General features: G+C 34.9%; 10 protein-coding genes and 1 pseudogene across 19 annotated transcripts in view; 7 read left to right on the forward strand and 4 right to left on the reverse strand.

The window, feature by feature from the left end:
- The first annotated feature begins 284 nt into the window (after positions 1-284).
- LOC126704620 (receptor-like protein kinase 7) lies at positions 285-4352 on the forward strand. The gene is made up of 2 exons (XM_050403657.1): positions 285-3319; positions 3709-4352. Exons 1-2 carry the CDS (start codon positions 754-756, stop codon positions 4128-4130), a joined length of 2988 nt encoding a protein of 995 aa, XP_050259614.1. The 5' UTR covers positions 285-753; the 3' UTR covers positions 4131-4352.
- A 4744-nt stretch (positions 4353-9096) lies between these two features.
- On the forward strand, positions 9097-21263 carry LOC126707732 (proline iminopeptidase). Its single transcript, XM_050407598.1, has 11 exons — positions 9097-9315; positions 9600-9808; positions 10587-10685; positions 10772-10882; positions 11024-11086; positions 11209-11302; positions 11935-12032; positions 14471-14572; positions 16930-17043; positions 19068-19142; positions 20633-21263. Exons 1-11 carry the CDS (start codon positions 9174-9176, stop codon positions 20732-20734), a joined length of 1209 nt encoding a protein of 402 aa, XP_050263555.1. The 5' UTR covers positions 9097-9173; the 3' UTR covers positions 20735-21263.
- A 6923-nt stretch (positions 21264-28186) lies between these two features.
- Positions 28187-31990, reverse strand: LOC126706433 (uncharacterized). 5 transcript variants are annotated; one of them, XM_050405884.1, is made up of 10 exons: positions 31668-31985; positions 31194-31258; positions 31029-31090; positions 29870-30934; positions 29695-29770; positions 29474-29596; positions 29277-29387; positions 29096-29191; positions 28750-28955; positions 28187-28654 (listed from the first exon to the last, which is right to left on the reverse strand). In XM_050405884.1, the coding sequence occupies exons 1-10, from the start codon at positions 31966-31968 to the stop codon at positions 28384-28386; spliced, it is 2376 nt and encodes a 791-aa protein (XP_050261841.1). In that variant the 5' UTR covers positions 31969-31985; the 3' UTR covers positions 28187-28383. The 5 variants fall into 5 exon arrangements, with proteins under 5 accessions (XP_050261841.1, XP_050261840.1, XP_050261843.1 ...); XM_050405883.1 differs by having other exon boundaries at positions 29268-29387; XM_050405886.1 differs by lacking the exon at positions 29096-29191.
- An 11145-nt stretch (positions 31991-43135) lies between these two features.
- On the forward strand, positions 43136-47994 carry LOC126705494 (squalene monooxygenase SE1-like). Its single transcript, XM_050404545.1, has 8 exons — positions 43136-43540; positions 44938-45049; positions 45201-45375; positions 45747-45915; positions 46132-46350; positions 46754-47029; positions 47204-47482; positions 47636-47994. The coding sequence occupies exons 1-8, from the start codon at positions 43301-43303 to the stop codon at positions 47738-47740; spliced, it is 1575 nt and encodes a 524-aa protein (XP_050260502.1). The 5' UTR covers positions 43136-43300; the 3' UTR covers positions 47741-47994.
- Positions 47995-52853: 4859 nt separating this feature from the next.
- Positions 52854-64785, forward strand: LOC126704912 (squalene monooxygenase SE2-like; annotated as a pseudogene).
- Positions 64786-66574: 1789 nt separating this feature from the next.
- Positions 66575-67358, reverse strand: LOC126706184 (protein pxr1). Its single transcript, XM_050405500.1, has one exon. The coding sequence runs from the start codon at positions 67278-67280 to the stop codon at positions 66714-66716; it is 567 nt and encodes a 188-aa protein (XP_050261457.1). The 5' UTR covers positions 67281-67358; the 3' UTR covers positions 66575-66713.
- Positions 67359-69688: 2330 nt separating this feature from the next.
- On the forward strand, positions 69689-73838 carry LOC126705797 (uncharacterized). Its single transcript, XM_050405008.1, has 2 exons — positions 69689-69828; positions 71747-73838. Exon 2 carries the CDS (start codon positions 71917-71919, stop codon positions 73666-73668), a length of 1752 nt encoding a protein of 583 aa, XP_050260965.1. The 5' UTR covers positions 69689-69828; positions 71747-71916; the 3' UTR covers positions 73669-73838.
- Positions 73839-76138: 2300 nt separating this feature from the next.
- Positions 76139-88685, reverse strand: LOC126705495 (LL-diaminopimelate aminotransferase, chloroplastic). Its single transcript, XM_050404546.1, has 10 exons — positions 88261-88685; positions 88003-88079; positions 87023-87090; positions 86078-86194; positions 83800-83862; positions 83054-83158; positions 82803-82853; positions 81236-81556; positions 77256-77462; positions 76139-76640 (listed from the first exon to the last, which is right to left on the reverse strand). The coding sequence occupies exons 1-10, from the start codon at positions 88338-88340 to the stop codon at positions 76347-76349; spliced, it is 1383 nt and encodes a 460-aa protein (XP_050260503.1). The 5' UTR covers positions 88341-88685; the 3' UTR covers positions 76139-76346.
- A 13247-nt stretch (positions 88686-101932) lies between these two features.
- On the forward strand, positions 101933-105141 carry LOC126706022 (uncharacterized). 4 transcript variants are annotated; one of them, XM_050405284.1, is made up of 4 exons: positions 101933-102158; positions 103492-103665; positions 104264-104531; positions 104643-105141. In XM_050405284.1, exons 2-4 carry the CDS (start codon positions 103497-103499, stop codon positions 104968-104970), a joined length of 765 nt encoding a protein of 254 aa, XP_050261241.1. In that variant the 5' UTR covers positions 101933-102158; positions 103492-103496; the 3' UTR covers positions 104971-105141. The 4 variants fall into 4 exon arrangements, with proteins under 4 accessions (XP_050261241.1, XP_050261242.1, XP_050261239.1 ...); XM_050405285.1 differs by lacking the exon at positions 101933-102158 and adding an exon at positions 102383-103339; XM_050405282.1 differs by lacking the exon at positions 101933-102158 and having other exon boundaries at positions 102384-103665.
- Positions 105142-110136: 4995 nt separating this feature from the next.
- LOC126705883 (DUF21 domain-containing protein At2g14520-like) lies at positions 110137-115213 on the reverse strand. Its single transcript, XM_050405110.1, has 12 exons — positions 115195-115213; positions 114803-115102; positions 113425-113501; positions 113244-113327; positions 112744-112857; positions 112560-112646; positions 112090-112229; positions 111907-111994; positions 111293-111366; positions 111002-111126; positions 110588-110856; positions 110137-110491 (listed from the first exon to the last, which is right to left on the reverse strand). Exons 2-12 carry the CDS (start codon positions 114978-114980, stop codon positions 110447-110449), a joined length of 1281 nt encoding a protein of 426 aa, XP_050261067.1. The 5' UTR covers positions 114981-115102; positions 115195-115213; the 3' UTR covers positions 110137-110446.
- A 27490-nt stretch (positions 115214-142703) lies between these two features.
- The window catches only part of LOC126705589 (probable pectin methylesterase CGR2), a 6514-nt gene continuing 5038 nt past the window's right edge, over positions 142704-144179 (forward strand). Inside the window, exons 1-3 of one of the 3 annotated variants that reach the window (XM_050404667.1) lie at positions 142727-142867; positions 143698-143807; positions 144013-144165. In XM_050404667.1, the coding sequence (XP_050260624.1) occupies positions 144043-144165 (123 nt within the window). In that variant the 5' untranslated portion in view covers positions 142727-142867; positions 143698-143807; positions 144013-144042. Of the gene's footprint in view, positions 142868-143697; positions 143808-144012; positions 144166-144179 lie in introns of all 3 variants that reach the window. The other 2 variants (XM_050404665.1, XM_050404668.1) reach the window with 2 other exon arrangements.

Raw genomic sequence — 144179 nt, forward strand, 5'->3', positions numbered from 1 at the left:
ACTTACCTCAGCTCTCCATGCCTAGTTGCCCAGCTACTACGTGGAATGAGCCTCGTAGTTACGTGGAAACACACCACAACCATTTCAAAATGCTTTCAATAATTTCGTTCTTTGGGTCAATGCCAGTGGCCTTGAACACAACGTAAGATTCATTTTTTCTTTTTGATATGATCTATTTTGGCCTTTACCTTTTGGGATTTCTTTGCTGTCACTGACTCCAAGTCCAAGTTTTGAATCGCAGGAAGTAGAAGATGGCTATCCTATACCACGACAAAATAAAAAAGTCAGACATAAAGAAATTGAGTAGGAAAAAATTGGATCGGTGAAAGAGCATTCTAACTATAAGGAAATAAATTGGGCTTGTGCATGAATTGGAAATTAAAAATCTATCCTGTGGGGGTCGCTGGACCACAGATTGAGGAAGTGTAATAACTAATATGTCATATTCCTTCGGTAATTTTCTCTTCTTTCGGTGCATCCTGCTTCAAAATCACGGGACACCCAACAACCTTTTACCGAAACATGCCAACCTTGCCTTGCGTACCAAAATTCTCCTCTCCAACCGCACTCAGAGTCACATGAGAGATGAAAAACTTCAACTATGTTCAAAATTTCATGCCGCCCTCGTGCTATAATCAACTCTCCTACTTGTCCTAGTATTCTTTGCGTTTCCACATTCCTCTTACTACAACACTGACTCATAGACCAAACCAAAATCACCACCACCACCACCTCTTTGGATTCATTCTGGCCATGTTATCCAACCAATTTTTCCAGCTGAGGCCGGTTTTATTGCTTCTCTTTCTATGCTTTCTCAGCCTGATATCATTCTCCAAATCCAGTGAGCTTAATTCACTTCTTCAATTCAAGTCTGCTGTCCAGAACCCAGATACCAATCATGTTTTCAGTTCATGGACACAAGCCTACTCCTTATGCAATTTCACCGGGATTGCATGCAACTCCAATGGACTTGTCAGAGAAATCAATCTTCCCCAACAAAATCTATATGGGATTCTTCCATTTGATTCAATATGCTCGCTTCAGTCTCTTGAGAAACTCTCTCTGGGGTCCAATTTTTTGTACGGTACCATCACTGAGGACTTGAAGAATTGTACTAGTTTGCAATACTTGGACCTGGGTTTGAATAAATTTTCTGGAAAAGTCCCTGACTTGTCTCCTTTGAGCAAACTAGAGTTCTTGAATTTGAACAACAGCGGGTTTTCTGGGCCATTTCCATGGAGATCATTGGAAAATCTTACGAGTCTCACTTTCTTAAGCCTTGGTGACAATTTCTTTGAACCAAGTACTTTTCCTGTGGAAGTCTTTAAGCTTGAGAAATTGTACTGGCTTTACCTCTCAAACTGCAGCCTTACAGGACCAATTCCAGAAGGTCTTGGAAACCTTACTCAGCTCATAAATCTTGAGCTTTCTTGTAACCAATTGACTGGTGAAATCCCAGCTGATATTGGAAAACTCAAGAACCTTCTACAACTTGAGCTTTACAAAAATTCATTGACAGGGAAACTCCCAGTTGGATTTGGAAATCTTACTAGTCTTGAGAACCTTGATATGAGTCGTAATAACCTCCAAGGCAGTATTTCTGAGGTGGGATTCTTGACAAACATTGTTTCTTTACAACTCTTTGAGAACCAGTTCACTGGGGAGGTACCTGAAGAGATCGGGGAGTTCAAGAACCTCAGTAATTTTTCACTCTACAGGAACAAGTTCACTGGTCCTTTACCTCAAAAGCTTGGCTCTTTAGCGGACTTTTTTTACATTGATGTTGCAGAGAATTTTTTGACGGGTCCTATACCTCCTGATATGTGCAAGAATGGTATAATGATTGCCCTGATTGTGATGCAGAACAAGTTCACTGGTGGAATCCCAGAAAGCTATGCTAATTGCTTGTCTTTGATACGTGTAAGAGTAAATAACAATTCTCTTTCGGGTGTTGTTCCGGCTGGGATATGGAGCTTGCCGAACTTAACCATATTTGATCTTTCTATGAATCAATTTGAAGGTCCTGTGGCATCTAATGTAGGTAATGCTAAATCTCTTGCACAATTATTTCTAAATAACAATCGCTTCTCTGGTGAATTACCATTGGCAATTTCCGAAGCTTCATCATTAGTATCATTAAAGCTGAGTTCAAATCAATTTTCGGGTCAAATTCCGGAAACAATTGGTAGATTGAAGACACTAGGCAATATTTATTTAGATGAAAACATGTTCTCTGGTTATATACCGGACTCATTAGGCTCATGTGTTTCCCTCAGTGAAATAAACCTGTCTGGCAATAAACTTTCAGGCAACATTCCAGCAAGTCTTGGACATTTGCCTAATCTCAATTCCTTGAACTTGTCCAATAACGAACTTTCTGGTGAAATTCCTACCAGTTTGTCATCACTGAGATTAACCCTTCTTGACCTATCAAACAATCGGTTGATTGGCCATATTCCCGACTCTCTATCCATCCTAGCCTTCAGTACCAGCTTTAATGGAAATCCAGGCTTATGTAGTCAGAATTTAAAGCATTTCCAGCCATGTTCATCAGGGTCCACCAGCACACGGAGCCACCTCGGGACACTGGTATCCTGTTTAATTGCTGGAGCTGTGATTCTGCTTCTTGTACTAGTGTGTTGCCTATGTGTCAAGCTAAGACATAAAAATCTTGATAGCCCATTGAAGTCTAATTCTTGGGATATGAAGCCTTATCACATACTTACCTTCACAGAGAAAGAGATCATTGATGGCATCAAAAAGGAGAATCAGATTGGTAAAGGAGGGTCAGGGAATGTGTACAGGGTTGAATTAACTGATGGTAAAGAAGTTGCTGTAAAGCACATTTGGATATCAGATTCGGGTGACCGGAAAAACTGGCAAAGCAGCTCAGCTATGCTAACAAAAAGGAATATCCGGTCTGCTGAATTTGAGGCCGAGGTGGCCACATTGAGCTCTGTGAGGCACATCAATGTGGTGAAGCTATACTGTAGTATCACAAGTGAGGACAGTAATCTTCTGGTATATGAGTACTTGCCCAATGGGAGCTTGTGGGATCGGCTGCACAATTGTAGTAGGAAGATGGAGATGGGATGGGAGGTGAGGTATGAGATTGCATTGGGGGCTGCTAGAGGATTGGAGTATCTTCATCATGGGTGTGATAGACCGGTGATACACCGTGATGTGAAATCCAGCAATATTTTGCTGGATGGGGATTGGAAGCCAAAGATTGCTGATTTTGGGTTAGCTAAGATTGTGCAGGCTACTGGAGGGGACTGGACCCATGTCATTGCTGGGACACTTGGATACATGGCTCCTGGTAAGTTTCTTCTCTCCTTTGTTGCATTCTCCCAATAATCAAAAGAGAATGAAAAAGGAAAACATACAAATGCTCATTGCTCAAGAAACAAGCTAATTTTTAAGGGAAAGGTAGTTTTTTTTAAAAGATACTAGTCTCTTAAGCAGTGTGTCCATTTTTCTTTGCCTCTTTTTCTTGGTGATTAATACCGAAGTCTAGCTAGCTCTTCTATAGTCCTTTACTTTTTTAATTCTTGTATCATGAACTCCTAGTGGCTTGAAAACTTATTTGGATCAAAGTTAAGATGACTAATAGGATATGAGATTTCCAAAAACACATTAGGTCTAGCATTGGCCAAATTGCTGTTCATATGAAAACTGATTGTTTTTCTTCTTATTTTGGTGGTGAAGAATATGCATACACATACAAGGTAAATGAGAAGAGTGATGTCTACAGCTTTGGGGTGGTCCTATTGGAGCTGGTCATGGGAAAGAGGCCGATTGAGCCTGAGTTTGGAGAAAACAAGGACATAGTCGACTGGGTACGCAGCAAAATCAGTAATAAAGAGAGTGTGCTTGACTTAGTAGACTCAACCATCTCAGAAGCCCTCAAGGAAGATGCAATCAAAGTGATGAGAATAGCAGTCCACTGCACATCAAAACTTCCAAGTCTAAGGCCCTCCATGAGAATGGTAGTTCAGATGCTGGAAGAGGCTGAGCCTTGTAAACTTACCGACATTATTGTCAACAAAGAATGCCAAAACAGTTCAAATGAGAGTCTGAAGAATACTGGCAAGATTGGAGCACTTGAATTTGAAAGTAAAATTTACTGACACCCAGGCCTTGGAGCAATGGTCTAGTACATTGGACATCATCTTGTTAGAGTCCAAATAGATTTATGAGCTTAAACTAGGTAAGAAAGTCATAGCAAAAAGGGAAATAATCATTTTGATCTCTGCTCGTAAGGGACAGAGGTACATATTTTCATTGTATTTTATATGCAATAGTCATCCTCACATTAAGCAAGTTACATCATGAAGGTTTTTTTTTCTGCTTCTACTTTATTCAAAAAATTCATAATTTGTCAACCAGAATCACTTGCTTGTACAAAATTTGTTTGGCATAAAATTATAGAGTATATAATATAGATTAGATTAATAAAAGACAAAAAGTGGTTATAAGAGAGGCTGGAGCAATAAGTATCCTATTATCTTGTCCATAGATTCCTCCAACCTACATTGACTTTAATACTTTAATGCAGGGCTTACATATGTTGCTTCCTAATAATTTTTCTTTTATTATCATGCCAAGAAACCATATTGATTTTTGGTATATATGGGTTTGAACCCTAAATCTCTTATTTAATAACAAAAAACTTTACTAGTTTAATTAACTACCCACGATTTCATGAGAACTTAAGACTCACTAAACTAATCCCTTGGGGTTGTTTAAAATAAATAGATAAGCTTTAGTAAATGAATCGAACTCTAGGATGTAGTAGTCAAATATAAAATGGACGCTAACAGATACTACAAGCAACATGGAAGACCTTTTTGTAAGCACTAAGCACGAATCTGGTGCATCTTAGCTTTATAATGTTGGATATGGTAAATTACTGAATTATATTGCACGCTAACAGTGACTAAGTGTGTGTTTGGGTTCGACTTCTGCGTTTCCCTGCTGCGTTTTTTTTTTTTTTTTTTTTTTCACGCGTTTTGGGTATTGCAGTTACTGTTCAATGAACAGTAACCGCAAATGTTGACTTTCTGCCGTGAACAGTGCATATATGCACTGTTCACGGACCCACAAATTTCATTTTTTATCAATTTTTTCATTAAAAATGGGTCCCACAGCACTATTTACACATTTAAAAATTATTTTGCTACAGTGTTTTCAGTTTTCAGTTTTCAGTTTTCAGTTTTCAGTTTCAGCAAAATAAGTTCTATCCAAACAGACCCTAAAAGCACTACGATGATCCTGGAAATTTTTAGGGTAATCTGAATGTAAAGAATAAAGATACATATCAGATATGATCCGTGTGCCACCACTCACATGCATTGATTGATTCACAAAACATACAGATGGCTGATTTTAGGGTGATATGGATAGATTAAAGAAACCTTAAAAATATACAGGCACGCATGTGATATGCTGATACTTGAATAATCATCACCTAATTGTTATTTCTTTTTTCATTTAGTTTTGTAAATTTTAATTTTCTTAGTACAACTTGGAAATGTCTATGTTGAGGGGGAAAAACACAAAACAGGAAATGTCTACTTTGAATCACCACCTAGCTTTTTTTTTTTCATTTCTTTTCTTTTTTTGAAATTTTAATTTTCATAATATAAGGTATTCATGGATTTTGGGAAAAAGAGACATGAACCTAATTTATTGCCAAAAAGGATACACCAAGAACAATGGAAATTAGAAAGAATCTTTAGGATTGGCTCATATCCCAAAAAAATCAACAATTTGTTTTTTAGAAAAAAAAAAAAAAAAAAAATCAACAAGTTAATAATGCTAATTGAGTTCTTAACGAGCCTCCTATTTACTAAGAGCCTAATTGATTTTTTTTCCCCCTTTCAATTTGACAATGTAAGGACCAAATTTGAATCCCTAGCCAATAGATAGATGAACTGAGGCCCAAAAAGTCTAAAACAATGAATTTGTAGAGAATAAGTTGGAAAACTGGGCTCTAATGAATTAAACAAACACAAAAGTAGATTTAGATGACAAAAAGATGTAAATAAACAAGTTTATAATGAAGAAAATCGTCATCGGCAATGTCCGATGAGATCTGTTCCTATATATTTCTTTCAGATTTGATTACAAAGTCAGTTCTTGATGTTACAATAATTTTCTCTTTGTTTCTCGATCCCCCTCTCCTGTTACCTCTTCCTCCTTTTATGCTTCCTTCTCCTCTCATCCTTGCCCTCCACGTGCATGCCAGATGGTTGGTGTTGATACTTGTCCTATCAGCACCTTCCATAATTCTTATGTAGTAGCTGTAAGGCTGATAACCACTATTCAGGTATCACCTCCACATTAATGCGGCCAGAGAGTTAGCTGTAGTGCATTTAATGTGGTAGCAACAGCTTTCCCCTAAGATATTTTGGGACTCTTCCCTATCTGATGTCTTTGTAATGCTTATCCGTACTAATGGAACTTCTTGGAACGTTACTCTGGGCGACAGACCACCTCTTCGAACCTCGGCTTTGGCTAGTTGAGGAGGTATTTATCCTCGGCTCACCCTCTTGAGCCATTATGACCAAAACTAACATTTTTGTTTAATAAAGCAGTCTCTTCTAACCAAGATTTCCCTTCTTTGGACAACTTGAGTCCTCGGCTTGGGCCAAAAGCCCAAAATATAAATAGATAATGAACTCCTGGACTTAACATCCCTACAGACACAATACAAACTTCTTCCATATAAAGGAATTAAGAATTGAATTTATTGAAATAATTTGAAGTAAACTATAGTTCACGGTTTATGTCGAAAGAAATAATTGTCGTTCATGTAATTGCTAATTAGCTTCTTTTCATATGGGAAAAAATATATAACTACTTTATGATAAGGAAAATTATAGAATACTTTAAGATTATCATAAATGCATATTATTCCCTCTATTATGAATTGTATGTCCTACTATGAATATAATTAATAAGACCCACTATTATGGTTTTTTTTTAGTGAAAAAAAATATGTATTTTTGGTACTCCTGAAGTATTCTATAACTACTTAGAGCCAAATGACACCAAAAAAGGTACAAGCCATTCTCTAAAATGGACAAAATTATATCTATCCAACCAGTGCCGGCTCAAGGCCTAGGCAAGTTAGGCCTAGGCCTAAGGCCCCACCAAAAAATAAAATTTTGCTTGGGAAAAAAGGCCCCACTTTTCATAATTAAATGCCAAAATTTTTATAAAATTATATATATTTTCTAAAGGTTGTACATTTTTTTTATTAGTGATGTACAAATTTTACTATTGACTTACAAATTGTTATGTTATTAATCACAAAAAACGTGATATAAACATTCATTAGTTAAATTGATGAAGTTCATCAATGAGAGATAATATCACATTATATTTTGAACATTTTATAATACTTTTAATTAGCGCATTTTTCTTTTTCATTTCTATTAAGACTCTCAAAGTATAAGACCAATAGAATCTTAACTCAATTGAAACCCTAAAATATTTCAAAAAGGTGTTGCAAATGTGTTAAATCATCAATTATAGATTAATCTCCCCTAATAGTTTGAGACTTTGATTTTTGTAAACTAATATCCTACAAAACCATACACCAAATAATATCAATCTCTCTCTCTCTCTTAAAATCAAAATATAAAATTAAAAATTAGATTACAATTTTATTTAACTATGCATCGTCTTATATCCAAAATAAAGTATCTTTTTCAATCGCAATATATTTTTATTTATTTTTACTAATATTTATAATTCAACTATGATATTCAATTCTCTATATGAAATTAACATTAGTCTAGTTGGTATTATTTATGTATTTAATATATCAAATTAACCTTAATTTGATTAGTATTAAATAATTTTGTTTAATTAATATTTACATATTTAAGGCCCCGCATAAATTTTTCGCCTTAGGCCCCAAATTATGTTGGGCCGCCCCTGTATCCAACCAATGCACATCTTATTTTCATCAATAGAATAATTCCAAAAAATCCATATAAATCATTAGAGGTCTCCATGAGTAAGTTGGATTTGGGTTTAAAGTAAAGCCGATGATCGACCCAATGCAATTGGTTTTTAAGATGCTAGAACCATTGTCGATTGTAAATATACAGTTTGTTTGCCGATTTGATGACAATACATTGGTAATTGGATTGGTCAAACTCATGAGTTGACATTGCGCTAGCAATCTCATAGTTGTTGACTCGAATTGTTGGGGCATGGGAGTTGTGATCTAGTGGAGATCTCGAAATTCCGTCAAAGGGCAATGGTGAATGGTGCAATCTAGTTACGATGACGAAGTCCAAACCTAGTGAGAGCAATTGAGTGAGACGGTAATACGTTAAATGAGAGAGAGAGTGTGTGTACTATTTATCAATCAAATCAATTTTATATTTTAATGTCATAAACCATGCTGTGTGGATAGAGAATGTTCAACCACAGTTTTATTCTGTTTTTCATGCTGCTATAGCTGGTCTTCTTTAATAAAGCTTTCAGGTTTTCTTCTCAACAAAAAAAAAAAATTTGTATTTTGACAAGTAAAAAAAACCGTTTGTATGTAATAAACACAATCTTTTTATAAAAATAAGATGACACACGAAATGATTGGTGTGCCAGCGAGTTGGTCTAAGTCAAACCACTCGGTTTCTATGGGTCTTTGGATACTCCATGCATGTTAGAAAATAAATAAAAATATTTTGATAATAATAATAATAATAATAATAATAATACAAATGACATGAAATGGAATTATTCATAGAATCAACATTATAGATATCTTCTCTGAAGAATGCTAAAGGTACAAATTTTTTTACAAAAAAATTTACAAACTGCTGATGTGATAAGTAATTATTAGTAAATGAAAAAAGTGATATTAATGATAAATTCAAATGAAAATTAATAAGAAGTTTATTACATTTTTTATTTTTTGTTACATTAACATTTTATAAAAATGTTATAAAATAGTTTGTGCTACTAGTATTACTAACCTTTGCCAAAAACATTAGAGATGTATTAGATAAGACAGTGAATAATATAATATACGAAGAGACAGTCACAGATAGATAGACACAAAAAAAAAACGAAAGTCTGCAATTGGGCACCGAGTCCATATTTTAAGCTACATTTGAGAATTGGTACCCTACTTTTGGCAGTAGCAATGAACAATGAATTCATTAGGGCTCTTTATTCCAACTAACACCACCATTGGCATTGCCATAAATACAACAAATACTCCCTCTTCACTCTCCCATCTTCAACTCCTCCACTTTCCCATTCCTCCATTTTCCAACAATTTCACCTCCTCAGGTCACTCTTTTTCTCTGAGTGTGTTCAATCTTTTTAAAAAAAATTTGGTTGTTTTCTAATTAAAAGAATTATCTTGGTTTAGTTTAATCTCAATTTCTTCTTTGATTACTGTTTTCTGTTCTTAATTAATCAATACCTGTCAGAAAAAGTATCTATCTTTATATACACACATAGGCACACATGTATGTGTATTTATGTATGTATGAGGCAGCATGGTTTTCAAATTTTGTTTTTTTCAAATGGGTTTGCTGGAAAAGGCTAGAATTCAATTTGGTTTTGTGCAGGAAGGAAGAAATTGGTGCTACGTGCGCAGAGTTTTGGATATAAGAGTGACTGTGATCATCAGCTAATTGATTTGATGGAGTCTGAGAAGGAGGTTGTGGAGTTGAACAGAAACCTCTATCCGGATATTGAGTCGTATAGTACTGGCTTTTTGAAGGTTTCTGACATTCACACAATCTATTGGGAGCAATCTGGAAACCCCAGTGGGCATGTGAGTGGCAATTGCCAATATGGGTCCTTTCTCTCTTTACTTGTCTGACTTCACAATTAGTTTATACATATTGGATAATTCAATGTTTATCGTTGCAAAGTTTTCATCCAAACCAGTCTGGTGGAATCTCCTTGGACTCATTATATGACAATTCAAATGATCATTCACCTGTACTTTTAGTTAGATGATCCATTTAAGCCTTTTAAACAAGTTGCATGACCATTAGATAGGTTATGAGACTAAAAGCATGTATGGACGGTCAGGTTTTGTCTAAACTGGTTTGGAGGAAAATTTTGTCCGTATTTTATCAGACATATGTACATTCCCAAATGGTTAATCAAATATATTATCGTTCTGATATATAGAGTTATGAGGCTTGCTGTGTGTTCAAATTGTCGTGATGAATATCGTGTGTTTCAATGGAAAATGCCTGTTGGCCAGCTGGTAGAGTGTATTGGTTGTACTATCACAATACTTGTGGCTGAAAATTTCAAGGAAAGGACTATCTTTGGCCTTTGAAGGGGACCATAATTGGGAATTTTGTTTCTCTTAACATGAGTTCAATCTATGGCACCGTTTAGAATAAATATTATTGCGAATGTTTGACCTTTATGGTTAGCACTTATTTAGCAAGGTTGTACAAGGAGTATTGTCTCAAAGAGCTTTGTTGTCTAGCTCATATCTCTCTACATTTCTGTGCTGATTTTTTTTTTTTTTACCTAACAAAAGAAATAAAGAAAAAGTATTGGTTAATCTTCTTTTGAACCTTATCTTGCAGCCAGTTGTCTTTCTTCATGGGGGCCCAGGAGGAGGAACCTCGCCAAGTAATCGAAAATTCTTTGATCCTGAGTTTTACCAGATCATTCTATTTGATCAGGTTATTTTGTGAATGTTTATTCTAAATTATTTGCTCCATTGCATTTGAAGTCATGTTTTAATCAAGAAATATATACTTTCTTTCAGAGAGGTTCAGGACAAAGTACACCTCATGCTTGCTTGGAAGAAAACACGACACAGCACCTCATTGATGATATTGAAAAGCTAAGAGAACACTTGGAAATTCCTGAATGGCAGGTCAATATTTCACATCTGGTTTTTAACCTAAAAGAAATTTTTTAATTTTTTGTGTTTTTAACTGTTTGGGACGAAGCTTGATTGTTGTTGCTGTAATTGGTAGTGGTTGTAACTATGGATAACGTTATTATTGTCATGCAGGTGTTTGGTGGGTCATGGGGAAGTACACTAGCTCTTGCATACAGCCAAGCACACCCTGACAAGGTGCGTAAGCTTATTTCATTGTACATTATTTCTTTTGTTGAAAATGGTAATATGCCATCTGTAATTAAGAAATTTCTTCCCTTTATATACACATTTTGACAATCTCTGTATTTCTTTATCAGGTCACTGGCATTGTCCTTAGAGGGATCTTTCTTGTACGAAAGAAAGAGATTGATTGGTTTTATGAGGGTGGTGCTGCTGCCATATACCCTGATGGTATGTTTTTTTTTTTTTTTTTTTTTATAATTCTTTGCTGGTCTACTAGATTTATTGCGATTGTGTGGTATAAGCAATATAAGTTTCCTGTCAGATGTTTTCTGGAAAGTATATGTGAGCTTTAGGATTCAATCTATCCTAAGTTTATGCATTTAAATTTTTTTTTTTTAACTTTTAAAAAACTTATCAAAAAAAGTATATGCATTTAAAATTAAGAATGTCATCAACACATCTGTGGAATTACTTTCATGCATTTGGAAAAATCCTTCACATTAGTTATGATAACTTTGCTTGTATTTGGTTATTCTTTTAAACATTACAAGAAATTGAAATTTGCAACACCTTCCAATTTAAGATATTACATAATATTGTATGAGGTTTGGCTAATGACTATGAGGCATACTAAATCATCCTGTTTTAAAAATGATAAACCATGAGGGAGTTTTTAATTTGCTTATGAACTATACCAGCTAGTTTTGTGAAAACCAAATTTGATTTGACTTTTTTTTAGGCAGGTATGGGAGGTTTTTGTTTTGTTAATGAATTGATTTGGTGTTTTTCTTTTTGCTAGTTAAACTATTGAGAAAATATTTAATTGGTTGAATGCTTCTGCATTTTGTCTCAATGTACAGCTTGGGAGCCATTTAGAGATCTCATTCCAGAAAATGAAAGGGAAAGCTTCCTTCATGCCTACAAAAAGAGATTAAACTCTGATGATGTGGAAACACAAGTAAGAGTTTCCTTTTACTTTATTGAAAATTTTATCTTTAAAGATTTATTAGCTGTGAGATCTGTGTCCTGTCTCTCAGACCACAAGAATCTATCAAAATTTGGTTTGCTGGGAATGGAAGTTTCAGAATTATCTAAAATTACAATAGAGGCAGGTCCTGCCCAATGAGTGAGGCATGTATTGAGGCTTGGTTGGACATGTGAAATTTAATATTTGCTATTGTTGTGTCTATTGAGACCTTGAGCTTCCTTTAATTATCTGTTTGGAGGCTTGTACCACATTGCTTGATGTGGTGTATTTGGCAAGAACCGAATGCTAGAAGTTTTGAGGGATGTGAACAGTCTATGCTTGAGCTCAAGTCTTTTTTCTTTCAAACTCTCCTACAATGGAGTTTGGTTCTGCCTTTTGTTTCTTGTTTTTCCCTACCTGTTTTACTTGATATTTGTAATTTTGGTTTCTTACTTTTGCCCCTTTAGTACATTTCCAGTGTACTTTGGTTGGCTATGATTTTTAATACAATTTTACGTTACCTATCAAAAACAATTATCTATTTAGAAAATTTATCTTTTACCTATATCTAAAAGTATGTAACTTTGAATGTTTCTGCAACATGGAAAATATTTTTAAACTCCTAGGCTATTTAGGATATGTTTGATTGAAAGGATGGAAAAATTGGGGGATGGAAAATATAGGGAGATTAGAAAAGTGGGAGGAAAAAAAAGATTTTTGTTTTTCCTTTGTGTTTTGTAAGAGCAATGGAAAAGCGGAGGGATAGACTATTATGCCCTTATTGTAGTTTGAAATACTGGGGTAATGGGGATACTTTTGTAATTTTATTTTTCATGGCCATTTTCTCCCCAATTTGGAAGGAACAAAATTGGCGGGCCTGGGAAAACCCCACCATCCCCATTTTCTTTCCTCTTCCTTTTCACCCCAATCAAATAATGGAAAAATCATAATTTCCTCTTTCTTTTTCTTCCCCCATTTTCCATCCCCTCACTTTTCAACCAAACCAAACATAGCATGAAGGTGATCCTATCTTGCAGTTATGAACTTATGATTGTGAACCTGTTACCCATGTGGCTTCAATGAGGAATTATAATTGATAATCTTTCCTAACTCAATAAGTTTGGTATATGTTGCAAAGAAGGATCAAACTCAGTGACAATTCATATTACATCCAATAATCTTTTATAATTTCACGATATAATATGCCCTTCCTCAAATATGATTGTAATGGGTTGAGCATGCTGTACATTCTCTATGTACTTCTGTCTTAAAATGAAGTTATTACTTATTTTCAATTAGTAATAATGTATTAAACAAGAAAATAATTAATTATAAAAAATGATTGGAATGTGATTCTGTTGTGGTATGTTGGCATAATTGTTGAATCCTAGACACTGAATCCTAGATGTAAAAGTAGTCTTAGCTACCTTGCCTTCAATGAACCAACATACTGTAAAGTTCCCATTAATTATATATTTTTATGTTGTTTTGGTTGAATGGACCTTAAAATAACATTGAATATAAAACATGTTTAGCCAATTTTTTATTTATTTTTTATTTATTTTAAAAATTACTAACTTGCAACAGAAACAATTCAATGAAGAGCTAATGAACTTCCTTGAAACTGAAGAAAGCACACCTAGAACTGTTTTCCTATAAAAATTGAGTTGCAGTTAAACTGTGGATAAGCCTAAATAGCCAAAGTAAAGATCTGTGTAGAATTCCTGAACACTTTTGATTCTGCTGTTGCATATAAATGAACTGGACTCAAGAGCAAATCTTTTAAATGAAAATTCTTTTAACCCAACTATGATGTGACATACAGACTACAGTGGATATGACATTTTGGCCTCACTAGATAAATGCTGAAAATTATGGCCAGAACTAAAAATTAAACTAATATTCATTTTTGCACAATTACTTGAAGATCTTATCTGTTTGATGGGGAAACGAACACAAGAAAAATTTGCAACTCATGTTAATGATGTTAAATAAGGTATGTCAGATTGTTACATATTTTCTTCAAAGGCCTCCCTCCTTCAAATATTTGAATTAAATATTTTGTGTGTGACACACGTGGGATAAACATCTCTAGCATATGTTCTGAAGCTAGAACCTTTATTTTTATATACATTGAAAGTCAACTAAAAGATCCTCTTCATAACAGGGTAGCACTCTCTATGTGCAGCATTCTTAGTGGGGTAGTCTTGAACTCTTCCTGGTTTAAGTTTCCATAGGCCTAAATGCTACAAAAGATTGTGTGTCTGTTTATTGTGGAGGAAATAGGTCTTCCCATGCACCTATTAAAAAAAAATTAAAAAAAAGGTCTTCCCATGCATTACATTTTTTTATTGAATGGTTGCTTTTCTGTCTTGTCTGTTATATTTGAAAAATCATATAGCTCTCTTAACCCTTTCCTATTCTCTTAGTATGCAGCTGCTAGAGCTTGGACCAAATGGGAAATGATGACAGCCCATCTACTTCCAAATGAAGAGAACATCAAGAGAGGTGATGATGATAAATTTTCATTGGTAAGTTGATTCAATGATAATTATTGTGTCTTTTATATTGTTCTTTGCAAACAGTAAAAGGGCAAATGCCAAGTTTGGTCCTTAAAGTTTGGCCCATTATTGAATTTGGTCCTAAAGTTACAAAGTAGCACATTTACAAGATAATCCATGTTTTTCCTTAAAGTTTGACCCATTTTCCAATTTGGTCTCTAGAGTTTCAAAATTTTGTAAAATGATTGCCTTCATTTGATTTTTTTGGGTATTTTCCTGACATTTTCGCTATGGAATAGAGAATTAACGAGTTAAAGTTTAATAAGTAGAAACTTTTTTTTTTTTTACAATTCCATGTGACAATAATGAGCTATCATGATGGCCATTTGATACTTTTAGACCACATTCACCTTTTTTTTATTATAATGTGCTTGTACACATGATTTATTAGTGTCCAGAAGGGCTTCTACACTTGGGAAAGTATCAGAAGCAACCAAGTATGTCATGAATAAATCATTTCTCAACCTCAGTGGCATGGGATGATAATTATTCCGATGTACTTAAAAGAATATTTTCGATGCTGGTATCAGATCATCCAATCCTCCTTTCAGGTTTGAGAATATGTGGCTCCAAGCCCCAGGATTTATTGATTAGGTGAGGGAGTGTTTGGAACAACTGTATTGTAGTAGGAACAACTAGTTTCAGTCTGTGAGAAGCTACTTATATTAGAGATTTTAGACCCATCTGATAGGGAGTTTGTATGAAATATTGGCAAAGGTACTAGCCAACATATTATGAAGGTATTGGTAATCTACATTATATTCACAAAATTCTTTTGTGGAAGGTAGATAATAGATTCAGATTTAATAGCAAAGGAAGTCCTAGATAGCAAAGTTCATAGTGGATCCAATGGATCATTTTTTTTCTTTTTTTGATAAGTAATAAGGATTTATTGATAACGAAAAGAGAGAGACACCCAAGTACACAGGAAGTATACAGGGGTGTACATATCAAATACAGAAATTACATAAATCAAGAAAATCCAAAAAAGAAGAAAAATGATGGTTTCTCCATACTGAGAACCAGTCCAATAAGGTTCTGAAAAAAAAGAAGCTTGAGATCAGGCATAGAACGCTCATTGTCTTCAAAAAAGAAGCTTGAGATTAGGCATGGATCATTTGTAAACTGGACATAGAGAATGCTTATGATCATGTCAGTTGGGATAGTCTCCTTTATTTACAACAGCAATATGAGTTTGGAGAGAAATTTAGGACTTGGATCAAAATGTGTATTTCTTCATTCATATTTTCAGTTCTCATTAATGGCAGCCCTGGAATTTTTTTTTTTTTTTTTTTTGGTTGAGAATTCAAGAGGGGTACATCAGGGGACCCCCCAACCTCTCTTTTCTTCATCCTAATTATGGAATTGCTTAGTAAGATGATTGATTGGTCAGTAGAGGAAGGTTTTCTGATGGGGTTTATAGTCAAGGGGAGTAATGGAGAAGCCTTGACTCTATGTCCTTTGTTTTTTGCACTTATCAAAACAAAACCAAAAAAAAAAATTGCCTTTGTTTTTGCAGATGATGTGATTCTCTTTGTGGGGTAGCAATGGAGCAAATAAGAATGCTGAGAGAAAATAAGAAATGGATAATATTTTTTTTTTTTTAAATAGTTTAAAGGAATGCAAAGTATTCATTTTAGTAGACATGGCTCTTAGCTGGAAATTAAATTCATAAAACAGTTTCGGGTATTGAAAAAGTTAAGAAAAAGCTTGATGATGCTCAAGTCTTGCTGCAAATCTATGGAATAGCTTTGTGAGGAAAGTTTCATACTTAAGCTTGTTGAAAGTATGGCATTTTCTTCTGCTTTATATAGTTTCTTTTCTTATCAACAATGCATCCAGTTCTTTTTGTTCCTTTTTTTTTACCTCATTTTTCCTGTTCTCACTTCCTTCTTCTTTTTTATTTCTCTATCATTTATTAAAGACCATATAAGTACCCTCTAAAGTAAAAGTAAAGGATTTACAGTGGGAGATAGATACTTGATAGTAATTTAAAACTTCTCTTACTTGTGTCTCCTTTTAATCTGCTGTCGTTTAGAACAGGCACAAGAAGAAAATTGAAATTTCAAACCACCAAAGACTCTGTATATTTACTACAAGAAACCTAAAATTTTATTGGGTTTTCCACATATGGGTTATAAGTGGCATGGGTGCAAGATGAACAGTATGCAACTAAGTCTTGTAAATAATTGCCTGTAGTACTGAGGATCAGACAGATCCACGCCATTTGCATCTTATTTCATATCTTCTGAGCTGTGGATATTTGAATAATTGAAATTATGCTTTTGTTAACGAAAAGTTTTTTTTTTTTTTTTGAAATTTTCCAGGCATTTGCAAGAATCGAAAATCATTATTTCGTGAACCGGGGTTTCTTTCCTTCAGATTCATTCCTGTTAGATAATGTTGATAAGATAAGGCATATTAACACTACTATTGTACAGGTAAATGTTTTGATTATCACCCATACATTGTGATCATGCTATTTAGTAACTATTGAAGCAAGAGTAATCTACTTGGAAGGATGATACATGCGTAATGTTTATTGATGTGATATTACATGTGTCATGTGCTGGAGAATTGTTTGATTACCACCTCCTTATTTTTCATTTTCTTTTCATCTAAGCAATTTTAGTAGCGTATTTCTTGTGAAGCTTCTAGGGTGAATCTCTGAAAAGCCCTAATGTTTAGAAAATTGATTTAATTAACATATGACTTTTACTTATATATAAGGTTGCCTACCAACCACTTCTCCCAAACCTTGCAAAGGCGCAAGTGTTGTGCACTGACTATGACCTCTTTTATTATTTTCACTTATATCTTACGTCACACTTTTAAGATAGTTGAATCTCCCTTCTCATAATTGTTTTCATTAGTATGATATAAGTAGTCATTAAGCAAATCTATTAATTTTGTATTACATATATATTTTTATAAGTATGTTGGTTAATTCTTATCATAATGTGTGTAATAATATATTTTTTTCCTAAGGTTTTATCATTTATTTCATGATTTTTTTTTCCCTGTACATGGATTTTGTTTATCACTCCATAGTAATTTATACAAGGTTGTATTTCATATCTCAACCTTACAAGGGCGCATGTATGTCATGATCTAGATAAGTGCTTATTTTATACATGTGCCCATCTAGATAAGTGCTTATTGGATGGTAATTGGAAGAACGTTCATATGTATTTGTTTAAGAATTTCTGAAAATTGGGTTGATCTAAGTACATCAGTCTATTAACTTCTATAAACAGATGGATTTTATAATAATGTCCATGAACTGGGGGCAATGCACCCCTCTTGGACATCAAGGACAAAAGGTTATAACAAGGATATCAACTTAACAAAGCTCTAAACCCAACTAATTGGGTCAGCTAAAAAGATCTGTATGTTGCGACACCATATACTCTATGATTTTGTCAAGTGGTATTTTCTCTATGCGGCAAGTAGATATACTCTTGGCCAAGTGGCTATCCTTAATTAAAAATTTGGGTAAATTATATAATCCCCTATAGTTTGGGGTTATTTCAAATTAAACTGTAAATTAAAAAAATTTAAAAAAAAATAATAATAAATAAAAATTAAAAAAAAAAAAGAAAAAAAAAAAGAAGAAGAAGAAGAAGAACTTAAAACCATTACTTTTCTTAAATCATTTCAATTCACGCTTTTCCTAAGTCTATATTAACTACAAGCAATAGAAACTCACATAAAATGTAGCTAAAATCTATCCAAACACAAAAATCCTTCCATGTGAAATTATAAGACCTCTAGTATACTATATGAGAATTTTGAAATTATATAATAATAATAAGTTATTTACTTATTGTTATCAAAACATTCACAGTAAAGAACAATAAGTTATTTAGCTACACATGTGCGCACGCATGCATGCATGTGCATTTGCAGGCACACACAAACCTACCCCCACACACTCACACCCCTGTAGATGTAGCCTCTTATTATCTGATAGTACGATTTAAACCTAAGACCTACTCACCTACCACAACCACAACTACTCTTTGCCACCACAGCCACCTAATCAATATACTCTTCTTGTTTCTTCTTTTTCAAGCAATAGTGGACTATATTTTTGAGGGAACCTTCCTACACTCCCTAAAATATCCCTTCCACTGGTTCATCTGAGATGACCTCCCTCTTTTAAAAAAAAGTGTCACCTGGCTATAGTGCCAGTGGTACTTCAACCTGCTGATATGCTGCCTGTTGGCCCTGTTCTCATAATATAAGCTTTTAACATCCTCTGTTATTAAGTGCTTGCAATTTGATCGAAATTTCCAGAGTTTGGTTGTAAAGAGTACTCTGAGAATTGTTGATATTGCATTGTAGCAATATCTGTATCTCATGTGCTATCATATAAGTTGCATAAGGTATGCCTTCTGAGGATTCAGTAGAATTCAAAGTTTGATGCCAAATGAAAGGAACTTTTCACTCTTTAATTTTGCAGGGAAGATATGATGTTTGCTGTCCAATGATGTCAGCATGGGATCTCCATAAAGTATGGCCAGAGGCAGATTTTAAGGTAAGAAAACTACTCAAGACCATTTATCTTGCTTGATACCAGTTTCTTTATCCTCTATTGCAAAGAGCACTGGTCTTTGATGTTTGGACAATCTGGTCAGGTTCTACTTGTTTTCTACAATTTGAAGAGATAAGGTAGACTTTTTGTCAATCTGAATAAGTAGTTGCTGTAGGCGGACTGCCCTAGCAAGTTTTTAAAATGTCAGTATATGATAGAGAAACATGTCTTGCATATGTTGCATAATGGCGCCCTGTAATTTGCCTGTAGATAATCTTGTGGTGGCATTATGCAGTTTCAGACAGTGCAGTTACAGAATAGAAATGCAACATAGAAAAAGTGCAAACCAAATGCCCTTAGTATGTTACTTAAAAAGTTTCTTTTGTCATCTGGTCGCATCTTAAATTTCTTTTCCTCATTGATTGTAGTAAAGCCATCATGTTGTATTTGTCTGTTAAGGAGCAATTCTTAAAAGCAATTGGTGGACTTGTTTAACATTTTGACTAACCCTTGTGGTTAAAAACAGCAAAGGATTCTAATAAGTTTGGATCTAGCACAGGCTTGGTACTTTTCAATCCACTTGTTAAGCATATAGAGATTTTCCTTTCCCAAAATAGATAGGGTGCTCTCTTTTTGGGCCATCCCAAATTTTTTGGAGTTTCCAAAAAGGAAAGCATCCATCCATTTAACTTCCCCTATTACCTTTAAATTTGAGATCACATTTTCTCAAACTTTAACCCGCCCTCTTAGCCTGCTTAAGGGCATTTTAGGAAGATTCTGTTGTTTACTTTGTTTCATTAAAATGCATTTTGTAAATGCCCGTCTATTTTCAGATGAGGGAGTAGACTTTGGCGGTGTATGATGTTATCTGATTATGTTATAATCTTGTGTGTGATAAAACCAGAAAAGTTTCTCTCGAAGTATATGTGGCCGTTGAGATCATCGATTTCTTTAAGACCTAATTGTTATGAGGGTGCAGAATATTAAGATAACTTATCAAATGATGCGATAATTCTATGCCATTGCTACAGAAGTAGTGCACATATTAAGGTGTGGATAAGCAGTTCATAGTCAACATATCTTCAAGGAACCAACCGTCAACTTAAAATTATGGGAAAATTTTCCTTCATTCCAAGTGTTATTATGTGTATAAACTGGAATGAGGTTGCAGAAAGAGGCATCATGGCCTTGAACTAAGGCCGTGGTTCTACATAAGTTAAGTATGCTTGATGGAAAATCCAAATTTTCATTTATCTTTTTTCCTTTCTATTTAGTATTGTTTTCCTCTCATATCCAAGTACGAAAAGTAGGGCAAACTGTTTAGAATTCTTCATTTGCAGATACCCTGATTAACTCAGGGAATGGAGCTGTTGTTATTAGTTAACGTCTAATTACTTGCTTTCAATGTTTCATATATGCCCTTGGAGTTCTGATTCCCTCTCCCCCCCCCAAACATAAATAAGCAACATAATAATTTGCATCACTGTCAACAGGTTGTCCCAGATGCTGGACATTCTGCTAATGAACCAGGAATAGCTGCGGAACTTGTGGCTGCAAATGAGAGGCTGAAAAACATCATCAAGAATGGACTTTGAAAGGACTTGCACATGAGAAACAAGCTTCTTGTTTGATGTTCCTAGATGATGACATCTAGGAGAAATAAGGTTTCAAATAATTAAAGCCAGTTAAGAGGAATATAATGTATGTTGGGTTTAATGTGTTTTGAGTTTGTATTTAAGATTGTTTATTGCTCTGCATTGACACTGCCCCTTTCGCTGGAATGAAGACCTTGCTAGTCAACAGAGCAATGGTTTGTCCATCCCACCTGCCTTATTTCTTGAAACTCGTAATTTGTGGTTCCATACACTGCAGGAATGTGCAGGGGCTATAATTTTATTCAAAATTATTGCTCGGCAGCAACCAAGGTGAGCACAAGAAATGGTCATTTGACTGATGGACTTGAGGTGATCTCTTGAAGATGATAATGCATTAATCTTTAGCCTTTGGTAGAATTGTGTATTGCAAAATGGGGCTTAAGGTGGTGTGTTTGGAGTCTTTGGACTGTACCAAAGTTTCAGTTATGGAAATTATTTATCTTGGAATAAAGTTTTATGTTCATATGAATTTATTGTTCGGTTAGAAATTTGGTAGTAATCATGTGAGCTGGACTGTGAACTGAATGGTATTACTGTTTTTGTTTCACCAAAACCACTTAAATGGTTGGCATGCCCTTTGCTGAAAGAAGCACTATGGCCAGCGAAGCAGTACACCTCTTTGCCCAATCGAAACCTAAGGAGCTGAGGACTTTTCTCTCCACTTGCGATGGTTTTGCTGCCATTAGTCCTTCTAAAGAGGATAAACTATATATAAAGGCTCACTGGTCTCACGCTTTGAACGTGAAAGTTTTGGCCCCTGTGGAACCTAGTGTGACAAAGCTGATGATCTTATTAGAAAATTACCTTTTGATGCGGCAATGACTATTAATATCATTGGCTTTGTAGGGGGTTGTGGCCACTTTGGCATTCCGACTGGGTAGTTGTGGAAGTTCTTTCCTTGATGAAGCAGGAAATTCATGCCTTGGTTGAGGTAAAAGACTACTGACTCTTGGCTCCGAAGTTATAGACTTATAATTATGCTAGTCCTAGATTTTTTAAAAGATGTCTGTTGTGGAAGAACCGTGGTGACAGGTCCTCATAACCTCTCTTGGGCTATTGTTGGAGATTCTAACAATGTCCTGGAGAAGATAAATATGGTGGTCGTAATATCTGTACTAGAAGTGTCTGTACATATCAGATTGCAACAAAAAATTACCTACTCAAAATATGAAGGCTGCCGGATCTAACAAGAAAAAATTGGTGCTTATCAAGAATCTCTATCAAATGATAGACCATGCGTCTTTTGGACAAAAAATTACATGGTCAAAAATGAAGAGGTGTTTTCCTTAAGCAAGACTTCCTCTTTTATCACTGTCCACTTCTTTTGAACCTTTTCCCAATGCTGGTCAAGCGAGGAGAGGTGATTTCCTTAAGCAAGAATTACTCTTATCACTGTCCACTTCTTTTGAACCTTTTTCCCACTGCTGGTTTGATCAGGCCATAAATCCACTGGGAAGGTACTTGGGCTTTCCCATCAAACATATAGGGGGAGAGAGAAATGATTCAATTTTGAATTTTTGATATAGAAAGCAAGCTAAGTTGGCAGGTTGGAAGTCTCATTGTCCTCATCAACTCTACCTCTTCAACTGTGATTAAAAAACTAATATGAGTACGACATTTCTAATAAAGTTTGCGGGACCTTGGCCAGTGTATGTGTTTGAATTTGGATTATGAAGGCATTGTGCTGCTATGTGATGAGTCTCACATAAGGCTTATAGTAGGTTGATATGAGCTATATAATTTATTACAAACAGTTTCAAATATGGTAAGTACTTTGCATCAAACTTTTACTCGGGTGATATGAGACGGTCCTATGAGACATCTTTTTCACAAGTAGGACTTATATATGTTGTGAAAGGGATCTCTTATAAAATCGTCTCATAAGATAATTTTCTTGACATGGGGATCCATTGCTAAAAAACCTAACTATATCCCCATTCAGTTTAGATGCTACTCTTGGGAAAATGGTGTCCCGTTCAATTTGAGGAGAAGATATTTCTAATGGGGAATAATAGCTGTAAAGAATAATCGATGGGACAACATATTGTTCATGTAAAACAACCCAACATATTTAATCAGGAAAATTAGGTGGCTACAAAGGAACGTCTTTAAAGAACAACGTTGATCTTCTATATTAGTTTATCTACTGTGATCTAATAGGTTTCATTTTTAAAAAAGCAAAACAGTAACAATGACATGAGTCATAATCTCTCTTCTTCTTTTTTCTTTTATTTTTGGGACATGAGTCCTAATCTGATTCTTAACTTTGGTTACAAACACCACAGCGTCCTTAGATTCTTTACAATATTCCTACTAGGGGCACACCAGAAATGCACATATATGTTGTTTTTTTTTTTTTTTTTTTAAGAGGTTTGATATTTAGTTAATTGTTAATATAAACCTTAAACTCTCACTTAAGTTGCAATGTCCTCTTGTTATTATTATTTTTTTTTTTTGGTTGGCACATTTATATAATGCATTACTCCTATGCTCTTAACCCCACCTTCTATAATAATGTTATTGATTTGGCTCGTATGCACAATCTTGCTATTTTGATCCTAACTAAGACTAAAGCTAGTGGTGATAGGGCGAAAAGGATTGCTGACAGGTTGCCTTTTGATGGGGCAATTTTTGCTAATGCTATTGGTTTATCTGGTGGTTTGTGGTTGCTTTGGGATAGTTCTCGGGTGAGTGTAACAGAGCTTGCCACGACAGAACAAGAAATTCATGTGTTGGTCACTCCAATTTATTCCAATACTCCATGATTGCTATCTGTAGTTTACGCCAATCCAAGATTTGTAGAGAGGTGCCTTCTTTGGGATAATTTGAAGACTGTGTCTGAACTTCACTCCTTTCCCTGGGTGATGGCAAGGGACTTCAATGAGGTTCTGATGGGGGAAGATAAATATAGGGGGAGAGCGGTGAACATTTGTAGAGCTTTACGATTTCAAGACTATCTTGACTCCTGTAGGATGATTGACATAGGTTTTTCTGGGACCCGTTTCACATGGTCGAATCAGCATCCTTTGTCTCATCTCATCCAAGAAAGAATTGATAGGGTTTTTGTCAACGCGGAGTGGAATGGTTTATTTCCTAAATCTTCTGTTCAACACCTTGAAAGGGCGCACTCTGACCACTGCCAGGTGTTGTGTTTGAATAGGAGTCAAGATATCAATTTTCCGCGTCCCTTTCGTTTCCAGCCAATGTGGCTGACCCACCCGGACTTCCCGGGGATGTGAAAGAGGCCTGGGCCAGCCCAACTAGGCTCTCTGTAGCAGTTTCAACTTTTGTGGATAAAGCAAGGATATGGAATAAAAATGTTTTCAATAATTTATTTCATCGAAAGAAAAGAGTTCTTGCCAGACTTGGGGGTATCCAAACAACCATGTTGATCAATCCTAATAATTTTCTAGTGGATTTGGAGAGAGATTTGAGAACTAAATACCATGAAATTGCCAAGTTGGAGGAGTTTTGGGCCATGAAATCCCATATAACCTGGGTGGTGGAAGGGGATAGGAATACTAGTTTTTATCACACCTCGGCATTGGTTCGTAGAAGGAGAAACCGTATTTCATGCTTGAAAGATAGTGTTGGTAATTGGATTCAAGGGGAAGGAGAAATAGCTATTATATTAGAAAAGGGTACTCAGACCTTTTTTCTTCTAGTCACAACTATGCTTTCAAGGATGCTTGGAATCCTCCCTTTTGGAACAATAGTCTTAATGAGGTTGAGACAGAAAACCTTATCTAGCCAATATCCAACTATGATATTATTGTTGGTTTGTGATCTCTTAAGGCGTTTAAAGCTCCCGATCCCGATGGCCTTCATGCGGGGTTTTTTCATCGCTTTTGGTTGTTGGTGGGTGATACTGTGCGAGAGGAAGTAAAGGGTATTTTTGCCTCGGGGAGGATTCCGGATTACCTCAATCAGACTATCATCACTCTTATTCCTAAATGTCAAAATGTCAAAACCTTCAACCATTACCGTCCTATCAGTTTATGTAACACGGTTTATAAGATAGTCACTAAGATCATTGTGGCTAGACTAAGGCCCTTGCTTCCTGGACTTGTTTCTCTGCTTTAAATAGCTTTTGTGCCGGGTAGAAAAGGGGTTGACAATGCCATTATCGTGCAGGAGATTATTCACTCAATGTCTAGGAAGAGGGGTAGAGGTGGTAGCATGGCAATCAAAATTGACTTGGAAAAAGCCTATGACCGGCTTGAATAGAGCTTTATCAGAGACACCCTCACCCTTTTCAAGATCCCCAACCATCTGATCACCTTAATTATGAGTTGTGTCTCCTCTTTGTCCATTTCCATTTTGTTCAATGGAGGTGCCTTAGAGCCTTTCCATTCATCAAGGGGTATTAGACAAGGTGACCCCCTCTCTCCATATCTTTTCATATTGTGTATGGAAGTTTTGGGAGCTTTCATTGCTAATAAGTGTAATTCCAAGCATTGGAATCCCATCAAGGCTTCTCGGAGCAGTTCGGCCTTCTCTCATTTATTCTTCACGGATGATTTATTTCTCTTCGCAAGGGCTAACCAGAAGAATTGTGTGGCGATTAGGGAGGTGTTGGATTCTTTTTGTAGTATTTCAAGCCAAAAGGTGAGTCATGAGAAATTCTGAGTTTTCTTCTCCCCCAATGTGCCTTCTGAAGTTAGGGCTGATTTGGGTGACATCTTGGGCTTCCGCTCTACTCCTTCGTTAGGGAAATATCTGGGGTTCCCTATTAAACACTCAGCTATTTCCCAAGACTTCGGGTTTATTATTGAGAGGGTGCAAAGCAGACTAGCCAAGTGGAAAGCTAATTTGCTTTCCTTTGCGGGTAGGCTTGTTTTAACTCAAGCCGTGACCACCACAATCCCTAACTATGCCATGCAATGCATTGCTCTTCCCGCAAAGATTCTGAATAGCATTGATAGACTTAGTCACAATTTTCTCTGGGGTTCGTCAAAGAGCAAGAAGAGGCTTCATTTGGTGAGTTGGAAGAAAATTGCAAAGCCTAACCAAGCAGCCAAAGCTAAAAATGTTGCCAATCTAGACAAGTTAAATTGGAGACTTCATACGGAGCCTTCCTCTCTTTGGGCTAGAGTCCTCTCCCAAAAGTATTACTCCTCGAGGAGGTTGTCCAATGCTCGGTCATTCAAGTCTTGTTCAACTACTTGGTCAGCTATCCGAAAGGGTGAATCAATCTTCAAAAAAGGAGCGAAATGGGTAGTTGGCAAGGACAGCAAGCTATCTTTCTGGTTTGATAAATAGTTAGATAAAGGTCCTTTGCGAAGTTTAATTGTAGGACCCCTTAATAGGGGGGAAGAGCAGATTGCCTTAAAAGATGTGTTTGGGTTCTCGGGTTGGGCTTGGAGTGTATGCTTGTTCTCCTTCCCTAACAAGCTGATCTCAGAAATTAAGGCTACCTCCATTTCCTTTTATGCATGTAATGTGGACCGCATCACCTGGTCTTCTTCTCCGAGTGGGATTTTTGAATTGAAAGAAGCTTATAAACTTGCAAGTTTGGATGAGGAAGGACACTACATATGTTGCTTTGATGGGGACTGGATTTGGAAGGCCTCCACTATCCCAAAAATAAAGTGTTTTGTGTGGCAATGCTTTTACAAAAGCATTCCGGTCAGCACTGTTCTTGCAGCAAGAGGTATGGATGGTTTAGAGTCCATTTTACATGTCCTTAGAGATTGCCATGTTGCTCGCAATCTTTGGAGCTCTTTATCTCCTCTTATGGCTGAATCTATTTTCTTTGGTTTAAACTCCTTAGAATGGCTTAGGCAAAATTGCTGCAACTTTAACACTTCCCTTAATTTGGATATTAGATGGGGAATCATATTTTGTTTTTGTATACGGACTCTATGGCTGAATAGGAACAGTGTGGTGTTTAGACATGAGAATGGGCAGCGAAATCTAAAGTCTGATGTACTTGCAAAAGCAACGGAATTTGCCTATATTGGTATCAATGCAAAACAGACCTCAACCCGAAGGCAGATTGCAATCAGTTGGCAATTTCCTCCTCCTACCTGGTTCAAGCTTAACTCAGATGGCTCTTCGCTTGGTAATCCGAGGAAGGCGGGTGGTGGAGGTTTAATCCGAAATGATAAGGGAGAGTGGCTGAAAGGTTATGCTAGGAATGTGGGGTTTTCGACTAGCGTGGCTGCGGAACTTGCGGAACTATGGGCTTTACACGATGGTCTCAGATTATGCATAGCTCTCAAGCTTCCTGCTGTGATCATTGAATTGGATGCCAAGCTTATAGTTGATCTTCTGCAAAAATCAGATGGCCACCGAAACTGCATTGATGCTCTTGTAAGTGATTGTAAAACTGAGTTAGGAAATATTCCTAGAGTCCAAATTAATCATTGTTATCGCGAGGCGAATAAATGCGCTTGCTAGAAGAGGAGATTTGCTCTCCCAAGACTTTGTAATTTTCTTAGACCCCCCGGTGGAAGTTTCCTTGCATTGAGTCTTGATTCTGCCAGGGTGGCCTATGACCGTTTTGTTTCTGTTTAGTGTTTAATGAAATCTTCCTTTCTATCCCCAAAAAAAAAAAAAAAAAAAAAAAAAAAATTGCTCCTGTGTTCCATCCAAAAAATGCTTAGTTTGTTTCAATGGAAAACTTTGTTTTATATAGTTTCGAGTTTTCTAGTTGTTTAGCATGAGAAAATAGGGATCAAAGGAAACTAAAAGTTGATCATTAGAAAACCTTAAATTTGGCTTATTTCCAAGAGGTTGTTTTCCACTTTTATTTTCTAGAATATGATGCCATTTTTATAGTTTCCTTTTCATTTTTTGAATTATACAAGAAATGTTATAGATTTTCTGTTCGTCATTTTTTGAATTATACAAGAAATGTTATGAATTTTATGTGCGTATCAAACACTAAAAAACATTTTGAACTCATTTTTAAGTTCACCCACTGCCAACAATTTTTCAAAAAACATATTTTTGGAAAATGACATTAGAAGATAAATAAAGTTAAGCATTAGGGGAGGCATCTCCACTTCAGTGACATTAGAAGATTAAATACTTAGTCTTAAACATTAGGCGAGGTACTGCCACTTGAGTGATATAAGTTTAGGGAAAATACTTGATATTTTTATAGGTATCAGTAATCTGAAAGAAAATTCATTATAGGTGCAGTGAAACTGTGTTTTCTATATTTCTCTTCTCTTATCACCTTTGTCGATTCAGGCTACTTTCATGTATTTTATCCATTGATATTTTCAGGAAAAATAAAAAAGCAGACTCCATGTGTCCTTCATGAATTGGAAAAGATACCTCAAAACATTTATTTAAATATTGACTGTGTTATTCAAATGTCCCCCCCCCCCCCCCCCCCCCACGTCAATAAAAGAAATATGTCAAAACATAGATGTAGGAAAATAATCAATCAAATTGTCTCTCTCTTTTTAAATGAATAAATAATTAAATACTAATCATTTCTGAATCTCAAATGTTACAACATACACACATTTGCTTAAATGAACCAATTCCTAAAAGCAGGAGACAGTAAAATTTAAACAAGAAAATACAATTCAATGATGTTATTGAACAACACAGGATATCATACCCTCAAAAAGTTAAATTTGATGGGAATCACCTTTCCTTGTGCAGCTCTTGGGCACATGGATGCTATGAAAATTTGGCTCCTTTGGAATGGTTAGAGGCCTTCTTCCCCGTGACAATGACCGTGAAGTAGTTTGAGTAGAAGCTTTAGTTCCTGGGGAAGCACCACTCTCATATGGCTTTGCCTCTTGTTTGGGTGTTAAAACTGTTGATGAGGTTTCTTTAATCACACTGAGTTGACCAGATGTCATGCGGGAAACCATTTCTTTCCTGCTTGACGTAGCTCTGCAAGAGAAAGAGAACTCAGCTAAATTTATCTCAGAAGTCCACATAAATTTAAGACATGAAGGACTGGAAATTTGATATAGCTTACAACTTACCCTCCAGGCTTTGCAAGTTTTTGTTGCATCATTGGTGATTTAGTCTTTTTTAAGCTGTCCTTCAATTTTTGAGCTGCTCCATGTTCCACCAGTGAAGTAGGAAGGTTGGCTTTCTGGTATGTAGAAACAATTCGTCTATGTGTAGGAGATGATTTTCGTTTCACATCTACTTTTGTAGCCTTGATGCAAGTACTTCCAATCCTTATCTGTATATTGTCACTATAGATTTTAGTCTCAACATAAAATAAAAAATAAATAAATAAAATAAAATAAACTAACTTCGAAGAGTAGTAAGTGGGACATGATTTTTTCTTCTATTTACTTTCTTTATGTATTAGAGGCTTACAGATTGATCATCTTTTGTTATTCTTTTTACTTTCTTTTCACCACCTTCACGCATATCATACACACGTTCACTTATTCCATGGGATTTTTCATTTTTCTGAGATCAATTTAGAGGTGTCAGAAACAAAGAATCCCCATAATGAGGGGGAAACATAGTAAATAAACAAGCTTACTAGGATTACATTCTGATGCATTCTTTCTGAGTTTCTAACAAGAGGCCTTGGAGCTGTTGTAATTTCTTTCAGGGGTGCGAGTTTTTTCTCCAAGTTTGCTTCCTTAAGAATCCTTCTTTCCTAAAATAACTTAATTGGCATCAGATGTGAAGGAAAATACTGTTACTGTTTATTTAAACAAAACAGGGCTGAAAAAGTTCACATACATCAGTTCTTAGCCTAAAAGGCTTGGGATTTGTGGGCTTTGGTTTCCTATACTTCACCCCTTGTGCAATGGTGGCAGCAGAGATGGAACTGTCTTTTAAAGTCTTACCTGTTACTCGGTTAACCTGCATCATTTTTTAAGTAAGGAAATGAGACTATGATGAACAGTTTTTCTAGAAGTAGATGTAACAAAAATAAATATGATGTGCTAATAAGAGACAACCTTTTGTGAAACTTTTGAAGTCTCATGCTTCCCCAGAGTTATCCTTTCACGGTGGCCATTATTCTGATTCTGCACCCTGCAGTCATTTCACACAAAAACATTGTTGATACATGAGCTGCAAGAAAAAAAAAGACCATCATGATAACAAGAAATTTAGAATGCTCAAGTTCAATACCTGTTAACATCTGATGCTAAAGCATTTTCCTTGTCATCAATATCTATGACTTCACAGTCATTTTTTGTATCATCACAGGTCAGGAGAGCATTTTCCTTATCGTCGCTTTCCTTGACTTCATGGACTTCCCTTTTCCCTGAACTTGATTTTACTTTCTCCTCACAATCACTTCTTTCACTGGTCCCTTCAGCTGCTCCACTAAGAGATTGGGAGTCGGGAACATCTTTCTCTACTGAATCCCTCTCTTCGGAACTTGATAGGGCAATATTGTCACCTCTTGAGGAATCTGAGAAAACATCAACTGAATTCTCACCTTTCTGTGATTCCACAGTTTTCAAACACTCTTCACGCCCATTTTCTTCACTGCTATTAGAAGTACCTGATGCAGAGCACCCTTCAAAAGAACCACCCCTTGATTTCTCGTCTATATCCATGTCACTAGAATCATCCCCTTCACGGGGCACATGATCATGATAGGGTTGTTTGCCTATTTCATCGTTCTTTCTCTTCAAGGTTCTTGAAGATTTGGCTTCTGGGACCTTGCAGCTGTGAGAATGCAAGGAATTGAAAACCCGACTTTTAACTTCTCGTCCTCTTAATGGCTTTCTTGAAGCATCTCTAGGCAGTGGTTTGTTATAGCCTAATACTTGCTTCTTTCCACTGGTGATCTCAAGCTTCTTCATTGCTGCACACATTGTTCTCACAGAAGTATTCAATTCTGAAAAAGGCTTTGCCTTTACTGCTTTCTTTGGTGAGTTAAAGACTAAAGCCTTTGCTATGACTCTATTCTTTGGCACAGCAATTGATGTTGCTTTTGGGTTCCGAACACTTCTAAATGTATTAGGATTTGAGAGGGGCTTACGATTCCTTGGAGTAGTAAGAGCCTTAGCCACATTAGAAGATTGCTTTGCCTTTAAATTTGGGGTTGCATTGAGCTTAGCAGGTGGCCTGGCTTTCAATTTGGTCTCAACCACTTTTTGAGAAATTGAAGACATGATGGCTAATCTTGATATTCTAGACTTGGATGATTTCGGGGGAGCCGTATGTGGGCATTTCACATTTGCACTAAAAAAATAAAAAGAGAAACATGTTAAAAGCCCAAGTGCAAAAATCGAAATAGTTAACAACTAAATTGGTGCTTGTCTATATATTTATGTACCTTGGGGCTCTTCTATTTAGGGCTTTTCGAAGGCGTATATTGGGACTTCTTGCTGCCATGACCTGTATAATTAAAAAGCCATCATCTCTAAGCTCTAACTTAGATCCGACAATAGAACCACTTTTGAGGAAGAATTAAAAACTGAACAAAAAACGAAGGACTAACCCGGAGAACAAAATTTTTGTAGATGGCTTCAGAATCGATTTCTTCCTCATGCTTCCGGTCACATCCTAAGACACAATTAACATAAACATAGCGCAACTCAAGTCAAATTGAGTAAAAATTGTGAGACATATTGAGCTCAAAAGTCAAATCAAATTCCATTAAAAGAACACTAAGCACTAAATTAAGCTATTAAAAATGGATGATAAGGCCTTGCACAATGTGGGATTGGTTAATTTCAACATAACCAGGAAACCCCATTAGAAAGTCTTTGGGGAACAAGTCAATTTCAGCTGTTCATTTGGTTCATAATCTTATTTTAGCTTATTTGGTCATACCCAGTTCTTAAAAATCACTTTTTTGAAGCATAACGGTACTTTTATCTACTTGTAGTAAATAAGAACTAACTAATTTGGGTAAGTCATATAAAATTTTCAAAGCTTTGAGATGAGTAGAGAGTTAAGAAAAGTGACAGACCGACACGTAAGCAGAACCAGAAGCGATCGTCGTGGTCGGGGCGGTAGTGATCGGGTTTGGTGAGGTCAACGAACTTCGGCGCCTCGATCATCTCGTAGAACTCGTCTCCTCCTCCTCCGCCTCCGCTGCCGCAGCATTCTTCTTCTTCATCACCGTTGATCTGCATTATAATTGCCTGTGGTTCCTCCATTGAAACAGAGAGAGAGCTAGGTTTAGAGAAAGTCGTGGAGAAGAGGAGTGTGTTTTGAGTTGAGTGAGTGGCACTCTCTAGGTTTGGGTCTTGACTCTGGGAGATTGGCATCCCGAGGAGAAGAGGAAGAGTTTTAAATTTCTTGTGGGGAAGTAGCCGTTGGAGAAAAAAAAAAGAACTTTTTTTTTTTTTTTTTTAAGATTCGGACAGGTTGGTCAGAGAAACGGCATTTTATGGGCGTTTTCGTCATTTCACCTCTCTTCTGGATTGCCCCGACCCCATCTAACCGGATCTCTTAGCTGGCCGCCCTACTAGCCTACTTGACCAAGAGCTCCACTACAAACCCAAGCCCAAGCCCAGCAGTGTATTTTACTTGGATTTAAAATAAAATAAAAAATGTTTTTAGATTCAATATATTTTCATCCTATGCCATCTACTTAATGATGATTTGCATTTTAACTTTAAAGGCTTTTTGATTAGACTTAGGGTTGTAAATGAACCGAGTTTTATTAAATATTGAATATTCAAATTTAGCTTGACAAGTATATTATCAAACTCATACCAAGTATAATATGATTATCAGGCCTATTTGGTTTGGACAATTAATCTCAATGCTCAATTAACTAAAGGTTTAGTAATATATGAGTTAATTGTTCAAACTCATGTCAAACTTATTACAAAGTACATAAACCAACATCAGCTTGATTTGTTTCTTTTTTAGCCTTATTGTTAACAAGCATGTTCATGAATAATATTTTTTGCTTGGACTCAGTTCGTTTATTAAACAAGCTTAAAATTAAAGCTCAGGTTTGGTTTTTTGCTAATAAACATACAAACATGAATAAGCATTTTATTAAGTCAAGTTTGGGCTTTTTATGAACGGATTGATTCATTTACAACTCTAAAAATTAAACTATTTTACTCCCTATCTATGAGATGTCCTGAAAACACTATGCATAGACTATTTTACTCACCATCCATGAGATATCCTAAAAACACCATTCACCAATAGTACGATGGATGAAATTTTTTTTTCTTGTTATAAATTTTATATGACAATTTACATATTGTCTAGGATAACATTAAAAAAATCGGATAAAAAAAATTAAAGGTATTTGTTATTGCGTGATAACTTAACTTTGGACTTCTAACTTTTAATCAAAAATAATAATTAGTCAAGAAAACATAGGGAATTTTTAAGTTTTCTTTTTTCTATTTTGGGGGTTACCAATTCAAATAATATTTGTTTCAATTATCAAATTCCCCAACACTATAAATCATGTTGGATTCAATGGATTTTTCTAAAAAGAATATCAAGCTTTTTTCTTTTTCTTTTTTGATAGAAATTTCAAGCTTAATTAATGGCTCTTGTAGCAAATGGTGTTAGGGCCTGCCTTATATGCTCAGGGCCCGAGTTTCCACTGTTTGTAAAAATTAAAAAAATTAAAAAAAAAAAAACCCACGGTGTTTTTTCTGAAATCACTCGTGGTGAATTGTTTAAAGAATGTTGACCTATGAGATGTTTCACATTCTTTTTTTTTTTTTTTTTAAGCATGTTTCACTTTCACATTCAGATAATGACGTTAGAGACCCAGCCAAAATGGCTACACCTTTCCGAGCTTTACTCTTTTGGACTCAACTGAGGCCAGTGTTTTTAATCCCGGGACCACACTTCACAGTTCACACTTCGACAGTGCAATGTTTAGGGGAGAGAGCAGTGAAATACAGTAGCTTATTACAATAGTACTTAGTTTTAAAACTTTTCATTATTGTTTGAAAATCTTAAAGTATAGTAATATCTCTCCATCTTATATATATATAGAACAAAATTTCTAATTTTTAATTCCCATTAGACACTTTGCTTGTTTCTTAATTTCTGATTTGGATATTCATAAAAGTATAATTATTATTATTCTTTTCTTTTCTTTTCTTTTTTAACTTCTAAATCTTACAAAATTCTTATCTTTTGATAATGTTAATTTACTATTGTTGAAAATTTGAAAAGCTTGAATGGGACCTGGAAAATCTGGTAAGAGCATCCACAGTAGATGTGGCAAAAATTATGCTATTTTGCCATATCAAAGACCTACTTTATTATTTTACCACATCATTTTACAACATCTCATTTATCAGATGTTTTATCATACAATTCTATACATTAAAATAATATTTCCTACACATTAAAATAATATTTACAACTCATCAATCACAATCAACAGCCACCACACTGCTGCAAACAACCAACAGCCACCACCACACAACCACCACATCCTCCACAACCCAAAACACAATTCAAAACAAACCCACCATAGCCGTTAATCTCTGCCATTGTTGACAAATTTTAAGGTTTTGGATGTGTTTCTTGCTCTATTTTGGTTTGGAGGCAGAGAGAGATCTTTGATTGATCAATACCCAGCCACAACCACGGCCCCACGCCGCCACTGCACCACCACGACCCAAAACCCACTCCCACAAATCAAAACCCCACACCCATACCACCGGACCCCATTACAAATCACCCCAACAATCAACGACACCAACCCAGGCACGATCGCCGCCTTGGCCCAATCGGTCCACCCGATCGTCTGCTTGATCGTGTTGAAAGTCAAATTCGCGCCAACGACGAGCTAGTAAGCGATTCGGTTCCCGAGCCAGATCTTGATGAACCCGCAGGCGAAGAAGAAAGCGAGCGCGATGAGCCACAGGATCGAATCTCTGAAGGCGGAGAATGCGGCGGCGAACGTCAACGTCTTGGTGAGCACGGAGGCGCCAAGGTCGAGCAGGGCGACGACGCCAAGAGAAATAGGGAGTGGGAGACAGAGAGACAGAGTGAGGTTTGAGAGGAGAGGATTGGGGTATGAGGGTGAGAGTGAGAGTGAGACTGACGGAGAGATGAGAGAGAAAGTGGAATAAAAAAATAATAAAAACTTATGCCACAGCTGTCCGTACAGTGGCAAATTTGTGAGGATACTGTTCACATGTTGTAAAAATAGTAAGATTTGGAACATCTGATAAAGGGAGTTTTTTGTATTTGGTGTGCCAAATGTGCCAAATATTTGGCATTTGGCACATTTAGCATGGCTGCTACGGATGCTCTAACACAATTAAATTACAAGGCTCTTAAAATCATTCCAAATATTACAAATATTAATAGAACTTAAATAATGTATCAATACAATAGAATCTAATTGTGCCTTATGGTTTAATAGTACCTGTCAATTTCTTGCCCGAAGAGAACCTTTACAAATTGTTCATCCTGACTTATGTGAGGGTGCCTTTTTTTGTGACACTCAGGCCCAAGGATCCCGGGCCTAATAAGTGGTTTGGTGGACCAGGCCTTGACTCACCGTAACTAACAGGCTGTTTAAGAATCAAGTGATGCACGGGGGATACTTCCTACAATACACGTAAAATGACAAGTAAGGATATTCGTATTGAAAGACATATCAAAACAACAAGGTAATTTCAGAGAACAAGATCAACAAAGGAGCACAAAATAATGTTATAAGGATCTTTGAATCACTGAGACATATTTCATTAATATGTTCTTTGTTATGGTTACAGAATGCTCACTAAGACGTGATACAAGGTTCAATCAAGCTTAAAAATTACAGTCTTGAGTGGCTATTTCAGCCTTCAAAACTTGCAAAATTTGATTCTCTTTGAATCCGAGTATGTGCAATAGTGGCTTTTTACAAGATACCGGGAAGCAATATTATTAACTTTCCCTCAGTTTTCCCTTCTTTTACAAAACTCTACTGATAGTTTTTTCTCTCCAAAAATCTCTCCCTTTTCTTCGTAACCTACCCATCCTTTTATAGTGAAATTCTGGCATCCCAGGGGAACCATTGGTTCCTCTGTTTCGTCTTATGGTTAACAGAGCCTATTTCGTGCCCATCACTCGACAGGTTCTATTTCCTGTTTTTCTCATTCTTTCCCTCTTTCAGCTTTGATTCCTTTGAAAGTCCATGGTTGGTTACCTACTTCAAGATGTGCTAAGGTATGCCTTTCTCAATCTCACCGTTTGGCAGTTCCCCTTTTGCCCTTTTTCCCATCTAGGCGGAATCTCATTCTGCCGACTTGAAAGTCGGCTGTTGCCATTCCCCTTTTCGTATTTCTCTGTTCTGGTTCCCCGAGACGCTTCCCACTTATGCCATGAGAGGTCGCTAGTTATTTCTTCTTTTTTTGCTGGGTCTTTTGGCGCTTGTGGCTTATACTCTGTTTCTTATTTTCTTTTCTTGTTCTTTACTTTCGAGCTGTCTTAATCTTCCTTTGACTGTGCGCCTAGAAGGATCCGCGTCTCTTGGTGGTTGCTGAGGATCCTGGCTATTTTTTTTAATCTCTTGCCATGGGTTTCTTTTCCTTCTTGATGTTTCTTCTTTTGGGCTTCAAGTCTCCTGGGCCTGCCATTCCTTTTTTTTTTTTCGTGGTCCCCTTGCACCTGCTTCCTTAGACTTGGCTCTTTTTCTTTTGGGCTTGGCTCACTTCTTTGGGCTTCTCTCACTGTGATCCTTTTAGACCTCAACAATTTATTAGATAATAATGATTGACATAAAAGTAAACTACGCACTTGGTTATTATTTTTTACACCCTATATCAATTTAATCTCAATTTTTTAATTGTGTCAATTTAATTTTTAACATTTTTGTATTATGTCAATTTGATTCTTTCTGTTAAGTATCTGATGAAAAATACTCTGACAAATGGTACGAAAAAAAATTGCCACCTCAAGCACGCATATACAGCCATGTCAGATTACATTTGAAAACAAAAACAAAAACCTTAATGGAATGTCAGAAACTTATGTGCTTGCAATAAGTGATTGGCAGACCAAACCAAAGGCTAATAAGAGCACACATGCTTCAAGCCTTCAACACCCATAAACCAAAGGCTAATAAGAGCACACATGCTTCAAGTCTTCAACACCCGTTTACTCTTCACCTCTCCAGACAACTCCATTGTAAACGTTGAGCAAACTCACAACCCAACAAACTTCCTCGACACTACCCAAAAAACTATCTCCTGAACCACCAGGGCACCACCATCGTCGCTTAGATCGATCTGGCGCTTAGCTCGGTGTTGGAGTGAGAATAGGATCTTTGCCCAACAAATGGATCTTCGTCAACCTGCGTGCATGGATTAGATATGAATTTCTGATGGGTTTCTAATGGGTTTGACTTTGATGTTAGATTTAGGTGTGTTTGGGTTTTATTGTATTTGGTGATGTCGTGCCGTGGTGGTTGGCTCGTGGCTGTTTGAAGCTTTTCATGTTTTTAATCTTCAAGTTTGGACTGATAGTTCAGTCTAGACTCTAGAGTGCAAGCACGTGAATTACTGAATTAAGGTTTTTATATATATATATATATATATAAATAAATAAATTAAAAAGTATATGATGTAGTTGTACAATTGCCCATTTACGTGATAAAAATAAATAAATAAATAAGAAAAATGTCAATGAATATTTTAGGACAATTATTAACAAATTATAAGAAAATTTTTATGAAAAAAGAAAAAATAATAATTAATATTTTGATAATTATTTTATTTTTCATTAAAATTATGTTAAAAAATTTTTAAAATAAATTATTATCTATTGTCATGAGGCACCTATTAACGGGATCCTATTAAATCAGCATTTCCAATTTACTAAACCAGCATTTTTTTTATCTAAAAGATAAAAATTAATTTACCTTCTCTATATATATAATTAGGTGGTATTTCAGTACTTCTCTCTGTCCTAAAACAAGTACGTTTGTTTTCATTTTAAATATTTAAAGGTAGATTTTAACACGTTGTAAGGATTATCTCATCATTTGACAACAATATTAATTTATAAGAATATGAATATGAAAAAGGGGTTGTTTGATATTAGTATTTAAATAATAGTTTTCAGTATTTAAATAATGATAATATTTTTTATACTTATTTTTATAATACTTAAACACATATTTTCACAATATTAAAAACTGAACAATAATACTAAAAATCTCCCGCTAAAATGTTAGACACCACGAGATGGTAATCCGTAATCGTAAATACGCAGTAATGGAAGTTGTTGGGATTCCGTCTTACTATTTTTAGACGCAAAAGAGGATACAGGCGGTCCCTACTGGCAGACCTTTTTGTTCGCGTTTTGGTCATATCTTGCAAGCTGCGGTTGCTAATCACCATCCTGCAAGTGGTATCTCCTATGCATTAAATTCTCCAAAATAGAGTCAATACCAAGCTCCACTGACACAACCGCTAAATTTATTATATGAAGTTTTACCTCCATACTATTTTCACAGTATTTTCATAATAAATTATAACTAACAGATTGTTATAGGTTTTTAATTTGAATCCACCACTGAAATTACTTTTTTACCTACTAATAATAGTAAGTAACAACCTATCACATAAAATTTTTTGTGAAAATATTATAGAAATGTTGTAGACATATATTTTTCATTTATTTTATATATATATATATATATATATATGTCTTTTCCTTAATTTGGCACATTAATCCAATCGAAGTAATTAGAAAAATTAAAACAGAAAAATGAAAAAAAAAATGTTTAAAGGAAACTACACAGAGTGGATTGAACTCACTCTACTCGGTTGTGGAGAAACATACATACTATCTGAACTGTAAAGGTTTATAATTAAGACAAAATTTAGCTACAAAATTTGTTGTAACTTTAGATTATAACCTTACTTAATATCTTTTTATTAAAGGTGAATTTTGACAAATCCACCATTGGATTACGTCTTCCTCTTATATCCTCTATACTTACAAAATTTCTAAAAAGTTAAAAATCAATAGTTATGTCATCAATAAATTTTTTTAAATTGTAAGTTTTTGTAGTTTAAAAGTATGCATAAAATATAAACTTATAAATCATATTGTAAATAATATCCGATTGACACAAAATTTGACATGTGTATTAAGAGCGTAAAGAACATGTAATTCAACAATTAGATTTTCAAAATATGTAGTAATTTTTATTTTATTGAGTAATATTGTAACCTTAGGTTATAACCAATTTTGTAGCTAAATTTTATCCAATTAATTATGTATAAGGGAAGAAAGTTTTATTAATTTTGCCAAGAGATTTACAATTCAGTGCTATTAACTTGCTTATTTCATCTTCTCAAAAAAAAAAAAATAATGTTTATTTCATGTGGATAACATAGGCCCACATTTCCTACTTATTGTAAACAACAAAAGAGAACCACATTTCATGTGCGACACTCTTGCTAGAATAGGATCTCTTCAAGATTGATATTCTGTATTATGATTCCCCTCCCTTTAATCTGTTAGATGTTTATCTTTTTGACCTCTATGGTCTGTTTCATTTCAGGCTACGTCCTAAACTTGATGTAGTTGATTCTATTTCTTAGTTTCTTGAATGAAATTCCCTTTTATAGAAAAAAAAATAAAAAATAAAATAAAATAAAAAAAGAACCACTACTGATGTTAGCACTGGCTCTAACTTGGCAAGAAATGCTAGTCAGTAATGAGGAAAATCCAGCTAAGGTAAAGCTGGCTACTAAAAGAGAACAAATCCAATAAGGGTCATGAAAACCATATGACTAGAGTTCGTGTGAAACAGGACTTAGATTGGGTCCAGTATCTAGTTGCATTGGACTCATCCAGAAACAGGATGTTTATCTTTCTAACCTCTATGGTCTGTTTCATTTCAGGCTTTGTCCTATACTTGATGTAGTTGATACTATTTCTTAGTTTCTTGAATGAAATTCCCTTTTACCAAAAAAAAAAAAAAAAAAAGAGAACCACTACTGATGTTAGCAGTTAGCACTGGCTTTAACTTGGCAAGAAATGCTAGTCGATGATGAGGAAAATTCAGCTAAGGTAAAGCTGGCTACTAAAAGAGAACAAATCCAGTAAAGGTCATGAAAACCATATGACTAGAAAGTTCGGGTGAAACGGGACTTAGATTGGGTCCAATGTCTAGTTACATTGAACTCATCCAGATAATAACACATATTCAACGGTGGACACATGATACCATTGAAATAGGTTTAGTACAAATAGATACTTGACTCAATCCATATCTTATAAAACGTAAGTGTCATTTGTGTGCTCAAGTCTAGCTCCTATGTAATCAATACAACTTAGTTTTGTGTGCACTGGCAGTTGAGGTGTCGCGCTCCTTGGTACTTTTTAGTTTTGTAATAAACAATCATATTTGGGCCTCTACCATTCTTTTTTCATTTTTGGTAGAAGAAAAATGCGTAGGGGATGGAGCAGCTCTTACGCGCCCAGGACAACCGAGAAAGAGATGAGAATCAACATGCTCACTAGTGGAGAGGCACTCAAACCCAAGATCAAAGTCTTGTTGACCCAAATCTCTTGTCACTAAGCCACCTGCCGCATTGGCTACCACATATTTCATTCAATATCTATAATGGACCCAAACTATTAGACTTTAAAAAAAATGGGGAAAGAAAAAAATAGTAATAAACCACGAGTTTTGGCTAAAATGTTAATGATAACGAAACAAAGCCAGCCTTAAGTGTAAAACCAAGACGATATTATTGTAAGAGTGTAACTAAAACCTACTTTTAAGGCCCACCTTTAAGTCAAATTAAATGCATGACATGGAAACATACGTGTTCATATTACCACCAATGGTAGGTTATAACCATTCTTAATTATTATGCCTAAGATGTTTTAATAGAAATTTTCTATCCCACTTTAATGTTTCATTTTATGTACTTTACTAATTACATTTATACCATACCCCACTAATTATACCATACCCTGTACCCTTTTTCTTTTTTTTCAATTTGAAACTTAGCATATTATATAAAAAAGAAAAAAAAATTATATGTAATAAGATGTAATTGATGAAACATAAAGTGAAACACTCTAAAGTGAAACATGAGATCTTTATTTTTGCTCTAAATTGGAAGTTTATATATATAATCCCCTTATTGCTGACCCAATTTGTGCAAAAGTTTTCTTTTCAGTACAAATGTATGTCTAGTCTGTAGATGACTAGAATCTTTTACAATCTTAAACAAATACAAAAACCAATGTTGTGTGTGTGTGAGAGAGAGAGAGAGAGAGAGAGAGAGAGAGAGGGGAAGGTGAACCACCTAGCCATTTGACCCCAAATCCAATGGTTGCACAACAGGCTTCTGCCCTTGGCTATGCTTGAGTTATATTTGGCACTGCCATCCATGTTGAGCTTGACAAACCCAATTGGAGGAAATGCCAAGAGGCTGTTGTGATAAAGAATGGTCGTGCTATGCCTGGGTGAGGAAAATCCATGTGTCAGTATTCTATGGAGTGATGTTAGTTTCTGTTGTTAGGTTTAGTGTTTGGCAAATTCTTTTTATTTAGTCTTCCGCATCATCACAATGGCATTGTTTTGCTGGTTGGACAAAACTTAGGTACAGTATCTTAAGTATTGTTCCTTAGATTCCTCTTTTAAAATTCAACCATGTGACTACTTAATTAAAAATTACACTTCTATCTCTCGAGAAAAAATACACATGGCATAATCTTAAAAATGGAACTTAAAGAACATCACTTAAGTACTATACCTAAATCTTGCTCTTATTGGTAATTATTTGTTAATGTTACATTATTCAATATTTTTTTATTTAATTATTCAAAATCATACCATTGAATTACACAATATAATATATGACCAATAATTCCTCATTTATTTTTATCAAATGAATGAAAAACGAACTTTTTAAAGTTTGGGATGAAACACAAACTTTTGGTAAAATTTAGATACCAAAATAGTATTTTACCTTATAATATATGATGATTCCCAAACGTAATCGATGACGTTCATAAGGAATATTTTACGTGAACCATAAAAATGTATTTACTAAAATTTTCGAATGAACTAATAGCTTATACATGCATCGCACGGAACATCAACCAATGGAAAAAAAAAATGGAGGTAGCTAGAGAACAATAGAAAACACAAAGAGTTTTTTTTTTTTTTTTTTTTTCTTTTCTTAAATCAATAGAACCTAAAAGTCAATAAATCAATTTTGAAGTTATTGACAAAAGAAAAATAATTATAGTAACTAAAGAAGGAGAGGAAATTGGCAAAACATTGCTCTTGAGAGAGCTGACTTGACCAGCCTCTTCTTTGGCAAACTTCATATATTTAGTTTATTACAAACGGGTGTGGACTGATTCTATAAAGTGTCTACTAGCTGTATATTAATTGTGGAATAAGGGAGTCCTTTTTATCACCCCCTGTTTGGTTCCCATTGTTTTCAAAAACCTTGAAATTTTTTTTAACCTTACTAAAACAATTTTATAGTCATCGGCCATCATCCAATCCTCCCATTGTACCAAACTCTCTTTGACCAATCCATTATTACTTGGAAATCCATTTCCAGTGCAATTCTTTTGACTTGGGACTATTTCACACTGAACAACATGTCTCTTATTTTATGATCAGAATAGGCCCAATATCATATATTCATGGTAAATAATTGATTGGACAAAAATATTTAGACTAAAATACTTTTTTATCCTTAAACTTTAAAAAGTTCCCTTAAATTGTTGAAATGTTTGTCTTTCGTCACTAAAATATTGAAAATGTTTCACTTTTTGTCCATCAACTTTAAACAATATCTTTTTTTTATCCCCTAAAATATTCAAATTTTTTTATTTTTTCCTTCATATTTTTGTCTTTAAACTATTGAAAAAAAAAAATTCATACAAAATTTAAAGATGAAAAAAGAACTTTTTTTTTTTTTTTTTTTTAGTTTAGAGACAATAAATAAATTTTTAATAAAATTAAAGACAGAAAATAAAATTTTACCCAAAATTTTAATACTATACCTGGAGCAACATCTTTTGTTGGTGTGATATTGTCAGGTGTAAGTAAAGATCTACGATTAGAAAGGGTAACAACATATACCATATATCTTAAAATTTAAAAATATTTTTATTTTGACCTTTTACATTTCGAAGTTTTCATTTTATCCCTAATTACTGTTTTCATACTATCAAAAACACTTAATGTTATTATACCTACCTTTCTTTTTTCTTTTAAATTTTCTTTTCTTGGCTAAAATTTTTGAAGAAAAAATTAAAAATAACAGTAGTAATCAACGAGTACTAAAATGTCAAAAGCATCCCCGACAGGCCAACAGAAGCCATTATTGACTAATTATCAAACCAAAAAAAAAAAAAAAGTCATTATTGACTTACAAAGCTTGCGTTACTTAACCATTGTTTTGGTAGAATGCCTTGCCTTACCTACCTTCTATATAAACGCATTCCATTTCACTTGCAAAACATAACTCACACGTAAAAAAAGGTTATAAGTACAAAACCTGTGAGGCTAAGAGAGCGCTTGCACCACAAGACAGTAGAAAGTTCATTGTCATCTAACCTTTTTTTCTTGTTCCTGTTCATCTTCTTCATCAACCAATCAGTCACCAATCTTTGAAGATGATCTACGAGTATATAGTCGGTGGAGTAGTTTTGGCTACTATGTTGGGTTTTGTTTTGTTGTACGGTGTCAAAGGAAAGAAGACCACAAGAGCTTCAATGGAGATAACAAGAAATGGGTTTGTAAGTATTTTGAATAACGGAATTTGTCAGACTGAGATTGCTAGAACTAGAAGCACCGACGTGGTCATAGTTGGTGCTGGAGTTGCCGGTGCAGCTCTTGCTTACACTCTTGGGAAGGTGATTCTTTATTTTTCTCTACATACTAGCCTTTTTTTTTTTTTTTCGTCAAAAGAAGAGAAACCCACAATTCCTTTTGAAAGTTCTTGACTTGAATCTAGGATGACACAATTTCTTTTTTTTTTTTTTTACTAAGTGTATAGTTGAGAGAACGGAGATCTAAATCTGAATATCTCTTTTGAAAATAGTAAAAGGTGTCAAATGAATTACGGGTCTTTTACAATACTGTTTTTTAACTTTTTAACTTTTTTACTGTTGTTCATACGACATCAATAACTTTCTTTTAGGCATAAGTGGTACTTGATATGTTGTTTTTTATTTGGCGCCAATACTAGTTGAAATAACTATAATTCATGTAAAGCTAGATTTTTTTATTAGAATATGATGACAGTTTCTTTTGGATCATAAGCTGCGTGCTGTGTTCATTGGCTGGTGGATATGACTATTATTTTCCACAACTTAGGTAGATTTTTCTTTTTCTTTTTATCTTGTTGAGAATTTGGAGGTGTGTGAAAAGTATTTTAGTTTGGGTTCTTTTTGGTTGCAGAGGAAAATATGGTAAAAGGAAAGAAAAAGTAAATCATTTTTTCCTTTTTTTTTTTTTTAGAATGAATTTTTTTCCTATTTGATTTTGTGGAAACAGTTAGCTTTAAATCAATTCATAATAGTACAATACGTAGTCAATACCTTAAAAGTCAATTTAAAATTTTTTTTTAAAAAAAATTAAAAGTTCTCTTCTTTTTCATAATGACGGAACAGTCTGTTGACTTCTTGTTGTGAATTTTTACTTTGTTTTGATTCTGTTTTACAATGAATTCACATGTGCAATTATAAAGTTTCACGTTGAGAAACTTATTAAAAAATTGAGAGAGGTTGGTTGACTTATAAATCTATCAAAAATTTGTTTCACTTTTCTTCTTTTAGTTGGTAGGATAGTGAAAGGCTCTCATTAAATAAAGCTGAAATAAAATTTGAAGTTTTGGCTAAAAGCCTAAAACCAATAGGCCTTTTGAATGCTTTATACCATTTTTTTAAAATAATTTTTATAATAAGATGCTGTTCTGAATTGGCCCCATTGAGGATTACTCGATGCTGATGAATTACTGCTTTCAGTGCAGTCCAAAATCCAATTTGTCAAGTCCAAAATTTTATAAGCAGAGGACTTAGATTTTAAATTGTACTTTGGAGGCATTACTATTATGAAGTGTGTAATTGTTAATCATGTTCAAAATAACTTGGGAAGATTATAGAGTGAAATAGAAGACAAACTATTTGCTAAGGTGGGTTTCTAATTTGTGGAGAAATTTATTAATTTGATGAAAATAGAATATGCCTTTGTGCCTTTTTGTTTTCTTAGTGTGATTTGATCAAACTTTGTATTCTGCTACTTATTGTAGGAAGGACGTCAAGTGCATGTGATTGAAAGAGACTTGAGTGAACCTGACAGAATTGTTGGTGAGCTGCTACAACCAGGCGGCTATTTGAAACTGATTGAGTTGGGTCTTGAAGGTAAGGAAGCTATCTTGCAATTTGTATGATAGCAAAAGTTTGCTGTAGTTTATGTTTGTATCAAATTGATTTGATATTAATAAAGTAGAACTCTCCTTACTTGTCTTGTAATAGCCTTCCATTCTAATTGGTAAGGAGTTTTTGGCTGCAGATTGTGTCAAAGAAATCGATGCTCAGAAAGTATTTGGATATGCTCTTTACAAGGATGGGAAAGATTCTAAACTGTCCTATCCATTGGAAAAGTATCGTGCAGATGTTGCTGGGAGAAGCTTTCACAATGGCCGTTTCATACAAAGATTGAGGGAAAAGGCTGCATCTCTGCCAAAGTATTCTTCATTTCACTTTGAACTCATCTTTGTAGGAGTCAACTTAGTTTCCTATTTCTAAATATTGGTTATTACGATAAAGACGATACATATGCAATCTTAAACTGTACATATTTTTTTTTTTGGTGAAATTTGTTGTGTCTACAGGATTGTTGTTTGCAAATTTGTACAAAGTCTGAATCTTAACATTGTCCTCTGACTCATGTTTTGGTTCATGATTTCTTTACTTTTAGAGTAACTATTAAAACTTTAGGTGCTTGCAATGTTGTTTGTATGACCGATCAATCCCCTGCCTCATTATGATACAATATAATTATTTCAATAGTTCTTATTTTCAATGGTTACAATCTCTCTTTCTTAACTTAATGCAGTGTCAGATTGGAACAAGGAACGGTAACAGGTTTAGTTGAAGAAAAGGGAACTATCAAAGGGGTGCACTACAAAACCAAGACTAGTCAAGAGCTGACTGCATATGCTCCCCTCACAATTGTATGTGATGGTTGCTTTTCAAATTTGCGACGCTCCCTATGCGACCCTAAGGTAATTTTTTTTTCTTATAAAAAAACAAGAGAATTTGTTTAAACCTATCAAGATTTCAAATTAGACACTATTGATTAAAATAGGAATTTGTGCATTTTTAATTCTACAATAAAGTTACATTAAATCTGTCCCCAAAGCCTGGGGTTTAGATTGCTAGTAACTCAGTATTAGGACATTCTAATTTTACTTAACATTGCTCCACTATCAACTCTGCAGGTTGATAACCCCTCCTGTTTTGTTGGTTTAATCCTCGAAAACTGTGATCTTCCACATGCAAATCATGGACATGTTATTCTCGGAGATCCTTCACCTATCTTGTTCTATCCTATCAGTAGCACTGAGATTCGATGTTTGGTTGATGTTCCTGGCCAAAAAGTGCCATCCATTTCTAATGGCGAAATGGCCCAGTATTTGAAATCTGTGGTGGCTCCCCAGGTATCCATAATCTTCTTGGCATGATTTCTGTACATTTATCCAGGAACCACAAGACTCAAAAAATGTTTTCTTTGCTAATTGGGAACTGTTTATGTTTGTCTTGCTTTTTACTAATATGATTTCAATCAAGTATATGCATTGTTCTATGCACTTATTGAGACTAAATCAATCTGGTTTTGAAATCCCAGTCCTTTTTCAAGGGTACTTTTGCTGATCTTTAGTGATGGACTAAATATACGGTCTCATGCATTTAAATTCTTATGATTTAAAAGACAAAAAATTTTATTTTTTCGTTCAGCTATTGGTTACTCACTCTGACTTTGAAATTTCATCTTTAATAGTTGTTATATCTGATTCCTACTTGACTGATTTTTCTCACTAATCAATGAAATTTGTGTTTCAGGTTCCCCCTGAGCTGTTCGATGCTTTCATAGCTGCAGTTGATAAGGGAAACATAAAATCAATGCCAAATAGAAGCATGCCTGCCGCTCCCCATCCCACTCCTGGTGCACTTTTAATGGGGGATGCATTCAACATGAGGCACCCTCTAACCGGAGGAGGAATGACTGTGGCTCTATCAGATATTGTTATACTAAGGGATCTTCTTAGGCCTCTGCAAGATCTGTATGATGCATCTAGCCTTTGCGAATATCTTGAATCCTTCTACACCTTACGCAAGGTAAACTGCATTATATGTTTGCTATCTGATTCCTTTAGTTTACATGAAGTACAAATGCCTATTGGTTTTGTACCATTTTTACGCATATAAAACACGAACACCTTCATGACAAATATTTGAAATTGTAGGTATCAAATTAATTACTAGATTGCACTTTTTTTCCCCTTTTTGCAGCCAGTGGCATCTACCATAAATACATTGGCAGGTGCCCTCTACAAAGTGTTTTGCGCATCACCTGATCCAGCAAGGAAGGAAATGCGCCAAGCATGTTTTGACTATCTGAGTCTTGGAGGTGTTTGCTCAACTGGACCTGTGTCACTACTCTCTGGTCTAAACCCTCGCCCATTGACTTTGGTTTTCCATTTCTTCGCTGTCGCTGTCTTTGGTGTTGGCCGCTTGTTACTTCCATTTCCTTCACCAAAACGCATTTGGATTGGAGCTAGATTGATTTATGTATGTATTTCCATTTACCACTTTGTTTTCAATCAGAGTCCATTCCATATGTCTTTCAGCTTATATTGTTCTTATTGATTTCTTCCTAGTACTTTTGATAAGTAGATGCATATTAAAATTTCTAATCTGTATCATATTCTTTTCATTTTCCAGGGTGCATCATGTATCATTTTCCCCATAATCAAGGCTGAAGGAGTTAGACAGATGTTTTTCCCTGTAACTGTGCCGGCCTATCACAGAGCTCCTCCTATTCATTAGCATGATCAAAAGAAAAGTTCTCTAAATATAAGGAAATGCAATAATAGCATGTGGATTTCATTCCTGTAAGGGATATTAATTTGTAAATCAGCAATCCTCCCTTTGTAAGAAATAAAATGAGGTCTAGGCAACAGTTAGCAGAATGAAAGTGTGCAATATGTGTAATAATCAGAATCTGCTTTATCTGGGAAAAAGATTTCCCTCAAACTTGTACTTGGCAATTTTATGTTGAAATGAAGCAACATTGCAAATAAGTTTTAGGGTCCAAATAGATTACAAGCTTAATTCCAGACTTTTGCAATACAATCCTAACTACCCCACCTGCTAGTGCTTCACTAGAGTTAAAAAAAGACTGAAACTTAATCCTGCAAGTTTCAGCTTTGAACAAGTAACCCTATTATTTTACCTTTCGCATTGCGTGATTGCTTTCCCTTGCACGAAAAGTGCACATAGCTTGACTTCTAGTGCTTTAACTAATACAAGTATCTTTGTATGTACTAATTTCTTTCTTTCTTCTAGTCACGCATTTTACAAGAGGGTAGAAAATGAACCAAGTTTTTCATAAACGACTTAGGCTTGTTTGACTCAATAAAAAACTAATTCATACTTGTTTGTTTATAAATAAATCAAACTTGAGTCTTAGTTTTAAGTTTGTTTGATAAACAAGTCAAACCCAAAAAAACAAACAAACAAAAAAAACTCTTCATAAACAGGCTTGTGAACAATTGGGCTAGATACAAAACATGTCAAGGTTAGGTTTGTTTATTGACTTGGTAATAAAATTAATATGGGCTTGACAAATAAACTCATTTCTTACTAAACCTTTCGTTAATTGGGAGTTAGATTACTTGTTTAAACTTTAAACCGAAACTAAAGCGCTTTAATTACTTCATCTTCTTTTTTAATCTAACTAGGCCAGTGAGCCAGTGCCATGCGTCCATGTCCATCATTTTCTTTAATTATGTCTATTTCTTCTTTCTTTCTTTCTTTTTTTCAAAATTTCTTAAAGGACTTAGAAACCCTATGCGTCTATCTCTATTTTTCTCGTGAGGCCATGAAATTTTACCTAATCTGCATTAGCCTTTCTGCCCAAGGTCTGTTCGTGCGGGGTTTAATAAGCACTTCAAAGTGTTGTGTTGAATGATCAATGCTTCATCAATATCGACCCACTAAATTAGAATTTTTAATTTAAAAAAATTTTCTCCGTCTTTTTACTTTTTAAAGTAAACTTACATATATTACAAACTACTTTCTATGTACCTAATATATAACATCTCACTTATAGAAGATCAAGGTTCGACAGATATTTTTATTTTTATAAATTTTCTGTCTTTTTACTTTTAAAGTAAAGTTACTTTCATATAATACAAACTACTTTATATATACCTAATATATAACCTCTCTAAGACTATTACATCAAGGTTCGAGTGATATTTTTTATTTAAAAAATTATCTCCGTCTTTTTACTTTTAAAGTAAACTTACAAAAATTATAAACTATTTTGTATATACATATTGCAAGGACCTGAAAAATTGGTGGCCTAGGCCCACTTAGAATAGTGGCTAGATCAGTTTAATCGTGGTCCAAAACAATAAATTTGTGAGAGAGGGAAACAAACAACAAGAAGGAGGCTCCGCCCGAGGATGAAAATAAAGAAGAAAAAGAAGAAATGTAGTTAAATGGATGAGCTCGTTTCTCAATACAAGCTGGCCTGAGGAGACCACAGTTATACAAAAAATGTTACTATTCACTCTCTTCTCTCAGTGTTCTTCTTATTTCTTTTTTATATCTTGATACTTGTGTCTGGATCTTTTTCTTTGTAAACCCTCTTTTTCTTATATACTCCTCCCTCTCTCACATCTCAACCTTCCATCTTTACCTAACCAATCTCCCCTCATGACACTTGTCTCTTTTTACATCTTAAGAAGGTGGTAGAAGGAATCTACTTAGTTATGACTTATACTGTTCAGGTCACTTCCTCATCAATGTAGTTGATAAAACTATTGCCCACCATTTAATGCGGAGGCAACAGGTTATTCCAAACTAGAAACTTCTCCTGTAATCACTGATTCTCTTTCTTCAGATCCTTCTTCCCACTTGGAATGCCTTAGAGTCCTTTGACTCACCCCTTCCTCTCCTCGGGCGACCTTCCTCCTCGAGCCCATGGTATCACCACACCAATACTACAACTCTTCAACTTCATCATTGGTCTTCGGGCACCCACACCTATATATACAACATAATCTCTCTTGTAAAAGACCATTACATCAAGGTTTGATGGATACTCCACTGATTCTAGTACCTCTTGTAGTGCATAGGCACTGGAGTTCAAACTGCACCAACCCCTTTTCCAATTGACCTATTTTGTTAATAAAAAAAATCATCATGGCACTATATAACATATAACGTCAACCTAATACAAAGGAGGTTATGTGTATTTAAGGATAGGCAAGTTAGATTAATAGCTAGTTTGGATTGGGGGGAAAGAGGGTGAGTAGAGTAGAGTAGAGTTGACCGAGAATTATGCAATTTTCGGCCAACTCTACTCTACTCCCCTCAATCCAAACTAATCATTAAAAGACATTTATTCTATCATGTACAAAGGTGGAGTCAGGAGGGCAATTGCCCCCTACAATCCAAACTAATCATTAAAAGACACCTATTCTATCATGTACAAAGGCGGAGTCAGGAAGGCAATTGCCCCCTAGCTACCCCCAAAAAAAAATCTTTAACTATTAACATAACTACACCTTTGTTTTTTTTTTTTTTCCTTTTTTTTTTTTTTTTGAATTTCTTGTTGATATGGACACATAGTTAAGAAGCATAAAACAATGATAATAGCATCTATCTCTTTTTTTTTGTTATTAATTTATTCTCTTTCATTAAAATTTGTGTATAACACATTAAACTATGGTGATAGTAAGGACTTGGTTTGAACTCCTAGCCCAAAAGGTATATGGACTTAGGCCCAAAAAGCCCAAAATAATAAATTTGTAGAGAATAGGTTGGAAAACTGGGTTTTAATGAATTAAACAACAAGTAAACAAATCTTGATGACAAAAAAAGGAAGATAACAAATTACACTAAGGAAAAATATCCCCGGCAACGTCCGAGGAGACTGGCTCCTATAAATTGCTCTTGAGGCTCTATTACAAGTTTGATTCATAATTGCTACAGTGTTTCTCTTCTTTTTTCCGATCCCTTCTTCATGGAGGGATTCTCATGTTATATAGTCTTCTTTGAATGATCTTGGTCCTATGCTTGTTGGTCATCTAAGCCACTACTTGAGTGTTTGTCCCATCAGACACCCCCTCAGGTTCTCTGTGAGTTGGGATAGCCAAGGCAGCACTGTTCAAGGGTCTTCTCCACATTAATGCAGCCAGAAAGTTAATTGTAGAGCATTTAATGCGATGGTAGCAGTTTTTCCATAGATATTTCTGAGCTCCCAGCCTTCTGGTACACTCGAGATACACGTCCCTACCACTAGAGCTTCCTAGAAGGTTACCTTGAACCTTTAGGATACACATTTGAGCCGTGCTTAACCTATTCGAGGAGACATTTCTCCTTAAACCACCCTTCCGTTTGTATCTTACTTATTAGATTCCAAGCTTGATCCATCCAACACCATTCATTTGTTCTCAGATCACTATACTCTCGGCCAAGGCCCAAGGCCCAATATACCATTTGGGCCCTTAACCCTACAATAGCCCCTCAAAACTCCGATTTTTTCCCTCTCGTCCGAAGAGAAAAGTGGGGTTTTGATTTTTCATGTGCTAATATTATTCTACCTTTGATTTGCACACGTGGGAGTGCCGATTTGCACACGTGGGAGTGCCGTTTTGCACACCCCATAATTGCTACTAACACTTAGGAGCCCACGAGGCATCATTAATTGCTCCAGGCGGCACTATGTTCCCCAGATCCAACGGTGAGACGTTAATCCAATGACTGATATTTCTCCTTGGGTTTTGAGCGAGATAACTCCCACTCAATCTCACCCTCTATATAAAGCATTCGAAGAAATCATTTCCCTTATTTCACAAGTCTTCAAGCTCTCCAAAGATCCCAAGCACTCAAACTCACAAAGCTCTTTAAGTTACTAAATTTCCCACACCTTTTCTTTAAGAGATCTTTGAAAATCTTTCTAAAGGTTTCAAGGACTAATACACATCTTAGTTCTTGTAAGTTTCAATTTCTTTAAACTTTTCTTTTTCTCCTCGGCCTTCCAATTCTTATTTCTTCATTTAACAATTTCAGTTGTTTCCCTTTAGCTTGTCCAAATGGGTAGATTGAAGCACCTAGTAGACTCCCCTGCCAAAATAGAGGTCTTTAAGGATAAATACCACATACAACAAGGAGTCACCCTGCGATACTGTTCCCCAGAACAAATGTATAGTAGTAGTACACTCATCCTTAGGCCAAAGGCTTATAAGGCATGGGAAGGAGGCGTCTCTCCCCAATTGACCAAAACCTTGAGAATACGTCATTTTCAAAGAAAACAATTCCTTCTTGGGATCAGAGATTCGTCCTTGCCACAGTGATAATTATATAATGTTTATAGTAATAATTTTAAATTATTAAACATTTTATGAGTCTATATTAGCCAAAAATAACAAAAATTCACATATATTTTACTCTATATTTATCTAATTACTAAAAATGATTCCATTCATAACTTGAATTTCAACTTTGAAAATTTTGAAAAATGGATTATTCATGTCATAAAACAAAACCCAAATAAATGAACACAATTTAATGAATATGTGTGTGTTTTTTTTCTACTTTTCTTACGTTAAATTATTAAAATATCATTTAGTATTCAATTGCTATATATATGCACATGACACGCGTAATTAGGTTTGATCTTTTCTAATTAAAATATGTTTCTTTCTTTTTTATAAATTTTCTAATTTGATTTTCTATTATTAATATTTTTAATAAAATATATGTGATATACTGATATATAGATTGTTCTATCAACCTTTTCAATATAATTGAAAGACAATACCAAACATGCAAACCAAAGGCCAGCCACAAACAAACAAATGGTTGAAGTTGAAGCAGAGGAGACAGAAATAAACATTGCATTTTTGCGATTGCATTGACCAAAGATATGATTTGTCAGTACAATTTATGGCTCGTCATCACTTCTGTGCTGGGACATGTTCCTTGCGGTTTATGGAGACCATGGAAAGCTAGAGGTTTGAGAACATGGGAAGCTAGCCTAGCAAAAGCACGGTGTCAGTGGGAGAATTCTGCAGGTAGCGACGTGATCATTGTTGGAGCTGGGGTTGCAGGTTCTGCTCTTGCTTATGCTCTTGGCAAGGTGAACATTCATATAACTATCACTTTTTTTAACATCCATATAGATACGCCTATCACATGGGCAATGTTTCTTTTTTTTTTTTGCTGAATGCATGGGCAATGTTTCTTGCACACGCCACTTTTGCACAAAAATGGTAACTTGATTTTCAAGGAAATCGTGACTGCAAGTCACGACGTGTAAAAGTGGCATGAGTGTACGATTTATGCAATATACCTTGTCCTACATATCACTTTTTCTTTCCTTGTTCCTGTTTCCATGGACAAAAGAGAAGTTGTTCATTGACTTTGTATAGTTTCATGCATGCCTTGTTCCTTCCCTGTATTGGTCAAAAATGCTAACTTGATTTTCAAGGAAATCTTGACTGCAAGTCACGACGTCTAAAAGTGGCATGAGTGTACGGTTTATGCAATATACCTTGTCCTACATATCACTTTTTCTTTCCTTGTTCCTATTTCCATGGACAAAAGAGAAGTTGTTCATTGACTTTGTATAGTTTCATGCATGCCTTGTTCCTTCCCTGTATTGGTTCAGCTCCTCACTAGTCGTACAATAATAACAAAGGAAATGTTAACAAGCACCAAGATTTCCCTATATGGATTTCACTTAATAAAAAGGACAAAACATTATTAAAAGGATTTTTAAAAAAAATAAATAAAAATAAAAATAAAACTACTAAAAAATTGTCAAAAATGACAAAATACTGCAAAAAGTAGACAAAAAACTGCAAAAAAGTTATTGTTAACGGGCACTTTACGGTGCCCATTAACACAACCCTAATAAGAAAATAGTTTCAAGCATGCCTTTTTTTTATGGGAAATACTCAAACTTTTATTCAATACTTTGTAAAGAAGTTACATCATTTGGACACGCTTGTGCTACTTGACTGGGACACTCTTCCTGCCAAACAACCAAGTTCTCAACATTTAGTGCATGTTGAGCTAGCAAGTGGGTAGGGACATTTCCTTGCCTTTTAGTATGTAAAAAATCAAATGTCCTAAAGCTCTAGACTTTCCGCAGAATGCCCTGAATGATATTCTGAACCGATGACACTGCCTCTCCAACACCATGAACTACATTGATGATAAGCAGCGAATCTCCCTCAAACACCCCATTCCTAAGCCCCACATCCTCGGCAAACTGAACCCTAGTCTCTAGGGCCTTTGCCTCAACCTCTAAAGCACCGAGAGGTAAGTCCAGCTTCCTTCTCAAAGCCGCTATCACGTTACCTTCTCCATCTCGCACAATCACTCCAATACCAGACTGTTTTGAATTCTAGAATAATGCACCATCCACGTTAACCTTGAAATATCCCAGCGGTGGCGGCTTCCAACCTGCTGTATGCCGGTGATTTGAGCTAACCGGACTTGGCTTCTCATTGGCTATCTGAAAATCCTCCAATAACTTTAGAGAGCTTCTCACTATTGCAAGACCAATTCGTCTCTTACCTCCATGTCGTACCTCATTCCTGCTCTTCCAAATACCCCCCAGCAAATAGTGACCCACTTTTTCAATAGCCCAGGCTATGCCTCCCATCTATTCTGCAGTCTACTGAATGTGTCCACAAAGCTCCATGAATCTTGTATAATGAAAGTCAAAGTGAGTTTACTAGAGCTCCACACCTCTGTTCCTTGGCTACAAAAACAAAGATTGTGCATGGTTGTTTCTACATGCATGCCACAAGCTTCACAGATATTGTTGGCTATGATCTTTCTTCAAGAAAGAGAATCTTTAGTGGACAAAATACCATTGCAGGCCTTCCAAGAAAAATGCTTGATTTATTTGGCATGTTCATACTCCACACCCCACGCCAAACGCCATGCATTTCCGTCGGGTCAGAATAGCTAGCATTGCGATCCTCTACTTCTATTTCCCGAGCAAGCTTGTATGTACTACTCACTGTAAATCTACCTTTCTTATCTTCAGCCCATACTAGTCTGTCTTTTGCAACCAAGTCACTCATTGGGATGCTTAAGATTGCATCCATATCCTGGGGTAAAAAAAGTCCCTTCACTAGCTCTATGTCCCACTCCTTTCCTCCTTCTTTTAACAAGTCCCTTACCATGTTAACATGAGTCCCAGGCCGTTCAGGAGTAACCACCCTATAAGTGTTGCGAGTAGGAAGCCACTAATCTTGCCAGACCCGTATACTACATCCATCTCCTACCTGCCATCGCAAGCCTCGCTTAACAAGGTGTTAGGCTGCCATTATGCTCCGCCAAGCAAATGAAGCTTCCTTGCCTACCTCAGCATCCACAAAGTCCCCATGAGGGAAGTATTTAGCCTTATAAACCCAAGAAAAGAAGGAAGAAGAATTAGTTTGAAGTCTCTAACCCTGTTTAGCTAATAGAGCAAGATTGAAGAACTTCAAGTCTCTAAAACCCATCACTCCCTTATCCTTCGGTAAACACATTTTATCCCAGCTTATCCAAGCCACCTTCTTCTCATTTTTCACTTTCCCCCACCAAAATTGCTTCACCATTCCAATCATCTCATCACATAGAGCATTTAGGAGCTTGAAACAGCTCATCGTGTAAAAAGGGACGGCTTGTGCAACCGCCTTAATCAACACTTCCTTGCCCACATTTGACAAAAACTTTTCCTTCCAACCTACAAGCTTGGATGCTAGTTTTTGTTTCAACTGGGCAAATTTATTCTTCTTTGACTTCCCAATCAATGAAGGCAATCCTAGATAGGATTCATGAGATTTTATCACTTGAGCACCAAACATGGACTTGATGGCTTCCTGTATACGTGTAGGAGTATTGCTACTGAAGAAGAGTGTCGTCTTGTTTCTATTTAGTTGTTGTCCCGAAGAGGACTCATAAACTTGCAAAATTCTTTATACTTCAGCCCCTTCCTTCTCCATTGCTCGACAAAATATCAAGCTATCATCAGTAAAGAATAAGTGTGAAATTCTTGGTCCCCTAGCCGAGGCAGCCAATCCTTTCAAGTCATTCCTTTGCGTTGCCTTGTGCAGCAATGCCTACAACCCTTCAGCACAAAGTAGGAAAAGATAGGGAGAAAATGGATCCCCTTGCCGAAGACCACGGGTTGGTGTGATCATACCACAAGGTTGGCCATTGAGTCTAATAGCAGATGTAATAGAGGACACACATGCCATTACAATACTAATCCACCTCTCATGAAACCCAAGCTTCTCCATTATTTTTTGCAAGCACCTCCATTCCACCTAGTCATAAGCCTTGCTCATGTCAAGTTTCAATGCCATCTCTCCAACTTTGCCTTTCCTCTTCCTGTTAATATGATTCATTAATTCATGGGCCACTAGAACATTTTCTGTGATTAGCCTCTCTAACACAAAAGCACTTTGGTTTTCACATACAATATCCTTCAAAACAGCTTTCATTCGGTTAGCCACTACCTTGGAAGCAAGCTTATATGCCACACTACACAAACTTATAGGTCTGTAATCAATGACTCTAGATGGATTCTTAGTCTTTGAGATGAGTACAATGTGGGTTTCATGAAACTTAGGGGGGGCTACACCATGATTTAGAAAGTCTACTACAGTTTGTATGACAATAGAATTTACAATAAGCCAATAATGTTGAAAAAACAAAGGAGGCAAACCATCAGGACCTGGCGCCTTCAATGGATGCATCTACTTAAGAGCTTTCTCAACCTCAGCTACCCAAAACTCTTGTAATAAAACCTTATTCATTCTATTAGTAACTTTAGGATGTATAGCCTTCAACAATTCTTCACTAACTGTTGGGCATGAAGATGTAAAAAGTTCTTGAAAATAATCTACAAAAATATGGCCCATGACATCTTCCTAATCCTGCCAATTACCATGAGAGTCCAGTAACTTGGTAATGGTGTTATGTTGGTGCCTTTCTGAAGCTTTCTCATGGAAGAAAGAGGTGTTGCTATCTCCTGATTTTAGTTAATAATTCCTTGACCGCTGCTTTCACATCTCTTCCTCAGCCATAAGCATCTTGTTAAGCTCCACCTATGTAGCATGTATCTCTTCCATGTTGGCCCCACCCTCTGGTAAGCACTCAAGCCATTGAAACTTCTTATTAAGTGATGCTATTTTTCGGCCAACATGGCCAAAACTGGTGTTGTTCCAGGTTTGCAAAGAGGTTTGGCACTCCTCCATGCAACTTCCAAACTGGTTTTGACCCCCCAAAATTCGGCCTCTCTCCCAAGCTTCCTCCACTACACCATCACATCCACCCTCCTTAATCCACATTGCTTCAAACCTAAACAATCTCTGCCTTCTTTTGTTTCTACTTTTAGGTGGAAGAGCTTTAAGAATCAACATGTTGTGGTCTAATGAGCAAGTGACCACATTGTAGAGCCTTACCCGAGGAAACAAAGAAGCCCAATTTGTTGAGACCAAAGCCTGGTCTAATCTCTCACGACCCCAACCACGAGCACCTAACCACCTACTCCAAGTGAATTTCGAACCTACAAAGCCCATGTCTCTAAGTTTGCTTCTGTTAATAGCTAAAGAAAATGCCCTCATATGCCATTCAAGCCTCTCACCACCTCCTACCTTCTCTCCCCTATGAATGATCTCATTGAAATCTCTCATGCGAACCCATGGGAGATCACTCCTTGTGCTCAAGTTCACTAACAACCTCCATGACTCTTCTCTTTTGCTAGTTTCAGGATGACCATAAAACCTGGTGAATTGCCATTTCTTATTACCATCATCCTCCGTAATAATTGCATCTATGTGTCTAGGAGAGTATGTTTGCACATCCACCGACAAAGAATCCTTCCATAAAAGAGCCAAGCCCCCACTCCCGCGAACACCAGGGACAATCATGCCTTGTCTTCTTTCCAACTTCTGCTTAATCTCAGCCATTTTCGCTACATTAAACTTGGTTTCAATAAGGAAAACCAAGGTGGGATCTTCCTCCAAAACTGCTTTCTGGAGAATGCCAACTATTCGAGAATTCCCAAGTCCTCGACAGTTCCAATATATAGCACTTATTGTTTCCGGCGGGGCTGCCCAACAACTGCCACCGATCCCATTTGTTTGGCAAGCAATTTACCAAAAGCAACAACTTCCTCATCTAGCCTGGGCCTCTTCCCAACCTTAATGTTTTTACAACTTCCACAAGAGGAGCACGTGTCTTTCTTTTTGGACCCACATCCACATCCTCCACCTCCATTCTCTTTACCTCCTCCATGGCATCCTCCTTTTGCATTTTAGAAATACTCAGTCTCACATTTTCTTTCCCATACTTAATTGCATGTGCATGTGGCTTTTTTCAAGTTAGGCTTTTGCCTTTTTTATTTCTTCCTCTTCCAATTATAGCTGACTCATTAGGGCCAATTTGAAACAATTGTAAATCCTTTACTTGAGAAAGTGGGGTTTTGGTTCATCTAGTCCCTCTATTTCTTCAGTTCGGCCTATTCCAGCTTGCGGCGCACTATGAATCAACCCAGACCCAGGTCCATGTGTTGAAGCTTCACCCACAGGAGTTTCATTACGTTTCGCTGTCAACTTATTCTCTTTCTCCATGATCTTCTCTGTTAAAACATTCTCCACGTTACACCTCTTAATTATTATCATTCCCTGAAATCTCGGCATCAATCTCTCTCAGCTGATCCTCGAAATCAAGTGTTCCTTTATCCCCGGTCTGTTCCTCCATGATTCTCTCTCTTTCCAAATTCAAATATTCCACGTCTGCCCTATCATGGTTTGTCTCCACTGCTCCATGAACCTGAAAGCGCACGACGAAGACTGTCGTTTACAGCCCACCGCCCGCTTCACTGCCACCTGCCGAGGGCTTTCTCTCTCCTCAGTTCGCTGCACAAACACAACATAAGGTTTCTATAACTGATCCAGGACGGCACACAACCACGGACCATATTGCTTCTCCTCTGAATTAATCAAATATGCACTACACTACGGATCCATTCTATGCAATCCTTCTCATCATGATAAATTTTTCCACATAAGTAACAAAATACGGGAAATCGTTCATACTTGAACTCAACCCACCTTGAATCTGATCCCCCCAGATAACAACCCTTTATCCCCTACATCCACCTTTTCAACCTTGCCCAAAATTCCTCCAATACGTAAACCCGCTTCCTTTGTCTGGCTCAAGGTTGGTAAGCCAGGAATCTGGACCCAGAACGCTGCTTTGTGAAAAGATAAAGATGTGACTGACTCTACCACCTCTAACTTATGCAACAATAAAATATACTTATCAAAAGACCACGGTCCTTGCAATAAAACCCTATCCAACTCCTCCTTCTCCTGAAACAGAAATAGGACTCTATTTTCTCCCATATCACTTACCTCAAACTCTCTCTTTGTTCTCCAAACTGATCGTAATGCCCGCCCTACAACTTCCAAGTTCACTCTGCGTTTGGTGCAAAACTTTCCAGCCCGCACCAAACCTTGGTCCATCTCGGGAGGAGCTAGGTCTACTTCGCTTCCTTCCCGTTCCGAGAGCTTGAGGTTCGCACACTTGTTTGTGATTGCATCCATTCGTATTGAGATCCAGGTTCCACCATCTAAGCGGAGAAAGGAGTTGCTATTTCACACCCCCAGGATTCGCCGAAACCTAGAGAGAAAACTTGACTATCAGACTTTTCATAAGCATGCCTTAAAAAAAAAACAAAAAACAAAACAGAATCATACATGAAAAGCTATAGAAGGTAAGTTGGGAAATATCAATATTTTTTTTTCCCTACAACAATGAATTTCATGCATTCTACAATATTTTTTAGCCAGTATTTCATGAAATAGTTAAACATGAATTAAACATGAAGGAAATTTTGAAATGTAAAAGGACCGCCGCAAACTTTAAGAGTCAAAAGTGTACTTTAGTCTTTTTTTTTAAATAGGATTCTCAAAATTTTAAATCTTTTCCAAAATTTTATATGATGTAGTAGTTTGTACACCTTTAGATTTATAAAATTTAATTTGAAACATCAAATAGATCAATTTTAAATAAAGATGATAGTTTTCCTAATATGGGATGGAAGAGTAATTTTTTGAAAAGGATTTTGCTAACGAGCATTGTTGTTTCTAAGTTTGATTTCCTGTTTCATTCATTTTAGGATGGTCTCCAAGTTTATTTATGTGATCGAAAGAGACTTGACAATGCCTAACAGAATAGTTGTGAACTTCTACAGCCTGGGGGCTATTTGAAATTACTTGAGTTGGGTCTTGAGGGTAAGCAAGCAAACCCCACAACTTTAATTTACGCCATTGTAAAATATTCCTTGCTCTCTTCTATTGAAATGTTGTCTTTTTTGCTAACCATATCATGTGTCAATATGTATGGTACATGGATATGGGACTGCAGATTCAGTAACAGAAATAGATGCTCAACAAGTGCTTGGATATGTTGTTTACAAGGATGGGAAACACACTAGAGCGTCTTATCCCTTAAAAGATTTTCATTCAGATGTGGCTGGGAAAAGCTTTCACCATGGGCGTTTCATTCAGAGGATGCGAAAGAAAGCTGCCTTTCTTCCTATGTATCTTCCTTTCCTATCAAAGAATGAACTTTTCTTTAGTTAAAATATAAGGATTTCAATTACAACTTGAAAGAACTTAAAAGGTCCGTTTGGTTGGAGGAATGAAAAAGTGGGGAGGATAGAAAATGGAAAAGGGATAGAAAAGCGGGAGGATAGAAATAATTTAGTTTAGGTTTGGTAACAGTTTTTGTTTTCTATTTTCAAAAACTTGTTTTTGGGAATATAAAGAAAAAACAATTTTCTTATATTTTTGAAATCAAAAACATGTTTGGTTAGTTGAATCTAAAAAAAATAGTTTTTTGAAGAAAAAAATACTAAAATATGTTGGTACTAGGATTTGAACTCTAATGCTAACTCATTAAATGAGACAGATTCATTAAATCAAATGCGTGTTTTCATTGACTTTTGAAAACTAGAAACTGAAAACAGTCTTTTGTATGTTTTTAGTTTCCTTTACAAATTGAGTTTTGAGAACAGTTTTTGTTTTCTATCCATTTTTGGTTGTCAAACAAGTTTTTTAGTCTCAAAAATAAAAAATTGTTTTTGAAAACAGAAAATAAGGGGGAAAAAGCAATTACCAAACATACCCTTAGTTTTCTCTCATATGTGTTTGATTGGGAGAATAGAAAAGTATATAGATGGAAAACCATAAAAAATAAAGTTGATATACATTTACAATTATATTCTTATAAAATAAAATAAAAGACAACACAATTTTTTATACACTTATTTATTTAAAAAATTATATATGGACACTTCACCTTTTTTTTTTTCAAGTTATTACTTTAAAAGGCAGAAGCCATATCCAAAATTGGTGGGAAAAAAAAAAACAAAACATAACAAAAAAAAACAAAAAAAAACAAAAACAAACAAAAAAAAACAAAACAAAACAAAAAAAAAAAAACAAAAAACAAAAGAACAAGAAGGTAACTATGGAAGAAATTGATAAAAAGACAAAACATAGAAGGAGACAAAAAGTGAGATGAGCACCCAAAAAGAGAGAGAGAGAGAGAGAAACCCTAAACAATGAAGTGAACGAACTGTTAGAAGAAACAGAAAAATAGAAAGATGAAAAAGGCAAAAGATGGGGCGAAAACAAGAAGAAGAAAAAGAAGTAATAAAAAATAAAAAACTATGAAAAGAAAAAAGTGACGAACAAGACCAACGTGAACCAAAAAACAAGAAAATATTATTAAGTTGGTTGAAGCAGAGTCAAATGCCAACAACCACCTAAGATTTCCATGTTCAATGTTACAAAAAGAAGGACAAAAATGTAATTGAATGAGTTGAAATAAAGTCCCCAAGTTTTCTCTCCAAATTGGAGAGATAGGATCTTGGTGGGCCAGGAGAGAAAACACCTGGACCCTACCAAAATTTCCTTCAACTCCTCCTCCCAACCAAACACCTCTCTCACCTATTTTCTCTCATTTATTTTCCATCCTCCTTATTTCACCTCCAACCACCTCCAACCGAACAAAGCCTAAAAGGTGTTGAAGGGACACTTTGACCAAAATTTACAGCTTATTGTTGTCTGACAAAATTTTGGAATTGCATGTTAGTTCTAGTCCAGATTTCCTGTTTAAATCATATGTGATCATTTTCTGGCTGTGATATGAATACACAGTTAATCATGTCTGCCATTGCCTATTGCCTACTGGGAAATTGAATTGGTGCTCAATACAATACCCTGTCATTATACCTAGAGACTATGAGTCTATTTAGCTTAAAATTATACAGCAGGCCATGGTTGTCAGTTTGAAATGATCTTCCATATTCAGTTCATGTCTGCTATTAACTCCTTTTCAGTGTGAGATTTGAACAAGGAACGGTAACATCTATGATTCAAGAAAAAGAAACTATCAAAGGGGTGTTGTACAAGACTAAGACTGGTCAAGTAAGCGAAGCACATGCTTCTCTTACAATTGTATATGATGGTTGCCTTTCAAATTTGCGACGGTTTCTCTGCAAATCTAAGGTGAAGAGATTTGTCTCATTATGTACACAACACATACTACAATAAACAACACAACATTTTTCGTTAGTTTTTTCACAATGGTTCATATGGGATGGTTTGATCGACAAATAATTAAATAAGTGCTAAGTGCTAACTCATGTGAAAGAGATATTAATTCAATCACATGTATGGCTTCTACTGTATGACAAAGAAGAAGCCTCAGAAGAATGCTCAGGTCGGCAGTCTGGAATTTGACTTAAATATGATAGACATTATTATTCTTATTGTCAGGTGTGTGTGACTGCTCATACAGTTGGATGGCTTATGGAAAACTGTCAGCTTCCATATCCAAACTATGGACATATAATTTTAGCAAGTCCTTCACCCATATTGTTTTATCCAATCAGCAGCACAGAGACTCGATGTTTTGTTGGTGTGCCAGGGCAGCATTTACCTTCCATTTCTAACGGTGAATTGTCTCACTATATGATAACCGCGGTGGCTCCAAAGGTACTTATAATTTGATGGACATGAATCCTTTACAATCATCTATGACAATCCTTTAGATCTGGCAAACAATTCAATGGAAATTTATTATATTCTTGCAGATATTATCATTTTTTTCTCTACCTAATTTAAGTTTTTAATTTCTCCAAACTTGACCCTATAGAATCATTCCACATCTTCAAAGATTATCTCATGTCAGTCCTTTGATTATGTTTGGCCTACGTTAACAGCTGTGTCTTACATATATTTATATATACAGTGGCCAAGAGCCTTATAGCTCAACTAACATTTTTTTTATGTTTCCAATAAGGACATTCAAGGTTCAAATCCTCCTCCTCCAACTATCAAATTATCCATGCACCAAAAAAAAAAAAACAAACAAACAAACAAACAACATAGATACATACATACATTCAGTGATGCATAGCATACTTCAAACACCCAGAACAATGAAAGAGAACTGTTTCAGTTCCGTTTTGCTGCCATGTTTACCTTTATGTTTTCCAGTCCAACCCCCATTCAAAGAATCAACTGGATTATCTAAAATACCCTTCTGATAAATTACCATACGTCTCAGAAACATAAACTAATAACTCTAATAACATGATAAATTATCACTTGTCCCAAAAATTTAAGATGATAAGAAATGGTGAATTTAATCATCTAACCATTATTCTAATATTTTCTTTGGTCATTCATACTTTTGCACTAATGAAGGAATGTGTGTACATTTAGAGTCCACCTGAGCCGTATAATGCCTTCATATCAACAATCAATGAAGGAAACGTTAGAACAATGCCAGATTTGAGCATGTCAGCCATATCTAATTATCCTACTCTGGGTGCAATTCTGATGGGGGGATGCATTGAACACACGGCATCCACTCACAGGAGGAGGAATGACTGTGACTCTATCAGACGTTGTTGTACTTCGGGATCTTCTCAGGCCTCTGAATAATCTAAATGATGCATCCGCATTGTACGAATATCTCCAATCCTTTTACACCCTGCGTAAGTTGGCAGCTTTCCTTAATTTTCTACGTATAAATTTTGCAAATTCAATTTTCAATACACCATCCAAATGCTAGTAAAAATGTGGGATTCTCATTAAAAAGATGATAGCTTCAAACTTTATACGTCTAGATAACAGGCATTTTTAGAACAGTGAAAAATAAGATTAGTACATCTTGTTGTGAGCCTAGATTAGATACTAAGCTATTAAAAGCGAAGACTTGCTTGGGCATTATCAACTAACTTTCATGTGACTTGGTTTTGTTTTCAGCCAATGGCAATTACAATGAATACATTGGCAGCAACCCTCCAGAGGGTGTTTTGTATTCCACCTGATAATGAAGTAAAGGAGGAAGAAAGGCAAGCAATTTTCAACTATTTTAGCCTCGGCGGTAATTTTGCTAGTGCACTAGTGGCTTTTCTCGCAGGCCTAAACCCCCAACCATTAAGCCTAGCTTTTCTTTTCTTTTATGTGGCTATCGATAGCATCGGTCGCTTGTTGCTTCCATTCCCTACACCTAAAAGCATATGCTTGATTGCTAAATTGATTTGGGTACATGTGTATATATGAGTTTCCTCCTGCCATTTCTGTCATTTTTTGTTAATAAATAATAGAAATTTTCTTATACATTTATCTTTATCATTCCAGGGTGCACCATTTATCTTTCTTACTAGCATCAATGCCAATGGAAATAGACAAATGTCTTTCCTCACAAAGAAAGTCATTCTATTGAAAAAATTACTGGGATTAATGAAGCGTGAAAAACATTGATGAAGTCGCAACTTTATGGTTGTCCAAGAGAAGCTTTGCTAGCACTAATCAATAAAGTAATTGTTGAACCTTCAGTTGTAAAAATATAGTAAAATACAAGTTGTGAGCCTAATACTCCACTTTCTCTTCCCACACACACACAGGGAGATGGACATGTACATTTAGAAATATCCCCACCATGGGTAGACACAGCTAACCTCAATTTTCCTATATCCTATAACAATAGATTCTTTTTTTTTTATCATAAACTAATTAATATGCGGAAAGAAGGGGAGGAAATTGAAGAAAGGCAAGAGGGGAAAAGGTCTAAACTCCTAGTGGCAATGGAGATACCCAGAGTCGTTAATGATGAAAGGTGAATGAGAAGAAAAAAAATCACTCTTACGGCTTCACTTTTAAATTATACATCAACTTTTATAACTGTTTAAACAATGCTAACTTCACATTGAAATATTTACCCCATTAATTCTACAATATACAATCAATTGGGCCTATGGGCTATGCAATGGGTGATAGCCACTCACATTTTTAAAATTTTTCAAAGTGAAGGTAAGATAAGGTAGTGTTTTATGTATGTGCCTATGTGCATATGCATGCCAATTGTATTGGAGCTCTCCACTTTGAACCTATTTAGTTTTCCATAGAGAAGGTAACAAAGGAAAGCACATTCAAAGAACAATCAATTGCTATATACCAAACCAATATTTTGCTAAAAAAGTGGCAAATATAATTCTTAATGAAATCACTAATCACTGACAGGAAATATCACAAGAAATGTCTATTAACACTCATGAACATGCAAATCACCAGCCTATGGTGCACTTCTGAAATTTTCAAATGCAAAGACCAGAGATTTTAAATCATAAAAACACACCAGATATGTACAAATAAAGGCCACGAAAAGAAAAGAAAATTAGTACCTTGGAGTACCCAAAATCACTAATCTCTAAACACTCACAATGGCATACTTGCTTCATAAGAGATGCTGAAAAAGAAATCCATCTTAGACATAGAATTATTATTTAAGACCTACATTATAACTAAAAACTTAATTTACATACCATTGCATGAAGTAACTAACTCCTGATATAAGTTACTGGAAGAAGTAGCATGCCTGCAACACAAGACAAGAGTACAATTAAAAAAATATAAACACAGGTGATATCAGAAACTAAATCAACATGTTGGATAAGAAATAAGAACCTCATCCTAACTGAACTTCCCAGCATTGCACATCCTTGAAAGAGATCTCCTCCAGACGCATATTCCATCACAATAGCTAGACAGGTAGGTGTTTTTTTTTTTTTTTTTTAGTACATTCCAAGTGGGGAATGGGGGGAATTGAACCGAGTTGACCTAGAGATTATTGGCGCGTTTGTGTTAATATGACCTATAGTTACATCATCATTATGTCATTGAACTTCAGAATACTCCCATAAGATGTTGAAATTGAACAGATCTCTCTGAATTTGACAATGATAAAATGGTTTACAATTTCCCTTTGTACATTTCATCTATCTATAAACACAATATAAAATTTGGTCCATAAAGATCATAACTTTATGTGAGACTACTACCATACAACTTTGAACAATACTATGCAGAGTGTTTCCATCGGAGACGTCCCGGGTTCAAATCCCCCACCCCCAACTATCGAATTATCAATATAGGTTTGCAGAGTTGATGAAACTCAAACAAAACAAAACTAGAGATTACAAAAGCAGTTTCTACCATTCAGAAATTAGATAACCAAAGCTAAATATATAAAATTTTATCAATATATAAACAATTATTTTTTTATCTAATCCAATCACTATTAAAATCTGGGAAAATCCCATCCAAAATTTGAGATTACAAGAAGAACCAACAAAATGAACTCAAAATTGAAATAAAAACACATAATTGAGAATTTAAGATAACAAAAGCGACTAGTTTTTCTTCTTGTTGCCAAGCAAATCATCAGGAACAACCTTGAGGAGGTTCTTATGCTTAGACTTAGCGATCTTCTTCAAGGTCTTGGGATTGGTAATCTTCTGAAGCTTGGTACCAGACCTAAGAATGTTCTCCTTCTTCTTCTTCTCGCGCTCCTCTCTCTTCTTCCTCTTCTCCACCTTGTTCTGCCTTATCGTCTCCTTCAGCTCCGTCACTCTCTCCTTGTACGCCTTCTTTATCTCCTTCTCCTTCCGCCTCTCCTCGAAGTTCGACCCCTTCCTCACCTGAGTCGCCGACGCCCTGTGCTTCCTCGTCTGCTTCCATTTCCGGCCGGAGACTCTCCCGGAGATCACGCCGTCGTAGCTCGGCTTCCCGATGATTGGCTTGTCAGGATTCTCCTCCGACGCCACCGCCGATCGCTTCGCCACTGGCTGAGATGCCTCGTCGATCTCCATCGAGGCGGAGGCGGAGGTGTAGTGAGCTTCCGCTTCCTCTCGCTTTCGCTTGTAGGTCTTGCCGCCGAAACCTTCGTCGAGGCCACGGAAATCGAGCGTGCACGCCATGGTCGATTGACTCGCGACGCGAGCTACACAAAGAAGTTGGGGTTTTAGGGTTTTGTGAGACACAACAGAAAGAGGCGTTTTTTAATGTTATATTTATTTAGACCAGGTAACGGGTCTGGTAGATTGGTTCGGATCGGAAACGGGTTGTCATAAAAGGGTTAGAAAGCCTATGACCCGTTTGCATCAATTAAAACAGAATAGAAAAATGTATCAATTTTAAGCATTCAATTTTCCACAAGATATTTATAGTTTTGTTAGTCGTGATGTTCCTATTACTTGAGAATAATATTTTTCAGTTTTTTCCTAAATAAATTTTTTTTTTTTTTTAAACTCTCAAAATCACTCACATAAGTAAAGTTAAAAATGTGTAAATTTACAAAATTACTACAATAACTGTATAAATTTATATTGACACTATTCACTTTACATATAGTTTTTTTTTTTTTAATGTATCCCGAAACTGAAGGAAGAGAGTGGATGATGGTTATTGCCTGTGAAAGAAAGAGAAACTATTTAAAAAATCAAGAAAATTTGATATTTTAATGTAATATTATAGTATAAAATAGATAATTTGATGTGAGGTATTTGAAAAATTGAGTATGTAAAATTTAAAAAGTAGGTTATTATGTCAAAATAGACCGATTTTTTTACAAAAGCTGATATGAATGCTCCAAGTCCCTAACCCTTACTTTTTTGGATCGATTTAGCATTAGATTGGCCCGCATAAAGAGGAATTTTCTAGTTATACAAAATTTGACTTGACAAACGGGTCAGGTCATCGTCACAAAACCTATGACCCTTAAGGTTGACCTGTATTTTTTGCATTTAAAAAATCTTTTAAAAATAAAAATTTTAAAAATATATATATACGTAAATTCTTAAGGGATTTGTGTAAATTCTTAAGGGATATATATATATATATATATAATTCGATAGATGGGGTGGGGAGATTTATATCTTGATGTCTCTATTGAAAACATTGTTCTTCCTCCAAAACACACAACAATGGGAAAAAAGAAGTTTCTACACATTAAAGGGAGATAACTCCTAATAAACACGTCCTCTTGTGCTTCGCCAGGAGATATGGGATTTCATGAATTGTATATCCCATTTTTGAGTCTTTATATTGTGAAGGATTAGTGGGAGAAACAATCTTGGAGTCCCACTCGCCTGGGAAAGATATGTACTTATATTGAGTGATCTTCATTCAATGTGTAGAGACTTTTTCTCTACTGTTGTGTGTTTTGAGAGGGAGAGGTGGGAGAGCAAACTCATGAGGGGTATAGATGCTTTCAATGTGCTCAATCACCATTGGTGGAAGTGGGAACAACTTTCTTGAGAAAGCTTAGATTAGAAAGTTAGACTCCATTTGTTATATTTTGGTACACGAAAAGTGAAAACATGGGTATTATAGTGGAGTCGTTAATAATTTTATTTGGCACACGAAATCAAAGATGAATGTCAATAAGTTTTTTTTTTTTTTTTTTTTGAGTCAAAACCTATAGATTTAAAAAGGCCAAAAACTTCAATCACAACAATCCCTCACTTTCCCTGATGAATGATGAGTGAAGTTTCCTTCACTTTTCCAGATGAATGATGAGTGGCTTTTCCTTTTATAAACATACTAGATGACCATTATGTTCAATGGGAATGAAATTATAAACATTTTATTCATGTATTGTGGAGAGAAATCAGAATTACTAGCATGGGCATAATACCCAACTACTCCGAGTGGCAAATTGTTCTCCCACACTCATTCTTTTACAATCAGTGTGAAATAACTGATACGTGAATAAAAATATAAAATAGAATGTTTCAATATGCTCAATCACCATTGAGGGATTCCCAAAGTACCCAAAAAAAAATAGAAAACACAAAAGAAAAATACTACTTCCCACAAAATCAGAAAAAGAAAAACATTGAAAACCAATTGCTTCAAAATTAATCTCTAAACCAAACCTTCTTAACGTTGACACTATGATTCAAAAAAAGAAACCTGACTAACGCAAAAGACTACTACTATCCACAAGATCAGAAAAAGAACATTGAAACAAGAAAAAATAACAATCCAACCTGAAGTCCTGCAATTGCTTGAAATTAAATTCAATCCCTGGACCAAATCTTCTTGGCTTGAAAACTTCCAAGAGTAAAAGAAATATGCAAGTTTTGGCAAAAATTGTAAAAATAGTTGCGGTATCACACTTTACTTAGTAACGTTAGGTACACAAAAAATAACACAATTTTTATCACAATTAACCACGTGACAGACTGTGAGCAATGAAAATATATACACACCATTTGATATCTACTATTCACAACTCGGTTGGAAATCCCATCAGAAATTTATAGTGTGTGCTTACGTGGCATCGCAATGTCTTGAAAATTTACAAAGCACCCTCATTTGACAAATTTAATGTCAGAAATACCCCTTACTGTGAGTCTGTGACCCAATCCCTAAAACTTTCGTCAGAGTACCAAAACACTGCTCCTCTATCATCTCTCTCCTCTCTGTGTTTCGATACTCTCAGTCTCTAAAAGATCCTCCAAGGTCAGTACTTTGAATTATATATGTTCGATTCTATGCATTTATGTAAATGGGTTTGTTTTATTTTGTTCATGCTTGAGCTCTATCTTGATATTAAGCTTTTCCAGCTTCAGATCTTAGGACTCTTAGAAAAGTTGCTTCTTCTTTGTTACTAAATTTCCTCTTTCACTTCTTTTGTTCTTTTTATATCTGGGTTATTCTCAACATTAACTTAATTTCAATTTTAGCTTAACTCTGTTCTTTACTTTACTTTTGTTTTTATTTTTATGTTTTATAAACTTTTCATTTGTTTTTTGGGATTGGTTACAAATTTTAGTTGAGAAAAATGTTTTTTTTTTTAATAAATAAATAATAATAATAATAAAAATTGGGTCAATGGCAGGAAATGAAATCCCATAGGACATTGTTGATGAAAAAAAAACAAGAACAGCAATAATTATAGTAACAGTAAGATTGATTTAGCTGCAAAGCAAAGTGACTTTAATAGAATCTTTTTTCTCTTTTTTTTTTTTTTTTCTAATATATTGTAAATAGCATTTTTTTTTTTTTTAATGATATTCTGGTAGGTGAAACATAACAGTAATTTGAGGAAGGAAGATGCTTTTGATTTCAACAAATTGTGCTTTAGAGAAGGGGTGAAATATTTAACGTGGATGCAACTTTCTTGTAATAGTGGCGTTACTCTTGCAATTGGATTTGATTTTTCAGTAGGATGAACCCCTCTATTTGATGCTATGCTTTTTCTATTTTGCTGAAAACAATTAAAATAATAATTAAAAAATTACTGTTCACGCACGGGTTACTGTTCATGGCCTAAATGCACTGTTCATATCCCATGAACAGTGCAAGAGGCGCTGATTCCCAAAAAAAAAAAAAAAAAAAACGCACAAGAATAATCTGAATCCAAATGCATACTTACTGTCTTTAATATTTCTATTGAATATGTACTAGTGTAATGAACTTTTAAGCATCTCTTCTTTTGCATGGAGCTCATCTAACTATGATATATATATATATATATATAGGCACACACAAATTTTCTTGCAGTCTCCAATTTTTGTTACCCATTATGGAATCTTCCCTTGTACTGACATAATGCCTTTTTTTTCTTTTTTTTTCAAAGCAGCTGGTTATTTACTTTAAAAGAAAATGAAATAAAAATTATTATATGGTTCTTGTAACTTGGACAACTTATATAACATTTCTGATCCATTGATTTTACCTGATTAAGATCCTCTAGAGCTTTTAGGGTAACAGTCCAGCATAAAGTTTCTAAAATCCTATCCATTCATTTTAAATGAGTGGATTGAATTTTGTCACGTAATAAACAATTTAAATAGATACAAAAATGGTAATATTCCATGTTTGTTTAAATGTTGATGTGGCAAAATCCAATCTGGATAGGATTTTAGGAATTCCATAGTGAGGTTACCCTAAGAACTATAGACTATCCTAATCCAGTTTTACTAATTTGAACTTCATGTCATTTTCCATGTGAATAATCACTGTAGTTTTTGACTCTCAAAAGAGTGGGATGTGTCACCTCATTTCACACATATCATGATGATATTCAGCTAAAGCTCCTCAGATTTTTTTTTCCCCATTTTAATGAACCTACTTGGCATTCAATATGAAAATACAGAAAATTACATTTATGCTTGTGCAAATAGGAGCATGCCTAATGATACGGGGAATATTCATCAGTCTACATTGGCAGAATTACTTATATATGTGTGTATGAGCATGCCTATGTTTGTATCAATACATGTAGGTTTCTGTGGTGTTACTTTATTTGGGAAGCCATTGTCATTGTTTTTATTGTGATTAACGGTAATCACTTAGTAAATATTGCTTTCTTCCTTGAATGAAATTAATTTTTCCCTTTGTAAGATTGTAAACATAGCCCCTCGGCTTCTTGCAGACATTTTTTCTGATGAGAAAAACTGTTTCTGAGTTTCCAAGTCAGAAGTATGCATATATTGCAAAGATGATGCTTTTCATAACTTCTTTGCCTTTTTGGGAAGCAAAATGTTGGAAGAGTTGATCATATACATTGAAAAATTGGATTTCTGAGTTAGTATTTCTTACCACATGGAGGACCACTCTTTTGTTGTTGGTCAAGAGTTTCCTGATGTCAAATCTTTCCGGAATGCAATTAAAGAAGCTGCAATTGCACAACACTTTGAGCTACGTATTATAAAAAGTGACCTGATCCGTTACTTTGCAAAGTGTGCTGCCGAGGGTTGTCCATGGCGCATCCGTGCAGTTAAGCTTCCTAATGCCCCTACTTTCACGATAAGAAGCCTTGAAGGGATACATACCTGTGGGAGAAATGCACAAAACGGGCACCATCAGGCTTCTGTAGATTGGATTGTGAGTTTTATAGAGGAACGACTTCGGGATAACATTAATTATAAACCAAAGGATATACTGCACGACATTCATAAACAATATGGGATCACCATACCATATAAGCAAGCTTGGCGAGCAAAAGAACGGGGGCTTGCAGCAATTTATGGCTCTTCTGAAGAAGGATATTGCCTACTTCCTTCATATTGTGAGCAAATAAGAAAGACTAACCCTGGGAGCATTGCAGAGGTGTTTACCGCAGGTGCTGATAACCGGTTCCAGCGGCTTTTTGTTTCATTTTATGCATCCATATATGGGTTCCTGAATGGGTGCTTGCCTATCGTGGGGCTTGGTGCTATCCAGCTTAAGAGCAAATACCTGGGCACCTTGCTTTCTGCAACTTCGTTTGATGCTGATGGTGGGTTATTTCCACTTGCATTTGGTGTTGTTGATGTAGAAAATGATGAGAGTTGGATGTGGTTTTTGTCAGAGTTGCATAAAGCACTGGAGATGAACAGTGAAAATATATTGCAGCTCACATTTTTATCAAATGGACAAAAGGGCATTGTAGATGCAGTAAGAAGGAAATTCCCAAATTCTTGTCATGCATTTTGTATGCGCTTCTTGAGTGAAAGCGTTGGCAGAGAGTTTAAGAACTCAAGGCTTGTTCATCTTCTGTGGAAAGCTGCATATGCCACCACCAGCATTGTTTTCAAACAAAAAATGGCTGAAATCGAGGAGATTTCTCCTGAAGCTGCTAAGTGGATGCAACAGTTTCCTCCTTCACACTGGGCATTAGTATACTTTGAAGGAACTCGGTACGGTCACCTCTCTTCAAATTTAGAAGAGTTTAATAGATGGATTCTGGAAGCTCGAGAGTTGCCCATAATCCAGGTTATTGAGCAGATTCAAAGTAAATTGATGACTGAGTTTGAAGATCGACGCTTAAAGAGCAGTTCTTGGTTTTCTGTACTTGCCCCATCTGCTGAGAAGCGTATGATAGAAGCTGTAGACTGTGCTTCTACATATCAAGTCCTTCGATCAGATGAAGTAGAATTTGAGGTTATATCTGCAGATCGATCAGACATTGTGAATATTGGGATCCATTATTGTTCATGTCGTGATTGGCAGCTTCATGGAATACCTTGCTCACATGCCGTTGCAGCTCTCATCTCCTGTCGAAAGGATATATATGCCTTTACAGAGAAGTGTTTTACTGTTGCTAGTTACCGCGAGACATATGCGGAGGGGATACACCCTATCCCTGGAAGACTTGAATGGAGAAGGGGAGATGTGGCTCCCATGGATGATGACCCTCAAGTTGTGAGGCCACCAAAGTTTCGTCGACCACCAGGACGCCCTGAAAATAAACGAATCTGTGTAGAGGACCTTAATCGTGAGAAACATACTGTGCATTGCAGTCGGTGTAATCAAACTGGACATTACAAGACAACTTGCAAAGCAGAGATTATGAATAGTATTGAACAGTTTTAGGTGACTAATTTTGTACTTTGTAGATCACCATGTATTCTCAAGTAGTGTAGTGTTGCTGTATGTAGGCCATACTTATATGTCAGGTCATGTAAAATATAGATCTCATAGTATTTCCGAATGTATGATAAATGCTATGACTTTTGAGGAAAGGTAGATAGTTCATTGTCATATTTAGATGCTCAAAAAATTTCAGTTTCATTCTAGAATTCCATTTACGTGTACCTTCATTCCATGCCTTTTACAGGAGGAAGCACAATCGTATAGCCAACCTATCTCGTAGATGGAGGTCAGTAGATAATGGTCTTCTCCTCTCCTCTTCTTTCACTGTCTCAAACATACCTAGCAGTTACATTGTTCTTTCAAATACTAGGATGTTTGCAAGCATGAACTTATGCTTTTTATTGGAAATGTGTGAAACAAAACCTGTGGAGGTAAAGCCCGCATGAATGATACAAGAAGTTTAATGAGCTTTTTAGCTGCCAAGATAACAAAATAAATTGAGTTGAAGACGGAGGAGCAGCTTTACCTTTAAAATCAAAATCTTTCTTTCTCCTCAAATGTTTTTGGTGATAGGAAGAAAAATGTATAGCTACTGCCAATGTTATACAAAAATCTTACAAAATAACTTTACAATGAATTTAATTAGCGCCATATTAATAACATAAAAAATAAATGTTCAACAACAATCACAAGTTTAATATGTTAAAAACAATTTTATCATTTTTATGCCAGAGAAACTCATATGTGATACAGGCCATGCTAAAAGTCGAAGCACCAGAACTACATCCTTCATTTATAGCAAGGAAACAAAGGCTTTCCAAGATCTCTGTAATCAACGTGGTTGCGTGGGCCGTGGGAGCTCTTTTCTTTTATGGCAACGGAGATTTATACATACAATGCCTCTTGCGAAGTATAGGTGTAGCATCTTCTACTACAATAGATGAATATAGCCCACGGTTTGTCACTTGCAATTTTAGAGCCAGTTAGCATCTTAGGGCTACCCCCATGAGAGCTCGTGATAATCCATGAGAGCTCAAGTTCAAAACCTCTTGGCAGCATCTTGAGACTACCCCTATAGGATTCCTCCTTATATTATTCTGAATACATATGAGACGGGGGGACTGCATACACCCAAAGGAATAATTAGATATTCGAAGAGGATTGAATACCCTCGTTTGTCAAAAAATAAAAAATAAAAACAATACAATTTTAGAGTCAACAACATTTAGTGCAGTTCCACCAAAGAAAGATGGATAAGAGTTAGCTCTAGTGCACTGGAGCTAACATGATATGGGCACCTGGCAAAAATCGAATACATGTCTGTATCATGTCGGCTACAATGCACTGGAGCACTAAAGCTAAACCGTGTCCAAGAAAGATAGCATTGAAAGACAACTTCCAATACTAAGTTATAGGTTAAGATTCTTTAAAGTTCTCAAGATGAGTAAAATTTATAAAATCTTATTCATTTATATGAAATTAGTGAATTAATTTTACCATGTCACTATCATCTAAACAAATACTATGGACTGACACAATTTTAGCATGTATTTTAAATTTTTGATGATGTAACAAAATCCAATCCTTTCATTTTGTAACAAATGAATAAGATTTTAATAACTCCACAAATTAGATTACCCTATAAACTCTAGAGGATCTTAGATGTACTCCACAAATTAGATTACTCTATAAACTCTAGAGGATCTTAGATGTCAAATACATTGATCAAAGTCAACGATGGCATTGAAGCACATCACCACGATGGCATAGAATCACATCACCAGAGACATTACCAATATTACATCACCGAAACTGAAGAAGAGCCATTCAGGGACGCAGTGATTGAATTTTACTCTTGAAATGGGCAGGCTTCACCGAAGATTTGTAGTAGCTGGTCATCTTCACCAAAATCTAGAATCAAAGAACCTCTCTGAACACCTTGCTAAACTACCAAACAACAGACTTTAATTCATGGCAAAAACAAAGGAATTGGAATACATGGCCTTTGGCCAAAATTGACTTCTACCACTATTATATATGAATATACCACTGTTTCAAAAATATGTAAAGATCTACCATGTTTTGGTACTTGAGTTTGGGAAAATCGAGTTCTAAATGGTACTTGAGTTCCATGAACTCGAGTTCTTTTAAAAAATAGACTTCAAAATAGCTAAAAAATATTTTATGGAACTTGAGTTCCATGAACTCAAGTATCAAAAAAGTGATACATTGCTACTTATTTGTTTCTAAAACAGTGGTAGATTTCTGTATATTTTGCCTAAAGGTGCTATAGTGCCATTTTTGTCGATAGCTCAATGCTTCAAGGCTCCAGCTTAATAATTTCTATTTCAATTATTTTTCTTGTCCTAGAAGTGTTTTTGGCTATTGATTGGATCTCCTATATTTTACTAACACAGATTTCTGACATTTGAACTGCACTCTTCTGGGACATTAGTAGGAAACTACAAAATATTACAACATCTGCTTTCAATTTAAAATAACAAATGAAAAGTAAACTCTATTTCTACAACTGACAAAATGATTTCACAATTTAAAAATACAAATCCAAATAATGAAATGCACTAATGTCGTACAATTGCAGAAATCGAAGCAACTGGAGGCAGATGTGTCATTTTCTGCTCCAAAGAAGAGGCAGCAGAACAAGTTGGATCCATGGTTCACTTGTATAGCTGCTTGAATCTTTTACAAGCCTCCAAAACGTTTTTCCTGTGACCAAAGGCACTTACCCTGATGAACCCATCACCAGCAGGTCCAAAACCACTGCCTGGAGTGGTGACAACATGAGTTTTCTCCAGAATCTCACTGAATACATCCCATGAATTTCTGCCAGGGAAGTGAACCCACACATATGGCGCATTCTTCCCACCATACACTTTAAAACCAAGTGAATCAAATGTCTCCACTATTATATTAGTATTTTCTTTGTAGAAACCGACCACATCACGCATTGCCTGCAAAAGTATAAATCAATAGATCTTATTATAACCAGAATAGGTAACGTTTTTCTGTCTGTTTGGCTAGTAAAGAGTAATGTCAAAAACAATATTAAACTGCATAATTTTTACCATTAAATAAATAAAAATAATAATAATAAAGTAAACAAATAAAGAACTATAATTTTTTAATCTCCTATAATTTTACCAAGAGAACAGGATATATGATGATAAAGGTTCCTTAAAAAAAAAAACTATTCAGTAACCCCAGCGATACACCTTAAGGTTTATCAAAAAAAATGTTTATATACAATAAATATTTTAAAAAGTAAAAGCCAGATCAGAGAATTTGTAGAAAAGAGATACATTATTAAATTGCAATTTGTTTAGAGAAGACCAAACATAATTAAATTAGAATTAGTTTCTTGTTAGGTTGCTTTATTCTAATAAAACAACAAATTCTAATTGGTTTCAAAAATAATAACGTTGACATGGAAAAGTCAAAAACTGTTAAAAACTAATGTAGCAGCACTGGAGGAAGTTCAAAAAAAAGAGTCTGAATGCTTCCAGTTTTCTATTATATCATTAGATATATAGGTAACCAATCAGTGAAAATGAGACTACAAAACAGACCTTAAGGCCCTCTGGTGAAAGGCAAGCCAGACCACCAGCTTGGGCAATGTTGGATGCACCATTGAAGCTAGTACAGACAATACGGTTGAAGTCCTTGGCTACAGGAAATCCATCTGAAAATAGCAGTATCTTTGGAACTACAGTCCAACCAAGACGAACTCCAGTGAAACCAGCATACTTGCTAAATGATGATGTCTCAATTGCAACCTGCAACACAATATTTAAACATAGAAATTATATATTTATGAACATTTCTGTCCACAACACTGAAAGGTGGAAATATAGGTCAACCTATCCCTAACCATAACGTAAGCACCCTCCTTTTGCCCAAATCACAAATCATTGATACCAACAAAAATATAAAATGACAGCTGCAGCTGGGTACGGTTGATATCAGTTTGGTTTGGTCAGTGTGAAGGGGAACTTTAATCCTGAACCAAGGGCCTCGGTTTTGCTCTTGGCAACCAAAGCCAGCTGATACACCCACAGAACTGCACTATACCAACTGAGCACGCAATGGTTTGGTGCAATTGGTTTTTTCCCCCCTTAACAAAAAAATAAATATTAATAATAAAAATAAAAATAAAACCCTCAACATCTATGTTCTTAGCAATCAAACAAAATAAAAATCAAGCAAAAACATCACATTTAAACAGATCAGAGGGGGGGAAAAAACCCAAAACCAAATTAAATGAATGGCAAAGCTCAAAATAGAACCTATAAAATTAAAGGAAAGAGGAAGGGATCCACCTGATTCATGGAGGAGGAAGAAAAAAACCATCCGACGTTAAGGAAGGTTGATTAGGAGGAACTGTTCAGCATATATCGATTAGTAGAGAGGGAGGTATGGGAACTCCACATTCATGACAAGGATGATATGCATGGAGGAGCCACTGAGGCCCATGTCACCATCTAGGTTGCACGGACACGCCATTTTTGGCGTCGTGTCGGTGTCGGACACGTGTCGGACACCGGAACGGGTACGACTCGCCGGATTCCGGTGTCCGGCGAGTGTCTCTTTTTTTTTTTTTTCGCTTCTCCGACACGCCGCCGACACGGCTCCGACGCGGCTCCGACACGCTAGCAGTGAAAAAAAGAAAAGAAAAATCACAGATGTCTGACCTCTGACCTCTGCCCGCTGCTGCTGCCGCTGCCCTCCGTCGCTTGCCGGAGCTAGATCGGGCCGATCGGCGAGCTCCTCCTCTCTCCTTCTTCTTCTTCTTCTTCTTCTTCTTCTTTTTCTTTTTCTTTGCTCTCTCACCCAGATGCCTTCTTCTTCTTCCTCTGCTTCATTTACGTTTTCTTTTTCTTTTTCGTTCATTTTAACTTTTCTAATATTTTTTTATATTTCCTCTTTGTTTTGTGGGTCTTCTGCCAACCCCACGTGAAAGCCAGTTTCAAACATTCAATTTCAAATTTTAACTATTGAGTACCATATGTCAGTCATGATTTCTTTGATATGCCATTGGTCCAAAAGAAAATAATTTATATTATTATTTTGACTATTATTTTTAGTATTAGTATTAGTATTTAAACGTAACATATTTAAATTTTTGATTTGTACTCTAAATATTTTATGTGTATTATAGAACTATTTTTGGTGTTAGTTTACTTATTTATAATTCCTATATAATTTAAATTCTAGACATAAACGTATTTTATGTCTAAAAATATTAAAAAATATCCTAAATATAAAATTTAATTAATTATTTAACTGCCGTGTCCCCGCCGTGTCGTGTCCTTATTTTTCAAAAATTGCCGTATCCTCGTGTCCGTGTCCGTGTCGTGTCCGTGTCCGTATCCGTGTCCGTGCAACATACTCACCATATGAGATGAGAATTTAGGCAGAGTGGAGTGAAGATGAGAGATGAGTTGGGGGGAGGGGGCAACTGAAGAACAGACGAGGAGAGAATGCATTTATGGTTTAGGGTTATATAGAAGATCTAAAACGGTGTTTTTTTTTTTTTTTTGTGAAAGGAAAATAAATGCAGAAATGAGCTTGATGTGGCTTGAACTTGGGACAAAGGTTTGAAGTTACAGACTGGAATAAGTTTTTAGTTAGGACAATTTCTGCAAAGAATAGCTCTCAGATACAGGTCTGGCATAATGTACCTTTTTTTCTCACATAGGTGTCCAATGCTCTATCAACACCTGAGTAATCCCCCACTTGTGCAGTACCCCCATTTCACACACACTAGGTAAATCAGGGAGAATCACTAACCGAAACCCAAGGTGTTGGTAAAATACGTAAACTCAGGACCTCATGTATCACATGGAGCTTAGGAACGACTAGACTAATTTCTTGGAGTTGTCTAGTATAATATACTAGAAATGAGGAGATAAATGCCAAACGTCTTATGACTCAATGAGATTGCCATATCCTCCCATTATGGAGAACATGAGTTGAAATCACCCCACTTGTTGCAAGCAGAGGAAAAAAAAAAGGAGATGCATCAGCTACCCCATGAAAAGGAAACATTTTGAGGTGCCATAAGGCACAAATCCCTTGGAATTGTCTAGCATAATGTACTTGAAAGGAGGAGATGAAAATTGGTGACAATGCATCATCTGCCTTCATGCAAAGGACACATTTTGAGATGCTATACCTATATGACACAGATTTATTTTTTAACATGAGGTCATTTTAGAGAAAGTTATAGCAATCAACACCACTGATAATCAAAGCAAAAGTAGCAGAATGCAAGACATCAAATCTAAAATATGGCTTCTAAATCAGGATAAATTGAAATTTTTGAAACTTTTTGAGAGAATTGATCTTCTGAGCTATATTCAGGTGGTATATGGTGGATAGACTAGACCCTAGCAAGTGAAATGTGGGAAGTGGTAATGAGTTATTTTCACCCAAAAAAAAAAAGAGTTCATACTTCCTCCAACAGAATGGTAAGCACGAGCCAGATAGCAAGTTTAGTACTAGCAATTCTTAAAAATGGCCTCATGCTCAATAAGAAATATGCTTAAATTGGCCTTTGGAGCAAGTGGCACCTCCCCCACCCACAAGCATAGAGCAGTAAGTAACCCCCCAGGTGCGAGTCTTTCCCTAGAAAAGAAAAATAAATAAAAAGAAATAAGTTAAATGCTATGAAAAATATATTAAAATCTGAGTTGGGACAAATTGGGGAATTTGTCTACATGTGGGGTGGGTTTATTTGTGGATTTTGGAATTAGAGTTGTTGAAGAAAGGGTTATGATGTTGTGTTAGAAATTAGAAGGCAGTTTGATGAGTAATTTGATGGCTATTTATTAAAAGAAAGTACATGGGAATTTAGGGTTTTGATGGGTAAAACCGTAAAAAGAAAGGACTTGATTGGGGTTGCAAGGAAGAAGGAAAAGAGTGAATTTTATGGCGTTCAGGGGCTGTATGAACAGTATTCGTGAACAGTACAACAAGAAAGAGATGAATAAGAAAAGAGAGAAGAGAAAAGGTAAAAATAACCCTAAAAGACTCATGCCTATACCTTTAAAGCCACATGCCTTTTACTTCAACTGGAATTAGACCCCTTAAAACAATTCTCAAATAGGCAAATTTACAAAGTAATAGCAAATTAGTCCTCCAAGACTACATCAAAATCATTCAAAAGTTCATTTCAAAGATGTCCAAACATACCCTCGACATAAAAATAATTCTCTTATAAGTATGGATTTTGAACTTCACAAAGAAAATATTTTCCAAATTACATAACCATAACCTAAGAAGCTTCCAAAAGTGTCTTTATGGTTATAGGAAGACAAAATGAAACAAAATCAATTTAATAGAGATTAAATTTGTCAATTATGAGGGAGGAAAGTACACCCAGCCATATTTTCTAGGACACATTATTGATCTCATTCATCTGAAATCACACAGCATCTCTCAGTGTTGACCAATGCAATAACAAGGATAAAATTAGCAAAACAAAAACAAAATTAGCATCCAAGGGCAGATTTGCTGAGAAAAAATCTAAAAACAATTCCAAAGTTACCTCTTTGGCTCCAGGAATTTCATAGATGGAGCGGGGGTTGTCCTCGGACGTATACATGGCATAGGCAGAATCATAGACTATGATTGACCCATTTTGCTTAGCAAACTTTACCAGCTGGGTCAGTTGCTCCCTGGTTGCAGCAGCACCAGTAGGATTGTTTGGTGAACAGAAAAATATGATATCTGTTCGAGGAACAGTTGATAAATCAGGAAAGAAGCCATTCTCTGGAGTACACTTCATATATTCAATCCTCTGAAACTTCTGGACATCCTTCTGAAACTGTCCAGTCTGGCCTATGATAACACTTGAGTCCACATAAGCCTGCAGTTTCATCCATTTCTAGTAAGAAATTGATCCTGCACACCTTTAAAAGCTTAATCACTCAAAAGACACCCCAGGTAGCTAATACCTTATCTAACAGACCAGCCCAATGAGAAAATCATTGTTTTTCTATTTTTCTGAAAGCAGTGTGGATTGTCAATATGGTGAGAAATTATGACTTAAGTGGTAGGACTGCCTAAACAACAACCAAAGTAATTGTCGAAATTCAAAGGTAGCCCAAATAAAATAAACCAGATGTTAGATCTACAATACTTCTTGACTGTAAGTGAATCACCAGGCATAATCCTTATTAGTGTAGTCAAAGGTAAGCTGGGTGCTTGCCCAGGCGCTCAAGCAAAGGCAAGGAGCCACTAAGATGCCTCTGAAGGCCTGAGGAAAGGCACCTTTAGTGAGGTACCTTTAAAGCCTAGTGAGCACTTGAAACAATCTATAACGTACTTGAGGTAAAAGCCTCAATGAAATTCAGCCAAAGACCAGAGAGAGACAGCAGTCCTGCAATTATGTATTTTAATTAAAGTTTATGGCTCTCCCCATCCTCTCTCTCCCTGTCCTCATCAATTTAGAAATAGATTTTTATTTTTATTTTTATTGGTAACGTACACAGATACACCAAATGGGACTTGAACCCATGACCTCAGCCTCCACCTAGACTTTATAAGGGGAGGAGGTGCTAGTTGAACTAGAGGCTAGAGCTCATTGTTTTTGCTTTAAAGTTTCAATCATATAAAATTTTTAACCTTGATATTTGCTCTTTTTCTCATACATAAGCTTGTTTTAAAGCCTAATCTTGGATTACCTAAAAGTCTCCTACCAATTTGAAAAATTCAAACTCTGCCTAATAAGCATTAGATACATATGATATGAGTTCATTATAGGTACAATACTTATATTTAGAATTTGGCACCTCATTACACTTGGGTTAGCGCCTCTTTGGTGCCTCAAGCCTCAGGCTATACAAGGACTTGGCCCCTTTAAGTCATTCATCCTCATATTATCTAAAAACTAACTTCCCAAGTGAACCTTGTTTTATCCAGCTACAAAATTCTACATTAAAATAAATAAATAAATAAAACAAAAACAACTTCAATAGCGAATGATTAGTGTAACTTGATCCTAACCCTATATATCATATGAAAATAGAAAATTTAAGAAGAAAATGGAAAATGACAAGTCAAATGCAACTGACTAAACAAAATTTCTTTTATTTTGTAGAATAGTGAATTACCGGGTATGATGGGTCTTGCACTGCCATTGTAACATTAGCCCCAAAAAGAACCTGCAAGTGTAGAAAGAAAGCAAATTCAGATGGTGTTGAATAATACATTATTGATAATGATACAAATGATCACTAAGTACAATAACCAAGTATAACCCATCAATGGTAAATAAAAGCACCTCTCACATGCAAACAAATATAAACACAGGCAAAGATTAATGTAAGGAATTTAAAACCAAAATGTGAAAAATTAACCAAACCTGAAGGCGGGAAATATCAGATTTTGCACCATCTGAGACAAATATGTCATCTTGTGTTACAGTAAGACCGTTATAAAATGTTGAACAAATTGCAGCTCTCAGAGCCTGTACCAATCAGCAATAATTTTAGTCTACAGATATCATGAACTTTATCGTCACGAGGAAGTGAAAAATCTCAATGAAATCTCATATTAATAATAAATAAATAAGAGGCTTCCATTCTTTGGCTTTGCTAATCTGTTCTTAGTTCTGTCTGGAGTCTATGTTTGATCAAATCAGATTTGAACCTAAAGGAGGGGTGTGTTAGTTCAAGAGCCAAAATCTAAATTTCAGCCAAACCTTGATCATCAGCATCAATCCCGATGTTTTGATAGGTCAAAAAAGTATGTGTAGCATGTTTATGAAACCATTTTAGCCATTTGGTTTATTGAGAATACACCAACAATTAGAAGCACTCAAAAAATCCAGCCATTAGAAAATGGACCGGTCACAAAAACTTTCTAAAGAGATCACATAAGTTACATTTAAAATTATACATTTGAACTCTAGATCCATTGCTTATATTATGCATACTGTCCATGTATGTTTCAAGCACATTTTATGCCATATGAACATGCAAGGGTAACTCTACATCTTCAGGACACATTAGAGACAATCTGTTCGACATTTGTAATAGAAGTATCTAAAATTAACAGGGAAGTTCAACTCCATGAAACAGTCAAGTAGGAATCAAGAATGCCACATACTTTTTCACCCTGCTCATCTCCATAACCACTGTAACCCTCTAGTGTTGACAATTCATGTGCTCTCTGCCAAAGTAAAAACAATTTGAATCAATGATAAAACAAACAAGGGGTCTGCTCAATCGTAAACCATATAAGATATCGAACCGTGCTAAAATATCATCAAAACATAAGAAACCATATGATAGTTTTAATTATGTCAATCAAATAGCAATCCTAAAAATGCTGTTTGGGTTAGTGCTTGAGCAAGAATTCTGTGAGTCGTAGAAAATAAAAGGCCAAGTCAACAATTATAAGGAAGAGAGATCCATCTTCACAAAACTATCAAGCATCTCTGCATGAAGAGATTTCCTTAAAGAAAAGAAAAAAAAAATAAAGTAAAACCAGAAGCATGAAAAAAACAAAGACAACAGCATCCAATGATGTAAAAAATGCCTCTAGCTATTCCATGATATGGCACCTTCAGTGCTCCAATTTCAACCTCAATACAAGCAAGGGCCCTAATTGAGTCCAAACTGAAGATTGTAATTAAGTTGTGGATTGGAGATGTCAGATGCCCGATAAAATTATTCTTTTTAATGATTATAATCAAATTGACCCCAACTTAGAGACAACCAATCTGGATGGAGCATGATGTCTGAAGAGGCAATGCAATGCCTTTAACCCCATAATAAGCAGTAGCCCCATTTACACAAGAGCCTTAAACCTAGCTCAGATAAATGGTACAGAACCACACTTGTTTTCAAGGTCACTTTTCAAAAAGCATCCCAAAGAAATCCATACTTGACACCTATGAAAGAGAGTAAAAGAGCAGCTCACAAATATAAATAAATAAATAAATATATATATATATATACATATAAAGGGACTTTGATACTTCATACCTAAACACGCAATCTTCTTGTTATTCACTGTGCACAATTATATGCCTAGTGAACAGCTTTATGACTATATTTCTTTTGTTAAGATAACAGGGATTAACTGTCAACAACCCAAATCTCAGGCTTTAGGTTTTATCCTCAAGGCTAGAAGCTTGACCAGAATCAACTTCTTAAAAAACTTCAAGAGAAACAAAAAAGTAGACTTGAAAATGGCAAGATATTTGAATAAACGCACTTGAAGAAAAACAAACAAATAAATAAATAAAACAAGAGGGGATAACAAACTCAAGACTTCATTTGGAAAAGGCAGCAATAAAAACACATTTAAGATCAAGAAGAGAAGAAAGTGTGTTTGATCAACATCGCCTTTTATCAACCATAGACCATTCCAAAGTTTGTCATCATAGATGCCCATGACACTTGAAATTTTCAATGCCTAGAATATAGAGTGATACATTCCTATGACCTGTACAAATATCAGTAGTAATGTAATGTGATAGGAACATTTAACAGAAACGATTATTCGCACTTTTTAACCCTTTGTACATTATGAATGTACGAATGCATATATATAGAAGAGATTGCCAACATGAGGCAGCATCCATATCATAATTTTTACTTGTGGAGATTTGGAAATTATGTTCCACTTAATCCCTATTTCATGGCCACATATATTTCCTGGCTATAGAATGGTAAACATTTTTCTTGCATTATATTTTCAATTTAGCTTTCAAAAAAATAATTTTATTGGCATGTTACACAGTACACACACAACCAGCTGGTTTTAAATTCACAAACCCACCCTCCACCTTGTGCTTATAAGGAGAGGATGTGCCATCTGGGCTAGTCTTCACTGGCTTTCACCAGATATATCTTCAGCCTAATTATAAAAACTGCTCAAATTGGCCACTTAAATCACCCTTCTACTTTTTACAAATATAAGCACTGTTTGAAATTGAAAAAATAATGTTCCTAAAAATTTCTTTTTTTTTTTAATACGAGTACAATGTTCATAAAAATTGTCACCAGAATGAATGTAAGATGCTCTCCTTTTTGTAACGTGAGACATGGCAAATGCAACAACAACCATATGGTGTGTTTCTAAACACACCATATGGTTGCAGGAAAAGGAAGTGAAACATGTCTAATTTTTATTTGTCCCAGAAGCCAGAAACTGCACTTTGATTTTGCATAACAAAGCTATATGGCCAAATTGGAATTGGCATCACTTTTTTCAAAACCTAGAACAAATATAAATTAAATTATTCAAAATTTCCAAACATTTTAAATCAGAAATTTCAGCATTTTTCTCTGTACATATTCTGAGCAATGAAGAACTGCAGAAACATCAAGAAATTAAAATTTTAAAAATTAAAATAAAATAAAAAATTCAAACATACCTTTGCCATTGCAGAAGTAATAACTTCCGGAATAGGCTCAGTAGTGTCACCAATTCCAAGGCTTATCACCTGTGCATCTGGGTACTTCAGCAAGTGTGCAGCCTTCCTCCTAGCAATCTATTTGCAAGAATTATAAGCACAATATAGGATTACTTATAAGTTTATTTAAAATAAAGATAATGAAAAAGATTTGTGGGTTGGGTAAGGTTGGGAGGCCAAGTATATACATACAAGAAACTGACAAAACAATATAACTAAGCAATATTATTTTCTCTATTTCATTGCCTTTCTTGGTCATTTTTTATATCAATAAAATGTAAAATGAAATTCCAATTCAGGGTGATAGAGACATCCAAAGCACCATTCTGCTTCACTTTCATAGGAACTCTGGTGCAACAGGCAATTATATTAAATTTCCATGAAAATATATCTAACAGAAAGAGATGGTGAAAAAGAATTTTTCAAAGTTTCACTTAAACAAATGCATTATTAGATGGAGATCTTGAACAGAGGAAGATACAGGAGGTGAGACTGGTTATATTTTTGGTAAACAATAGAAGACGTCATGGAAGAGACATAAATATATAGAGAGGAAACTATACTCCGACATCCAATCTTTATTCCTCTATTATTTTTATTTTTATTAATAAGCAACAAGTTTCCTAAAAAAAATTGAAAAAAAAAAAAAAAAAAAGGCTCAGTACACAGAAGGTATACTCAAATGTGTCAACCATGCAAAAATAAAAGAGCAACATAAACAAGAAAAATCTGAAAACTCCTAAATGAACACAGGAGAAAAATCTTGGATACTGGAAATCATAAGTCTATGGTCCTAAGAAACAAATGATTTACCGTAATATCAATCACAGGTCAAATAAATGATGTATACAGATCAACAACAATAGCATAACAACATAACAAGTAAGAGCACATGCCATCACAAACCTCTGGAAAAAGGTAACCCGCTTGAAGTTTGGCCATGTTTGCATTGCGAGAGACCTTTGTCGTGTAAGCTTCACAAAAAACAGCAAAGGTTTAACTTGTTTCCAAACCATGAAGTTTTAACACCATCAAATTACTGTCAATGATGCAAATATTCAGTTTTTTTTTTTTTAAGTGCAGGGAGTAAATTCCATTATACACATGGCCAAGAGCCTAGTGGCTCAATGGCATTGCCCGATTCTCTCCCAAGTATAGAACTTTGGTTTGAATACCCCCCCCCCCCCCCCACTTGCCGGAAGGAGAAAAAACAAATCATTAAACGCCTGTTCTCAAAACCACCACAAGACCACTGCCTATGCTCTGTAATGCACCAACCACTAACTATAAACAACATAAACCTTACGCACATAATGTAAATACAGGCATTGCCACACTAAACATATGATACCAGGGCTACTACCAAATCTTACTACAAGCTTACAACCTGATGTATCAACTTTTATACACAAAACAAAACAAAAAATAACTGATTAATGCTAGGAATACTACAAAATTTACAACATAAGTTTTACAAACTGACGTATCATCAATCACAAAAAATTAATTCAAACAGACATTTATGATGTGTTGAGGTGGCACCAATCACATTTACTCCCACATCATCGTAGGCTTTTTCGAGTAGATTTAATATTTTCCAAAATAATTATGAAATTTATTTACTACTAAGTTCCTGAAGAGGCACCATTCCTATAACTATAAGTTGCCAAGTCAGTTTGTCAAGAAAGTTATTATGTAGAACTAAAACTGTAGTCCGTTTAGCATTTTCCATGTTTCATGACCCACCACCATTCACATTCCAGCAACAATAACAACATCGGTGCCAGAACAAAGTAACATTTTATAAGCCTAACATTTTGAAGAACACAACACAACAAAAACTAATTCAAAATTAAGATTTGACATGAAGGCAATGAAAATGGTACCAGTCTGAGCCTCCTGAGGCACTGCCACACATTTACAAATACCGATTCTTTTTGCCGAAACCGAAACATTTTTACTTCTGCACAGCATCAAAAACCCACAAATATTCAATTAAAAAAAAAAAATCTAATCTTTTACACCCTAATAGTCATCATTTAAAAATCAGGGTATTATAAATATAAAAAGATTAGATCTTTCATTTTCCAGAGAACCAAACAGCGAAAAAAGAGAGAGAGGGAGAAGAATGGAGAAATGGGTACCTCGAATTAAAGCTGGAATGGGAAAGGAAAGCTGAAGAAGATGAAGAGATTGGAGATGAGAGTTGTTGCATTACAGACATATTTTCAGGTTAGAGAGATATGGGATTACGGTTTTTCTTTTTTGAAATGAAGAAATTTTTTTCTCTTTTCTTTCTTCTTTTTTTTGGAGACAAAATTAGTCAGGAGGAAAGTCCGATTTCCGAATAGAGGGTGTATAACAGTCAGTACAGTGTAAAACACAAACACAAGTCAAATGAAATCACAAACAAATGTTAATAGAACAGTAAAGCAGTAGAGAAGTCTCAGGTCAAAGCCGCCGCCAGCAGAAGCCCTACGGTAACCATGTTGCTGTTTATCAAATACTATTTTGCTGAAGCCCTACCTACTGGCTCTGTTTTTTTGACAAGGATTTTAGGCCAAAGTTTTTCCTAAAATAGTTTATTATACTATGTTTTAACTTTTAAGGTCATACGCTACTAAAACATTTTTAATAATATGCAACTTGCAAGAATCCAAGTCACTAATCACTATGGTTTGGTTTGGTGAACCTGATAATGTTTTTTTTTTTTTTTTTTTTTTTTTTTGGGTTGTGTAGGGACACGTTTTGCAATCAAAGCCCAAAGTATGTGGGATAATGACCCAATGAGCCTAATACAATAAATTTATAAAAAGTGGGTTAAAGAACTAGGTTCTAATGAATTTAACAACGGCTAGTATAGATGTAGAAGATGATTAAGTAAAAACAAGGAACATAGAGCTAAATGAATTCATTGTCTAAAGAGGTAAGTTTTCATATAAATCAATTAGACATGTTACAAGTGCAATTTAGATTGCTACAGTGTCTTTCTCTCTTTTTCCCCGGTCCTTTCCTCATGAAGGGTCTCTTACATTATATAACTCCCTTTAGACTATCTTGATCCTACACTTGTTGGTCATCTGAATCTTTATCTAAGTACTCGTCTCATCAGACACCCTCTTTGGCTTTCTATGAGTTGTGATAGCTAAGGCAGCACTGTTCAAAGGTATTCTTCACATAAATGTGTTCAGAAAAATAGCTGCAGTGCATTCAATGCGGTGGTAACAGTTTTTCCTTAAATATTTTTGGATTCCCATCTTTCTTGTACGTTTATGGCGCACGTCCCTATCATTAGAGTTTCCTGAAAAGTCACTCTGATCATTGGAATACATATTTGATCTATACTTATCGTATTCGAGTAGATATTCCTCCTCAGACAACCTTCCTATTTGTATCTTGCTCATTAAATCCTAAGCCTGAACCGTTCATTATCATTCGTTTCTCCTCGGACCACTCACGCTTTCAGTCAAGGCCCAAAACCCAATATATAATTTGGAGCCCTTAATCCTACAGGTTGGATTTGATATCTGTACTTATCTTTTTTTTTTTTTTTTGGAAACTTACTTATCTTTATTTCAAGCAGTCACATCAATAATAATAATAATAATGATATGATATGATAATAATAAGAGGTTGAGATAATGTAACCATTTGATAACTTTATTTGTATATTGATTATTCTATTGGTTAGCCTAAAACGTTTGTTACTATGGCTAGTTATCATAGATTTAGCCTTCATTTAGATACCAATAAAAAATGAAAATTATTTTACTATTTAATTTATTTTTATTACTATTTATGGATCTCACTATACTTTTTGGTACTATTCATGGACTCCACTATACTATTTCAGTTAACTTTTATCTTTATCTATAGTATTTTCAACAATAAATTTTCAGTTTTAACAAAATAAGCAGTATATAAACAGACCCTTAATGAGCACAGGGAGTATATTAGCGAAAAAAAATATAAACAATGATATATTATACTAGTAAGGGCTGCATGTGCAAGGCACGTGTTGCCCTTGAGTGAGAAAATTTAAAGTCTAATTTTTTTTTTTGGAAATAGTATTAAATCGTGTATTTAAATTTAAAATAGCTATTTAATATATGACTATATATTTAGTATGATAATTTCTTAGGAAAAGGTAATTGATATCAAATGATACCATGTTAACAATATCAAAATTCAATAAGTGTAAGACATATCAGTAAAAAATAACTAACCCACTAACAATTGAAAGAAATGTACTAGTAGCTAGTTATTTTTGCACACATATTTCTCGTTTATTAGACTTTGATACAGATGATGTGGTATCATTTGATACAAAATATTTTTTTCATTTCTTAGACCTATTTACTAAAGACAGTATCTACTCACAAAAAAATTATACTAAGAATGATAACAAATATCATCATCTTTCAACAATAAACAACTAAGTTTTTGAACCAAAGGACTTGTACTTGAATTGGCACCTCCTCATGCACAAAGTGCTTGGGGGTCTAGGGGGGAAAGAGTTCGAGCTGCGGGATTAGCAGCATATTGTAATTATTTCTAAAAAAAAAAAAAAAAAAAAAAAATAAGTTTTAATAAAACATTGTCATAATATTTAAATTTTCACAATAAATGATGACATATGTTACAATTGAAACTCTTCATCAAATTAAATATCTACAACCATTTGCAATGAATATTTTGTTATTCATACTTCCTTCTTTATCATTTTATTTTATGAGCCCAATTACAATGCTTAGCTTAATTTTTAATGAACACCTTTTTAAGAAAGAAAACAAATAAAAAAAGAACAAAACAACAAAAGACATATGTCATTGAAATTTCCATTAGATAAAATTATAAATCTAGAATATTTAAACCACTAATAAATTAGTATTCCCTAGGTAACAAATAAAATATCATACATCACTGTAAGGACTGAATTTGGATTGGACCCAGTATAGGATTGGGTTTTAGCCCAACAAGCCCAAACAATGAATTTGTAGAGCGTAGATGAAAGAACTAGATCTATTCCAAAAGAAAGACAATTAAAGTTGTTGATTTAAGATCATTAAACATAAATAAGATAAAAAAATTTGTCCTTGGCCTGGCCTGAGAAGCTTATATTATAATGTCTTGTTGATGAACAAAGTTACAAGAGTTCACAGTATTATTACAAGAATTTCTTGATTTTTTCTGATCCCCTTTTTTAGGCCACCTTCCCATGCTATAAACTACAATCTTGGTATCATCCCTACCATACACGTGCAGGTTGGATTCTAGGAACTCCTTCTTATCCCATCCAACACCTTCCAAAGCCATCAACTAGTAGCTGTAAGGTTGCTTGATCACTGTTCAGGTATCACATCCACATTAATGCAGCCAGAGAGTTAGTTAGGAGACATTTAATGTGGAGATAGTAGTTTTTGAAGATATTTGTTGCCACCCTTTGCTCATCCCTTATCCAATGCCCGACTCTTAGTTGTGATGCAACCTTGAAGGATGCCTGGGATGATAAGACATTCTTACTGACCTCGGATCCCCGTTTCCGAGATGAATTTTCTCCTCGGATGTATTTTGGACTATCACATACAATCCTTATTTCTTTTTCTTATACCATTTCCATTATAACCTTATTTAATCATCCTCGGATTGGGCTATAGGCCCAATTCATACAATTTTAATATTACCTTCTAGATAGTTGGCCCCCTCAATCACCATTTTTACTTTGTAGGTATGACTAGCACATAAAACTCAAAATACACGAAGAAATTTTTTGGGACATTAAAATTTCATGAGTCATTTTAGATATTGCACAACTAAATATTTTAGGAATCATAAGATTTTGTTAGGGTTTAACTAAGAGAGTAATAGCAGGGACTATATACTTGTCTACAAAATATAAAGAAGGAAATTATTTAACTTTAAAGTTGGGGCAATGAAACTACCCCGAACATAAAGGGGAAAGTACTTTTTTTCATAATTCTTTTTTATTGGTAAAACTATATGTTTTTTACTTTAAACAATGTGTTAAAAAAAAAAAAAAAAAAAAGTCAGCCCAAGAAAACTGTTCGTAAAACAATGAATTTTAGCTCAATAAATTGGCTTAAAAAAAACAACAACAACAACAACAACAACAACAATAACAACAAAAAACAAAAAATCAGTAAAAGAAAATTGTGCGTGAAATAGTGAATTTTTTCTCACCAAGTTTGACTAAACCGAAAAAGAAGTCTAGGAACACAACAAAATGTCACAATATTTTCACAATACCTTTATTTTTGGCCCTGGTAAGTTTCGGTTATTTTATAGAAATGTTATCTCCATAATATTTTCATAACAAACTCTAGATGGTAAGTTGTTACTAATTTTAAAATAGATCCACGACTGATTTCACTTTTTTATCCATCAATAGTAGCTTACCTATGATTTGTTGTGAAATGTTATGGACTTAGTATTTTTTTTTTATTTGATCTATAAGAAACCAAGATCTCAACAATTGTGAAAATATTGTGATAACAACAAGTGTTACAACATTATCACAAAACATTTATTTTCAGTTGTGGTTGGTCACAGTCTCATATTTTATTATTTTATTTCGACCTATAAGAAATTGACACCTCAATAATTGTGAAAATATTGTGAAATATGTTATGTCAGTATAACAATATATATGCCAGCTCATATAAATATTAAAAAAAAAAAAAAAAAAGCAATGTAGCTACTGTAACTACAGTGTCAATTAAACAAACCAAAAAAGTACTATAGCTATTGTGGATTTGCAATTCGCGCAATTTATATATAGATTTTGAGCCATGTTAAATAAATCATAGTAAGAAATTTTTGATATCACTTTTTTGAGAAATATAAAAATTTGTCATGAAAATTAATTACTTTATCATTTTCGTATAAAATGTTTCTAAAAATAGTTCTTAAATCAATATCCTTAGACATCCATTAACATTTTTCATATATTTTAGCGCATATTGTAAGTTCAGCAGGACTACATATAACATCAGGGGTTGAAACTTGAAACTTGAAAGTCATGAGTCACAAGGTTTACATTCAAGGATTGGAGATTCAAAGGCTGGATGAATTTCTTTAGAAATAGACATAGACCGAATGATTTGGTTTAAACCCACAAATTAACCCACTTCTGTTTTTTCTTTTTTTGATAAATCAATACTTACAACAATAGAGGTTTGAAATTTTGACCCTCATCGTTTATATAGAAAATCAAAATATTATGAGGTGTCATCTGAGTTATAATGTTTTTGGAAACCCATTTTTTTAATAAGCCTAATGTGATTCATCTTCTTTTTTCTTTTTCTCTTTTTGAAATAGCTATTCATTTTCTTTTTTAGCCAAAGCTCTTTTCATTTTGACCCACACCATGCACACTTGCTAAACATAGGCTTAGATTTATTATATATTTATATAATTTTATCATTTTTAATTAAGTTAATTATGGCATTACTCATTCAACCATTAGGTAAGGATTGACCCGAATCAGTCTAAAGAATTAAGAGTTATTCCCTTTTTGGTTCTTGTTTTTTTTTTTTTTTTTTTTTGTCCAACTTTTAGGTGTGTTTGGTTGGAGGTGAAAATAGAGGGATGGAAAAGAAATGAGAAAAAATGGGTAATAAGTGTGTTTGGTTGGGACGGGAGCTAGAGATTTTCTCTTCGAGCCCACCAAAATTCAATCTCCCAATTCGGGGAAAAAACTGGGTTGAAAATGGCTCAACTTGTTTTGGACGAAACCTAGCCTAATGTCCCAATTTGTTGAACTTTTATGTCCTTTTCTTCTTTGCTTTTTTTGTCTTTTTCTATGTTCGCTATGTTTGTTTTTTGTTTTACACTAAACTGATCATTTCTTTTTCTTTTTTAATTTCTTTTCCTTTTGTACTTATCCTTTCTTTGGTTTTTTTTTTTTTTTTTTTTTTCTTCTTCGTGCTTATCTAGTTATCATCTCTTTGATCAATAGTTATGGTTTTTCACTCCTAATTTTCTTTTCTATGGAAGCCTAAGAACCTAAGATAGGGTTAAGGGTGAATTCTCAATATTGTAAGCTATTCCACTTATTAATCTAAACATGTTTTTAATGTTTTGATTATTGAAATTAATTGTTTTTTTTGTCATAATCGTTTTGTTAGATTGATGTTTAATTTCTAATTCTTCTAACAATCTATTCTTTTATTTTCTCGTTGTTAGAATTTTATTAGATATTGCTTTTGCCATAGCATTGCCTCTGGGATTACGATGTTCTTAAGTTTTTCTAACAAATTTATTATTTTTTTAATACTAAATTGTTGGAAAAATTGATTAATAAAATCAACCAAAGAGAGTATTAATAATAAAGCTTATTTCTAAATTTTCCAATCGGATAGTTTATGTATTTGCTAACCCAAATGTGTACTAAAATTGAATTGATAGTGGATACTTAATGATATTGATGGACAAACCCGAACACCGCAGTGGTTTTAATTTATGAATTTTACTAAACCTTCTTTGTGCTAGTTTCAATAATATTATATATATATATATATATATATATATATATATTATTGGTACTTTTGACATATCCTTGTTTTCTTTTTCTTGGTTGAATGACAATATTAATTACATTACAATTTTTGTCTCAAAACTAGATGACATCATATTTCCAATTAGTTTGAATGTTACACTTACCATTAAAAAAAATGGATCAAAATTACTTAGTGAATAAAGGAAATTGACTCACACGTAAAATTTGCTAATCTCAAGTTCACTAATATTAAATCTAAATATAGATTTTTACCATCAATTAGATTATTGTGAGTTGTTGATTACTAAATATTTTCCTATTGCTACAACCGTGACAACTTAGAGAATGTATTTGATATCAAATGATACCATGTTAACAATATCAAAATCCAATAAGTGTGAGACATATCAATAAAAAATAACTACCCAACTAACAAATGAAAAACATGTGTTATTGGGTTTTGATATAGATGACTGTGGGGCCCGGCCCAAAATAATGGGCTAGTTAAACTACGGGCCCGTCCGAGAAGCATCCTGTCCGAGGAGAAGTCATAGCCAAAACATTATTCAAGCCCAATTGCGGTAAAAGAAACCTGTCTGAGGAATAACTCCTCCTCGGACATTACGAAGTCCGGACCAAGAGCTCGCCCCAACCATTGCAGTTCATCCTCCAATCATATAAAAAAGAATAAAACCCGAAATATCTCGTGGAAAGCTGCCACCACCACATTAAATGTGTCACAACCACCCTCTTGGCCGCATTAATGAGGAAAAGACTCCTGAACAGTGCTACCTTGGCCACTGCAACTCACAAGGGAGTGATAAGGGTGTCTGATAGGACAGGTGCTCAAGTGGGTGCTTAGATGATCAACAAGTGTAAGGTTCAGATAAGAATGAAAGACCTATATAATATAGTGGAGTCCCTCATAAGGAGGGACGAAAAAATGTATGATCTGTGCCCAGGAAATAGAATCTTCTGTGAGACATCCATTCTTGTGTTTTTTGTTTCTGCAATAACATTGTCCATGCATCAGACCGACTAAGCTCACTGAGGCTAAGCTCTTTGACCCATCCTCTACAAAGATTTATTGTGTGTTGCACCTTGGGCCAAGGCCTGATCAGTAGGATTTGGACCAGAAAAATCGTGCAACTACAATGATGTTGTATCATTTGATACCAAATATTTTTTCGACAAGTTGACTATTGTCAATTGATTAGACACCTTGGTTTGTTGATGGTTAAATTGCAAGATGGGTAATTTGTTGCAATCTAATCTTTCACTAGCTTTAAAAATTTTGGAAAATAAATTAAAGATCGCACAATAACAACAACTTCATATACCATATAAACAAATTTGAAAGTTTAGCTAATCTATGTAGAACAATAAACAAATATAATAAAAAAAAGTACTTCGGACTAATAAGCAAAACCAAAATTATAAATAAATAGATAAAAGAGTGAAAAATATATAAATTTTTAAAAGTTTTATTAAATATAGAATTTCAAATTATATGAAGTTAGATTTCTAGTCAATCTCAGAATTGTAAGAGAATGAGGATTATTGATAATAATAGTGGAGTAAAAAAAATGATAAGAACAATAAAGGTGGCGTTTCTATAAAAATAAATAAAATAAAAACTTGTTACTTCAACTTAAAATTTAAGATAAATTGCAAAGTATACTCCTGAAGTTTAGGGTTGCTTGAATTTTACACTTTGAAGTTTGAGAAGTTGAATTTTACACTCTGAAGTTTGGTACCGTTAGCAAAATTCCACCCTCTGTTAGTTTTAAGGGTCATCAAATAGCCCACGGCCCACAGCCCGACCCAGAAACCCAACCGCCCACCGAGCTAATGGGCGGCCCGACCCAACAAAAAAATATATGAAGTGTATGAAGGATTGATCCTGAGATATTATAGAGGAATTTCTTAAGAGAACTCCCTTAACCACTAAGATACTCAAAGTAATTGTGCTAAACTTAGTTTACTAAATATATATTTTTCTAGTAGTCTAGCAAATTTGAATTAACCATTTGATATTTTTTTTTATTAAAGATAAAAAAAAATAATAATAAAAAAAAAAACTATTTAAAGCCTTAATAAAAAAATTAAATAGGTTTCCATCAATAAAACAAAAAATTAAATAGATTTGACTGTAAAAAAAATTTGTAATTAAGTATTAAATTCTTTAATTCTTTCCTTTAAAAAAATAGATTGATTATTCCCTTATAAAAATTGATTCTTTCCTTATAAAAATAATAAAATAATATGCTAACACAAGCCCATGGGTAGCCCATTAGACCCAACCCGATATCCCACCTCGCTAAAGACCAAATGGGCATTGCCCATGGGCAGGGTCATGGGCTAAGGTTTTCTCTTTCGGCCCAGCTCGACCCGGCCCGTTAACTAGTTAATAGCCCATTATGCCCAACCCATTGTGCCCATGGGCCAAGTAAAAATGGGCCGACCCGGCCCATTGACGACCCTTAGTTAGTTTAGACTGTTAATTGACATGTCGGTGTGCTGATGTGTTTATTTTTTTGCCAAATCAGCCCTAAAACGATATTGTTACACTTAGGGTCTGTTTGGTTGGAAGGGTGGAAAAGTGGGAAGATAAAAAATGGTGAGATGATGGAAAAGTGGGAGGATAGAAAAGATTTTAATTTCTCTTATTTTTGTTTGGTTTAATGTGGAAAAATTGAGGGTTGGAAAAAGTGAGTTTGTATAAATTTACGCATAAACTCTTGCTAAAAAAAATGCACAATTAAAACAAAAAAAGTGATAAATAACCAAAAAAAAATCAATCAATCACCTAAATTTATTAAAAAATAAAAATCATATCCATAAGAAAAATCACATCTAAACAAAAAAAAAAAAAGACTGGACAAGCCTACCCAGTTAAAAAAAAAAAAAAAAAAAAAAAAAAAAAAAAAAAAAAAAAGGAGGGCAGCCAATGTCAAGGAGAAAAAAAGAAAAAAAAAAAGTGTGAAGAAAAGCAATGTGGGTGAAACCCATGTGCAATTGTACATGAGCATTTTCATCCAAAAATGATGCCCAATTTCTCTCATTAGTTTTTTCTCCATTTTGGAGAGAACTTTTTGGTGGGTTAAGGAAGGAAACACCTGGATCCCATCATTTATTTTCCTTCCTCTCCATCCAACCAAACACACTACTTTAGAAATGGTTGAATTGAGGTTACATCAACATGGCTATGCTTATGCTTATGTTAAGCTAAGCAGAGATTTGTCAATTGCAATTTGTTTCAATTTTCTTCTTTGTCTCTTTTCTTTCTTTTGGTTTGGGTCTTTTTTCATTCTTCGAGTTAAAAGGAAAATAAAAAAATGGAGGAAAATTTTCACCTAACTGTCTTCTTTTGCAAATTTCTTTGAGCTTTATGACAACACTAGATAGGTTTTAATTTGGCTTCGTGGGTTTGTTCTGCTATCAGGTTCATGGGGTGCGTGCGGTTTTGATTTGGGAATTAGGTTAAGTTGTTGAAATAGTGTTGTACTAGCACCAATTTATTTATTTATTTTTTTAGTTTGGGTGAAACGACTGTGTGCCAGCTCTTCTTTTTGTTTTAAGTGAAATAGTGTCGTTTTAGGGTTGATTTGACAAAAAATAATTACATCAACACACTAACGCGTTACTTAACGGTTTAAACTAACAAACTAATGGAACCAAACTTTAGAGTATAAAATCCAACTTTTCAAACTTTATGGTGTAAAATTCAAACGACTCTAAACTTTAGGAGTGTACTTTGCAATTTATACTAAAATATATTTTAAAAAATTTTTAAAAGAAGAAGCAAAAGAAGCGGGTATTATGGTTTTTTTATTTTTTATTTATAAGAGATTGCTCTATTGGATCTGCATAAAGGGGCTATTTCATGCTATTGGGCCTTCAACTCTAAGCCCTTGCTAATGTAGTCAGCTGAAACCCATAAAAAGAAAAAGAAAAGGAAAAGGAAAAGAGAAAAAGAGAAATTTCAATTTTGTTCCCAAATCGATCGATGCCCTAACTAAGCCCAATTGTAAAGACTTGCTGTGTCGGTCGTCTACAACAACAACGATCGAAAGTCGAAACACACGATTGCTGTTCTTTGGGTACCGTACGCAATCAATAATATTGTTTTGGGTGAGTTACTACTACTGTTCTTTCAATTTGGGGTTTTTATGTTTGGTTTCTATTATTGTTCTTTCAATCTTTTGCTTCATATAGAAAAACTGAAAATTACAACATTAGAAATCGTGTTCAACTCTTTTGGAATCCAAAACTAGGGACTCATATAAAAATATTATATAATTAGAAATTTCATTCAGAAAAATTAGAACTTTACTATGTTCAATGTTCATACCTTTGAATTCTAATGCATTATATTTATTAGGCTAAATTTGCAAATTTAACTTTTACCCAAAAATCAATTCTTTGATTTATTCATGACTAATAGTCTTAGATTGCCAAGAACATTGTAGCTTAACTGACACTCCTGAAAAACGTCTAAAGTTCAAATTCCTTGGCCCGAAGTCCCCGTTCTCAACTCAGGGCCGGCCTTAAATATTTTGGGGCCTAAGGTGAGAACTAAAAATGTATGTGTATGTGTATGTGTATGTGTATGTGTATGTGTGTGTATGTGTATGTTTATGTTTATGTGTATGTGCATGTATATTTATATTTATGTTCATTTATGTTTATGTATGTGTGTATATTTATGTATGTATACGTGTATGAGTGTGTATGTGCATATGTATGTTTATGTGTATGTGCATGTGCGTTTATGCTTATATTTATGCATGTTTATATATGTGTGTATGTTTATGTATGTTTATATTTATAAACATAAATATAAAATATAAACATCAACACTCATACACATAAATATACATGAACACAAACAAACATACACAAAAACAAACATAAACACACATACATATAAACACGTATAAACAAATATAAACAAACATAAACACACATACGCATAAACACACACATATATAAACATAAACATATATAGACATAAACACACATACATAGATTGGAAAAAATTGCAAATTAACACCAATCCTTAAATAATTTCGTTAGTTACTTTAGTGTGCTAAATCGAGCATTTATGTGTGTTTATGTTTATATTTAAGTTTATGTGTGTGTATGTTTACGTTTATGTGAGTTTATACGTGTTTATGTGTATGTGTGTTTATGTTTATGTATATATATATTTATGTGTATGTGTGTGTATGTTTATGTGTATTTGTATGTGTATGTGTATGTGTATGTTTATGTATGTGTGTGTATATGTGCTTATGTATGTGTATTTGTATGTATGCTTATGTATTTGTATGTGTATGTGTTTATGTGTGCTTATATATGTATGTGTATGTATGCTTATATATGTGTATGTGTTTATGCGTGCTTATATTTATGTATGTTTATGTACTTGTATATGTGTTTATGCGTGCTTATGTATGTGTATGTGTATGTGTATGTGTATGTGTATGTCTCTTTGTCTTTTTCAGATTCAGGTGCAATACCCTGATGCAATTGTAATTAATGGCTGAGATTAAAAGTTGAAAAAACAACTTTCAATTTCGACCATTAAATAAAATATATTAAAGGAGAGTTAAAAAGTTTTTAAAAAAAGAGAGTAAAAAATGTAAAAAAAAATACCTACGACAGTGTACCTGATCTCAGTCCGTCTTTCTTCTCTCACCATTTTTCTTTTCTTCTTTTTTACGCTGTGCTTTGTTCTTCTTCCTTTTATTTTTCTTTATACATCGCCTAGGCTGATAGGAGAGGAGCGAGTAAAAGCCACGTCAAGAAAAGAAATTGAAAATTGTGCTACCGAGCCAAAGACTATGAAAATCTTTTCCTCTCCACTCAGACGATCCTCTTAGGTGAAATTGTGACTCACGAGACTTCACCCGATTATGGTGTGTGATTTTTTATTATTTATTTATTTATTTAAGATTATGAAGCAAATAATTTTTATATTTTGCTTACCCTTTCTATTTTCTGAAAACACTTTTCTGGGAAATACCATTTTTTTTTTTTTTTTTTTTGCTTTGTTTTCAATCTATCATTCTTGCTTGTGGTATATGTTTGATTAATTTGGATCTAAAATTAGTTCAACAAGATAATTCTTCTTCTAAAATATAATAACAAAACCAATATATGTTTTTTTAACGGTGGGTTCACTTTTAGTGTTTTCATTTTGTGATTTTGGTTGTTTTGTGGGTTTTGTGCTTTGATTTTGGTGTGTGTGATTTGATTTGTGATTTGGTGGGCTTTTGGGTTTTTGTTGCGATTTGATTTTGGCTGAGTTTTGGCAATGGTGGTGGTCGTGATTTGATTTTGGCTGGGTTTCGGCAGTGGTGTGTGGTTGGAGGTGATGAGCTTGAAAAACTCCGGCCATGAAGGTTTAGAAGGAGAGCTTGGTGGTTAGCCATGGAGCACGGTGTGACGTGAGTTGAGGCAGAGAGAGGATGAGAAGGAAACAGGGGCGGCCCTAGACATTTTGGGACCTAAGACGAGAACTAAAAATTGGGCATTTTTTATACTTATATATTAATTAAATTAATGTTTATTTAATTTTTTTATATTATATTCTTCATCATTATTTTCATTTTCTTCTAAATTATTTTGAAGTTCATTATCAAGATTTGTTGTATTGCAAAGTTGAACATCATTTTCTTCTAAATTATTTTGGTGAATTTTTTGCTCATTTATGATATTTTCATCTAAATTTTGTGTTATATTTTGTTTATTACTAATAACAAATTTATCCATGGATCATTTTTGAGACTTAATTAATTTTTCTTTTTTTTTTCTTTTTTTTTTAAGTTTTTCATATCCAGATGCATATTTTCTAATAGACATTTCTAATCAAACAATATATTTATAAAAACTAAAATAAAAATAACTTTCAAGTGTAGAGCAAATGAGAAATAGAACCTGATTTATATAAAAGTATTGTTATAGTTTCACTAAATAATTAAAAAAATTTAGCAATCTTAACCTGCATAAATTATAAAAAAATTAAGCACAAACATAACGAAAATTTAAGCACTGACACAAGATTTATTAATAAGACCCACCCACCAAAAAAAAAAAAAAAAAAACACAAAACAAATCCTATCTATAACCAAAAAAAAAATAAATGCAGGCTTAAAAAAAAAAAAAAAAAACTTGAAGGCCCAAACTTAACGCCCAGTCCAGGGAGGGTCCAGGCAGCCATAATAAGTGATAAACAAAGTTACAAAAGCAGCCATGGACAGGGAGGGCCCAAATAAACAAAGTTATCATAAGTTCTTAACAAATAAAATGGCCCAAATATTTATAATTTTATACCTGATTGATTCCTGAACCTCAGAACCTGATACGGTGAGGTGAGGTGAGCAGTTGAGACTTGAGAGAGGCGGAGAGCAGAGAATCTGAGAGAGGCTGAGGCTTGAGCCTTGAGCTGTTGTCTGTTGAGCGAACAGTGGAGACTGGAGACTAGAGAGAGGCGGAGAGCAGAGACTAGAGAGAAAGGTAAAATTTTTAGGGTTTTGAGTGGATTGATTTGTGATTGTTTTGTGGTTAATCTCTTAGACCGGATTTGTAGTTTATCTGGTTGATTTTTGGTCAATGATTTTGTTTAGAACCAATGTTTAATAGGATTTACCAAAATTTTTGTTTTTTTGGTTAAAAGGATGTGCCAGATTATTTTTGTTTGTAATTCATTTGAAACTAAATTTTCCTGTACTACCCGGTTGGTTCTTTTCTAAAATTTTGGGACTTGGGGGCCTTAGGAAATTGCCTAACTCGCCTAAGGGAAGGGCCGGCCCTGCCCCAACTATTGAATTATATATTAAAAAAAAACACTTAAAATTTTGTTGACAAGTTTATTAATGATAGGCTTACGATCCATTTGGTTGAATTTAGGACACATAGAAAAATTTTGGTTTTTATTATTTATTTTTATTTTTTTTGAAAGATTATGGTATTCACTTTTCCATTTTTTCCCCCTCAAAAATAAATTGTGGTGAATAATTTTGAATTTTTTTTTGGGATGGGGATCCTATTGTTCAGTTTGGTAGCTGTGAAAATTTGGATGGAGAGTTGAATATAATAATAATAATTGTTTCTTTTGAATTAGTTGATGATCTTTGATATGGGTTTTACAAGAATTACTTTAATTTTTGTTTGTTCAATTTTTGCCTACTCATTAGTTTGGGTATGCCTATACAATCTGAAAATATTTTGTTTTTTTCCTGAACTAGTGAATGATTTTTGAAATGGGTTTTGGAAAAATTGATTAAATTTTTGTTCATTGCACGCTTGCCCACCCATTTGGGCCCATTAGTTTGGAAATGCCTATTCTAATAGCAGCAGTTTTGATGAACTAATGACCTAATAGGTATATGTTACCATTGAATTCTGTGATTTCCTCTGGTTGGTTTTGGAGTTGACAGAGTAGGATGTATGGGTTTTAGATTCTACACTTCTCTTCTCAAGATATGGTGCTAGTTCACATGGTAGACTCTGCAGCCCAAAGGGTGCTAATATCTTGGAGTCTTGGTTGGATATAGTTTGCTTTGCGGTGTTGTCTTGTTTCATCAGTTTTTGTTTTTGCATTTCTTGTGCCTCTTCTAGGGATGGCAACGCTGCCTATCGTTCTTGTGACTTGCACTCTCTGTGAATTCATTTGTTGTTGTTGAAATTTGTATGTGGTAAGGTTCTTGGAAAACTGATAAGAAGTTTCTTTCTTACTTGATCTGTCCCAACCTTTTCAGTTTAGTGCTACTGCTTCATGTTTATTTGAGGGTGTTTCTGTGGATCAATAAATTGCTCACTCCTATGTGTCATGGAACTTGCTTAATAGGGAAGATGGATCTTGAGACGGAAAACAGAATAGCTGCTATGCTTATGAAAGAAGCAGCAGAATTGCGGCGACAAGCAGAGAGGGAAGGTGTGCATGTCTATCTTCGAGAACGTAAAGAAAGGTTTCGGCCTAATTCACGGTTTCTAACTGCTACTGTTCTTGGCGTGCAACAAGGTTAGTTCTAGAGTTGCCATGTTACTTTTTTAATGAGTTGGTGTTTCAATGTTTTGTTAAAAAAAAAAAAAATTGAATTGAGTTTGAATATTTCATGTAGAAAGCTGAGCATTTGATATGCTTGCTGCTTTGTGATCTAGCTGTCAGATCAAGGTGTTGGAGAAATGAATAGGAAAGTCCTTGCCTGCCTTCATAAATGTTGAGGCACATTATAGTACTAGGTTCTTTATAAGTTTTACCTTCTTGAATTTCACTAACAGGTTTTTCATTTAGTTTGTATATTGAACATGGGCATGGCAGCATGACCAATATGAAAAAAGGATTAAGAAATGTTGTTAGCAAGGAGTTGAGGAAAGCATTGCAATGATGTATAAACAACTGGTTCAATCACTTTAGTGTTGGTTATCATATGTGGTTGGCAGAACCTGAGGATTTCAATTTACAATTAGTTTGATTTGGATCCATTAAGTCAGAAAAACTTAATTAGTTGGCAAGGATCACTTTCATATGAAACTTAATGCCTTAGTTTTTACATTGTGGCTTTTATGTGTGTGTGGGTTAGCTTCAGATTGATTTTTTCCCTTCCTCTTTTAACCAGCAAATCGGGCAGTGGAAGTGAATGAGATGTGGCGAGTCCGGCAGAAAGAAATAGAGCTGGACGAAAGGATCAAAGGCAGATTGAGAGATGGGAGCAGCAGTGACAGCAGTCTTAGGGATAATAACTTCACAAGCACAAATAAGAGGCCTTCCAAAAGTGCTAACACTGCCAGTGCTTCAGGATCATCAAATGAAAGAGGGTATGAGAATGGCTATTCAAAGGAAGATGAAGAGCTTGAGAAGTTTCTACACTCAAGGTCTGTGTGCGTGTGCGTGTGCTTGCACTTGACTCACCTAGTTTTAAATTATCATCATCAGAACAAATTCTTATATGTGAGAAAAAAGTTCATTAGTTTGACATAATATTTTTTAATTGGCAGGGTAAAACGTGGCAGAGGTGGTGTTGGGCCAAGAATGGATGAAACAGGTCCATACCTTCCACATCGTCCAGACTTTAGGGAAGAGGAGCTTTCAAGAAGCCCTGGCGTAGGGAAAGGCCGTGTCATCTATGGTCCTGAAAAGCCTTCTTCATTAAAGTCATACGATTCTTCTGAAGAGGAGCTTCATGAGCAAAAGCGAAAGAAGGCAAAGAAGGTTCACTCAGGGAGCTCTGACAAGCAGCACTCGAGGAAGCACAGATCCAAAGATAAGTCAGAAGATAAGAAAAAGAAGAGGAAGGAGGAGAAAAGAAATAAGCGTCACAAGTAAGGCTATTTTATATTGTGCTGTGTTCTCCCATAAAGGTCACAATTTAGTGTATCATGTGTATGTCAATTTGAATGGAAATCCCTATTTGTACAAAGTTGATTTTTCACAATAGATTTTTACAATAATATAAATTTAAGGAAAGAAAATAGATTGAACACATTTGGACTTCAAGCACTATTGTGTCAATGCACTCTCTGAATTATAACTTTCACTCCTTTCTATGTAAAATAACAAACATGAAGAAGCATTTGTGGAACTAATGCTCAACTGCCCGCTGTTCCTAACCCAATGTTTGGATGGAGGGAGATAGGGCAAGAGGTGAGGTGAGAAGAGGAGGGGGAAGATTGCTGCAATGTTTCAAAGTCCCATACCCTATGTTTGGATGGAGGGAGAACCTTCCCTCTTCTCTCCTCTCCCCCCATTTAGATAACTTGTATTTTGTGGTTATGCCTTTTTTTTTTTTTTTTTAATAAAAGGAAAAGGGAATTCATTTAATTAAATATAGGTTAACAACAGCTCAAGTGGCATTAAGAATACATCAAAAGATAATGTGAAAATGTGGGCAGGGCTCATATACATAAAGCTGTTATACTGTTTATTACTTCCCCATTTTGCCAAAAGATCTGCACACTGGTTTGCTCCATGGTACAATGTTGAGGTATCATCTGCCATTACCTATTCACCAGTGCCATGCAATCCAACATAAGAGAGAACAACCAAGGAGCTATGGTTTGGTTAGAAGTAAGAATGTCAATAACAAATATTGAGTTAAATTCCGAAGTGACATTTTGAAATCACATTTCTCAAGTCATATGTAATCCAAATCTTACAGCTTGTAAATCTGCATATCCTTTTTGGGTCTACGTGAATGATTAGGAAATGCAAGTAAAGAACTATTCTATGGCAAGGTTGAGGATTTGTTTGATTATCAGTGAATCAGTTCCTGCCTGAAAATGAGTGTGTTTTGGGTGAACCAGAGATTAATAATTAATTGCCACTTTAGATTGTGTAGGGCAGTGATGAACTGATGAAGTATAGTGTTGCTATGGCAGCACCATTTGGCATGCTCTCCAAAACTGTGTAACCATACCTTTTGGGTCCAAAATCCAAATGCGTACACCTTAATTTCCGGCCTTGTCAAATGGCTGACCATATATGCAAGGGAGTTGTGGAAGGAAGGGAAAAAAAAAAAAAAAAAAAAGAAAAGAAAGAAAGAGCGATGTGGAAAATAACCAAGTTTTAACAATTTTGTCCATTAAAAAAAAATAAAAAAAATAGTTTGTCCATAACGAGTCACAACTCACAATCTCCCATGATTGAGAAAGTAAGTTCTAGGTTTGCATATCACCCAGTAAAAAATCCATGATTAGTTGTTAATCTATATTTATACTACTATTTAAGAGATTTCTTCTGTTTAGGATTTTCATTTTTTTTTTTTTTAAATGCCCATACACCCTTATGTTTAAGTAGAGACAAAATTAAAGAACAATTCGGTAAAAATATAACTCTAATTTCTACTAAAATATTGCCTAAAAAATAAGGTCACTCTTCTATTGATTTTCAAATTTCTTTATTCACTTATAAATTCTAAGCTAAAATTTAAAACTGACCCTCTAAGTTTCGACTTTTATCATTTCAATCCTCTAAATTTCAGTTTTGTTATTTCAGTTCTCTAAGTTTCAAATTTTGTCAATTCAATCTTTTGTTACTCCTTTAGTTAAGTCCTGCCATTAACTACACCAAAACGATGCCGTTTTGGTGTTTTGTTTTTCTTAATTACTGAAATACGTTAATTAAAAAAAAAATTAAAAAATTAAAAACCAAAGGGCGTCGTTCCCCTGCCCCTAAAAATCAAAGATTGCCACGGAAGATTCTCACACTTTGGAGTTCTTGCAGCTTGCGTTTGGGTATGTGGTGTGGGTTTGAATTGGAAAGATCATGTTGTGATTGACAAGAGGTATTTTAGGCCTACTAAGGTTGATAACCTTAAGGGAGATGCAAGCAAAGCTAAGAAAATTCTTGGTTGGAAGCCATGATCAGCTTGGGTCTTTCCAATTTTTGCTTCAGATCCGCAACAATGGGGTTTGGAAATGATTCTATTTAAGGGTATCTTAGAGCTGATATAGTTTTCAATTCAGTAATTTATATCGATGGTGTTTTCAGATGTTATTGTTATCATGTTATGCATTGTTTGAATATCTGTAATTTGATTATAGCAAGTCCCATACTTGTTCTTCTTCTTATTTTGCTTCTTGGAGTCACAATGTGGATGGGATGGAAGTTCGAGATCTTGCAATTTTGAACACTAGAGCCTTTTTGGAGATGTTGGATCTGATCACTTTCAATTCACAGGAATGTAGTTTTTGATTTCCAGGGGCAGGGGAACGGCCGTTCCCCTTAGTTTGTTTTTTGGTAATTAACTCGTTTCAGTAAAATTAAGAAATAAAAAACTAAAAAAATCAAAATCAAAACGGTGTAGTTTTGGTTTAGTTAACCGTAGGAGTTAACTGAAAAGTAATGGAAGAGGAGTGAATTGACCAAATTTGAAATTTAAAAGGCTAAAATGACAAAATTAAAACTTAAAGGATTGAAATGAAAAAAGTTGAAACTTAGAAGGTCAGTTTTAGATTTTAGCATAAATTCTAAATGCGTAATATTAATAAAAAAACGTGTAAACCTTAAATTGAAATGAATGCAAAATTTATGGCACTTAAAAAAAAAAAAATAAAAAAAAAAGGCTAACCGCATGCGTGAAGTGGATGTGATATATATATATATATATATATGACAAAATTTAAGTACAGTACCTTAGGTGTTATTTTTTAAATTATCTTCTTAAGATTCAGCTATGTGGTTACTTAATTAAAAAATACACTTTCATCCTATGAGGAAAAATTCACATGACAAAATCTTAAAAGGATAACTTAAGGAACAACATCTAAGTACTATATTTACAAAACTCTCAACAGTGGTAGATTTTGTTGAACAATTCACTGGACAAAAAGCTTTTATTTAAAACTTGATTCTTTGAATTACAATATTTTACAAGCACTAATGCTTGACTCACGACCACTGTGCACCCTTAGTGTGGTAGTCACTTTATAAGTATAAATGTTTTTTTTTTTTTTTTCACACATATACATTTAGATTAAGATAGAATAAAAATTCTATTTTGTCAAAAAAAAAAAAAAAAAGACTTGACTCACGTACACAAACACTAGTGCCCTGCACAAACGGCACTTACTCACCAAATACACTTGCACACACCTCACCTCACTTCTAGACAACCACACACTAGTTCTTGACTTTATTTCACCATACTCACTCTGCACACTTGCTGCCTATGGCACACGCTTCACCTTACTTTACACATGCTTCACATCACCGCACACACTTCACACAGGGGGAACCAAAGGTTCCTATTGATACAATCTGGAGGTCGGTTAAGCAATCAACATTGAAGCTTCTAGCTTCGATAGAGTTCTAGTCATTTCTAGGCAACAACTTTTTTTTTTTTTTTTTTTTGAATTGTATTAAGGTGCCTGTTAACAGCAATTTTTAACCTTTTTTTTATTTATTGTTTTCTGTCTTTTCCGATTATTTTATGTCATTTTTTTAAGTGTGAGGCTAACTTTGTAAAGAAAAAAATATTAAAATAATTAAAATGGCTAGTTTTATGTCATTTTCTTTTCTTTTTTTATTTAATTTTTTTATTAAAAATGACCCACTTTAATGCAACCTTAACAAACATTTTTACGGTGTTGGGTAACATTTGCCTATTTTTTAATTTCTATACCATGACAGATTCTAGAGTATTCTTCTTTTGGTGCTCGGTAACATTTGCCTATTTTTTAATTTCTATACCATGACAGCTTCTAGAGTATTCTTCTTTTGGTCTCTGTAGTTTTTCTACAATCTTTTAGGCTCTAGCTTATTTATTTCTTGTCCAAATCAACTTTTATAACAATAGTCAAACTGTGGCTTTGCAAAGTAATGTCTAGATATTTCTAGAGAGAGAGAGGCGGTGCTTAATGTTTAACAGATTTATATTATTTAGATAAGTAAGAAATTTAAAAGAAAAGTTATAGCAAAATTAAGAAAGTAATATTTTTTATTCGTTTTTTTGGTATTACAAACAAATACATCTCTTTATATAGAGAAGGGAGATGCAAGACTACAAAAACTAAATACTCATGTGGTACATTAGGTGTCTTATACTAATAGTTACAAGTTAAAGAAAGAATCATGACTATATGTGTCTAGCTTTCATTTTTTTTTTTTTTTTTTGAATATATGTGTCTAGCTTTCATGACAAAATAAAATAAAAGTTTGTACATTAAGTGACATGGGCAAATAGTTATATAAATACATGGTTGTCTTTTTATTGTTTGCAAAGGTCCACGATATTTTTCACATATTTATTTTATCGCTCAATCTAGTTGATAAGGTTATAAATATTCTTCTTTATCTTATGATAACAATGAAATGGGACTCTCATTGTCAAATTAATTTGACGAGGTACTTTAATGTCATTTGCCAGTAAAGATAACTCAAATGACATGTCAAGATTTTTCTTGTAGCCATTTGACCCATTTCTTCAAGCAAATCTTTAGTTTTTTTACTCATTTGTAATTGGCGTGTAGTTGATTGATAATAGGGTAACAAATAGCCTTTTACCATTTGTTATCATAAGGGTTTAATCCTTTAATTATTTTGCTTTATCAGACAAGTTAATTAGGCTTATTCCCAATAATTTGTTTTATCAACATAAGATGATTCGTGAAAATTAACTATTCATCTGCCTTTAGCAAGTTCTTCTTTTCTTTTCTTTTTCTTTCTTTTTTTTAAAATCTGCTCTAGCAAATTCTTCTTCCTTTGTTGTCTTTAAGAACAAAATCTGCGAAGTTGGTATTGAATCATTTGTAAAGTAACTTCTAGACTTGTTTTCTTCTTCTTTAGTGAGGCCTTGGACATTCCAGGTTGCGTAATCAATACAATTGTTAGGGCATGACAATATCTTTGTAACTTTTTCTTTTCCTGATCAGTGATTGTGTATATCTTTAATTCTTTATAACCTTTGCTTACTATATTTCCATCTGGGGATGCCAGACATGGAGTGCGTCAAGTCCTAAAACATGGCCGGAAAGTGCAGACGAGAGTCATACATAGCAGACAACTACATTAAAATCACATATCATTCACATGTACAAAGTTTCGTCCATCTTGACCAACCGAAAGACTATCTTTCACTACCAATAGTTCTACACTTCTACTCATAAAGCTAACGCAATATTAAAGAAGGAACTATACTTTTCTTTCTCGCTTCATTAACGATCAAAGGCTTTTAATACAGCACGGTCTCCCTATTATCCCTATGGTGGTTTCAACTTTTTAACAACATTCATATAGGCAAATTACCAAAACAAAAACAAAAACAACGTTTTCATGATAATCCGTCTGAATAGAAAGACTGGTGTCATAAGTCCTCCTCATGATGATCCGTCTCATCAAAGATCTCCTCCTACACAATCCCAAATTGATGTCAGATGCCACCAATGAGATATTGTTGAAAGAAATTAAATATATGAGAAATTAAGTGGAAAATGGTCTCTTGTACCTGTAAAAGCTCTTCAATAAGATCTTCCATCGTAATTATGCCAACAGCTTCTTCTTCTTCTGGTTGCTTTGGAAGTGGACTGCCATCAATTTGCAGAATGTCAGAGTAAATGTCCTTTGACCACTTCTTGCTCCTAGAACTACTCTTATATGAATTATTCATACTGTTGGAAAAGCTCTTCCACTTCTGGAGTGATCTCTTGCTCTTTAAAATCCTCTCTTTGGAAGACATGTCACCGTCAATGTTTATTTTCACAGCTTTCACTTGATCTATTTCATGAGAGAGAGAGAGAGCAGTTATAGTTCAAATAATATGAAATTAATAAGCAAGGATTTCCGTCTTAGGTGCTTTTTCAGACAGGTTTAGGCCTAGGAAATCTTCCAAAGGCAGGTTAGATATGAAATTGGTGCCTACTTTCAAGAGGGCTGCTAGGGGTCTGCTCCACTGTTGTCTTGTACCGTCTCACAACAACAGCCATGTGGCTGTGACCTTTCTGAAACTCATTTAATATGTCATATAAGGGCATAGTTTCTGGCAACCTATACCACAGTAAATGCCAAACATCAGTTCATGAGTAATAATGTACATCCAATGCTTTTAGAAAACTTTAAATATCCTTATCAAAAAAAAAAAAAAAAAACTTTAAATATCTCGTTCATTTTAACTACATCAGATGTACTGCTTCCTTTCAACCAACATAAATACCTTGGAATCCTACGTATGGTGACACTCTTTACTGGCACTTCCTCTTCTGGGTGAATCGTTAACAAATTCTTGACCTAGAATAGTACAATACAAAATGTTAATAGAAGCATGGATGGAAGGCAGCAGTGAAATAATTACTTGACATGTATCAAAATGGATGAAAAGTGTAAAAAATATATAGATGAACGGATAAAAGTGCTAAACAAGATACATAAAACATTCTGATTTCTCCATACTAAAAATTTCAAATGGAATCTAAATGTGTACAGCCTTTTGATGAAAGTGAAAGAACAGACAACCAATCTTGATTATAATACAATTCCACTTAATCAAGACCATTCATCTAATAACCCCGTTAATTATTGTTAACAATTGAACCCCTAAGTCCTAATCATCTGATCCCACTCCTTTACTATCATCAACATTGATCCCTCCAAGAAGAAGGGGAAAAAAAAAACTCAAAAAAAAAAAAAAAAATGACAAAAACTAACATACTCTTCTGGACCAATATGTGTTTATAAAATCATTCCATAAACTCTAAAATATTTTGTAAAATGCTTAAATTTTTTTTCTGGTAAATAAAAAATGCATAAGATAATTGATCAACAGTATACCAGGATAAGTCCAATTATGTTTGTAGGTTGCTCGTAATAAACAGGTACTCTGCTATGCCCTTTTTCCAATATTAGAGTCATCAATTCCCTGCATGATTGCAAGTATTTTGAGATAGCTAATTTATTCAAATGTAACATAACTGATGCAAGATGATTTTCAGTATCATACGTCCAAAAAATCACCTGTCAAGCTTTGCATTGATATCAATTGCAAAAGTATCAGATATGGGAGTCATGGCATCACTAGCTGTTTTTTCAGTAAGCTCAAGTGCTCCAGCAATAATTGTAGTCTCATCATGCGTCAGTTCTCCACCTTTTCCAGCCTTTACCATCCAAACATGATTGTTAAGCAGACAGTATAAGTGGAATGGAGCAGGAAGAATTGGGGAAAATAAGTTAATATGCATGACAAGAATTGGATCAGTTGAGTCTGAAGGGCACTTTAATGGAGGAGAAACGTAACAAGTGCAGCATAGTGATTGCGTGACAAGTAAAATCAGCACATGAAAAAAGTGGAGTGCATTACTTGGAGAAAAGAAAATATGGGCTCAGTGGTGAAAGAAAAAAGATGGGGAGAAAAGGTTGAAGAGGGGGGGGGGGGGGGGGTTTGCTTTTAGTTTGAAATTATAGAATATTGGAGCTGTCATACACACCTCATTTCCATGCATATTTACGAGTGTTTTCAACTCAGCTCTGCGAAAAAGAGCTACATGCCCATGTCCCAGCAGATAGTCTAATAGCTGGAAATGCACAAAAAAATAAATAAACAATAAAACTTTAATAATAGTTCACAACATATAGCTGACATAAATGAATAATGTACTAAGCATATCTTACCTTGCTGATTGGATATGCAACAGGAAAGCAGACAAAGACAAGAACACGGACAACTGGAGCAACTGCTGCCCCGATTGCCAAACCATATCGAGAACAAACAGATTGCGGTATTATCTGCTTCCACAAATAAAAAGAAAATACTGAACTCAGACCCACTTCACTACCAGCATGAAACATACATGTGAATGGGGTAAATTAAAATAACTAGCCAAAACATAAATTCATGTCTTTTAAGTATTCTTTTAAAGGAAAATCATATGGATGAAAATTTTCAGCTATCCTGCATATGTGGTAAGTGGGGCTGGGATCAACCATTCAATAGATCCCTCCTAATAAAATGGCCACTTTTCTTAATTGGTCAGGCCTAAAAAAGGCCATCTCAGAAAAAAATTATCCATATGTGCAAGCAATACATACCAAATCAGACAGACCAACATAAGCCATCTGTCCTGAATTAGCTTTCTTAAAAATACAGAAATAAAGTCAGATAAATACCTCACCTCACCAAACAGAAGAATCAATGTCACTGAAATCAAAATGGCACCCCAAGCTGTAACCAGATGATCAAGAAAAATGGGAAGTGTCTGAAAAAAGGAAAAATGATATCCAATATTACCTAATCTTTTGTGATATGTTATGTACATAACAAAATACCTTGCTCAATAAATCTCAATAGTATACCTCCATTGCAGCAGCATTGCAAATTAGTAAGGTGCAAAGCAATAAATGCTGATTTTTTACCACTGGCAATATCTTCGCTGTAATTACAAAGTACAAGAAGTTAGTATAAGTAGTTTGATCACCAATAAACTTCCACTTGAAACAATATCATTTAGATGCATTTTGCATTGACTCATTTAAAAGCACCACAGAATACTGTAACTATAAACCACTTTCACAACCCACCGTTCACCATCACCTTTATAAGGAAAAATCCCTCAACATTTTCTATAGAATTATGGTAATTATATGTATTTCTATGAGTTTGTAAGGTCCATCTAGCACAGGACATACAATAATGTTAAATGCCAATTTATCTTTTTCAAAGAAAGACTATTTGTTTTTGCCAAGTCAATCTTTGCTCTTTCCCTTCAACTGGCCCATGTTCGCGTAGAGATGATTCATTAAAATTCACAATCAGGAAAATAATTAAATCAGAAAATTTATTAGACAGGAATATGCAAATTTTTTATGTCCTATACATATAGATCAGTCAGTTCTTGAAAATGTAGATGGATTTTATAAAGTCAAACAGCAAAAGAAGGCCGATTATTAACATTCAGCATTTTCAATTTGCGCTAGTGTTGTCCTCGTTTATAACTTCTATTCAAATAAGGATCCACAAATCTGTCCAAATTGGGTTTTCTTTAATCTAGCTTCCTCAATGCAACCAACTGCCCACACCAAAAACAGTCACAAACTCTAAGACATCATAAATATTAATTTGCCCAGCTCAATTAAAATTCCTAGAAAAAAAGCTGATGTTCATTTCAGTGACGTCGAGCTCATATGACATTCTAAACCTACACAATTTGCAAACTCATGAATAGAATCCCCCTCCTATCTTTATAAAATTCGATTACCAGCTATTGTAATCGCCAATTACGGCTCAAACGAAGTAAAAAAAAATAAATAAACAAACCATCAACAAGGAGTTCAGATTCTCAGAATAATTTGAAACCCCAATAACAAAATCAAAATTAAACTAATAGTTTATCTCAACCTGCCAAACTTTATTATTTTTGAGCCAGAATAGTTTACAATGATTACATCCCCAGTTAAGTACCAACTGAGTAACTATTAAATTCTCCAACAATTTATAAAAATAAATAAATAAAAACGCAATTAATTAAATTCAATGTCAAAGCTATCCCAAAACGAAATTGAACTAGATAAAGCCTCACTCTCGGTAAAAGCTAAAAAAGGAAATTAGCATAGCACATAAATGATCATATCCTTAGAGTGGTCCCACGCAAACACAATCAAAAAACTGAAAGCATTGAATTGAAGCACAAAAAAAGAAAGAAAGAAAGAAAAGAACAAGATTAGGAATCAGTACCAGCGTGTTTGCGATCTTTAGGGGTACCAGACTTGGCAAGAACCTCGAGATCGACGAGGCTCATGGACATGAGCCCCAAGGTTAAACCTGACATCATTCCGGCGAACACCACCAACAGCACGATTATCAGTATGTGTATGAAGAATTCCGATCCGCAACAACTGTACTCCACCGCCATTTTCACTCTCTCTCCCTCTCTCTTCAGTTCAGAGCAACACCGACTAAGGACAACAGTGGTGTTAGAGATCAACTGGTTTTTTCCATTTCCAAAGCTATATAGCTTCTCGAACCACCTGGATTCTACAGAGAAAATAGAAAGAGAGCACAATTTATAGAAAGAAATAGACTGGGCTGTAAAAAAATTAAAGTGTGAAGAGTTGGCAAATCTTTACTGTGAATGTATTTTGCTATTTGCGCGTATATATTATACACGTAAACGGTGTGTGTTTAGATGAAATGATAAGGGCAAGGGAGGGGAATTTCACGATTAAGTTTATACACGATAATTTCACAACATTCTCAGATTAGTATAAGAGTCAGCTAAGCGAAACCTAATACGGATTGTAATCGTGCAAAGATTCCTGTTTATTTTAGTATAAGAATCAATTTTTTTTTTTAATTTTTTTTTTTTATATTATCACTTTTAAAAAATAATCAAATTATCTATTCTAAACTCTATCAATTAAAATATCAAATTTTCTTGATTTTTTTAATTGTTTCTATTTTTTCAAACACAATAACTAGCATTCTCGAAATACATAAAGATATAATAAAAAAAACTAAATATAAGATGAATAGTATCAGTATATATTTACATTGTTACTATAGTTTTAGATGAATTTTATATAATTATACATAGACTGATATGGGGTGTTTTGGAAATTAGTAGGGCAAAATGTGGGTTTTTTCAATTTTACAAAGATATATTGATATGAATGCTCTAAGGTTAATGTTCTATAATAATAATAATAATAATAATAATATTATTATTATTATTATTATTATTATTATTATATTTCATACTTTTTATTTTTTAATAAGACTAAAAGAGGATCTGGTTGCATTTCAATTAATTCCTTTTCTTAAAAAAAAAAAATAAAGTTGTTATAAATTTTACTCTAAAAAACTTAAAAACTAGTGTCACAATAATTGTGATTAGTGACATTTCAACAAAATAATAAATGAGCATAAGAAAGTTTATAGATACAAAATTTTGTTGATATGATAGATTGTTAGTGATAGGTAAAAAAGTGTTTTTTTGAGGGTGATAGGTAAAAAAGTTATGTAAATAGTGAATCCATATAAAAATTAGTAAATACTTGTCAATTCAATTAATGTGAAAATTTTTTGTGTATATAGCATTGCTCAATGAGTACAAACTTAATTGTAACCAATGACAATAACTCTACTCAATATATTTTTATTGAATGTGAATTTTGAAAAATCTATCATTATTTTACATTTTCTTCTTATATCCTCGGTATTTGCAAAATTTACAAAAAAATCAATGATTAATGGCTATGTGACCAATCAAATGTTTAAATCTAAAATTTTCGTTGTCTATGATTTTACATAAAAGAAATAAGTTTAAAAATCAAATAGTAAATAACATCTTATTAACATGAAATTTGTCATGCATGTTAAAAATATAAAAAAACGTGAAATCTTACGGTTAGATTTTCAAAATATGTAATGATGTTAATTTTTCTAGTGTAAGTTGCGGCTAAACTTTGTTCTTTGAATAATTTCTTGTGATTGGTAATTCATTAATTTGTAAAATTTATAATATCTTTAGTATCACTCAATCCTTTGAAAGTGGAAAAATTTTGTACAAATTATATTATATATATATATATATATATGTATATATATTTTTAATTACTTATTGTCCCACACATTTGAATACCTTTCTTTTGTAGGGACCCTTAAAAGGCACGAGGAGGTGGTAAGTTTCACAATTTTTGTGGTATGTAAACCGTTACGCATATAAACCACATTGCATGAATATGAGTGGGTTGTCATCAACATTCATGTGAGTGTACGTAGTTACATAAATATAACGGTGAAACCGAATATCACCTTATAAGTTCTTAACTTTAACGGCTTTGTCATTTACCAAAAAAAAAACTTTAACGGCTTCGTCGTCGGTGAGTGACATGTGATGTGGGTTATGATAGGTTGGTTTGGTTTTCGTGGGTGTGTAATAATAATTAATATAATAATCTCACTACAATAAGAAAAAGAAAAAGACAAAGAAGTGGTCTTAATAACCAGAAAAAGAAAAGGAGACGTCTCAAATCCGAATATGCGGTCCCAAAATCTCTTTGGCGTAGTAGTTATCGTTTCTCTGCTCACACTCAGACCGTGTGGCAGTGGTATTGATCCTCATATCCTGGGCCCTATTATATTAGTACAGTTTTTTTTTTTTTTTTTTTTTTTGAGAAGTGAAATACTTGCTGATATATTAATCAAGAAAAAGGAAAATCATTCCATACAAAAAGTCATAATATCGGGTTGGAACACACTCCAATCAGATTTGAGGTAAAAAAGATTGTCTCATTGGGCTAAAGCATGTGCAACTACATTGCTTTGCCGACTAACGTGAGTGAAAAATATACTCAGAAATGAGTTTGATTGGGATTTGATATCCCTAATTAAATGCCCTCCCAAGAAATTTTCCATACCGAGTCTCCTTAATGAATTGACTACAGATTGAGAGTCACCTTCGCATACCACCCGATCATAGCACGACTATGCAGCAAAAGTGACGGCACGCCTGGCTTTAAAGCTTTTTTTTTTTTCAATGCATAGAGGTGATTAGTATGGTTTCTTACTTGCACTCAGGTGTGACCCTATACTCCTTACCCATGAAAAATGCACTCATTATTATTATTATTTTTGGACCATTTTTTTTTTTTTTTGAGAAACTTTTTAGACCGCATTTAGAATAGGGATGAAATATAAAAAATACCAACATACATCCAATTTTTAAGGCTCAAGATCGGTAAAGCTTTCATTTTTTACTACTATAATAATAGGCTTAATAGCGTCACAAAACTGTGTTCGAGGCTTGAATTTGATTAAGCTGTGTTTTGGAGGCAAAAAAATGCCAGAGACGCAGAGGTACGAGGATGATTGAAATAAAATAGTGCTAATGGTTGTAAGAATCTTAGGACCTGTTTGGTATGTGTGTTTAAAAATTGAAAATTGTTTTGGTTATGATACGTTGTTTTGGTTTTTGTGGCTGTGTAATAGTAATTAATATAATAATCTCACTACAACAGGAAAAAGAAAAGGACAAAGAAGTGGTCTTAATAACCAAAATATAGTAATGAAAAGGAGATGTCTCAAATCCGAATATGCGGTCCTAAAATCTCTTCGGCGTTGTAGTTATCGTTTCTCTGAAGTCTGATAACACTCAGACCGTGTGGCAGTGGTATTGATCCTCATATCCTGGGCCCTATTATATTAGTAAAGTTGTTAAAGGCTTTAAAGCTTTTTTTTTTTTTTTTTCCTTAGAAAGAGGTGATTAGTGTGGTTTTCTTATCTGAGCGTGATCATGGCCACATCTTACCTGCATTCAAGTGAGATCCCATACTTCCTATTGGTGAAATACTCACTTATTATTATTATTTTTTTTTTTTTGGACCGTATTTTTTTTTTTTACAAACTTTTAGACCATGTTTAGAATAGAGATGAAATATAAAAAGTACCAACATACATCCAATTTTTAAGGCTCAAGGTCGGTAAAGCTTTCATTTTTTACTACTATAATAATAGGCTTAATAGCGTCACGAAACTGTGTTCGAGGCTTGAATTTGATTAAGCTGTGTTTTGGAGGCAAAAAAATGCCAGAGACGCAGAGGTACGAGGATGATTGAAATAAACAAGTACTAATGGTTGTAAGAATCTTAACTTTTTTTTTTTTTTTTTTAGAACCAAAAGATTGTCTTGGAGTGATTAATAATTATAGTGCCATTGAAGATAAAGCTAGGATCGATATAATGATATATAACTGATTTGGGTTTTATGGGATTGTAGGGTCCACTTGAAAGCAAAGGGCGAGTTGGACTGTCGGAGTTTTTATATCATTGTGAAGGGAGATGGTTTACCATGCATTCGCTCCCATTAAGCTTATATAGAACACGTACGTGTCACAATCATGAAATACAAGTGCAACACAAAATAGTGAAAATAAATACTTTCTAACTTATTCCACTTCAAAAAACATTGTCTCTGTTTGGAAATTACTTATAAGAAAAAGTTAAGGAGTACTTTAAAGGTATTAGTTTAAGAAGTAAGAACTATTTTGAAAGTTTTTTTTTTTATTAAAAAATATAAAATAATTGATTTTTTTTTTATAACTTTTTATATTCCCATGAAATTGATATCAAGACCTTTTTTTAAAAAAAATAAAAATTAAAAAACCTCAAATCCAACCCAACTTGACCAATATACAGCTTTATGTAGACCCTTCATCCTCGCGCCAGGCTACCCAAACCTCATTTCATAGCTTTAATATGAAGATCTTTTCTAGAATCAGTGGCCCCAACCCCCAAGTTAGGTCACTCTCACTCACATTAAGCAACTGTTAAAAAAAAAAAAAAAATTAGAACTCAATACTAAAAAGTGATTCTCTATAGTATTCATACGAGTGGTGCTTAATTTTTGCAGTTTAAAAAACTATTTTATCTATTTTAATATTTCACTTTATAATATATTCAATATCAAAAGTTTTTTTTTTTACCACTTCACTTTAAAAGAGAGAAAAAAAGAAAAAGAAAAAAAAGAGGACATTTTTTAATGAGAAAAAGTCACTACCACCAAAATAAACAATAATTTTTTGTATACCTTTGCTACAGTAGACTTGCAAAGATGACAATTTACTGTTCACCATTTGTAAAATTTTATAGATATGTCACCACCAATGTAGCAATCGCATGTCTTTTTAGTATTTTGGGTTAACATCAATGTGAATGCTCTTTAGAGAATATTTGAAAACTATAAAATCAAGCCGTGGATAATAACAATTGGGGCTTTTTTTTGGGTCAATTTTTATAGAATGAAACTGATTTTTATTGTAGTATTCTGCATTTTAAATTCAAAAAATGATGGGTTTCAATTAGCTCAACTGGTAAAGTCTCTGATAGTTGAATAAGAGATCCAGGGTTCAATCCCCGCCTACACTAAAAACTAATTGGTATCTTGGTCTGATGATGAAGAGCTATCATCAGGAACGGACGTCATAGATTGAAACTTTCTACAAAAAATTCAAAAAATGAAGACTGATGTAGAAACAAACTAAATTAGTTCGGTAAAATAGTAAACGTCAAACAAGCTTTCATGAAAAAGACATTTAGTTTGGTAACATGCCTATAATACAAATGGCTAGACCTAACCATTTGTCTTTACTTATCTATATATATATATAAAACCGAAGCCTTTGCTGGCACCACAATTTTTCACGTCAGCACAATATTTAAAAAATAAATAAATAAATAAATAAAAATTATAACTCCTCAAAACCCTAACAACCTTACCCCTCTCTCAAGTTAAGAAATATAAAGTCACGGTTTCTGCAAACTCTCTCTTTCTCCAGACGTAGGAAGCCCTAAAGCATTCAAGATCTACAAAACCCTAGCAACCTTACCCCTCTCTCAAGTTAAAAAATATAAAGCCACGGTTTCTACAAACTCTCTCTCTCCAGACGTAGGAAGCCCTAAAGCATTCAAGATCTACAATACACGGTATAGATTTTAGCTTATAAAGTTCAGCTTTTGTAAGGTTAGTTTTGTTTATATATTAATTAATACATAGTACTTTGTTCACCATTGAATACTCATATAATCAATTTCCAATTCAGTGTTCAAGAATTAAACCAAAATTCTAACTGCGCTATCATAAAATATTATTATTAGTATGAATTTTATGGAGTTGCGGTGTTCAAGAATTAAACCAAAATTCTTTTAAATTATCTATAATATTTTGTCCTCTGAAAATTTTATCTCTTTGATTTTAGTATATTGTGTTTCTTAAGCTATAGAGAGATTTTCTTTGGTTTCTGCAAACTCTCTCTCTCTCCAGATGTAGGAAGCCCTAAATAGTTTGATTTCTCTCTCCAGATGTATGAAGTAATTCAAGCAAATATATGTGTTATTTCTACCGCAAGAACTATTTAGGTATGTATCCCTTGCAAGCACACATGAACTTAAATTGTCTTTTAATATATGCATGCTTTATTATTTTCTAATAGTTTTCCCGTGCATCGCACGGGTTAGCGACTAGTTTATAAGAAATTTCGTAATTTTAAACTGATTGTTTTCTAAAATATAGAGTTGAATTTTATATTTAGCAGTGAAGACAACGGCAAATGGCAGGCCAAGATTTATGCACTTATTTGTCAAGAATTTGGGCACGAATAATTGACCCAAGTTAAATTAGTTAGTGGAATTGTCAAAACACTGGACCCATTGTCCAAAGGGGAGTGGGACCCAAAACACTATAATAAAAAAAAAAAAAAAAAAAAAGGCGCGAATGGGCTAATGAACAGTAATTATAGTGAATTGGGTGGATAGTAATTTTTTTTTAATTTTTAATATTTATGTAAGCTAGCATATATATTGTTATACTGACACAATAAATATCACAATATTTTCACAATTATTAAGGTGCTAATTTTTTATAGGTCAAAATAAAATAATAAAATATGAAATTGTGACCAACCACAACTGGAAATAAATGTTTTGTGAAAATGTTGTAATACTTGTTGTGTAAGTGTGTAAAAGCTATGGTGCTTTTTGGTTTGTTCAATATGTACTATTCATCACTTTTTTTTTTAGTCATTAGTTTGTGCTTTTTTCTTCTTCTTTTTTTTTTAAATATTTATATGAGTTGGCATATATATTGTTATATTGACATAACAAATTTTTTTTTTCAGTCATTGATTTGTGTTTTGTTTTTCTTTTAAATATTTATATGAGCTGACGTATATATTGTTATACATATATAACAAATTTCATAATATTTTTACAATTATTGAGGTGTCAATTTCTTATAGGTCAAAATAAAATAATAAAATATGAGACTATGACCAACCACAACTGAAAATAAATGTTTTGTGAAAATGTTATAACACTTGTTGTGTGAAATTGTGAATGTTTAAAATCTACGATACTTTTTGGTTTGTTCAATATGTACTATTCATCACTTCATTTTTTTTTTTTGTCATTGGTTTTTGCTCTTTTTTTTTTTTTTAATATTTATATGAGCTGGCATATAGATATATATTGTAATGACTCAATTTGTAACGACCCTAAACTGGTTTATTGGGTTCGAATGTTAAAGGTCCAAATAATAAATTTGTAGAGAGTGGGCTGGAAGGCTAGGCCTTGGTTATTGGACAATAGTTAGTCATGGTGCTCATGACAGTCGCACAAAGGTGAACCTAGCGTATCTAAGAAGACTTTCTCCTCGGCCCGGCCTAATTGGCTCCGGTCTTTAGACCTCGTCCGAGGAGCTTAATGTTCTTATTACTCTTTTTTACTTTAGGGTTCAATGGTCATGGAGACCATTTTCTTTTGGCTGCCTCCTCCCTCTTTTATACTAACTTTTCCCCTCTCTTATATATCCACGTGTAGGTTTCACTTTTTAGGGCTGATACTTGTCTTGTCAGCCCATATCCAAAGTGGTTGGCGGTGGTTGTAAAAGCTGAAGAGCATGGCCCTGTCAGGCGCAGAGTACTTAACTGCAGTATTGGCAGCTTTTCCCTTGAACTGCTCCTACACTGTACTCGCCCTTTATTTTGTGAGCGCTCTAGGGGCTGTCTTTGATGGCGTGTCATTCTTTCCTTCTAAGTTTTAGGATGCTGAGGACAAGATCGCCCTCTGCTACATCTCTAGGCCATTTGGACTTTCGTTGTACGTCCTCGGCAATGTTTCTCTTCAGCTCGGGCTTTGGGCCCTAATGTAGAGTGGGCCGAGGTCACAAATTCTCTGCCCCCACATATATATATAGTTATACTTACACAACAAATTTTTTTTTTTTTTTTCAGTCATTGGTTTGTGTTTTTTTTTTTTCTTTTAAATATTTATATGAGCGGGCATATATATTGTTATACTGTCACAAAAAATTTCACCATATTTTCACAATTATTGAGGTGTTAATTTCTTATAGGTCAAAATAAAATAATAAAATATGAGACTGTGACCAACTATAATTGAAAATAAATGTTTTGTGAAAATGTTATAACACTTGTTGTTATCACAATATTTTTATTTTCGTAGTTGTTGAGATCTCAATTTCTTATAAATCAAATAAAAAAATGCTAAGTCCACAACATTTTCACACTAATTTCACAACAAATCATAGGTAAGCTACTATTGATGGATAAAAAAGTGATATCAGTCATGGGTCCGTTTTAAAATCAGTAAGAACTTGTCATCTATAATTTGTTATGAAAATATTATGAAAATAACATTTCTATAAAATATATAATAATATATTAGACCGAAACTTACCACGGCTAAAAATAAAGGTACTATGAAAATATTGTGATATTTTGTTGTGTTCCTAGACTTTTTTTTTGGTTTAGTGAAATTTGGTGAACAAAAATTCACTATTTCACGCACAATTTTCTTCAGTTGGTTTTTTGTTTGTTGTTGTTGTTGTTTTTTTTTTTTTTTTTTTTAATGCATAGTTTAAAGTGGTTGTCCCAATTAAAACCCAATAATAATTTACCACTAAGGATTTGTTGTGAAACTGTTGTGGATATAGCATTACTCTAAAATAAAATTATAAAATATCATACCATGCCCACCATAGCTAAAACAAAGGTATTGAGAAAATATCGTGACATTTATTGTGTTCCTAACTTTTTTTTTAAAGCCAATTTGTTGAGCCAAAATTCATAGTTTTACGAACAGTTTTCCTAGGCTGATTTTTTTTTTTTAAAACACTATTTAAAGTAAAAAAAAAAAACCACATAGTTTTTACCAACAAAAAAGAATTATGGAAAAAGTATTTTCCCCCTTTATGTTTGGGGTAGTTTCATCCCCCAACTTTAAAGTTGAATAATTTCCACCTTTATATTTTGTAGACAAGTATATAGTTCTTGTTATTATTCTCTTAGTTAAACCCTAACAAAATCTTATGGTTCTTAGAAAATTTCATTGTGCAATATTTAAAATGTCTCACTAAATTTTAATGTTCCAAAAATTTTATTTGTGTATTTTGAGTTTTATGTGTTAGTCATACTTAGAAAGTAAAAATGGTGATGTATGGTAATCTATTTGTTACCTAGAAAACACTAATTTATTAGTGGTTTAAATCTTCTAAATTTATAAGTTTATCTAATAGAAACTTCAATGACATATGTTCTTTGTTATTTTGTTCTTTTTTTATTTGTTTTCTTTCTTAAAAATGTGTTCATTAAAAATTAAGTAAGTTAAGCATTGTAGTTATGCTAATAAAATAAAATAAAATGATAAAGAATGAAGTATGAATAACAAAATATTCATTGCAAAAGATTGTAGGTATTTAATTTGAAGAAGAGTTTCGATTGTAGCATATGTCATCATTTATTGTGAAAATTTAAATATTGTGACAATGTTTTATCAAAATTTAGTTGTTTATTGTTGGAAATGATGACATTTGTTATCATTCTTAGTATAATTTTTTTGTGAGTAGATACTATCTTTAGTAAATAGGTTCTAAGAAATGAAAAAGTATTTTGTATCAAATGAAATCACGCCATTCGTATCAAAATCCAATAAACAAGAGACATGTGTGCAAAAATAACTACTCACTAACACATGTCTTTCAATTATTAGTGGGTTAGTTATTTTTTGCTAACATGTCTTACAATTATTGGATTTTGATACCACTGACATGGTATCATTTTATACCAAATACCTTCTCCGAAGAAATTATCATACTAAATAATTTAGCATCTAGTGTTTTAGCTATCAAAAAGCAGTGTTTTCACCACCCAGTGGTGGGTCATTTAGTTAAAGACATTGTGTCTTTAGTCAGCATGTTTCGGTACTATTCTTTCTCCCACACACGTTGGCAAGACAATGTTTTAGCACATGCTTTAGCACGACGAGCAAGATTGTCTTTTCCTACTTCAGTTTGGATGAACTCCGTTCCTTCGGATACTTATCGGTTTTTTGTATCTAATATTCCAGTAATAAAATGATATTTTTCTCGGCCTAGTCGGTCAGGCCTGATTCTCAAAAAAAAAAAAAAAAAAAGGGCTTTCTTGGGATTAATAATCCCTCCACATCATATCATAACATATCTCATTTCAAATCATATATCAATATATCATATATATTATATTAAAATTGGAATACAATTATATAATTTAAATCTAATCCAAATTGCTTTTAATTGTAGTCTAATTTTGCATCACTTGTCGATTTTAATTTTCTTAATTTTGGTGCAAAGCTACCCATTCATAATACTTGGCACAAAAGTTGAGATGATAATCTCACTTACCTAGGTAAAATTACCTTGTCATCATTGTTGTTAAATATTTTCATGCATAAGCATAAATCACAACCTAATAATCATTTCCTTCTCAGAAAAACCTAATAATCATTTTAATGATGTCAACTGTCAAATGTAACATATGATACTTGTATATTGTACATTTTTGTGCTTCAAATTTAAAGGGTAGATCAATTTGTTTCTTTTTTTATTTTTTTTATTTTTTTGGTATAGAAATGGATTAGTTTGTAACTCTTATATGATAAAGTATTGTGTGTAATAACCAAAACATTTCTCCTATTTTGTTTTTGAGAAGAACATTTCTCCTATTCAAATGGAATGAAGGTCAAATGAGTTAAAGATTTCAATCTATTTAACCTCCCCGGTGAAAAAGAAAATAAAATTGTTAAGTAAAAGAGTTTAGTTTCTAATTAAGTTTTATCATAAAAAGAAAGAATCATTTTAAGCCAACTAATGTTAATAATTTTATAGACAAGATATTTGTGACAAGTTCAATTGATGTTTTGAGTATTGACATAGCCTGGTGGCTCCTAAACCTTAAAATGATCCTCATAATTAAGTTCGAATATCCCCTTCCCGACATGAGAGATAAGGGGTAGGGGCTACTAGGGGGGGACCGGGGGGTGTTTGAAAATAAAGGAACTAGCAAATTGTTACTATTATTGACTTTGGCAAATTTGTTTCTTGGTTTATATGTTTTGTCATCAAAATCTCTTTGCATGTCAATATCTCCCAAGTAGATAAGGATCGGCACAGTTACAGAACGGGAGCATAGAATAAGGATTATACAACCAATAATCAATCCCAACAATTAGGCAAGACAAATTCAGTTGGTAGCAAGCAACTAATAAGAAAACTACTCCTGTATTTTTAGTATCAGAGCATTCACATCGACTCGTATAAAAATTATTACTTATTTTAGCATAAAAATCTACTTTTCTATTTTACTTACTCATTTTTCAAAATATTCAACATTAAATTATTTATTTATACTATATTTCATTAAAATATCTGTAAGGACCAGATTTGAATCCATAGCCCAACAGATAGATGGACTGAGGCCCAAAACAATGAATTTGTAGAGAATGGGTTGGAAACCTAGACTCTAATGAATCAGACAAACACAATGCCAGGGACTGAAGGTGTCGGAGGAGGGTAAACGTTATCAAAAGAGCCCATGTTAGTAGACGGAGAAGTCAGTTTTGATCATAAAAGCATAGAGGGTTGGGTCGAGGATGAGAGCATCCTCGGCTAACCAAGGTTGGGGTCCGTAGAGGTGGTTTGCTGTCCAGAAGAATGTCCCAGGAACACTCTGCTGATACGGATAGGAACTACGGGAACACAGGACACGGATGTGTCCTAAAATATCTAAGGGGAAAGCTGCTACCACCGCATTGAATATCCTGCAGTTAACTTTCTAATTGCATTTATGTGGAGAAGACCCCTGAATAGTGTTGCCTTAGCTACCACAACTCACAGAAGGCCAGAGAGGGTGTCTGATAGGACAAGCACTCAAGTAGTGGCTCAAATGATCGACAAGTGTAGGATCAAGATCGTCCAAATGGAACTATATAATGTAAGAGATCCTCCATGGGTAAGGGATCGAGAAACAAAGAGAAAATTACTATAGCATCATGAACTGATTTTGTAATAAAATCTAAAAGAAATATATAAGAACAGATCTTCTCGGACTTTGCTGTGGACGATTTTCTTCATTATAAACCTGTCCATTTACACATTCTTATCATCTAAATCTACTTTTGTGTTTGTCTAATTCATTAGAGCACAGTTTTCAACCCATTCTCTACAAATTCATTGTTTTGGGCTTTTTGGGCCTCAGTCCATCTATCTATTGGGCTAGGGATTCAAATATTGTCCTTACAATATCAATTTTTTTAATTGTTTATTTTTCTTCACACACAACGACCATTATCCACTTTCTTCCTTCATTCTTAGGACATGTAAATAAATATATGCAAAATGAATTGTGTTAATATAAATTTACATGTTTACTGTAACAAGTATGTATTTTTACACAATTTTGTATGACTTGATGTAGATGAATTTTGAGATTAGTTAGCTAAATTGTGGTCCTTTTTCTATTATACAAGCATGCTTTTATATTGGATATTAAAAGGATTATAGAAACTCATTTAATTGTTAAAGTATCGTTTCATCAAATATGACCATACGAGATCTAGAATTTTCTATATTGTATCTTTTTTTTTTTTTTCCTGATTCAGGCAATTCATTTACATTTAAAATCTTAACTTTATTATGACCTTATTGACCTCAACAAAAAAAGATAGTTGATGAATTAGAATATTAGTAGCTATCAACTGTCTTTCAAATTAGAAGATTAGTAGCTATCAACTGAGTTTCAAAAGTGCATTTTAGCTGGATGGTTATCTACTTATCTTATGAAAACTGTATAGTAAGATTCTTATCAGCTTATCTTGAGCCAAGAGATTAATCTGTATATATTAAGAGAATTCAGAAAGTTAGTTATGACTTCTTAAAATATCAAAAATATCTCTAATCTAATTAGATAACCTTTTATGGAGGGGGGGGGGGGGGTAAAAGACCAGGTGGTCCATGTCAATATCTACATCGGGCCAAGAGCCCAGTCCAAGGAAAAAACCCCCCCTCGGCCATGGAAAGAACCCTCCTCGGCATGGATGTAGCTGAGGACAAAGGGTTAACCTGCTACTGGTAGTGACACTCCAGATCATTCCACGGAACAAGAAAAGTATTAAAGCAGAAAAGGACAACAGAGAAAATGGAAATGTCTGAGGGAAAGGCTGTCATTATTGCATTCAGTGCCTTGTGCCTGACGTAGCCATGCTTTTCTGCCTTTACAACCATTCCTAACAACTGGAAGGAAGGGCTGATGGGACAAATACCTACCGTAGGAACCCTATTCAGGAGGAAGGAAACTACTATAAAAATGGAGTGGAGGGAGACAGAAAGGGGGGCTGAAACCCCCCAACACACCAGAGGCACCAGAAAAAATCTCCTCGGACCGTGCCGAGGACCAATCCTTTCTGGTAAACTCAGTCCATCTCAGCTTGATCATGAAGAACACCGTGTTAACCGCTGTCGATACACTAAAGCCTAGTTCTTTGGCCCACTCTCTACAAATTCATTGTACAGGGCTCACTGGTCTAAGGTCCCATGCATCTTGGGCTTGGGCTGAAACACGTGACCCTACACCTTTATTCTTTAAAAATTAAAAATAAGGTTAAAATTGTAATTCAAAAAAATTTTAAAAAAACTACCAGACTTTTTTTCCTAAAAATTAACACACTTTCTATTTTTTCCCTAAAAACTAGCATACACTAGATCCAATAGTTTTCTCTATTTCAAATCTTAAATTTTAGTTTTTTTAAAAATTCATTCCTGTGTAATCATCATTATCAAAATTGGATAACTACTTAAAGAAAAAAAAAAAAACTATACACGCATTTTTCCATATGAATTCAAATTCCTTTTAATTCAAGCTAACTACGTTTAACTTCTTATTCTTATCTTTTAAAAAAAAAAAATGCTTAGGGTTCTCTCTTCTTAGTTATTCCTTATTTAAAAAAGAAAAAGAAAAAAAAAAATCTCTTATTCAAACTTCCTCTATTTCCCATGTTTCACGTTTTGTTTTTGTTTTTTTTGTTTTTTGTTTTTGTTTTTTTTTTACTTTCATCACATCTCCATTCTAATTGCATCATTTAAATTGTATTGTTTAAATTGTTTGGAAAGGTGCTACGTCCATAACATTTTTACAACATTTTCACAACAAATCATAGATGGTTAGTTATTACTGGTTCAAATTTGAACCTAACACTAAGATTACTTTTTTGCCCAACAATAACAATTAGTAACAACTTGCCACTTATGATTTGTTGTAAAAATGTTGTGGACATATCATTTCTCAATTGTTAATTATGTTGATTTCAAGAGTCTGATATGTGATTTTGTAACCCTTATGATCATCATTTCCTCCGCCAATTTGCGAAATCTCTTATACTTTCCTATTTTCTATGATATTTGCTTTCATTTCTTCTACTTTAATGAAATAGTCTTATGGAGTTTTGATCTAATACGTTTGCATGCCATTTTGAATGAAAGGATTTTGGTTTCAAATTGGTGAATGAGGATGAACGGGCATTATCACTATTGGGAAACATGTACTAAAAGGTATGTTTGCACTGTTCAATCTATTCAATTTTTCTGTCAAAATTTATCTTTTACTTTGTTTGGACCAAAAACTCTTGAGAAAGACAATAACATCCTTATTCCATTCACATTGTGGTTTGTAGATATTGTTTCAACCCAAAGCACTATAAAGTGACCTTGATAGACCAAAAATTGGTGCCAATCTAGGATTTTAGCCAAATGAAAGTGTTAAGACTAAAGATTGCATGAACCCCAAGATTTTATGAAGAAGTTACCAAACTTTTAGTCTTTTACATTAGTTCTCTTACTTATGGAAAGCAACAATTAAATAATTAAATTCTTTTTTGAATGTGTAATTACATTGTACCTATGGTGTTCCCTTCTTTATCATTTTTGTTTTATTTTATTTTCAAAAGAAGAGAGAAATTATTTAAATGTCAATTCCTAATCTTATATCTATGCTTTTGTTCACCTTTGCATGTTTATTTTGGAAATTTTGACTTTTGCATATGTATCGTGGGTGATTTTTTTTTTTTTTTTTTAAATAAAAAAGAAACAATATTTTATACTATTGATGTTCTTTAACAAGTTAACAAGGACCCCTCATTCTTCAGGATTCTCTATATGTTACAAGGTAATTTTAGTTAGGAAGTTGGGCCACATTAACAAAGAGATCTAAAAATGAAGTAGATGACAATATTGAATTGTTGCTTTATTTTTTTCAATCACAAACCTAGTTGAAGCAATCTTCGATCTACACGTTCTATTTTTTTTTTCTTCGATGAATCTACACTTTCTAATTCTAATTATATTATGGTTTCCAAAATTTATCTATTAACATTCACCTTATAAGCAACACAAAATTTGGATGATATTTATGGAATACTAGCCTCATTGCATGCGCTCCATGCGGGCATGAGGCTCTTTTTTATTTTTTGGTTTTAATATTATAATTTTCTATTTATCCCCGTTGAAGTTTACATGTTTGTCCATTAATATTATACATTTGCGAATAACTGATACAACCAAAAGTGTCATGAGGCTAGTTGCAAAAACAAAAAAAACAAAAAAAATTCTTATGAGTATTATGCGTTTGTGGGTAAAATAATTTTTTCATCACATCCATAGGGTTTTTTTTTTTTTTTTTTTGGTGATTCGAAAATGTAATAATCCCAAATTATAATGGATGTAAATTATTAAAATTTACTCAAAAAATAGAAGAGCCTTTGAGCACGCGCATGCTCAGAGGCTAGTAATTTTTATTAGTTAGCCCTCACCATTATAGGTTAGTGCAATTATATGTTTTTTATATTAAATAATTTGATAGTTACAAGTTACAACAATAAAAAGAAAATATTTGATTATGATTCCTCCTCATAAAGGAGAGTAGGCAATAGCACTAAGGTATCGGACTCTTAGCATAACTTATTGGTTTGAATGATCCCTTGTGGTCAGGGGTGGCTCCACTTGAAGCCTATGGGGTTCAAATGAACACCCTGAACCGGCTATAAAAAAAAAATGTTATATATAATTTTTTTTAAATATTTTTTGTTTTGATACCCTAAAATAAAATTTTAAATACTCTGACCCTAATTTTTTTTTTCAAATCCAGCTGAATATATGACAAAATTCAATCTATACTTTACACTACTAACTCTTGACCATAGATTTAATATTGTATTAATATCATACAAGTAAATTTACTAGAAAAAAAAAAAAAAAAAAAAAAAAAAAAAAAAAAAAAAAAAACCCTCACACAATTTACAACGTGCCCTTTTGTTGATACATAATTATTAGTTTTGTAGGATTAAGTGCCCAAATTATATATATATTGGGCCTTAGGCCTTGGTTGAGAGCATGAGAGGTCCGAGGAGGAACGAATGGTAATGAACAGTTCAGGCTCAGGATTTAATGAGTAAGATACAAATGGGAAAGTTGTCCGAGGAGGAATATCTCCTTAGATACAATAAATACAGCTCAAATATGTATTCCAATGATCAGAGTGACCTTCCATGAAACTCCAGTGATAAGGACGTGCATCATGAACATATGAGAAAGAGGGGAACCCAAAAATATCTAAGGGAAAGCTGGAACCATCGCATTGAATGCACTGTAACTACTTTTCTGGCCGTATTTATGTGGAGAAGATCTCTGAACAGTGCTGCCTTCGCTACCACAACTCACAGAAAGTCAAAGAGGGTCTCTGATGGGACATGTACTCAAACAAGGGCTCAGATGACCAACAAGTGTAGGATCAAGATGGTCCAAAGGGAGCTATATAATGTAAGAGACCCTTTGTGAGGAAGGGATCAGAAAAATAGAGAAAGAATACTGTATCAATCAAAATTGTACTTATACCCAACTGTTATTGATTTGTATGACAAAATACCTCCTCGAATAGTGAATTCATTTAGCTCTATTTTCCTTGTTCTTGCTTAATCATCTTTTAAATCCATATTAGCCGTTGTCAAATTTGTTAGGACCTAGTTCTTCAACCCACTCTCTACAAATTTATTATACTGGGCTTATTGGGCTAAGATCCCATACATCTTGGGCTTAGGCTGCAAAACGTGTCCCTAAAATTGGCGCCGTCTGTAGGAGGAATTTGTGCAACAACGAGTGCAACGATCATCTATGGTAGGATCAAGTCCCTATCAACAAGAATCCATGGGTTCCCAGGGACAAGATGACTTCCTTAACCTTGAACGCAAGCGAGATCGAGAAGGCAGCGTACACACCACACATACTAGTAAAAGTCACTCTCGAGTTGGGAGCCACGTCTCTCAAGAGCAGAACAACAGAGCCATGCAAAGGGAAATTGACCATCTAAAGAAGGAATTACATCATGCATGACGAAGACGAACTCCTTCCCGTTTTGACTCTTCTTCTAATAATGAGAAGGATGGTAGTTATCGACGTAGATCAAGGACTCCTCCTAGTGAGTCTTTCTCATATGAAGAGGAACACCATCGTGAGCACAGATACAAGAGCCCAACTTGTAGAGGATTGGAAAATGACGCTATGAGCAAAACGTTGAACCAAATTTCCAAGTCGCCCTTCACGTGCAGGATTGAAGGAGCAACTCTTCCTTGGCGTTTCCATCAGCCAACGCTCATCGTCTACAATGGACGAACGGACCCGGTGGGGCATGTGAGCCATTTCAGTCAGAGAATGGCTGTCCATTCTAAGGACGAAGCCTTGATGTGCAAGGTGTTCCCATCTAGTCTGGGACCCGTGGTGATGAGATGGTTCGATGGCCTAAGGGCAGATTCCATAGATTCCTTCAAGGGGCTCACCCGGGCTTTTGGCTCTCGTTTTATTACCTATACTAGGGTCCCTCAACCTATAGATTTGCTACTGTCCTTATCCATGCAAGAAGGGGAGACTCTGAAGGCGTATTCGGACAGATATTGGGAAATGTTCAATGAGATTGATGGTGACTTTGATGATGTGGCCATCAGCATCTTCAAGGCCGGCCTCCCAGCTGAGCACGGTTTAAGGAAGTCTTTGACTGGCAAGCCTATCACCAGTGTGCGCTAACTCATGGACCAGATTGATAAGTACAAGAGGGTTGAGGAAGACCAACAATTAAGGAAAGGAAAAACTAAGGTTATCCCTCAGGAGAGGAGGGATTTCAAGTCAAACCGGTACAACAATAACAAGCATCCTCAGAGAGACTTTATCGGGTAGTCAGGGTCTGCTAATACTCAGGCGGTTAATGCGGTGTTCCAAGAACCGGTGCATCAGGTTCTAGAGAAGATTAAAAATGAGCCGTTCTTCAAATGGCCAAACAAGATGGCTAGAAACCCCATGAGGCGCAACCAGAGTCTTTATTGCCAATATCATCAGAACTAAGGACATACTATGGAGAACTGTCGAAATTTGTAGGACAACCCAGACCAACTGGTCCGAGAAGGAAAGTTGAAGTAGCTTTTGCATCATTCCAGTGGCCAGGGAAGCCAGACAAGTTCGAAACCCTGGAGAGATGTTTCTTTCAGACCTCTTTTGGGAACAATTAATGTCATCTTTGCCGCTCCAGGGAGGACCGGTTCTTGTCCCTCCAAAGTGATGTCTGTGACTCGGCTACTTGCCTAGGACGCCAATTCAGGGCCGAAGAGGGCTAGAGTAGATATTCAACCGGCGTTAAGCTTTTTGGATGAAGATAAGATTGGAACCATACAGCCCCATGATGATGCTTTAGTGATCACATTAAGGATTGGGGGTTATGATGTGAAGAGAATGATGGTGGACCAAGGCAGTGGTGCCGAAATTATGTACCCTAACTTATACAAAGGGCTGAGTTTGAGACCCGAGGACTTAACGGCCTACAATTCTCCTTTGGTGAGTTTTGATGGGAAGGTAGTCATTCTAAGGGGTTAGATAAGACTACTCGTGCAAGTTGGTTCAAAAGTGGTGAAAGTAAACTTCATCGTGGTAGATGCCTATTCCCCCTACATGGCCATTATAGCCAGACCCTGGCTTCATGCTCTGGAGGCTGTCTCTTCCACTCCGCACTAGAAGGTGAAATATCCGTCGGGGGGTCGCATCGAAGAAATCGTAGGGAGTCAATCCATAACTAAGCAATGCCTAGTGGCTGCCATCTTACATCAACCTGAAGCTGAGTCTTTGGCCTCTGCTGAAGGGGACTCATAGCAATCAACGGCTTCGGCATTGCCTATAAATGGACCAACTGAGGAGACAAAATGTGAAGATTTAGAAACGGTTATGGTCGATGATGACCTGGAGAAGTTATTTCTGATCGGAACTTAGCTACCTCCCCAGGAGAAGAAAGAGATAGTAGAATTTCTTAGGAAAAATATTGACGTGTTTGCATGGAATGCTTACAAAGCACCGGGGGTGGACCCGAGCTTCATCTGCCATCATTTAAATATTAACCCATCCATCACTCCCAAAAGGCAATCATCTTAGCGCTCATTCAAGGAACATGCAAATGCTGTCGGAGATGAGGTGATGAAGCTCAAGCAAGCAGGGGTTATCAAGGAAGTTTTCTACCTAGAATGGTTAGCCAATACTGTGGTGGCTTAAAAGAAGAACGGGAAGTGGCGAGTGTGTGTGGACTTCATAGATTTACCCAAAAGATCCATTTCCTATGCCTCGAATAGAATAGTTGTTGTCCTGACTCAGCTTCCACTCAGGGCTATACTTCGAAGTGCTGATTACACGGGGAGGATTGCTAAATGGGGCACAGTTCTAAGGGTTTTTAACATCAAGTACATGCCTCGTACCTCTGTCAAAGGCCAGGTCCTCGCGGACCTGGTGGCCGAGTTCACTGAACCCCCATTAGAAGAAGTAGCAGCGACACAGAACACAGATGGAAAATCAATTGACACAATCTCCCTGCAAGAACCTTTATTTTGGAAGGTATATGTTGATGGTACAGCAAATCAAAAGGGCTCTAGAGTGGGGCTAGTTCTGGTTTCTCCTGAACAAATCACCATTGAAAAGTCACTAAGACTAGGCTTTTCGGCTACAAACAATGAGGTTGAATATGAAACTCTGCTGGAAGGAATGCCCATGATTCAAAGAATGGGGGGAAAGACAGTAAAGATGTTCTCGGACTCAAGACTGATTGTTGGCCAAGTGAAGGGCAAGTTAGAAACAAGAGATGAGAGAATGCAAGGGTACTTAAGTCAAGTTAGGCATTTACAATCAAATTTTGAATCATTCAGCCTGCTGCACGTCCTTAGAAGTGGAAACACACATGCTGATTCCCTAGCCACACTTGCAACCTCCTCGGCGAAGAGCTTACCTCGGGTTATCCTTATAGAATATTTGTGCAAACCCACGGAGGTAAAAGGAAAGGTGGTCCATGTTCACCAAGTCAGAGTAGGGCATAGCTGGATGGATCTCATAGTACTATTCTTGAGAGAGGACATCTTGCCGGAGGATAAGTCAGAAGCTGATAAAGTACGGAGAAAGGCGCCTCGTTTTTGGCTATCTGAGGACCAAAAATTGTATAAGCGTTCTTTTTCTAGGCCATATCTACTCTGCATTCACCCAATGACATCAGAGCTATTTCTTGAGGAATTACATGAAGGGATTTGTGGAAGCCATATAGGAGGTAGATCTTTGTCTCATAGAGCCATCACTCAGGGCTATTGGTGGCCAAATATGTAGAAAGAAGTTCAAGAATATGTGAGAAAATGTGATCAATGCCAAAGATTTGTACCAAATATACATCAACTAGGAGGAGTCCTTAACCCCCATCCAGCCCTTGGCCATTTGCTTGATGAGGTTTAGACATTGTTGGCCCTTTCCCCAAGGCAACAGGAAACAAGAGATATTTGCCGGTTGGCACGGACTACTTCACCAAGTGGGTTGAAATTGAGCCTTTGGCAAATATCAGGGACATGGATGCTAAGAAATTTGTTTGGAAAAATATTGTCACACGATTCGGGGTCCCTCGTACCTTCATCTCAGGCAATGACCTTCAGATCGATAGCAAATCTTTCAGGAGATACTATTGTGATCTTGGAATTACAAATAAGTATTCCACTCCAGCTTATCCCCAAGGAAATGGACAAGCCGAGGCTGTAAACAAAGTCATAGTGAACGGACTTAAGAAAAGTCTGGATGACGCGAAGGGAAAATGGGTAGAAGAGTTGTCACATGTCCTCTAGACGTATAGAACTACACCTCGCAGGTCAACAGGAGAGACCCCCTTTTCAATAACTTATGGAGCCGAGGTTGTTATTTCTTTAGAAACTAGCTTCCTAATGTTAAGGACCAGCTCATTCAATCCGAGCAGTAACAATAAGTTGCTAGAAAAGAACTTAGACTTTATTGAAAAAATAAGAGAAAGTGCAATAGTTCAATTGGCATACTACCAACACAAACTCAAGCAAGGTTATGATGCCAATGTAAGGCTGAGGCCATTAGTGTCTGGTGACTTGGTATTGAGAAAAGTTCTAGGTACTGCAAAGAACCCAGCGTGGAGAAAGTTAGGGCCCAATTGGGAAGGACCATATTACATCACCTTGGTGGTTGGTATAGGAGCATATTTTCTAGAAGACTTAGATGATCATGTAATACCACACCCTTGGAATGTAAACGACCTGAAAATGTATTATTATTAATAAAAGTTTTCTTTGTCTATATGTTCATTTGTTGTATAAAGGCATTGAACTTCCTATTATTCATTTTTTCCAAGTGTTTAAACAGAACCTTAGTCATGCCTGGCTCTTCGGACCAGATGTTTTGGAGAAACTAACACTCTATGACATCTTTATATAAGTGTTTAAACAGAACCTTAGTCATGTCTGGCTCCTCGAACCAGATACTTTGGGGAAATTAACATTCTATGACATCTTTATATAAGTGTTTAAACAGAATTTTAATCATGCCTAGCTTCTCGGACCAGATGCTTTGGGGAAATTAACATTCTATGACATCTTTATATAAGTGTTTAAACATAATTTTAATCATGTCTGGCTCCTCGGATCAGATGCTTTGGGGAAATTAACACTCTATAACATCTTTATATAAGTGTTAAACAGAACCTAAGTTATGCCAGGCTCCTCGGACCACATACTTTGATAAAGCTAACACTCAATGACACCTATTTATTCTTTATAAGTATTAAACAGAACCTAAGTCATGCTTGGCTTCTCAGACCACATGCTTTGGCCAAATTAATACTTAGAGGGAGTTTGGATTCGGATTATAAGTGCTGCGTCTACGTCTAATGCATTTTTTCTTTTCTTTTTTGCCTTTTCAGCCGCAGCTGTTGACCGGTCTTCTGTGAACAGTGCACAAGTGCATTGTTCACGGATCCACAAATTCCACTTTTTAGCAACTTTTTCATTAAAAATGGGTCCCACGATACTATTCACACATTTAAAAATTATTTTGCTACAGTATTTTCAGTTTTCAGTTTCAGTAAAATAAGTTTAATCCAAACAGACCCTTAATGACATCTTTTCTAAGTGTTAAACAGAACTTAAGTTATGTCAGGCTCCTTGGACCGCATACTTTGGTAAAATTAACACTCTATAATATCTATTTGTTTTTCACTAACTGTCAAGACAGACCCAATATTATAACCAACTCCTCAGATTGGTAGCTCTGAGTAAGTTAATGTTCTTAGTTATTTATCTAAGTGTTGAGCAGAGTGAAAAATATCTCTCCCTTTTTATACTTTACAAAGTTTATTGCTAATCCTTTTTAGATTCAACTTTCATTGTTGGTACTTAGTCAAATTACTTACACTGGTAGCAGAACATTGTTTTTAGTTTTTGTTAAAGCTAGAGTGGCAACAGTTCAAGTTTATTTGTAATAACAGTAGGCTTGAAAGCATATAAAGTAAAGACACGAGAGATGGAAAGAAAAGTCCATTCATTAATCAAAAGAAGGATACATTACAAGTGGAGGCAAAAACCATAAGAAAAGAAAATGACACCAAAAAAAAAAAAAAAAACAAAGAAAAATCCTACAACTATTTCTCTGTTGGTTGAAGGCCCTCTTTGGAATCAACTGCCTTAAGCTTAGCATCCTCAACCTCGGACTTAGACTCAGCTACTTTAGCCTGGGAGACTACATCCTTAATGGTAAGGGCATCCTCGAATTGAGTATCTTTGGCTGAGGGCAAGACCTCTTTACCCTTACCTGCCCCTGTGGAGGCTTCAGCACCAAAAGTAGAATCTTGGATACTAGAGACCTGCTCAGGAGGAGGAAGGGGCAGAGCAGTGGAAGGGAGGTCCGCTGGAACTTCTCGGATGTGTTTAGGGAAGATTATGCTCTCTGCCTTCTTCAACTCAGAGTCAGCAGGGACCCCTGCACTGTTAAGCGCCTCTATCCAGGTCTCAGTGCAATAATCCCTACACACTCCGGCCACCTCCTCAGCCAACCTAATCTCTATATCCTCCACCCCACGTTCATAGGAGGCTCTCTCGGCAGCTTCAGTTGTCTCTTTGGCCACCCGAGCGGCCTTTATAGTTGCATCCTTCAGCATCTGCAGCTCGGCCCTAAGATCCAAAACTAGTTGTTTTTGGGTGGCCAACTCAATTTCCGTTGTGTAAAGCAGCTTGTGCTGATCCTCAGCTTGGGTCTCAACGTTTTTTAGACCGGCCAGGGCACTCGAACGTTCCTTTTTGGCGATAGTCAGCTTTTTGCCCAGCTCCTTGTGCTCTTCTCTTAGGGCTTTGAAAGCCTTCTTAACCTCAAAACGGGAGTGGGCCTCAGCCTTGACCTCGTCATGGGCATTCCTAACCCACTCCTCAGCTACATAAACTTGCTGGGTAACCTGCATAAAAGTAGCAAAGGGGGCATAAATATATACACATATATAAATAAATGTGCATCCTAGTAATTAACAAAAAAGGACGTTGACTGACTTACCATTACAAGATCTCTCTTCAGTGACATAAAGAGGTCTGGTTGTCTGGTACGCCTAAGGCCCTCCATATCTCTGGGGAGAAGAAGAGGCTGCTTTAAGGCCTCGACGAGGTGGGTGGCGTGTGCCCTTTGAGACTCCCAGATTATGGCTCCCAAGGGATGGGAGCACCATCCATCTCTTGCTGAGGAGCCCAAGTGCGCACCTCTCAGTGAACCTCGACACCATTAGATTCCTCACGGCTCTACACAGAGGGAGCCCTTTTGTCTTTAACATTTTTGGGCTGTTTAGCCCCCTTCGGAGGAATCACCTCCCCCCCCCCCCCTTCCTCTTCTTGTACTTTTCTTTTTCTTTTCAAATCGAGATTAGGGAGCAATCCCACTGCGGTCACAGGGAAAGGAGGAGGGGGGAGACTCGAAGGAACTTGGGTCTTGGGGACTTCTTTAGAAGATGACCCCTTGTTCCTGTTGGCCAGTAGACCCTTTAAGCTGGTCCTTGGTTTCAAGTCCATGCCTTCTTCTTCGTCTTCTAAACTGGTATCAACCCGAGTAGTTATTAACCATGGAGAGTGGGCAGTAAAAAATCTATCCAAATCAGCCTCAGAGTCCGAGAGCTCTATCGGCCTTTCTAGCACTTCACCTTCCTCCTCAAGGTGGAATTGGTCGATCTCGACCTCAAGGGATAAGGGTGCAGAAGCTGTCTCCTCCCTCGGGGCAGCTACTTCTTGAGGGACGCGTTGAATGGGCAGCTCAACAGGTGGAAGGTCTCTCCGAGCCAAAAACCCCGGCTTAGAGACATTTATGCGTGCTTGCCTAGGATCACCAGCCCTTATTGCCTGGCCTACGTCTTGAAATATGTGAGATAAGGGCTCGTAATCCAAAATTAGGTGGGCGGCCCGTAATTGTCTGTCTTCGCTTATAAATATCTCGAACTTCAGCAATTTGTTGAGACCTAGTATGTTGACAAGACTGAGTCTCGGTGCGACGTGGTTTTTATCTGCAAAAACATCTGAGGAGGAAATTGTGGTTATATAAATAAAAACTATTATCCGAGAAGGCGAAATGTTAAGGCAAAGTTATAAAAAAAAAATAGCATATAAGAAGACTAAAATCCTTGCTAAGGGACCTAATCCTAGGGTACCCCACCTAGTTTTCCTGGTCGAACTGGGCAGTGAAGACCGTCATGCCACTCCTCGGAGACGGCAAAATAATCATCCTTCAAGCCCTTGTTGGACTTAGGAAGGTAGGATATCAATCTAATGACATCGGATCGGGACTTGAGGTAATATCCCACACTGGCAAGGGAATGGCACTCGTACATGTGAACGATGTCGTGCCATGTGAGCCCTAAGTTCATTTGATCGTTCAAGGCATCTACACTCCCTGGGACTCTAAACAGATTGAGAGCGCATTGATGGAGACACAACCTATGATTGAGCAAGTAGTCTCTGGTTATCCTACCCATGAGAAGTGTCATTCCTCCCTCTATAAAGGCGATCATTGGAATGACCACTTCACCCTTCTCTCTAACTGTAAGTATTCGGTCTGGGGGACAATATTGTAAGCCTACTCTCTGTGGGATATGGTATTTGGCCCTAAAACTCTCCATATCGACCGGAGAGTCCACTAAGTGCTTGAATCTACCCATCTAAGCAAACGTAGATGACACAGAGAAAGTTTTCTAATAAAGAAGAAGGCCAAGGAGAAAAAGAAAGTTTGAAGAAATAGATACTTACGAAAACAAATAAGTGTATTAAATCCTGAACCTTTAGAAAAATCTTTTAGAATTTTCCTAAGGAAAAGAGTTAGGAAAACTTAGGAGTGTAGAGATTTTGGTGAGTTGGAGTGTTTGAGATTTTTGGAGAACTTGAAAATTCGTAAAGTAAAGGGAAAATGATTTCTTTCAAGGTTTTATATAGAGGGTGAAAATGAGTGGGAGTTATCCCGCTCAAAATTCCAAGAGAAAGATCAACCGTTGGATATGCGCCTCATCGTTAGATTTGGGGAAAAAAGCGCCGCCTGGAGCAATTAATGGTGCCTCGCGGGCTTCGAAGCATCAGTGACAATTATGGGGCGCGTAAAATGGCACTTCCACATATGTAAATCAAAGGATCAAGTAGAATTAACTCTTAAAAATTTAAAACCCCAGTCTTCTCCTCGGATGAGAGGAAAAAACCGGAGTTTTGAGGGGCTATTGTAGGATTAAGGGGCCAAATTATATATTGGACTTTGGGCCTTGACCGAGAGCGTAAGAGGTCCGAAGAGGAACGAATGGTAATAAACGGTTCAGGCTCAAGATTTAATGAGCAAGATACAAATGAGAAAGTTGTCCGATGAGGAATATCTTTTCAGATACGATAAGTACAGCTCAAATATGTATCCCAATGATCAGAGTGACCTTGCATGAAGCTCCAGTGATAGGGACGTGCATCATGAACATACGAGAAGGAGGGGAACCCAAAAATATCTAAGGGAAAGCTGCTACCACCGCATTGAATGCATTGTAGCTACTTTTCTAGCCGCATTTATTTGGAGAAGATCTCTGAACAGTATTGTCTTGACTATCACAACTCACAAAAAGTCAAAGAGGGTGTCTGATGGGACATGTACTCAAATAAGGGCTTAGATGACCAACAAGTGTAAAATCAAGATGGTTCAAAGGGAGTTATATAATGTAAGAGACCTTCCATGAGGAAGGGATCGGAAAAGTAGAGAAATAATATTGTATCAAACAAAATTGTACTTGTACCTAACTGTTATTAATTTGTATGACAATACCTCCTCGGACAGTGAGTTCATTTAACTCTATTTTCCTTGTTCTTGCTTGATCATCTTTTAAATCCATACTAACCGTTGTCAAATTTATTAGGACTTAGTTCTTCGATCCACTCTCTACAAATTTATTGTACTGGGCTCACTGGGCCAAGATCCTATACATCTTGAGCTTGGGTTGTAAAACATGTCCTTACAAGTTTATTACACGATTGATCTAGATCACAAACACACTAAATATCAACATACCTCTTGCATGGTGTCTGTATCATTTTGTAAACTCAAAAAGTTTTAAATTATTATTTTGACAAAACAAGGATAGGTCCATAGGCAAACTAAGGATGGGTCATTTGAGGTTCGAACAAAAGAGAAAGATGGGCCAAAGGCTTCTTAACAAAACAAAACAAATATTGACCTAAAACACAAATAGATATAGATGGATTAGGTACTAGACAAAATGAGGATAAGCATAAGGATTATTTATGAATTTGACTACACTCACCAAAATAGTTGTACATATACGGGTAAATTGTATTTTTGTCTTTTCAAATTGGGGGCACACATGATTTTGATCATTCAATTTTAAAGACCTTTATTTTAATCCCTCAAATTAAAAAAAAAATATTAGCAATGTAGTCACGTCATCAACTTTCTATATAAAATTTGGACATCACTATTAGTTATGTAAAAAAAATTATAATGAAATATAATGGTAAGATTAAATTGCTATACTTTTCAAATTTGAAAATTTGAAACACTAAAATAGGGTACTTGAATTCTCCAAATTTGAAAAATGAAAAATGTAATTTTGTATTGAAATTGTTATGCGAATATATAACCTTCTAAAAAATACTATATTTCTAAAAAATATTGTTTAAAATTACCATATTAATCCTTCTAAAGAAAAAAAAAATTCAAATTAATATTTTTTAGATAAAGAAAAATGTATATTTTTTTAGAGCAAAAAAAAGATTCAAATTAATATCGAGTATCTATCAAATATCAATCCTATTGCCGCTCATTCTTTTCCTACGGAAATAAAAGTAACTTTCATAAATTAGCCAAGAATTAAAAAAAGAAAAAAAAAAAAGAAAAAGAAAAAAATCTGACACTTTTTTATCCAATAATTAAAAAGAAATAAAAGTATCTAAAATTTTCACAGAGCTCCCTCTCTTTTTGTTAAGCCGACACAGTAAGAGCAAGCACAGATCTGGATCGAGCTCTGAGAGATCTCTCAGACCCAGCTTTGTATTCTTCTTAATCCAGGTTACCCTCTTCTTCAAACTTCTTTCTTTGTTATTATTTATCTTGCTTAGCACACTTTGTAATATATACCTTGCTTTTGATGTGTTTCTTTGGCACTGTGATATACATATATTTCTGCAACATTTATGTTGTTGTAGTCATTTTTTGCTAAATGGGTATTGAAATTTTGGATCTTTTTGAGAGTTATAATGAGAGAAATGGGTGTGGTGAAAAAGTGAAGTTTGAGAGAGAAAAGTGAAGTGGGTGTGCTAAGTAGCTTTGTTATGGGCAATTTGTTGGCTTTTGCATAGTGAGATTTGATTTGGATTTGTGTGAATGTGAAGGTTGTTTTGGATGCTTTTTTTGTCAATGACAACATTTTTTTGGTGATTACTTCATTATGAGTTAATTTGTTTGTTAGGCATGTTTTGCTTTGGTTTTGAGATAGTGGGCATGAGTGACATCATGGTTCAAGGCATCAATGGTAGTCTTAGATAGCTATAATTCTGGTGTGTTTGGACGAAAAGATTAGATACCGCAAGAAGAACAATGATATGCAACAAACAACTTGGAAGTAGCTTTATAGATTATACAAAGAAATAGTAGGGTAGTATTGTTCAAAGAGTTGGAAAATGTGTATGACTTGATCTACTAGATGCGCAAATTTATAAGGAAAAAAAAGTAGAGGAAGAAACATACCAATCATAAAAGAAAAATGCTTACCATTTGGGATGCGCTTGGCATTATGTATATAACAAGCACAGACACACAACATGCATAATCTGTTGCCAATATATGGTTTTGATGAAGCAGCTATACTAATGTCGCTGTGTTTTGATTTTTCTGAAAAGGTCCATGATAACATCAGTTACCTGACTGATACTTGTACCAAGCGATTCCATTAGCTGATAATATATGCTTATGCTTGTAAAGCGTGTATCCTTCTAGCATTTGAAATACGGTTAGAAATTTCTTTTTTCTCAATAACAGGTGCCATGAGGCCATGTTTTTGCCTGTATAAAGGATATATTTGTTATGAGGGTTAACATTGTTGAGATCAGATTATAGGAATTTCTCTATATTATTGAGTAAATAAAAATTATAAAATTGAAGAAGTTTTTTCAAAGGAAACACTGTTATTTAAAATTCTTTTCAACTTATGCTAGGTTTTGTAGGCTCAGTACCATTATAAAGTTATGTCAAGGAGGCCAGTAAATCCTGCTCGACGCATTGGGGATGGTGTAAACATCCCATTTGTGGGTGCAGTGCAGTCCAAATCACGCTCATCACCTCTACTATCTATCGGACTAGTCATTGTGGTACCTTTTGTTCT

Source organism: Quercus robur, chromosome 11 (assembly GCF_932294415.1).
Source record: "Quercus robur chromosome 11, dhQueRobu3.1, whole genome shotgun sequence".
Classification (NCBI taxonomy): domain Eukaryota; kingdom Viridiplantae; phylum Streptophyta; class Magnoliopsida; order Fagales; family Fagaceae; genus Quercus; species Quercus robur.

Excerpts from the sequence above, each read along its gene's own strand:
- LOC126705883 (XM_050405110.1), bottom strand. The coding sequence starts at position 114,980 with ATGGCGGTGGAGTACAGTTGTTGCGGATCGGAATTCTTCATACACATA. Across the intron at positions 111,367-111,906 it reads ACATAATTGGACTTATCCTG|GTCAAGAATTTGTTAACGAT; the intron begins GTATACTGTTGA and ends GTACTATTCTAG. Across the intron at positions 110,492-110,587 it reads TTATTGAAGAGCTTTTACAG|GAGGAGATCTTTGATGAGAC; the intron begins GTACAAGAGACC and ends GGGATTGTGTAG.
- LOC126707732 (XM_050407598.1), top strand. The coding sequence starts at position 9,174 with ATGAATTCATTAGGGCTCTTTATTCCAACTAACACCACCATTGGCATT. Across the intron at positions 10,686-10,771 it reads AGATCATTCTATTTGATCAG|AGAGGTTCAGGACAAAGTAC; the intron begins GTTATTTTGTGA and ends ACTTTCTTTCAG. Across the intron at positions 12,033-14,470 it reads CTGATGATGTGGAAACACAA|TATGCAGCTGCTAGAGCTTG; the intron begins GTAAGAGTTTCC and ends CTATTCTCTTAG.
- LOC126706184 (XM_050405500.1), bottom strand. The coding sequence starts at position 67,280 with ATGGCGTGCACGCTCGATTTCCGTGGCCTCGACGAAGGTTTCGGCGGC.
- LOC126706433 (XM_050405883.1), bottom strand. The coding sequence starts at position 31,968 with ATGCCAATCTCCCAGAGTCAAGACCCAAACCTAGAGAGTGCCACTCAC. Across the intron at positions 31,259-31,667 it reads CTGGTTCTGCTTACGTGTCG|GATGTGACCGGAAGCATGAG; the intron begins GTCTGTCACTTT and ends ATTGTGTCTTAG. Across the intron at positions 28,655-28,749 it reads AAACTTGCAAAGCCTGGAGG|AGCTACGTCAAGCAGGAAAG; the intron begins GTAAGTTGTAAG and ends TTTCTCTTGCAG.
- LOC126706022 (XM_050405282.1), top strand. The coding sequence starts at position 103,467 with ATGTGTCATGGAACTTGCTTAATAGGGAAGATGGATCTTGAGACGGAA. Across the intron at positions 103,666-104,263 it reads TGTTCTTGGCGTGCAACAAG|CAAATCGGGCAGTGGAAGTG; the intron begins GTTAGTTCTAGA and ends TCTTTTAACCAG. Across the intron at positions 104,532-104,642 it reads CACTCAAGGTCTGTGTGCGT|GGTAAAACGTGGCAGAGGTG; the intron begins GTGCGTGTGCTT and ends TTTAATTGGCAG.
- LOC126705494 (XM_050404545.1), top strand. The coding sequence starts at position 43,301 with ATGATCTACGAGTATATAGTCGGTGGAGTAGTTTTGGCTACTATGTTG. Across the intron at positions 45,050-45,200 it reads GATTGAGTTGGGTCTTGAAG|ATTGTGTCAAAGAAATCGAT; the intron begins GTAAGGAAGCTA and ends TTTTGGCTGCAG. Across the intron at positions 45,376-45,746 it reads AAGGCTGCATCTCTGCCAAA|TGTCAGATTGGAACAAGGAA; the intron begins GTATTCTTCATT and ends AACTTAATGCAG.
- LOC126705797 (XM_050405008.1), top strand. The coding sequence starts at position 71,917 with ATGGAGGACCACTCTTTTGTTGTTGGTCAAGAGTTTCCTGATGTCAAA.
- LOC126705495 (XM_050404546.1), bottom strand. The coding sequence starts at position 88,340 with ATGTCTGTAATGCAACAACTCTCATCTCCAATCTCTTCATCTTCTTCA. Across the intron at positions 88,080-88,260 it reads CATTCCAGCTTTAATTCGAG|AAGTAAAAATGTTTCGGTTT; the intron begins GTACCCATTTCT and ends GATGCTGTGCAG. Across the intron at positions 76,641-77,255 it reads TTTCACCAGAGGGCCTTAAG|GCAATGCGTGATGTGGTCGG; the intron begins GTCTGTTTTGTA and ends ATACTTTTGCAG.
- LOC126704620 (XM_050403657.1), top strand. The coding sequence starts at position 754 with ATGTTATCCAACCAATTTTTCCAGCTGAGGCCGGTTTTATTGCTTCTC. Across the intron at positions 3,320-3,708 it reads ACTTGGATACATGGCTCCTG|AATATGCATACACATACAAG; the intron begins GTAAGTTTCTTC and ends TTGGTGGTGAAG.